Genomic DNA, 144179 nt, shown 5'->3' on the forward strand with positions numbered 1-144179 from the left:
ACTCTTATGAAAATATTTTCTACAGTAACAGACAAGACATAATTAGTACCTTTTCTTCATACTGCAAAATATCATTGGTAGCCATAAAACAAATTTGAAGAAAAGTCTTTCAGCACACAACTCAGTGAATGGTTACTGGGCTTATTGATTATATCACGATTTGCCACTTGTGAGAATAGCACTCCATCCTACTCAGCCTTCTGTCCACCTGATAGTCCTCACTGTATCAGACAGGCGGAAAGAGAATTCTAGGCAAGAGGTGGGGGTTAGGTGGGAGGTGGAAGTGAGTTGTGAAATTCAATAAGAAATTACACAGTAAACAATCCTTCAGTGCTTTGATTATTTAGCTAATTTGCCTTCGTTATTCTCCAACTTCTTTGCGTAGTCTGCCTGTAATCAGGTGACATTCTGAAGTAGTTTGTTCTCCAGAAGCCTGTCTAGTATCAGGCAAAAAGTATTGGTCAACTTTATTATGAATGCAAAGGCCCTTTATTTGGCCTTTCATTTGTTGTTAGTTGAGGCTATAAAAGCCAAAGAAGTTATGATCAGAGATTTCCAGCAGGGGGTGCAGCTGCTTCTATAGGGTAAATTCTTTTGAAGCCTAATCACATCAAACATCTAAATATGGTACTGTTACCACTGATGATAGAGCTGGAATTTTGATAACATTTATGGCTGTCATTTCTTTTGATCTTAGAAAGACCATGCACATTAATATTTTATTAGGATGTGTTAAAGAACTAGCAATTTGTGGAGAATATTTAACTTAAAAATCTAAAATGCCTGACCAAAATCTTATTCTGCTAATTTTTTCAAAGTAAATGAAGAACAAAGCTTCGGGTATTTTTAATTATCCAGTACAACAAGTACTTAATTAAATAAGTACTTAAATTTTTTTATTTTAGAAAAGAAGAGTAGATGATCTGAGATCTCTCTCTCTCTCTCTCTCTCTCTTTCTCTCTCTCTCGTGTGTATGTGTGTAAAGAATAGATTACTTATTTTTTTCAAAATTTCTCCTTTTGGGTGGCAAGCGTGGGTGTTTAAAGCTATTTCTCTGAAGGTATGGCTCCTGATCAACTTTAAAAATGCCATCTTATTCTTTGGTTTTTTATTTTTTTTTCCCTTTATTGCCTTTTATTTGTAAATATTTGAGCATTTTGAGCATTTTCAAGCACAGAACTTTGGCCTCCAATTCCTATGTTCAGATTTTTATTTGTACATAAAAGTGTATGTTTTATTTTCTGAGAAGAACAAGTAATATAAAAACAATAAAAATATGTTAATTTTTTTATACTGGTAAGCAGCTTTAGACTACTAGTACTGATAAGGAGCAAAGTTTTAAAGTTCCAGACCCCTTAAATCAAGATAGATGATGTGGGAGGACTAACAGTAATGTCAGCTATGAAAAGTATCCTTTGAAAATCATGGCTTTGTTTGTTACATTTTCTGGGTCTTCATTATAAGAATGTAACATTTCAAGACTTGTTTTTCCCTCCAGAATCATGTCTTGATCCTTTAGTATCATGTCCTGTTTTAAAGGAAGCATTATCAGGTAACTAAGGTGTAATTTTCACCTTCTTTATATGATGATGCTTCTTTTAAAAGCCCTGATTTATTTGACTGAGTTTATGTTGATACATGTCCATGGTTATGAAATTTCTGATTATTTAGGAAGTAATTTTCAAAGTATCTTTAGGGTGGACACTCCATAACAGTTAACATTTCAGAGTGTAAGTCGTGACTCTGAATCAATTACTGTATTTTTAAGGACTCTTAGTACAAAGGTCAAGAAATAGATTTAAATGCACGAACTTTCCAACCTGCACAAGTGGTATGGGTACTTATGGCATTAGAACCTCACATCGACAGTTCCATTCTCTTTCCCCAATTTCTTCTTCTCCTTTTTTTCCTTCCTTTCTATATTTACTTTCATTGCAAGTTTTCTTTTGCATCTTTCCATGCCTATGGTTTGTAACTAAAAGAAAGAAGTGCCTAAGGACCTTAACTACTTAACCTACTTGGTACCATTCAGATGCAAGAAAGTGGCTGGAGTAAGGAATTTCAGTGATGCCTTTTTAAAATTAGGGAGGAGTAAGAGACATAGAGAAATTAAACATGTCTCTTCTACTTTGTTAAGTTTACCTTTGAGAAATGTGGACAGTAGAGGGGGAGGAGTGTGGAACAAACTTGTGCTGGAATATTGTGGTAGATTTACTGACAAATATTTTCTGATTTTTACCAAAAGGCAGTTTTTGTTTTTCTAGTTTACCAACAGACCATAAAGGTACTTCTGGTTGGCAGTAGCTGTATCATTATAACACAAAGCAGCAAACTTGGCTAACTTCAGCACCTTATGTAACATAAGAAATAAAGAATAACTGGAACTTAAAAGATTTTTCATATATTAACTTTACCGATGATGAACTGTTTTCAAGATAGGAAACAAATCTTTCCCCAGAGGAAAGTTCTCCCCCAAAATACTTCTTTTAGACTTAACAAATTGGGGTAGACTTATGTTTCTGCTCATTCTTTTATCTACTGGCAACTATTTTAAGACCTCTCTATGAGACAGATTCTGATGACCTTGGGAAAGTCACAAGACTTCAGTTTCTTCAATGGTAAAAGGAAAGGCATTTTTTTCTACCGTCCGTCTTTTCTTCACCTTTCAATACCAATGCTCGGAAGAGAAATACAACGAAAACCCAGTGTACCCCCAAACTTGTAAAATTTCCATGTCTCAAAAAACACTGAATATACTTAAGGTAGGATAATAAAAGCCTGGTTCCTAAGGTTGGGCTGGTAGTGGTGTGAACCGGGGTCTTTGAGGCCACCCTAAACCCCTAAATCTTGGTATCTCGCTTAACTTCCATAAGAACAGAATAAACCATGGGCCTGAGTCCGTGTGGTGTGGGCGTATAAAGGGATTCTAGCTCGTATGGAGTTTTGCCTTCTGGGTGAGCATGGCACCAGGTCCGGGGCGGGTGATGTCTGTAGTTGGCTAGCGATCCCCAGGCAGAAAACTGGCTGCACACGTAGGAGTAGACATGAGAGCATGTCCCCGCGAACAAGCTAGGGCGCATATTTTTCTCCCTTGAATTCTTTAATGCTCTGAGACCGTAGGGGGAATTTATCGAGAATCTTTCGGTGCCTGTACGATGTTTTGCAACGGCTAACACAATATCAAGTTCCTTTGCAGTATTGTGGTTTGCTCTCAGTTTCAGCCAGAAACCGGAACAGAAGGAAAGGGAGAAAGCAGGGAAGGTTCGGAGACGACCGCGCTCAGGGTTGCATGGTCTGCAGCTTCTAAAGCGTGGAGGATGGGACTGAGAAGGAGAATACGGAGAAAGGGGAAAGCTGAGGAAAAATACCCACGCCAATGGGTAAAAGGGAAAAGGTGAGAAGGAATAGAGTAGGAGAGGGAACCAATGGGTGGGAGAGGCGGAGGAAGAAGGGGGAGGGGAAAAGCCAATGGGGGAACCCGGACGCGAGCGAGGACGCGGCTCCGCGCTTGCTCCCCTCCCTCCGGCCCGAGCGCTCGCGCCTTCCCAGGCTCCCCGGAGACGAGGGCAGGGGCGGGCCCAGTCGGGCGCGCGGCGCGGGAGGCGCCGCGAGGTGAGGGCGGCGGGGGCGGGGAATTGTGGGGAGGGAGGTGCGGGTGCGCGTGCGCGCGCTCGCGCGCGCCCCGTCGAGGCTGCGCCGCCGCTCCGCCCCCGGCCGGGTGTGTGGCTGCGCGCGCGCGCGTGCGTTCCGGCGGTGCGCGCCGGGAGAGATGCTGAGGTAAAGTTCGGGAGAGAGGGAGAGAGATCCGTCAGCGCGAGGGAGCCTGAGTGGCCGCCATTACTGAGCCCGGCGCGGCGGCGGGCACAGGGGAAGGGGGGAGGGACGGGGCCGCCGCTGGTGGCGGGAGGGAGGGTGGGAGGGTGGGTTACCCGACTGCGGGAGCTGTAGGGCTTAAGGTTTCGGGGCGTGTGTGTGTTGGGGAGGGCGGGGGGAGGTGGCTGAAGGGACGCGGCGCTTGGTGAGCGCGCCGGGGAAGAGAGGCGAGCAGAGAGTGGAGGAGGAGGAGGCGGCGGCGGCGGGAGCGCTCCCCAGGAATGTCGCTGCCGCCGCCACCGCCACCGCCGGGGCCGCTGCCGTTGAGGAGGAGACGGAGGAGAACGACGTTGTTAGGTAGGACCTTGCGATCCCCGCTCTTCTGGGCCTGTCCGCTCTCCCCCTCCCCGACCGGGACCCTCCCGCCACCGGCTGCCCCGCTTGGTAGCCGCCGCCGGTTGTAACCAGTTCAAGGCGCTGGGGCCCCGCAGGCACGGAAGGGAGCCAGGCGCCGAGCTCTGTCCTCGCAGGCCGAGCGGGGAGCGGCTGCCACGGGGGGCGGGGGGTACGGTCGGCGTGAAGGGCAGAGAGGCCCGGGGAGGGGGCGCTTTCTCCACAGGTGACGCGGCCGGGGTCGGTGGAGGCCTGGTGGTGGCCGAGGATTGCGCCGGCCCCGCCAGGCGTCCGCTCTCGCCCACCGCCCTCACTTGCCCTGCTCTCCGATCGTACGAGGGGAGGGAAGGTGGCGGTGTCTGTTGGCTGGGTTGCTGCTGTTAACGAGTTCCACCTGGAAGGGGAGAGGGAGTGGGCGCATATTCGCGGAAGCATAATCTTGGTTGCAAACTTAAGCGCCTTTCAAGGGGATCGGCCCTTTCACTTTTTCCCGATCTCCCCCACTTCTCCTTGGGTTCTCTTCACCAATTTCCCATCTGCTGCGAAAGCTCGGGGTAGGGTGTGAGAAGTTGCACTGCGCAACGAAAACGCGGAGGCTTACCAGTTGACTGCGGCTGGGTTAAGGCTTTGATACTGAGTTTTTGCGAGAATAACCTCTAGATTCTCCCTCTGTTTCCACTAAAGAAAAGTATCGGGGTGGGGGTGGGGAATCGCGCGGGAGCGCGCGCGCACTTATCCACACATAAATACTCACTCCCTCACACCCTCCCTCTTCAGCGTTATTAGAAATGCAAGTGAGGTGGAGACTGTGGGTGTAGCTGGCGCCGAAAGGTGCTTGGAAGTAAAGGCAAACTATTAGGATGTTTGGTAAAATTCCGGGAAAGTTGTAGGGAGACGCTTATACTTATGCCATATGATAGAAATCCAGTTTTGGCTCATGCTTAATAAATGGGAGTTTTAAGTGTTTTAGACCTAGACCAAAATAGGCATACAGATTGTGTGTACACCCATTTTTAAGTTTAAGTTCCTAACGAAAATTTGCTCTTTTTCCTTTGTTATAGTTAAGAAACTACCTATTTTTTTTTTTTTTAAGAGTCAAGTGTAAAACGGTGTAGTACGTTGTTTTATTTACTGATCTTTGCCATTGCTGCCTTCTACAGGTGTTGGCGGGGCATGTGGAGGGAAGGGTTTGCGGTCTTCACTTTGAACATCCAAAACCAGTACCCAGTTTCAAAGTATATGGGAGCGGGGGAGTTATTTGCATTCACTTCAGGAAATATTTCTCAAAATCTCGTAAAATGTTTCTTTTAGCAAAAATTTGATCCAGATACAACTACTTGGAAAAATACTAAGATATGTTAGTAAAATGTGTTTTGGAAATGTTTTATTGTCAATTCCAGTTTATTTGACTTCAATATGATAAAACTGTTCTTTTTTTTAATGTTTTTTTTTTGTTTGTTTGTTTTAATTTGTTTGACAGAGAGATCACAAGTAGGCAGAGAGGCAGGAAGAGACAGAGGGTAAGCAGGCTCTCTGCCGAGCAGAGAGGCCGATGCGGGGCTCGATTCCAGGACCCCGAGACCATGACCTGAGCGGAAGGCAGAGGCTTATTAACCCACTGAGCCACCCAGGCGCCCCTTGATAAAACTATTCTTAATGAATAGTTTTAGATATACATACTATATAGGTAATCTACTGGAAAGTTAGCAGTTTCCATTTTTTTTTTTTAAAGATTTTATTTATTTATTTGACAGAGAGAGGGATCACAAGTAGGTAGAGAGGCAGGCAGAGAGAGAGAGAGGAGGAAGCAGGCTCCCCGCGAAGCAGAGAGGACGAGGGGCTCCATCCCAGGACCCTGAGACCATGACCTGAGCTGAAGGAAGAGGCTTTAACCCACTGAGCCACCCAGGCGCCCCGACAGTTTCCATTTTAAATTCTTTCTCACTTTTGGCCTTTTCATCTATCCTTTCAGATTGACTCCCATTTCCTATATCTGTAGTAGAGCAGAGGAGATGTGTTAAGTGTTGATCACCAAAAACTTTCATAGCCCTTAGAGCACTTTATGAACAAACATACATGATTGAAAAGCTGGGTATAGCTGTGTATTTAACTCTCAAGAATGGTGCTATTGCGCTATCGATCTGATTGACTTAAAGCAGACTTTAGTCAAGAGGACACAGATGACTAGATAACAATTGATTTGGTTGTCCTATGCAGGCTACATTTTTTTTAACCCTCCTCAGCATGTGTTGTTATTTAACCATTCTTTGTATATGTTCGTTATAAAAGCTTTGGGGAATGGGTGGGTTACACTTTGCTATAAGAAAGATTTGTCACAGAAATCTGGTATCTCTTTCATTTTTAAGCACCCACCCCATTTAAATTACTGTAGCATTTTTAAAATGTATTGCAAAATTCATATTTTAAATTCTGTCACATCTCCAAAATGCTTTGAAATCCCTCCACACACATACACTTTTTTCTGTTTGAAAAGCAGATTTAGTACACTTACTCTTTTGGAGAAAATTATTTTGACTTTGAAAGTTAAGTCTTTTTTTTTAAAGAAATAAAATATCATATCTGCATTCCTTTTTTGGAATTGAAGTTGTGATACAGCTTAGAAAACGGTTTTGTAACTCAGTTTTTTAATACTGAAGGAAAAGTTTTGTCTCAGAATTCTACTAAAGTATTTTCAACATTAGCAGGCCCTAAGGTAAATTTTGCCTTTTAGTATGAAATGGCATAATAAAACTTTCTGGTGGCTGCAGAGTAGGTTTCAAACTACAGTTTCTATACAAATTATTTTACAAACTCATTCTAGACCTGTAAGACCCATGATTTTTTTCTTTGCACATCAAGAAGTGTTGTATGGTGTTCTGTTTTAGTAATATCTGTGTTCCTAAAAAATGTTTATAAAATACATTTAAAGTACACCAGGGGAGCTTGGTTTTCTATAACGAATGGTGAAGAAACCTTGATAAAGTGATCCATCATTTGGTGACTTGAGTAATCAAGCTCCTTATTTGTTTAAATGAAGGCTTTAGTTAATCATTTTCTCAAACCAGGAAAAACTGTATTAGAAATTTTAAAAAATAGTTCAGTGTTAGGGATTTTAAGTATGAACTTTAACTTAATTGGTTTTAAAACTCTGTTACTTGAACCCGTTATGGATTTTTCCTGGATGGCTTGAGATTTCCTCTGACAACCCAGCAGCTACTATTTTTGTTTGTTAAATGTATTGTACTTAAATCTAAGAATTTCTTTGTAGAAAGAAATCTGCATGTAAAGGAAACTTAAAGCCTGTGGTTTTTAATTCATTAATTCATATTACCTTTATTTAGCATTTACTGTGTGCCTGGCCTTGGGGATACCAAGATAAATTAGAGATTGTGTAGCTTGAGCTTTAGTTGAAGAGGTAACTATAAAGGAGTAAATATGGGGGCGCCTGGGTGGCTCAGTGGGTTAAGCCTCTGCTTTCGGCTGGAGTCATGATCTCAGGGTCCTAGGATTGCCCCCGCATTGGGCTCTCTGCTCCACAGGGAGCCTGCTTCTACCCCCACGCGCCCTCCCCCCTTGCTTCTCTGCCTACTTGTGATCTCTGTCTGTCGGGTAAATAAATAAAATCTTTAAAAAAATTTTTTTTTAAAAAAGGAGTAAATAAGTACATACAAGTACTAAGAAATGCAGAAAAGAGAACTATTTAAGATGCTCTTAGGGAATTATTTACAGAATAATCATTTGAATTTGGATGTATTAACTGCAAATAGGAGTTTGAATATAAGAGGGATGGTAAACAAGGTTGGTCTTTTTTGGAGGTTAACACTCCACAATACCTTAGATTTGCAGTAAAAATAGATTGTTAATATTTGGTCATGTCTTTTCTATTTGACTCCTTAGAACTATTACTTGGGAATAAGAGTTATATAACTTCATAATTTTAGGTTTAAAATATGACCTGTGTGTATCATTTGGTTAGATTCTCAAGCTTTTTTCATCATGAAGAGTTAGTGGTAAAAGTGAATTTTCATTTTTCTACCTTCATACTAGGTTTAGCCTGTTTTGTTCCTGCACATTATTTTATTGAGCAGCTAGGGCGTTGTGAATAATACAAAGAAGTATAAGATACTACTCTCTTAGAAGAGCTTAGAGCTTTGGTGGGGAGAGAGCTTGACAGTTTAGGAATGGTTAGATGCCAGTTCAAGATAGAGTAGAAGAGCCATATAGAAGGCAGGGCATAATGATTTTTAAAATCGTTGTAAAGGAATTTAGATAAAGGAAATAAGATTTAGAATTTGGGGAAGATGGGGATGAGTAAGAAAAAAGACAAGTAAGTTAAGGACACTGGACCAAAAGCACAGGGAAGTGAAGATAGATTGGCTGATGAGGGGAAAATATAAAGTAAAAATTTAAAAGCATCTGTTTGTACCTTTTGAGTGAAATATTTAGGGAAAAGTATTTTTAACACAAGGTTAATAGGAGTGTTGGGGAAATAAACAGTTTTTGTGTTACTCTTTATCTTTGCAGTGTTTGGCATTACTAGGAACCTTGCAAAAACTTGTACGTTGGTTCTTTTATAGTTTGTTCATTTTCTTCCTGTTGATGATGTATTCTTCCTGGTCCAAAAATTTGTTTCTTTCTATACTTATCTTTTCAGAACCAAATATTAACTCTTTTTATTTACTTATATTTTTATTTTGGTTGACTGTTTAGAGAACTAGTGGAAAACTAACATTTCTATGATCTGGAGGATTGAAAGGTCCAGATTTCTTTATTAACTAAGTAAGTAGGTGTTTCTTATAAGAGTATTGAATTAAATCCTCTCTTAAATGATTTTTCTTACGTTTATGATCTTGAGATTTATGTTACTAATTCTAATGTTGCCTTATTTCATTTCTGTATTTTCACTTTTCTTTAGAAACACTGTCATCTGAAACTCAAGTGATACCACCATCTGTTGCTGAAACTGATCAGTTTTTTGTTAAGAAACACTGACTCATTTGTCTTTATTTCTTATAATTAGCAGCCAGTCATCAAATTCTTTTTCTTGGATTGTTCTTTCGAATTCTTTGGTAGTTGAGGTACTTTCAAGCCTCCAGGATTTGTCCATCTTTTGGGCTTTGTGCCTCAGCAAATTAATTTTGTATTCCATTTCTAGCTTATAATGATTTCTTATTGCTTATTATAAGGTCTAACTCCTGCTTGTCCTTGAAGACCTTCTATAGTCATACTTTATATCTTCAGAAACAAAATAAGAAATAAGTTTGCTTTTCACCATGGCAGCTGTGCTCAGCCACTCCACCCTAGTCACACACCGGGAATGACTTCTTTCTAAAATTCAAATCCAGTTTATTTATCCTTCTTTCTTTCTTTTTAAGATTTATTTATTTATTTGACAGAGAGCGAGCAATCACAAGAAGGCAGAGCAGCAAGCAGAGAGAGGGGGAAGCAGGCTATCCCAGGACCCTGAGATCATGACCTGAGCTGAAGGCAGATGTTTAACCCACTGAACCACCCAGGTGCCCCACATCCAGTTTATTTTTCAAAGTTGGTTCAAATCCTTTCTCCTCACTGTAACTTAATCTATTCCAGGGGTCTGCAGTTATGGCCCTTGGATCAGATTGGCCTTCTGAACTGTTTCTATATAATGGCTTTTTACATTTTGAAATGGTTGAGGATACAATTGAAAGAATAATGTTTTGTGGTTCATTAAAATGATATGAAAATTCAAATTTGTGTTCATAGACACAACCATGGTCATTCATTTAAGTATTGTTTATGGCTGTTTTTGTGCTGTGACAGCAGAGTTGAATTGTTACTGACAGACACTGTGTGGTATGTAAAGCCTAAAATATATACTGTCTGGCCAGTTTTCCAAACTTCATCTGTCCCAGCTTACACTGATCTTTCATGTTTTGTAATTCCTGTTGCATTTATCAGTTCCATGGTATAGCACATCACCTTTGTCTTCTCAGCTATGGTACCATAAAGTTTCTTTTAAAATTGTGGGGAAAGTGGTTTTGAGCCTTTTTCCCCCCTGCATATCTATACCTTCTTTTTAGTCTATATGTCTTCCTGAGATTCTTATTTAACTTTAGTGTTCCCATCAGTAAGAAAATTGTTAAGACTTACCTAACGTATTTTGTATAGTGAAAATAATGATTTTCCCTTGTATAGCATTATAATCTTGTATGTCAAAATCATGACCTTTCCCTCACTTTTCTGTTCTCCATTGAGAATACCTCAGAATCTGGAAGGGAGGTGAATATTCATAGCACTAGCTTAGTGGACGTCCCTATACTATACCTTTGTACCCTCGAAACCTCTGACATAAAGCTGAGATAGGCACAGTAAATACTTACTGGATTGTTCACATAGGTTGCTATAAATGAAATGACCTTTGTTTCTTCTGTTTTCACCACAGAGTGAGGATATGGTCTAGAAACAGTTTAGAATAACTTCATACCAAGGCATTGGACATAACATCTTGTTAGAGGAAACTGTTGATAAAATAATAGGGTAGTTAATCTGTTTGGAAATAGTTTAGGTCATTGGTTTTCAAATATTTAATGAAGTGAAACTTTTTTTTCAAACAAGAAGTACTTGAAATATCAAAAGATAAAAATGAATAAAAGCAGAATTGTGTTTGTTGAGTAAGTGCTCCCAAAGTACTGCCTACTTGGACCTTCCTGGAAGTATTTCCAGTGAGCCCTCAGGGTTACCTAATCAGTCTTAACAAGCGGACTGTTGGTCTTGAAAAAAACTAGAGACTTTTTATTTTAGAATATATTGCTATACTAATAGTGTGTGGGCCCATAACATGCTTGTAATTTTTGTTAATTTTGACCATAAATACGACTTCAGGATTGCTTAGTGGTTTAGGATCTGAGTCTGCAGATTGACCCATGTAGTCATCAAATATATGAGTACCTACTGTGTGTCAGGTGCTGTTTAGGGTGTTGGGAATATGGTTAAAAGTAAAAATATAACAACTACAACCAAAAAAAAACAATAAAATTTCCATCCTAATATAGTTTAATTCTGAATCCTACCAAGATATGCTTCCAGGTTATTTAGTTGCTATGTAAGTTGTTGAAATTTTTAATAGATTTTCATTTCATTAACTTGGTTATAGTTTTGTGTAAAGAGCAGTTCATATGAATGATGTCTTTAGCATTCCACTCAGCCTTAAGATTATGTGCTTATGTGGTAGAAAACTTGGTCAAACACATTATTATGGAATATAACTGACTTTTCTATAGGTATTACATTGTTTTTAGTTATCATGTATGTTAAAATGGCTTTCCCCTTGTGATTTTTCATGGCATTGATAAATTTGTTACTGAGAATGAGCAGTGTTAAGAAAAGTAGTACTATATCAGTATTGTGCCATATTCATCTTTAGTAATTCAGTTGCTACTTTTATTAAGCTAGTCTAGATTGCCTGACATTGTAAGATACATGATAGTCTTAGGGCTTGGAAGTGTCTTTTCTCAAATATTTGTTTATATAAGGGATATTTTATTTGACCTAAAGAAGATGGAACGTGTAATTTCTTATAATTGTGATTCTAAAAAATATTTTTAAAAAACTAGATGGTTATTCTGACTGAAGATACTATAGATCATAGTCTTCATTTTGGTGGCTTAATTTTTGACTTTTGATGACCTTGAAATCCATGTGCACTTCCTCCATTAAAGCTATCTATCTATTTATCTACTGATTTATTTTAGCGACAATGGCGTGGTGGGGGGAAGGAAGAGGGACAGAGGCAGAAGAAGAGGGAGTGAGAGAATCTTAAGCATACTTCCGTGCTGAGCACAGAGCCTGACTGGGGGCTAGATCTCACTAAACTGAAATCACTACCTGAGCTGCAACCTGTCCGATCTGCTGACTAAGTCACCCGTGATCCCTTCCATTAATAGCTTTAGAAAACTTTTAGATTAATATGTTACAGAGCTTATTTAGTAAACATCGTGTGATTTCCTCTTTTTTTTTTTTTTTTTTTTTTTTTTTGGCCAAAGAGTTAACAACATTGTGATTTGAACATTTATTAAGATTCATGAATTTATTGAGTAGCTAATACATAGGAAGCACTGTTGGAGGCTTTTGGAATACATTGATGAAATAAAGATTTGAAGCCTTTGTGGATCTTTATTAAGTATGGTCTGGGGTGGGGAGAGGGATAGAGTTAATGACAAGTAATAAATAAGTTGTATAGTAACTTAGGAGTTAAGAGGCAAGGAGGATTTGGGGGGTTATCGGGAAAAGCAAGTGTAAAAGCAGACGTGCTGAGGAACAGTGTTCCTCCATGTGACTGGAGCAGAATAAGAATGGGAGAATATATGAGAGTAGGTCAGAGAGCAAGCCAGGGTTGGAGAAGGTAGATATTATAGTATCCCACAGAAAGGATTTGAGTTTGACTTTTAGGAGCCCCTGGAGGGTTTTGGGCCTAAGAGTGGGAAACTCTGACTTAATGTTTTAAAAGAAACTCTGGCTGCTCTGGTAGTAATAGATGGGAAGAGGAGCAGGAATGGAAGCAGGGAAACTAGTCTTTGGACTAATCTGGGGCCAGATAGGTTGGTGGACGGGGTCAAAAATAGAGCAATAAATGTAATGAGAAGTAATAAATTCTCAATATATTTTGAAGATAGGACCAAAGGGAATTTCCTAACAAAGTATAATAATTTAAAAGTATAAAATAATTTTAGAATTCCACCTTATATTTATGAACGCAAACTTTGTGAGAAGGTACAAAACAAATTTTGGTTTAAGTCCAGAATCACTAAGAATTGATTTTTCCTAGGTTCCCTGTAGGACTTAAAAATTTTTCTTGCAGAAAGCACTTCATGTTATTAAAACTCCACTAGAAGTAGTATGTTGTGTTTGAATGGCTGTCACGTATCTTAGAAAATTCCGTCGTATAGATGGCTTCATTTTTAAGACAGTTTTAGGGACCACTCAACAATATCAGGCAGATAGTTGGTGTACCCCTCCATCTCTCTCATCAGCTGTAGTTCTACTCAAATTATACATTGTTGTTAATTTCTGGGAAGGTACTTAATCTAAACATTTCCTTGAAACGGTTGTAAAATGAACTTAAAGATAGAATGAGAAAGAAACTGCATTGCTGGGGCACCTGGGTGGCTCAGCTGGTTGAGACCAGCCTTTGGCTCAGGTCCTGGGATCGAGCCCCACATCAGGCTCTCTGCTTAGTGGGAGTTGACACCCCTCCCTTCTCTCTTACTCTCAAATAAATAAATCTTAAAAAAAAAAAAATGCATTGCAAACTGCTGAAAAGCAGTACTTTGCCTAAGAGAATAAAGATTGGTCATCCAGAGACTCTTTTTAACTGGATAGCTTTGAGTCGATGATTGCTACTTTTGTCATGGTTTCTTCAAGGGTAAAGATACGAGAAAATGAGAACAAGTTACATGAAAGTAAAGTCACATCAAAAAACGGGAAGTTGTATGGATCAACATAATCAAATATTATCATTAAACATTTGAAAGGAATTTTCAGATTAAATTGAATAGCCTGCATATAGATATCAGCCATTAGTTTATTACTAGGAGCACACACAAAAAACAGGGGATTCTTTTTTTTAATCAGTGCAGAAGAAAAATTACCTTTGTTACTTAATGGATAGTAATTTTGACCTGGATGTTGAGGGCCAGTAGAAAATTCATGTATGTGTAAACTATCCAGGTGGCTGAAATTAAATGCCCTTATAACCTGTTACAGCCAAATTCATGAATGCTATCTTTCTCTCATGAGGTGGTAACACCATACTCTCCCAAACAAATAGCAAAATGTTTTTGAGGGTGGGTTATAACAGTTTTTTCCTAGTCTTCTGGTTTCTCAAACTTTTTTAAACTCTGAAAACATTTTTTAAATATTAAAGCTTTTGGAAAAACATTTAAAAGATCTTTTGAGTTAAGTAAACCTGTAAATCAGATAAAGCATGTACTGCTTTTGATGATTGAGTTGGAGGGAGAGAGCACCTATTTGTCCAATATTTTTTACCACCTGTAAGTGAAAGAATTTTCCACCACCGTTTGAAAATCACTTTGTAGTGATTCATGACATAAGCTCTGGAGCTGATTTCAAAATAACCAGCAGGTAGCCTTCCTGGAAGAACATGGATGTTCCTCAGTGTCTAATTGGTAGTTTACTGTGAATTTGGTGTGAAAACCATAAATGTCACACAAAGCTACCTCATTTTTAATTTAAACTTTAATATTCATGATTCAGAGCCTGTCACTATCAAATTTATTAGGATGTGTGTTGAAACCCCAATATTAAAATTTATCCTCTGTATAATTTTATTTCTCATTAGATAAAAAGCCTCCCAAAAGGGGTGGTAACTTCATGCTCCACTCATCTCCATTTAATTTTAAGGCCCTTTTCTTCCTGTAGCTTTTAAAATACATTTTATGATGAGAGTGTTTTTATTTCTGCTTACACTCTGTAGCTTAAAGTAGAAAGTATTCTGTATTCTCAGTATTCTGAGGTATATGCTGTAGGAGAGCAGGAATGTTTCTTTTAATGTGTTTGGAATAAGCATATATGAGAAATGAATAAAGAGACTGTTAAGGCAAGGGATTAGGTTTGTAGTTGAGAATTTTCTATAATACTTAGGTTCATGTGACTTTGTACTATTAACCTTTCTATTTGTGTCTCTTAAACTAGAAGGCAGGGAATAGTCTTACTTTTCTTTGAATTGCTCTTAGTTTTAGAACAGATTTTTGTTTAATAAAGAGCTGCATGTAGTACTAGTGTATATACTGTTTAACATGAAAATTCCCCAGAGTAACCACTAGGTATGTTTTCTTTTGATGTACATCTTAAAGTGTACTGTCTGCAGTTTTCTGCTTTTCTAGTAAGAAGGAAGGGTAGGCTTTGCATTTTCCTTTGTGTGTTTTCCATTTTTTTCCTCAATTGTTACAGAATCATGCTGTTTTTGTGAATTTTGTTTTACCTTTTTATCACTGTGTATAACTTTGTTATCCAGTTCATTCCCTTTTGTTTTCTTATCAGTAAATACAAAATTTTTTTATGCAGTTTAGGTAAAGAAACTGGTGCTAGGTGCAGGTACCCAGTTTAACCAGATTAATATTTTTTAGAAGTTCCACTAATGAAAAAGAGTTAATAGGATTGGATGGGACTCCCCTAATTTCTTTTACTTCTAATTATTGTATATACTGCTGCCAGGTAAATATTTTAAAGTTGCAATCTGATCATGTAATTTTTTACAAAAAATCTTTTGACAGCTTCACTGATTCCAAGAATCAAACTGATACATTACTTATTACACTTTCTTTGTTTGCTAGGCACTTATTTTCAAAAATGATTTCATTCTTAAATTTGTATAGGTACACAGCCCCTTTTTATAGATGGGGAAGCTATGACACAAAGCGGTTTCAGTTTTGCTGTTGTCATAAACTCATAAATAATAGATTTAAATCAGTTGTATTTATTTGTGGTTTTCTACTTTTTGTGTTGCTCCTTCAACACAGGATTATTTTATTATGAAAGTGAATCTAATAAATGCTTTTTTTGTATATCATATGGCAGATACTATTAATATTTATAGTTGAAGCTATTCGAATACACTTCAGAAATACAAAAGTAAATCTGAAATTTTAACTTTTAATATTATTTTACCAAAACTATTAGTCATAATTTTAAATTATAATAGTTTCTTTAATCATTAATTGTAGTATAGTAAATGTATAGTGTAATTTGAATAGGTGGTTACTTAACACCAATAGGTGTTTACTTGTTTACTTGCAGTTGAGGTCAGTGTAGAAGCCAGGTATTTGGGACAAGTGATGGTTCCTTTCTTTCTTCTTTTTTTTCCTATGTTCTTTATTTTGTCTGGATTGAAGATAATTTTCATGTATGTTGATGTATACGACTGGATATTTTCCCTGTCTTGTGAAACTTTGGCGTGGTAGAAATGATATATTACTTTTAATTCAACCTCAAAAGTGTGAAGAATCTACAAATAAAACTTATATAAAAGACTGATTGACTGCTTTCACGTAAATAACGTAAATTAAATTACATTCAATTCTTAGGGTTATTTCATGTTGCTGGTATGTCAAACAATTCTAAACGATTGTCTCAAGTAGACAATCTCAAAATTCTTCAGCTTGGTTCTACTCAAAATGTTATCCATGAGCTTTTTGTAACTATTCTGACAGGAAATGAATATAGAAATCAAGAACATTTAGAAGTAATGTTGGACAGTAATTTTATGTCTCTTGAATCTTATTAGGGTTTGGATTTTTGAAAAAAGTTCACTTTTTGGGTTTTACAAAATTGGACTCGCAGATATGAAATAAAAATTGATCCTTCACCTTGATAGTTTGAGAAACATTGGTCTAGTTAAATACTTTCAGTATTTGTATTAACTGTCCATTTCAGTTTTCCTATTGAAGTATTTGAATGTTTTGAATTTGTATTGGGGCATAAAATTTGATAGATTTCACAGGAGCGTGTTAAACTTTATGAAAAATTTTACATAATTGTAAAATCTTCCTAAATTTATATGAGATTCCATTTTCGGGAACAAGTTTTGAGGAACGGTGTGATAGCAGGTTGTTTTTGAAAGTTGTAAGGGAGTTGTTAATGGCAACTGGTACATTTAATTATCAGCAAGCATAGTGTAGTCACAGAAGGCAAGAAAATTGAGGAAGGGGAAAAGACTAGTTATTTCTTCAAACTTAAAGGAAGGAACAGAGGTAAAATAAAATGCACATTTGGTTATTAGGGGCTTATTTTAAATTTCTTGAGACATTACCTTAAATTATGTGTGTAGTTATTTTAATTGTTAGATTTGTCTTAAATTTTGAAGTCCTCTTGCATTTAAAGCAATAAATCATAAACAACTTTATGGTGGCTTCCTAAAATACATGTAATATTTATTGTTAATGTCCATAGTTATTTGTTATAAATATCTTTAGTGTGTATATGATGTAATATGTAATTTCATGATTAAATTTTTTCCTTTTTCTCCTCTTTCTAGGAAGATGATCCATATGATTTTGAAGACCTTTCTGCACAGAAATGAGGGAAATACAAAGAACCAAATATAGTTCTGAACTTTGGGATCTGTATTTTGAGATGATTTTATTTTCAGAATGAGAAGTATATCTGGTTATCTTTATGAATGTAGAGACATGAGAAGAGAGTTATGATGGCAAAAAACAAAGAGCCTCGCCCCCCATCCTATACTATCAGTGTAGTTGGACTCTCTGGGACTGAAAAAGATAAAGGTAACTGTGGAGTTGGAAAGTCTTGTTTGTGCAATAGATTTGTACGCTCAAAAGCAGATGAATATTACCCAGAACATACTTCTGTGCTTAGCACCATTGACTTTGGAGGACGAGTGGTAAACAATGATCACTTTTTATACTGGGGTGACATAACACAAAATGGTGAAGATGGAATAGAATGCAAAATTCATGTCATTGAACAAACAGAGTTCATTGATGACCAGACTTTCTTGCCTCATCGGAGTACGAATTTGCAACCATATATAAAACGTGCAGCTGCCTCTAAATTGCAGTCAGCAGAGAAACTAATGTACATTTGCACTGATCAGCTGGGCTTGGAGCAAGACTTTGAACAGAAGCAAATGCCTGAAGGGAAGCTCAATGTAGACGGATTTTTACTGTGCATTGATGTGAGCCAGGGATGCAATAGGAAGTTTGATGATCAACTTAAATTTGTGAATAATCTTTTTGTCCAACTATCAAAATCAAAAAAGCCTGTAATAATAGCAGCAACTAAATGTGATGAATGCGTGGATCATTATCTTAGAGAAGTTCAGGCTTTTGCTTCAAACAAAAAGAACCTTCTTGTAGTGGAAACATCAGCACGATTTAATGTCAACATTGAGACATGTTTTACTGCACTGGTACAAATGTTGGATAAAACTCGTGGCAAGCCTAAAATTATTCCCTATCTGGATGCTTATAAAACACAGCGACAACTTGTTGTCACAGCAACAGATAAGTTTGAAAAACTTGTGCAGACTGTGAGAGATTATCATGCAACTTGGAAAACTGTTAGTAATAAATTAAAAAATCATCCTGATTATGAAGAATACATCAACTTAGAGGGAACAAGAAAGGCCAGAAATACATTTTCAAAACATATAGAACAACTTAAACAGGAACATATAAGAAAAAGGAGAGAAGAATATATAAATACTTTACCAAGAGCTTTTAACACTCTTTTGCCAAACCTAGAAGAGATTGAACATTTGAATTGGTCAGAAGCTTTGAAGTTAATGGAAAAGAGAGCAGATTTTCAGTTATGTTTTGTGGTGCTAGAAAAAACACCTTGGGATGAAACTGACCACATAGATAAAATTAATGATAGACGAATTCCATTTGACCTCCTGAGCACTTTAGAAGCTGAAAAAGTTTATCAGAACCATGTACAGCATCTGATATCAGAGAAAAGAAGGGTAGAAATGAAGGAAAAATTCAAAAAGACTCTGGAAAAAATTCAGTTCATTTCACCTGGGCAACCGTGGGAAGAAGTTATGTGCTTTGTTATGGAGGATGAAGCCTTCAAATATATCACTGAGGCTGATAGCAAAGAGGTGTATGGTAGGCATCAGCGAGAAATAGTTGAAAAAGCCAAAGAAGAGTTTCAGGAAATGCTTTTTGAGCACTCTGAACTTTTTTATGATTTAGATCTTAATGCAACACCTAGTTCAGATAAAATGAGTGAAATTCATACAGTTTTGAGTGAAGAACCTAGATATAAAGCTTTACAGAAACTTGCACCCGATAGGGAATCTCTTCTACTTAAGCACATAGGGTTTGTTTATCATCCCACTAAAGAAACCTGTCTTAGTGGCCAAAATTGTACAGACATTAAAGTGGAGCAGTTACTTGCTAGTAGTCTTTCGCAGTTGGATCATGGCCGCTTACGGTTATATCATGATAGTACCAGTATAGATAAAGTTAACCTTTTCATTTTAGGGAAGGATGGCCTTGCTCAAGAACTAGCAAATGAGATAAGAACACAATCTACTGATGATGAGTATGCCTTAGATGGAAAAATTTATGAACTTGATCTTCGGCCAGTTGATGCCAAGTCGCCTTACTTCTTAAGTCAGTTGTGGACTGCCGCCTTTAAACCACATGGGTGCTTCTGTGTATTTAATTCCATTGAGTCACTGAATTTTATTGGGGAATTTATTGGAAAAATAAGAACTGAAGCTTCTCAAATCAGAAAAGATAAGTATATGGCTAATCTTCCATTTACCTTAATTCTGGCTAATCAGAGAGATTCTATGAGTAAGAATCTACCAATTCTCAGGCACCAAGGGCAACAGTTGGCAAACAAGTTACAATGCCCTTTTGTCGATGTACCTCCTGGTACATATCCTCGTAAATTTAATGAAACCCAAATAAAGCAAGCTCTCAGAGGAGTATTAGAATCAGTTAAGCATAATTTAGATGTCGTGAGCCCAGTTCCAGCCAGTAAGGATGTATCAGAAGCTGACCTGAGAATTGTCATGTGTGCCATGTGTGGTGATCCCTTTAGTGTGGATCTTATTCTTTCACCCTTCCTTGATTCTCATTCTTGTAGTGCTGCTCAAGCTGGACAAAATAATTCCCTAATGCTTGATAAAATCATTGGTGAAAAAAGGAGGCGAATACAGATCACAATATTATCATACCATTCTTCAATTGGAGTAAGGAAAGATGAACTGGTTCATGGGTATATATTAGTTTATTCTGCCAAACGGAAAGCGTCAATGGGAATGCTTCGAGCATTTCTGTCAGAAGTTCAGGACACCATTCCTGTACAGCTGGTGGCAGTTACTGATAGCCAAGCAGACTTTTTTGAAAATGAGGCAATCAAGGAACTAATGACTGAAGGAGAACACATTGCAACTGAGATCTCCGCTAAATTTACAGCACTGTATTCTTTATCTCAGTATCATCGACAAACTGAGGTCTTTACACTGTTTTTCAGTGATGTTCTGGAGAAAAAAAATATGATAGAAAATTCCTACTTATCTGATAATACAAGGGAATCAACCCATCAAAGTGAGGATGTTTTTCTACCATCTCCCAGAGACTGCTTTCCATATAACAACTATCCTGATTCAGATGATGATACAGAAGCACCGCCTCCTTATAGCCCAATTGGAGATGATGTACAGTTGCTTCCAACACCTAGTGACCGTTCTAGATACAGATTAGATTTAGAAGGAAATGAATATCCTATTCATAGCACCCCAAATTGTCATGACCATGAACGCAACCATAAAGTGCCTCCACCTATTAAACCTAAACCAGTTGTACCTAAGACAAATGTGAAAAAACTGGATCCAAACCTTGTAAAAACAATTGAAGCTGGAATTGGTAAAAATCCAAGAAAACAGACTTCCCGGGTGCCTTTGGCACATCCTGAAGATATGGATCCTTCAGATAACTATGCGGAACCCATTGACACAATTTTCAAACAGAAGGGCTATTCTGAAGAGATATATGTTGTCCCAGATGATAGTCAGACTCGCATTATTAAAATTCGAAACTCCTTTGTAAATAACACCCAAGGAGATGAAGAAAATGGATTTTCTGATAGAACGTCAAAAAGTCATGGAGAAAGGAGGCCTTCAAAATACAAATACAAATCTAAAACCCTGTTTAGTAAAGCCAAGTCATACTATAGAAGAACACATTCAGATGCGAGTGATGATGAGGCTTTTACCACTTCTAAAACAAAAAGAAAAGGAAGACATCGTGGAAGTGAAGAAGATCCGCTTCTTTCTCCTGTTGAAACTTGGAAAGGTGGTATTGATAATCCTGCAATCACCTCAGACCAGGAGTTAGATGATAAGAAAATGAAGAAGAAAACCCACAAAGTAAAAGAAGATAAAAAGGTAAGTTTAACTCATAGTAAGTGATGTTTATAAAGATGTTTGTTTTTGCTTTTTAAAATATGTATTTTTTTAAGATAATGAATTTGACATCATTGAGAACTTAGGATGCCTATGTCATTCAGTAATTTTCTTTCTTTTTTTTTTTTTTTAGTAATTTTCTGACTATTTTGTGAGGATGAATATTTTCATTACTTTTTAAATTGCCTTTTTATTTGTGCCTTATTTAATGTAGAAGTTTGAATTCATATTCTTCAGTATAATCATTCTAGGTAAATATGTTTATTTTCCTAATAGAAGCCCAGATATAGCGTGATTTTGCTCTATTTTGTTTGTAAGCATCCCATTTATCTCTTTTTTTGCCTTCTTTACCTATCAGTTTTGGAAAATTATTTTGAAATACCGGTATCAATCAAGGATCATGACAATATAGTCAAACTGATAATTTGTAATATTGGAAATTTAACAGTTCTAGGATTCTTTTTTATGGGTGGTGGTGTTTTGTCTAAAGACGTGTAGAAAAGTTTCTTAAGTTTGAGTTGTAGCATTTTGACTAAATAGCAATATCTGTTTTCAGTAGATAGTAATTGACCTGATTATATTAAGCACTGAAAACTTAAATATATGTGCTAAGTTGTATTTTGTAATTTCCATTAGATCTTTATTACAGTGGTACTTTAGCACCTTCACTTCTAGTACTCTTTGACTCTTGAGTGTGCACAAGCTTTGCTGAAGATTTTTATGGTTTTGAGATAGCTTTCAGCAGGCTTTTATTTTGCACATTGATAGTTTCTTCATCAGTTATGTCCATAGTCTTAATACATGTTTGTTTACTACAGTTACTCTCAACACATGCTACTGGCTAAATATCTTTGGCATCTTTCGTACTCAACCTGTTATCACTAGTTCTCCCTACACATTTAATCACTGTCAAAAAATTTCAGCATTTTTTCTCAATTTGTTTGTTAATACTACTACTTCATGCTTATTAATGATAAAGCATTTACAGTCGTTCCATTTTATTTTATTTTTTGAAAAGATTTTATTTATTATTTATCTGAGAGAGAGAAAGAGCATGAGAGAGAACAGGATCAGGGAGGAGAGGGAGAAGCAGGCTCCCTGATGAGCAGGGAGCCAAGGTGGAACTCTGTCCCAGGACCCTGGGATCATGACCCGAGCTGAAGGCAGACGCCTAACCAACTGAGCCACCCAGGTGCCCCATTTTAAATTGCTTTTATGTGTGTGTTATTTTTCCATTTTTGATCATAAGTCTGCTTAATTGTTTTGGTAACTTTCTGTTAAAATTTCAACTTCAAGAATAGCTGCAGGAAGAGTAAAAGCTTTTATTTACCCTTTACTGAGATTTACCAGCTATTTACATTTTGTCCCTCTTCCTTGATTTATTCCGTGTGGGTATTTATTGGGGTTTATTCATTTTGAACCCTATGAGATGAAGTTGCGGATGTTGGGACTCTTTTTACTGTTAAATACTTTATTTCCTAGGAATAAGAACATTCTCTTAAATAACAACTGTATAGGTATCAAAATCAGGAAATTTAATTAGGTTAAAGTATTATTATTTAATATGCAATCTGTGATCAAAAACAGATTTTGAACTTGTTGAAACCTTTCTCATTAGTTTTCTTTATATCTTCTCCCAGTTTTCCCTAATTTCTATTTAGTTCCAACAATAGTATATATGTAGTTTTTATTTTTTCACTTAGTTGTATTTTCCCTATTGCTCTATAGTATTTCGATTATACTTCTTATTTTTATTTTTTTTATTTTTAAAAAAGTTTTTTTGATAATACATTTTAGTCATTATATTTTTCATTTAGCAAGTTATGTTAAAAATGGGTGGTTAGGCTTCCAGGTTTTAAATTTTGCTATCTTTTGTTACAGTGGCCAGTTCACATAAAAGTTTATTCCTTTTCAGTCATTTCTTTAGGGTGAATGTACAACAATAGAATCACTAGATTGAAGACATGAGTATTCCAATGACTTGATATTTATTACACTACTTCTTTTAGTATTAATTTTTTAAGTATGAGTACTATGCAAGGAAGGAATATGCCACATCTGTATTAATATTCTCAAATTTTAGCACAACCTCTGATTCCAATTAGTTTATTTTTTTTTAAAGATTTTATTTATTTATTTGACAGAGATCACAAGTAGGCAGAGAGGCAGGCAGAGAGAGAGAGGGAGGAAGCAGGCTCCCTGCTGAGCAGAGAGCCTGATGGGGGGCTCAGTCCCAGGATCTTGAGATTATGACCTGAGCCGAAGGCAGAGGCTTTAACCCACTGAGCCACCCAGGTGCCCCTCCAGTTAGTTTATTAATAATATTGTTCCTCAAATTGAAGCAAAGGAATAACACATTAAGTAAAAACCATGTTTAGAATTTAGAATTTTGATTTTTTCCTGCGCTAGGAAGATACGCAGTACAATACACTCACGTGATACAGAGCAGTGGTAGTAAACTGTAATTCCAGTCAGCCCCATGATCACTAGGGTAAACGATCATTCTGTTTTTCACTCTCAGTACAGTATTCAGTAAATTACAAGATACTCAACTCCTTATTAATAGAATAGGGTTGTGATAGATGTTTTTGCTCATTTGTAGGCTGGTATGTTTTGAGCTCATTTAAGGTAGGCCAGGCCAAAGTATATGATCAGAATGTTAGTGTATTAAGTGCTTTTTTAATTTAATGTTTTCAACTTACAGTGTGTTTATTGGGATGTAACCTTATCATAACTTCTGGAAGATAAATATTTTAATTGATTATAAAATCCAGGGTTTTGGGTTTTGTTTGTTTGTTTATAGCTCCTAAATCTGGTATGTCTAGTAATTGATGGCATATCTTAATTAACACAGGATTTTATTCTTTCTTTTTTTTTTTTTAGAGGTACATAAAGTAATGGTGGTGTTTATAATCCCCTCATCTTAAAGTCACTGACTATAGCAATTTGTCTTTAATTTTTTATTATCATCCCACAGACAAAAATGGGCCTAGATTCTCTTCCTCCACACCTGCAAATGTTTCATATATTTTCATATATTTCCACTCAATCTTTTGTTTAATATAAGTCTTTCATTTGGTGTCCATCTTTTCCTCACTTCTATTGAAGTAGTGAATCAACTTAGAGTCATATTTATAATCTGCTTTCAGTTGCCTTAACTCAGTAGTTTCAGCTGTCTTTTAGAGTTATCTTAGAATTTCCTTGCACTTCTGTATAACATTGCTTTAATTTTTAGATTCATGTATTATATTTGAAATCTAAAAAAAATTGGAGAAATTGTATTTTAGAAGGCTTCACATCTGTAAGTAATTTTTAAATCAGGTGTCATTTAAGTGTTTGGTTTCTGTACCTGTGGTCTTAAAAAGAAAAACATAGGTAACAGTGAAATTTCATAGATACAGTTTTGTGTCACAGTTTATATTTTATGGTTTTGTATATATGCACAGTGAAATGCTTTAGCTCACACAAGGCTAACTTTATTATTACTTTTAACTTAATTTAAATTCAGTTAATTAACATAGTGTATTATTAGTTTCAGAGGTAGAGGTCAGTGATTCATAAGTTGTATATGATACCCAGTGCTAATTACATCACTTGCCCTCCTTAATACCCATCACCCAGTTACCCCATTCCCCCACCTTCTCCCCTCCAGCGTCCCTTAGTTTGTTTTTGTGGTTGAGAGTCTCTTATGGTTTGTCTGCCTCTCTGATTTCATCTTGTTTTATTTTTATTGTATCACAGTTATCCATGGTATCTTTTTTTAAGCATTATAGGAAGGCTGGAGCACTTCAGTGCAACCTAATTTCTCTAAAAATTATATTCATTGTGTCATCTGGACTTGAGTAATTGTCATCTCATGTTTCAGTTCAGTAAGCATTCATTAAAAACCTGCTAGACATTTAAAGTCTGTACAAAAAGCTGTTGAAGGATATGAAAAGTTAAAGACATGCATCCCCCCTTAAAGAGCTTAAATAGGATTTGAGAGATCGTACCTTGTGCTTGGGGCAGTGTTAAGAAAGTACTACTAGAGCAATTTAAGGAAGCATATTGTAATTCTTAAGAGCACATGGTCTAGAGCCAGACTTCTAGGATTTGAATTGAGGCTCTGCCACTTACTAACTGTAAGTGCATAACTTCTCTGCACTTCCAACTAGGAAAATAGAGATAATCATACTACTTAGGACTGCTATGAGAAATCAATTCATGTTTATTTACAATGGTGCCTGACACATTGGTAAATTTGTTAAATAAAAAAGTGTATCTACTATTTTGTGATAGTTTGTTTAAATATAAATTTTTTTTTAAAGATTTTATTTATTTATTTGTCAGAGAGAGAGAGAGGGAGAGAGAGGGAGCACAGGCAGACAGAATGGCAGGCAGAGGCAGAGGGAGAAGCAGGTTCCCTGACGAGCAAGGAGCCCGATGTGGGACTCGATCCCAGGACGCTGGGATCATGACCTGAGCTGAAGGCAGCTGCTTAACCAACTGAGCCACCCAGGGGTCCCTGTTTAAATATAAATATTAAAAGAATATAGACAGAAATTGCCATGGAGTATGTAGTATGTCACAAAACTTCATGAAGAAAAAGGTGTAAATCATTACTTTTGGGTTTTTTAATTGGTTTCGAAGAAGGAGTAAAGATATTTTAGGTGGGGAGAATCATTTGTACAGGGGCATAAAATTATGACTGAAGTAAGGTGAGAGGTGATAGGAAACTGTCCTTATTTGGGTATTGAGAAATAGCATTGTATTTACAAAAATCTACAAAACTGAAAAACTAGTTTAAATCCAAAGCAGTTAGTTAAGCAAGGCCAGAGGAGCAAGGAAAGTTGTGTTGGATAGGTGGAAGGTAGGGATGAGATTGGTATCATATAGTCTAAGTGTGGAAGCTGATGTACATATAGTTTTTTTTTATTGTATTTTTTTAAGTGCGCTCCCTGCTGAGCATCAAGCTCAACATGAGGCTTGAAATAAGAACTCTGAGATCAAGACCTGAGCTTAGATCAGGAGTTGGACACTTACGTGACTGAGGCACCAAGGCATGTCCCCAGTTTTATTTTTATTTAAGAATTTATTTTAGGGGCGCCTGGGTGGCTCAGTGGGTTAAAGCCTCTGCCTTCGGTTCAGGTCATATCCCAGGGTCCTGGGACCGAGCCCCACATTGGGTTCTCGCTCAAGGGGGAGCCTGCTTCCCCTCCTCTTTCTCTGCCTGCCTCTCTGCCTACTTGTGATCTCTGTCAAATCAACCAGTCAGTCAATCAATCTTTTTAAAAAAAAAAAAAAAAAAAAAAAAAGCATGGGAGATTGTCCAGTGCCTGGGAATTATTGTGCAAACGACTATGTAGAAAAGTAATAAAAGTATTGAAAGACAGTGAAAAGTATCTAAATAAATGAAGAACTCTAGTGCCTTCCTATCCATGCATATAGTGTATCATGAAGTCACTGCTCTTCAGACTAATCTCTGGTTTCAGTGTTTCATTCAAAGTGTTAGGTTTTCAGGTAATTGCACATACAGATTCTAATCCATATATGGAAGAGTAAAGAGCCTAGAATGGGACACTTAAGAAAGGCAGAGGTGGAGTCGTGGTGTTGGGTGTATGTGCTTATTTTATCAGATAATGTAAACCTTTGGCATGTAAGATTGGTACTGGCACAGCGATAGGTTCATTGACCAATGGAATTGAATAGAGCACCTCGAAACATACAGTCTTCTGGCTTGGAGCTCCTGTTCCAGTGTGGTACCCATATGGGGCTATTGCATGTGGCTAATCTGAATGGGGATGTGCTGGTCTAGAGAGTAAAGAATGTCCTCCCTGAGAAGTATCATTATCATGGGTTAATAGGACTTAAGAGGAATAGTTGGGTGGATGGAAGAAGATTGAGTGCTGAATGTTGTAAAAGGGAAGGTTGTGTGTTCTTTAAAAAGACCACTGTGGGTGGTCATTCATGTAATGATGGTGCTGGCATACTTGTATAAAGAGCCAGATAGTATTTTAGGCTTTGCAGGTAATACAGCCTCTGTTATAACTGGTCATATCTGCTCTTGCAGTACCAAAGCAGCCATTGACAATATGAGTATGGCTCATACTCATGATTGAGTATGGCTGTTTTCAAAAACAGGCAGAAGGTCCCCAGGCAATAGTTTGCTGACTCTTGTTCAATGGGAGAGAGTAGTTGAAGGGGAGGGACTTGAGAGTTGGGACTAGACTTGGACCTTTTCAGCATTGTTAGACATTTTTATTTTAGAGTATTTTAGACAATTAATTTATTTTTTAGAGTAATTTGCAACTAGACTGCTATGGATTTGAAATCACTTTGTTTCGGTGCGGAGAACGGGTTGAATGATGGAAGACTAATTGGCATACTAAAGTAGTCTAAATAAACCATGATGAAAGCTTTGAGTAGTTGTAGTGGAGAGGGAGAATGGTGGCAGAGGGAGAGAATGAGATGGATTTGAGAGTACTTAGAATCCCTAAGTTTGATGATGTATTGTATGGGGGAAGAGGGAGGGTGATGAATGAGATAGGAAAGATACCTTCTTGGTTTTAGCTTATGCAGCTTAAACAGTGATGATGCTGTTTATGATGTAGAGCATTAGAAATTTGCCAGGTTTGGAATTGGGGAGTGGGAATTAAAACTGGCTTTAGAGTTCAGGTTGAGATACCAGTTTGGCAGTTAGATATACCATTCCTCATAGGAGAGCACTGAGTTGGAGATACATATTTAGGAGACAATGAAGTAGAGATGGCAGTAGATGAAATTGACCTAGGGAGAGTACGTACAGAGGAGTGTCTCCAAGCCTTGAGGAATTGCCAGTGTTGAATGCTATGTAGTAAGATAATCCTTAAGAACAGTAGGTAGAGAGTAATAGTAACGCTTACTGCTTCTGAGCTGATTGCTTCACTTCTAAATGAGTGATTATAGTATTTGGAATTGTGATAGACATGAGAACTATGTGTTTCAAATGCTTGGCATGTAGCAGTGCTTAATAAATGCTACTGTAGTATGTATTAGGCCTAAAATTTCCCCCATGTACTCTGGCTATATTTCACAACAGCCCTTTGTCCCATAATATTGGATTAGTTTCTAGACTTATTTTTAAATTAAATACTGTTATTAATTCTGAACCTGAGTTTATGCATTTCTTTGCCTTTTTTTTTTTTTTTTTTTTAATCCTCTCTGAGAGGAAAGGTCATCCTGTTTACCTTCATCCTTTGATTCCAGGATGGGAGCTGTAATTCAGGAAACTTTTCTCAGATTTCTTAACACCTGGAAAATCATAACCTTTGGGCCCTACTGGCATCTGAGGAAGGCTCAAGAGATCTGAGCTTGTCATTCAGAGGCTCTATGCTTGATTGTCCTTTATACTCCAAAATGAGTTTAGTGTTAGTTATGAGATCCAAACCTTGTATGATATTTCTTGATTGCAGCCATAGGAATTATTTTGTTTAAATCATACACATAAATGTTTCTACATAAGTGAAATCTCAAAAAATAATACTTACCGCTACTGTATACATTATTTTGATTTTCTTGTCTGTTATAGTGAAATGAGGTAGTGCTGGTTGTGACCTACTGAATTGATTTCATAACCTGCAGGTGTTTGAAAGTGCTTTGAGAGGATGAGAAATTTGAGTTGTATTGATAAAATTGCCGGTTTGTAACACACTCATTCAATGAAATGAGGTATAAGTGTGTTTAATCCAGTTTGGTTTCTCTTCAGTTATCTCTTTCAGTGCTGTTAGCTTGATTCAGACAGGAAATAGTAAAATATTTGGTGAATTTTATGGTGCATTAGAGTAGGTATTATGTTGATTTTTCATTTTCAGCTTTTAAAATTATTTTCTGATCTTCCAGGTCCTGAATCTTTTAATTCTCTTATTTGTATTAACAACTACCAATTCCTATCTTATTTTCAAATATTGCTTCCAGTCCGTATTCTTTTCTGTTTTACTGCTTCCTTCTTACTAAACCTGATTCTCAGATAATGTCTTAGAAGAATGTACTGCTATAGCCATTGTAACAGGATTTGGGGAAGAATACCAAAATAGGTATGTTACCTTCAAAACAAGCTGTGAGGAGATAGATGTCTATCTGTATATATTGAATCAGAAAATGTTAATTTAATATTAGTAAATAGTGTACTGATACCTTAGTATTAATTAGTATGATAGAACCTTTAGAATGTAATCTTAGGTTTAGAATTATTTGACTTCTGACTTCTAGAATCTTAGTCTTTATTAAGTAAAATACCTTTTAAAAATACTCTTACCCAGACAGTGGTGGTGGTGAAGATTTTCTCTTGATTGATCATTCCAGATAGAAAAGTAATCAGATATATGTCTATATTGAACTCTTGTTTGTCTATATCGAAATGCATAAATTACAGGGTAAGTTTTCATTTTTAGTGTGTATCATTTAACCTCTTGACAGTTATTTGATGGTCTGTCAGTGTTCACATCTGAGAGAAAACTAAAATTCTTGAAAGAATTTTAATTAAGGCTAAATAAAAGTTGGGTGCTAAAAAGCTTCCTATAGAAAGAACAATACTTACAGATCACATACAGATAGGGAGTAGACTTTGTTTCATGAGCAAGGTCATTTAAGTCTTGAATTGCCTGAAAGTTTGAGATTTTCTATTTTTTTACCTATTCTGGGAGAGCACCTTGGTTAGATTTCTTGCCAGTTGAGAGTATCCATTATAACCATTATGGTCTTGCAGAATTTGTTTGGGGAGACAGTGTGGATTACTCTTATAAAGGCAGTATGTGCAGAAGAATGAGAAGGTTGCTTTTCCAGACTCCTCAATCAGCATCTTTTCCAGCCTATTTACCTTGAATTGAGTCCTGTATCCATTCCTAACCAGTGAACTCTGGCCAGGAGAATAGAATTTATGGTACTGAATGTAGCCCTGAGCCTTTATCCCTAGAGCTCTGGGTGAAGTTGCCTTTTCCCCAGATTGTGGGGTACTTTTTATGGGACAAAAACCATAATACCTGTTACAAACAAGATTTATAATTAATCTTATGGCCTAGCACATTAAGTTGACTGTTGTCAGTTGAAGTCAGTTTGAGTATGTGGCTTTTGTTATGGTGACAACAGAACCATTTATGTGGGGTGGGGTTTTTTTGTTTGATTGTTTTGGGTTTTTTTTTTTAAGTAATTACCATTTATTTTAACTTAAGAAAACTGTCATTTTATTCAAAGAGCATTCTACTAAATGTCTGCTATGCCTGAGCACTGTTTGAAGCTAAGAATACAGAAATGAATTGGTTATGGATTCTGATCTCAAGGAATTCAGTCTAGTAAAATATGATTTTGTTGAAAATTAAACATTTTATGTTTTCAGCAAGATTTAGCTCTTTCCTATCTCTAATCTCATTTGGGAAGAATTTGGTGAGGTGTTCTTTAGTAACCATTTCACTTGCTTTCTTACTGACTGGCTAAATTGGTCTATGCCTGATTGGTTATATGGAGTTGCTAAAATTTCTCATAAAGTTGGTGTCATTTCTGGTGTTGGGTACATCAATTTATGGTGTTATATAGGTACGGTTATATAAGGTGAGTATTTCTGTTTATATTTTACTATTTCTTTGAACTTGTTCTGTGGTGTCCATTTGACCATGATTTAGTACTTCTCAATTCAGATTGAAATGTAACTAGATGGTCAATTTTTAAAGTATATTTATTTCACTTATGTGTTCTAATGGGGCTTAATTTAAATGATTGTGTCACTGGTGTGCTTGTTTTCACTAACTTAAAAGCATATGTAAATTTCTTTGGTGTGGCTTTCTATTCAAACTTTTTTCCTTAGCTTTCATAGCAGCATATTTTGAATGTTTAGCAAAAACTGGCATACTGCAAATATTGAAATTACTCTTCTGCAGCACATTAATTATAATTGTTAGGATATATTAATATATCAAGGAGTCACTTAACTCCTGTATCATAGAATATTCTTATTATAATTTTTTATTATTGGACAATTGTTACTATTCCAGGACTTATGGGTAATTTTATAGGGTTCTTTATTTTATGTACTCCAAAATTTGGTATGGTACAAATTGTTCCACTTAATCCTAGAAGAGTTATTTCTACAGTAGGTATAGTTTTATGATTTCTAACTCTGTAATGTTTTCTTGTCATCTAAGTTGATGTTTTAAAAGAGTCCTCAAGTAAATAGGGCTTAAGCTATGATTGCAAAAAAAGGAAACCCCAAAAGGGACTGCTTTTTAAAAGTAGTAGTTTTTGTGGTTTCTAAACTTTAGAACAAAATAAAGTGTGTGATAGAAGTGATCTTGTGATTGTATCTAATTTTGTCCAAATAGAAGGTATACCTTGAGTACTTTGTACAAAGTAATCATTTTGAGCTTCAGGGGAAGTGTTCTTAGCCTTTGAAAATTTGAAGAAAGATTAGGGTACTTTTCCTGGAAAAATGCACATGCACAAAATTTTACTGAGTTTTAAGGGTTTCCTATACTTTCTAAAGCTGAGGCCTCTTGCTTAAGAACCTCTGTTGATAATGAGGAAGGAGGAAGAGACACTGAAAATTTTTTTTCCCTCTCTTGATCCTCTGATTGACAATCATTAGAGTAAGGGAAAGTACTTAACAAATTAGTTGTGAAGCAAAAGGAAAATCAGTGGTTTTAAGAATGAAATGATGGTATAATAAAAAACCCATTTTCATGTGAATATACTTAAAAATACATATGTGGGGAAACTAGGAGGAAATCCACCCATTATTCATTTGAGTAGTTAGATATTTTGCTAGGACCCTCTCCAGATGATTACATGTTTACTTTTTGGTGGGTGAAGTTGTTAATGTCATTAATAAAGTCACTGTCAGGTAGATAATTTATGTTGAAATGCTTTATAGAGAGATGGCATCTTAGAGATGAATCAATGCTAGAAGCAGTCTGTCTGTTAGTATGTATAAGAATCCAGACCACATTTATTTACCCTCAGTTACTGTCTCCCCTCTTTTCACAAAGGATGTGAAAGCCTTGACAACATCCCTCATTTCCAAATTGTGGACCCTCAGTCAGTACCTGTAGCTTTAATAGACTTTTTAAAAAAGGATTAAGTAAATCTTCATGGAGTCCGAGCTCCCATTAAAGGCTTCTTATACGGATAAAAGTGTATGCTCAGATGTAATACTTACTTCTCTCATCTAAAGTAATTGCTTTGTAGTAGCTTTATCACTTTTTAGTTTAATAAGTTTTTTCTTGCTACACTGTAAGTTTCTTGAAGGCAGTTACAATTATTCATCTTTGTGTTCCCTACAGTAATGTTTTTCAGTCATGAGTTAAGTACTGACCTTTTTTAAAGTTAAAATTTTCAGACTTCTCAGAATCTATCTGTAGCTATCTCCCAGACTTGAGTTCTTTGTTCTTGTTTTTAATGAGCCTAGCACAGTAGTTCTCAACTGGGGTCAGTTTTACTCTCCAGGGAACATCTGGCAATGTCTGGAAACATTTTTGGCTGTCACAGCTGGGGTAGGGAGTAGCTACTGGTAGCTCTTGGGAAGAAGCCAGGGTTTCTGCTAATCAATTCATAGGTGATCTCTCTCAACAAAGGATTATACAGCCCAAAATGTCAATAATACTAAAGTTGAAAAACCCTGTATAACAGAATGTGGTCTTTAGGGAAATTCCTGTGAGATTCTAGAAGTCAGTCATGTAAGACAAGCTTGTACCTGGTCATTATGAAAGACAGAATTTTCCTCAGAGGTCATACAATTTATTTCCCTCTCCTTACCTTGATTGGATGAGAAAGTATTTTCAGGAAGGAGCTACTGTGGGCCAAAGCTACATGCTGTTGCTGTTTATCTTACTTGGCTGGTGTTTATTCTGCTGTAAAATATGCTGATACATTTCATTGTCGCAGTCTTGGTTAAAGTTGTCATAACTTCTTACTTGGATTATTTTGGTGATCTTTTTTTTAAATAGTAATTTTAATATATGAGATAATTGTAGATTGACATGTTTTTGTAAAATAATGCCAAAAGATCCCATATGCCCTTTGCCCAGTTTCCCACAAATGTTGTAAAACTGTAGTACAATATCACAGCCGGGGTTTTGACATTAAGATTCACAAATCTTACTTAGATTTCCCCAGTTTTACTTGTACTCATTTGTGTGTGTGTGTGTGTGTGTGTGTGTGTGTGTGTGTGTATTTAGTTCTATGTAATTAATCACATGGGTAAGTTTGTATATTGACAACAAGATGTAAAACAGTTCTATGACTGACACATCTCTTCTGTTGTCTTTTTATAACCACACCCTCCCCTTATTCATAACCCCTGGCAACCAGTAATTTGTTTTCCATTTTGTCTTTTCATAATTTTGCCAGTTCTAGAATGTTATATGAATGGAATTATACCATATGCACCTTTGAGATTGACTTTTTCTTTTCAGCATCATTACCTTGAGATTCAGTCAAGTTGTTGCCATAAATCATTAGTTTGTCCCCCTTTTTGCTGAGTAATATTTCATGGTGTGGATATACCACAGTTATGTAACCTGTTGAAGGGCATCTGTTGTTTCTAGTTTGGGACTGTTATGAATGAAGTAGTTATGAACCATAAAGTACAGATTTTTATGTAAATACAAGTTTTCTCTTCTCTGGGATAAATGCCCAAGAGTGCAATTGCTGGGTCATTTGGTATTTTCATATTTAGTGTTATGAGAAACTGTCAAACTGTTTTCTAAAGTGGGTATACCATTTTGGAGTCCCACTAGGAATGTGTGATGGGTTGTTTCTGCATAGCTTCACTAGCATAGGTGGTATAATAACTTAAGTTTTTGTGTCTCCTGTTTGTCCTTGCTTCATACTTTCCTTTTATGTTGCTTTCTGAGGGATAGTACTAAAAGAAAGTGCCTAACCTTTCTCCCTCCAAAATATATTTTGTAGCCCCTGTATAAAGTTCAAATTTCTTAGGGACCTACCCAATGCCGTTAACAATGTGGCCTTTACCTACCTCTCTGCCCACATTATTCATTCCTGCACATTATAGGTGTATTGAAATAGATGTAAAATAGATACAGAATAGTAGTAGTCTCAGAGCCGTTGTGACAGTTAAGTTATACATGTAATATTACCAAGTACCTAATACACAGTAAGGAATAAATGCAATTTATAGTGATTTCTGGGTTCTTATGCTGAACCCAAGGTACCCAAGTGTTTAAATGAGTAAATACAGACCAGATTCTTTCTAAATTTCTAAAATATCTCTGACCTCATTGCTTCCTTTTTAACTTCTAGCTTATGAAGTCTGGATTTAAGCCTTGCATCCGGTTATTTTGACACTTAATCATGTACTATTTTTATATGTGCTGTTAATTAAATGATGGGTAGTGAGGTCCCTTTTTCTCCATAATGAATTTCTTGAGAGCATTAACATTACCTCCACGATTTTTATATTGTGAACAATATCTAGCATGATGCTATGCACATAGTACTCAGTTCTTACACACTGTTGGAAGTATATCACCAAACACTAGTGCATAGTCCAAGATGGCAGGGGAATAGGAAACTTTAGTTTGATCTGGTACCAAGAATTGAGCTAGAGAGCTGTCAAATCATTCTGAATACCTGTGAACTCAACCGGATATCTAAGAAAAGAATAGCCACAACTCTATAAATAGAAAAGTGACCATTTTCTTCTGTAAGAATGACAAGACAGAAAAACTCACCTCAGAGAGAACAAGAGGTAGTACTGACTGCCAGGGACTTGATCAGTGTGGATATAAGTAAGATATCAGAACTAGAGTTCAGATTAATGATTATAGATATTAGCTGGGCTTGAAAAAAAAGCATCGAGGACACTAGAGAATCCCTTTCTGGAGAAATAAAAGAACTAAAATCTAATGAAGTTGAAATAAAAAAGGCTATCAATGAAATACAATAAAAAATGGAGCCTCTACCTGCTGGGACAAATGAGACAAAAGAGAGAATTAGTGATACAGAAGACGAAATGATGGAGAATAAAGAAGCTGAGAAAAGAGAGATGAGCAACTATTAGATCACAGAGGGAGAATTCAAGAGATAAGTGATTCCATAAAATGAAACATTATTCGAATAATTGGGATCCCAGAAGAAGAGGAAGTGGGGGGAGCAGGAGGTGTGTTGGAACAAATTATAGCAGAGAACTTCCCTAATGTAGGGAAAGAAACCGGCATTCAAGTCCAGGAGGCACAGAGAACCCCCCTCATGAGCAGTAAAAATAGGTCAGCACCCTGACATAGACTTTATATATAGTGAATCTTGCAAATCTCAGAGACAAAGAGAAAATCCTGAAAGCAGCTCAGGACAAGAGGTCCATAACCTCAATGGTAGAAATATTAGACTGGCAGAAGACCTATCCACAGAGACCTGGCGGGCCAAAAAGGACTGGTATAATATATTCAGGTGCTAAATGAGGAGAATGTGCAGCAAAGAATACTTTTTCCAACAGGTCTCGACCAATACCAAAAGATTGGGATCATTCCCTGCATACTTTCAGATCACAGTACGTTGAAACTGGAGCTCATCACAAGAGGAAATTTGGAAAGAACTCAAATACATGGAGGCTAAAGAACATCCTACTAAAGAATGTATGGGTCAACCAGGAAATTAAGGAAAAATTTTAAAAAGTCATGGAAACAAATGAAAATGAAAACACAACTATTAAAAACTTTTGGGATGCAGGAAAGGCAGTCCAAAGAGGGAAGTGTATAGTAGTACAAGCCTTTCTCAAGAAACAAGAGCAGTCTCAAATACACAATCTAACCTTACACCTAAAGGAGCTGGAGATAGAACAGCAAATAAAGCTTTAACCCAGCAGGAGAAGGGAAATAATCAAGATTAGAGCAGAAATCAATGAAATACATGAAAGAAATACAATTATAAGAACATATTATGAGCAACTGTATGCCAACAGATTAGGCAATCTGGAAGAAATGGATGCATTCCTAGAAACATACATATTCCCAAAACTGTACCAGGAAGGAGTAGAAAGCCTGACCAAACCTGTAAACCAGCAAGGAAATTGAAGCAGTAATCAAAAATCTCCAAACAAGAGTCCGGGGACAAATGGCTTCCCAGGGGAATTCTACCAAACGTTTAAATAATTAATACCTATTCTTCTGAAGCTATTTCAAAAAATTGAAATGGAAGGAAAATTTCCAGACTCTTTCTATGAGGCCGGCATTTCCTTGATCCCAAAAATCAGACAAAGACCCCATCAAAAAGGAGAATTACAGACCAATATCCCTGATGAACATGGATGCAAAAATTCTTACCAAGATGCTAGCCAGTAGGATCCAACAGTACATGAAAAGAGTTATTCACCATGACCAAGTAGGATTTATTCCTGGGCTGCAAGGGTGGTTCAGCATCTGCAGATCAATCAATGGTGATACACTACATTTAAAAAAAAAAATAAAAAAGAACCATATGATACTCCCAATAGATGCAGAAAAAGCATTTGACAAAATACAGTATCCCTTCCTGATTAGAAGTCTTTACAGTGAATGGATAGAGGGAACATACCTCACTGTCATAAAAGCCATATACAAAAAGCCCAGAGCAAGTATCATTCTCAGTGAGGAAAAACTGAGAGCTTTTCCCCTAAGGTCAGGGATGTCCACTCTCACCACTACTTTTCAACATAGTACTAGAAGTCCTCGTCTCAGCAATCAGACAACAAAAAGAAATAAAAGGCATTTGAGTTGGCAAAGAAGAGGTCAAACTCTCACTCTTTGCAGATGGTATGATACTTTTTGTGGAAAACCCAAAAGACTCTATCCCAAAATTGCTAGAACTCATACAGGAGTTTAGCAGAGTAGCAGGATATAAAAAATCAATGCACAGAAATCAGTTGATCCCATTTATACTTGCACCCAAAACCATGAGATACCTAGGAATAAACCTAACCAAAGAGGCAAAGGATCTGTACTCAGAAAACTACAGAACACTCTTGAAATTCACAAAGAAATGGAAAAACGTTTTGAGCTCATGGATTGGAAGGAAAATATTTTCAAACGTTTATGCTGCCTAGAGGAATCTATACATTCAGTGCAATCCCTATGAAAATACCACCAACTTTTTTTCACAGAGCCAGAACAAATAATACTAAAATTTGTATGGAAATAAAAAAAGACCTGAATGGCCAAAGAAATGTTTAAAAAGAAAACCAAAGCTAGTGGCATCAGAGTTCCAGACTTCAAGCTCTATTATAAAGCCGTTATTATCAAGACAGTATGGTATGGGCCCAAAAACAGACAAATAGATCAGTGGAACAGAACAGAGAGCCCAGAAATGGACCCTCAGCTATATGGTCAACTAATATTTGACAAAGCAGGAGAGAATACCCAATGGGAAAAAGACAGTCTCTTCAACAAATGGTATTGGGAAAATTGGATGTCCACATGCAGAAGAATGAAACTAGACTATTTCCTTACACCATACACAAAAATAGACTAAAAAATGTATGGAAGACCGAAATGTGAGACAGGAATCCATCGGTCATGGAGGAGAACACAGACAGTAACCTCTGTGACCTTGGCTGTAGCAACTTCTTGCTAGACATGACTCCAAGGATAAGGGAAACAAAGGCAAAAATGAACTATTAGGACTTCATCAAGATAAAAGGCTTTTGCGCAGCAAAGGAAGCAGTCGACGAAACCAAAAGACAGTTGACAGAATGGGAGAGGATATTTGCAAATGATGTATCAAGTAAAGGGCTAGTATCCAAAATCTATAAAGCACTTACCAAACTCAACCCCCAAAGAAAAATAATGCAATCAAGAAACAGGCAGAAGACATGAACAGGTATTACAATTATTAGAAGACATCCAAATGGCCACCAGACACATGAAAAAATGCTCAGTATCCTTCTGGCCATCAGGGAAATACAACTCAAAATCACAATCAGATACCATTTCACACCAGTCACAATGGCTAAAATTAGTAAGTCAGGAAATGACAGATGTTGGTGAGGATGCAGAAAAGGAGGAACCCTCCTGCAGTGTTCATGGGAATGTTGATGTAGCCACTCTGGAAAACAGTATGGAGGTTCCTCAAAAAGTTGAAAACAACACTACCCTATGACCCGGCAATTGCACTAATGGGTATTTACCCCAAAGATAGAAAAGTAGGGATCTGAAGGAGCACCTGCAGCCCAGCGTTTATAGCAGCAATGCCCACAATAGCCAAACTATGGGAAGAGCCTAGATGTTTGTTGACAGATGAATGGGTAAAGATGTGGTAAACACACATAACACACACAGACTGGAATTTTACTTAGTCATTAAAAAAAAAAAAAAAAAAAAAAAGAAACCTTGCCATTTGTAACAACGTGGTTGGAACTAGAGGGTACTTTGCAAAGCGAAATAAGTCGGAAGAAAATTATGTGACCTCACTCATACAGAATTTAAGAAACAAAACAGTCATAGGGAAAGAGGGAAAAATAAAACAAGGTGAAATCAGGAAGGGAGACAAACCATAAGAGACTCTTAGTATAGGAAACAAACAGGGTTCCTGGAGGGCAAGGGGGATGGGGTAACTGGGTGATGGACATTAAGGAGGGCATGTGATGTAATGAGCACTGGGTATTATATAAGACTGATGAATCACTGACCTCTGCCTCTGAACTAATAATATATGTTAATTGAATTTAAATTTTAAAAAGTGCATTACCTTATATCCAAATGAATTCACTTAGAGTTAGCTATATAATTTTTCTTGTAATTTTATGATGTGTAATCATTGTTTGTATGAATCCTTACTTTATTAGGTTTGGGTGCTTAAGTGTAGGTATACCTACATAGTGACTCCCATAGATATGAAGAATTTGATATAATGAAACTTTCCATAGACTGGTAAATAAACCAACAAACAGTACTTTGTGTATTTATTAACAGAAATCTTACATGGTAAAGGCTTTCTCTGGTTCTTGTTTGTAATTTTGTGTGCTTCTGTCAGTGTTTACTGAACATCTGTTTATCATGTGCTATGTATTTTGCTAGTACAGATGCCAAAAAGGGAAAAGTGGACAGTTTCTACATAATATTTTGGAAGTCATACCAATGGGGGCTTTTTATGCAGTTGCTGTGGAGAGTGAGGGAAGAGGGAAAATCAAGATCAACTCCTAGATCTGTGGTCTAAGCAACTAGGTAGATATACTGAGATAGTGAAGACTAAAGGTGAAAGGTTTCAGACTAGAGAAAAGAGATCTACTTTATGCTTATTATGTTAATGTTTAAAATACCTATGTCAGGGTCCCAGTGAAAGTATAGAAGTTAAGCATATGAATCTGGTACTTAGAAAAAGAGGCATCAGGATTTAAAGGATTTAAAACTCGAAATTAGGGTGTAGAGTAGTGAGAAAAGAATGGAGGGCTTAGAACTGAGTTTGGTAAACCAGAATGTTGGCAGGTGAAACTGAAAAAGAAATCCTTTGAGCAAAGAGTAATGAAATGGGAGCTGGGAAAGCAAGTGGTTAAGGAAGTAGTAGTCAGGAAACAATGTTTCTGAGAGCTCAGGAAGGGCAAAGCGAAATGTTTCTTTTTAATTTTAAAGTGTAGAAGTGTCTGGTCTTGACTAGTGGTTAAGTAGAATGGAAGAGAAAACCCTGATGGAAGTAGGTTGAAGAGTGAATGGGATGTGAAAAGTAGATGGTGGATAGTAAATGTAGATGGAACCTCCAAGAAGTTTTGCTGTGAAAGGGAGCAGAACACCTGAAACTAATATATATCATTGTATGTTGATTAACTGGAATGAAAATAAAAACTTAAAACGCCAGTTTAAAAAAAAGCAAGAGTTGGGGTGCTAGATAGAAGTCAACATGGGATCAAAGGAGGGTTTTCATGTTTGTTTTTAAAGATGACAATTATTAGAAACTAATGATATGTTCAGGAGAATGACCCAGGGAAGGGACAGATTAATGTTATAGGAGAAAAGGGTTAGAGAATAGGGGTGACTCTATAGTTCAAAGCATTTTGCCTTGAAGGCAACTCCAATTTAACATTGCTCTTAAAAAAGAAAACGTCATTAGTTTTCCTTTCCTTTTATTTTCAAGTCTTAGGAGTCCCTTTGTTTAAATGGCATGTGTTAGTTGGGTTTAGGGTTTTTTGTTTTTTTTAAGATTTTATATGTCAGAGATTGAGAGAGATACAGAGTGCAAGCAGCACGAGCAGCAGGGAGAGGGAGAAGCAAACTCTCCCTGAGCGGGGAGGCCAGTGTGGGACTTAGTCCCAGGACCCTGAGATCAGGACCTGAGCCAAAGGCAGATGCTCAGCCAATTGAGCCACCCAGGAGTCCCTATTTGGGTTTAGTTTTTACCAAGTCTGAGAATCTTCTTTAGTTGATCCTATTTCATTTGTATTTATTTTTGTAAGTTTCAGTTTGCTTTTTTCTTGTTTCCTATTTTTATTCCACTTCAGTTGGAGATAAAAATGTAAGAAAGAAAAAGAAAAGTGAAGAAACTTAGTTTGTGTGTTGCTTATTTTTATCATTAAATACATATTGAACCCCTATTTCAGTTTCTCTTTCTTACTTCTCCCAGTAGTCATGATATTCTGTCATGCATTAGTATAATTACATGATCTCTTATTTTTTTCTCCTTCTCTTTTAGGGTATATTGAGGCCTTTGGTTTTGGCCTATTATCAGATTTTTTTTACATTTTGTAGTTTGAGCCACTAAATTGTAGATGCGATTCTATTATATAGCCAAACCACTGTAATTTAGAATTAGTTCTGTGTGTGACTATAAAAAAAAAAAAAGTTCATTCTTTCTTCCATAGCACAGATTCTCAACATACAAGCTCTTTATTATCAATGATGTTTCATCACATGTTTTTTTCAGGAGTTTGTGCTGTTATTTAAATAATATTACATATTTGAGAATTTAAAAAAATTATAGTTGCTTGTAGTGCACATCCAAATTGATATACTAAGTAAAGAATTTTTGACAATTCCTTTCTCATGAATATCCCTACAAATGAGTCTTCTGACTTTCCAGTTTTCCTGAGAACTTTAAAGCTAGCCTGATACTTTCCCTCTCCTATTCTTGATTTCTTCTGCCTGGATGCTTCTAAGATTCTTTGAAGCTTACTGAGTTGAATGTATGTCTGTAACTTGATGGTCCACTCCTGTTTATCTTTCCTAGTACATGATGAGATCATTTAATCTACGTATTGGCGTTCATTATTTCAAGAGACCTCAAATCCTTTTTTACTTTGCTCTTTTTTACAGGCAGTATTCTAGATCTTTGGAGTATGTTGATGAACAAAACAGATAAAAATCCCTGCCCTTGTGTGGAGCTTTAATTGTAGTAGAGGACACCAAGTAATAATAACAGTAATAATAATACATAAGTAAAGAATGTAGTGGTGTGGGTAGAAACAGCAGTAGAAGGGATTGGATTAGAAATACTGGACAGGAGCTAGAAGACAGGGATCAAGATAATAATTCTTAATAGGGTAGCCACTGTTGGCCTCATTGAAATGGTAAAGGGAACAGCCAGTATAAAAAAACACTTAGGAGCATGCCTGGCATGTTAAAACAGCAAGTAAGCCATGTGGCTGGAGGAAAGGAGTAAGTGATAAAGGAAGTAGAGGGAAATGAAGTCACAGTACAGAGAGGCAGAGCTCAAGGCATGCTGATTGTATATGGCCTTGTAGGCTGCTATTTAGAGAGCCATTATCATTCTGGTTGCTTTATTGAGAATGGTCTGAGGGGATTGTGGTAGAACTGGGCGGGGGGAGGGAATGGATTGAGGAGTTGATTAATAATCTAGATGTATGAAATGATAGCTTTAAGAAGTAGTTGGATTCTGTATCTAATACATTTGCTTAACAGTTGGAAGTAGTGTATGAGAGAGAAAGAGAGATGAAGAATGACTTCCAAGATTTGTAGCCTGAGCTACTGAAAGGGTGGAATTATCAGCATCTAAGATGGAGAAGGTTGCAGTTAGAAAACATTTTAAGGAAATCATCAGTTAGTTTAGCTTTGCATATGTTAACAAAGATATCTTTCTTAGACATTGAAGTGGTGATGTCCACTAGAATGTTTCAAATGAGTCAAGTTCAGGAGAAAGACCTGAAAAGTATTTGGGTTATGAAGAGGGTGGAAATAAAGATGGTCAGGGACTGAGGCCTGGAGTTTTCACAACATTACAGGGATGGCTAAGAGACATCAGTGAGGAGACTTGTATGGGGAGCGTGAGTGAGGAAATAGAGGTGGTGTTCTCAAAGTCCAGTGAAGACATAGAGTGACTGCTGAAAGGTCAACGAAGTTGAAAACTGGGAACTAACTGTTACAAAACAATCATTGGTGACCTTAATAAGAACAGATTTAGTGGAGTGATGAGGGTGATAGACTAATTTGAGTACATATAAGAGAGAATTGGAAACATCTAATATATATGACTTTTGCAGAGTTTGCAAAAGAAGTAGCATTATGGGGCAAATACCTAAGGATAGGAAGATTGAGACTTCTTTTTAAAATGGAAACAAAAGGGATGCGTGGGTGGCTCAGTCGGTTAAGCCACTGCCTTGGGCTCAGGTCATGATCCCAGGGTCCTGGGATCGAGTCCTATATTGGGCTCCTTGCTTGAGAGGGAGCCTGCTTCTCTCTCTGCCTCTGCCTGCTTGTGCTCACTTGCTCTCTCTCTCTCTCTCTGACAAATAAATGAATAAAAATCTTTTAAATAAAATAAAATGGAAGCAAAAGAGTATTTTTTGGAATGCGTCATAGGAATGATACAATAAAGGGGAACCAATGATCTTTTTCACTTTATTTTGATCTTTACAGTTGTATGGAGTCTTACTAAAGAGTTTTCATTTCTCTAACTGGTTTTTTTTCCTCTGTTGTCTCATTTCTTTGATTTTTTTCCCCCCTCTGAGAATCCTATCTTAAATTTAAGAGAATAGAGAATACCAAGTTTTCTCGTTTCCTGGATTGGCTCTTTGGAAGCCTTCTTAACTGCTTTTTTTCTTCAGCTCATTATGAAAGAAGCGGTTGAGGTATATTTTTTTAAATGTTACTGATTACAGTATTTATTTGAGGATGTTGCTTAGATGCCCTCCCTTGTTGTGTTGCTGATACTACTGGAGTGTGAGGGCAATTTCTAGAAAGAGTTACTTACATACCTTTTCCTGATCCTGTTTTCTTACACTAATGATAGTTTTTAATGTCTGTTGAACACTTAATTGATAACATGATATACATTATTTGTGAATGGGATGTTTAATTTTCTGTGGATATTCATTTGCAGCAGCTTACATGACATGAGATTTTCCTGAGTGGCCAGAAAAACAAGATTGGGCATTTGCATTTAAGCAGAAATACAGATAGTGTGACTGTAGTATGAATCAAAAGTTGGGTTCTCATAAATCAGACGTTTTCCTGCTGGCATAATTACTTAAATTGGGGGCTGCCATTTCTGACAGTGCTTCTTCAAAAGTTATGGAAATAATTACCAAATAACCATACTTCTCCTCCTTTTCTTGCATTTCAGAGAATCTTGATGGCGTTTTATAGCAGTTATAATCATCTAACCTTAGTAACTTAGAAAATTCATTTTGAGTTGGTATAAATGTATAGCTATAGGTCAGCATCTCTTAGTTAAGGGATATATATCAGAATATGTAGAGTTTTTCATAATTCACATATTATAAAAGAACTCCCTGAATTCTGATGGTTAAGAACTGTCACTATTAGAAAAAATGAACTATATACATTTTTATTCATCATAAAACCTAATACAGGAATGTCTAATTCAAAACTTTTCCTGCATTAAATATTTTATATCCGTGACAATTAGTAGAAAAATTAGTAAAATCACAGAACTTTTTATGCCTTTTTTCCTCCTAATATATTTGAATTATAACTTGAGCTGTCAGGGCAGTACTTTATTAGTAAATTATCCATTTAGAGTTTGCCAGAAATTCCATGCTACATGACACTTAGCCTTTCATTATCTTAGATTACTAGCCCTGCATCTTGGTATACACAGAATTAAATAATTTGCCCTTGTAATTTTATAGACCTGGGGGATGTTCCCTGAGCATAAGCCAGAGAAACTACCTTACTTTGTTTTGTTGGCTTTAGCCTCCCAATTTTAGTCAAGTATTCAGTGCTTACTAGATAAAGTTTACACTTAATTGTTTCTTTTCTATCATCCCAGGGATAAGGGTGGAATGTTTTCTGAGTCATCTGGGAGTTTAGATAGATTCCTAAAAGGCAGTATTAAAAAGAGGATTTCTTAGGAGTTGACTGGAACATTTAGGACCAGCTGGCTTACTTTTCTTGTAACTGTTCTTTATTTAGGTAGCAAATACCTATTAAGATCTTTTTATCATTTTCATTCCTGTTGCTTCTGTCATAGGCTAAGCATTGGTCTTTCTATTAATCCACCTAAGTGTAATCTTTTTCATTGCTGTATTATCACTTTAAATAAAATACATCCATCTTTGCCTCAGTTTTCAGTTTTCTAATAAAATTTTGCACCTGGTAGTTTGCAGGCTAGAAAGCACCTTAATGTTTCTGAGAAAAAGGACTCAGCCACTATCTACCTAAGTGTCTTCATTTCCATTTCCTTACATATTGTTCTGTTTTAGTGGTGATGGTGTGGTAGTGGAAGGATTATTTAAGGAGTAAGGATCCACACTGCTTGACTTGGTAGATTTAAGTCTTGAGCTAGATCAAACATTCCAGTGCTTTGTTGGCAACATTCCAGATATCTAGTTATATTTTATGTGATCTGTATGTATCAGGGTTATACGTATTCCGTATCATTGAGTTGCAGTATGTGAGAATTGAGAAACTGGATTTCATGAGCTCTGGAAGTGTGCTAGGTGGAGCAGCCTGAAATCAAAATGCAGAAAGGGCTTATTTATTCAAGATAGCCAGAGACTTGGAAGAATACATTGGGGGATCCATGTAAAGGAGAGACTCCTCCAGCAAGAATGGGAAATTAAGAGGAGTATTGCTTTAGGCATAGAAAGCTCTCCCCACCCCCACTTATTCCTCCCCCCTCTTTCTGAAAAGAAATAGTATGCTTTTATCCTCTACAAGTTAGTAGTGATACTTAGGACAGATTTGAATAGGTTTGTGATTTATCAGAGAAGATAACTTTGTAGGTGCCTGGGTGGCTCAGTTGGTTAAGCAACTGCCTTCGCCTCAGATCATGATCCTGGAGTCCCAGGATCAGTCCCACATTGGGCTCCCTGCTCAGTGGGGAGTCTGCTTCTGACCCTTTCCCCTCTCCTATGCGCGCGCCCGTGCTTGCCCTCTCTCTCAAATAAATAAATAAAAAATCTTAAAAAAAAAAATTTTGTAGGTAAACAAAAAGGGAACAATAAAAATGCTCTAACATCTTCAAATTTCTGAAAATTTATTTGCATCTTCATGTAAAATTATCTTTGGAGATGCTTAAAATAGCTTACTCCAGAAAAATTGACTCGGAATCTTCACAGCAGTTGAATTCTAGACAGTACTTCCTTAGGTTTTTGAGATGTTCACTCCCTTGTTAAGAACCCCTTTTCTCCCAGTGCTAGATTGAAGTTAAACTCTGAAAATGAAGATTTCATTTTGTTTTTACTATTGTGAAAATGTTTTTTCTATTACTTAAAAAAAACTGTCTTAACATTTAAGAAACAGAGTCAGTAGATAGGAAGAAAATGGGAAAATAAAGGACAAATGATGGGACTAAAATTCATGAAGTTACACAGTTTCATTGTATAATCAATAATTAAAGCTACATTATGTTCTCATAAATACAGCTACACACAAAACCTCACGTGGACCTGCCCCAAAGACCAAATAGAATCAGTAGACTGCACGTAAACTGAATTGTGTTGTTTACTTCCAGCTTTTCCCTTGAGTTAGCATTGAAAAATGATCTTTTCTAATTTCCCTACCTATCCAGTTTCCTATTATTTTCCAAAAGGAACTTTCTTTCTAGTCATTTTTTTTCTCTGTTCATGTTTTGTTTTTTTTTTTCCATTGCTCAAGTTGTTTCTAGCGGGATTTATGGATTCCCATATTCATGGTCATTTAGGTGGGATGTGGCTTTTCAATACTTTTTTTGATACGAAATAATGTGTTTGCATTGCTAAATACTACTGTTATTCTGAAGGAAATTAATTTTAATAGTTTTAACTTGAATATGTTTTCTTATAGCAGAAAAAGAAAACTAAGAACTTCAATCCACCAACACGTAGAAATTGGGAAAGTAATTACTTTGGGATGCCCCTCCAGGATCTGGTTACAGCTGAGAAGCCCATACCACTGTTTGTTGAAAAATGTGTGGAATTTATTGAAGATACAGGTAGGATAGAAGTATCATTGCAAGAGATTTAATTTAAAATTTCACTTTTGCTATACCAACAGTTTGTCAAATGTTCATGATTCATAAAAGCTAAGTTTTGAAAGAGGTGTATAGTTCTCCTTAGGATTGATTTGTTGAGTAGTAACTCTAGACATAACTGTCTGGTACTTGAAAAAAGCTCTCTTGTTAGCCATTAATGCTTTTGTTGGACTTCTCTTTAATAAATGGGTAAGTTGAATGCTAAAATTTTATTTCTCTTACTCTGTAATTTAGAATTATGCTGCTATTTAATCATAGTTATGATTTTAAATAGATAATTTGAAAGTTAAAAATTTCTAAAGTCTAGTACTATTTTTATTACCCATTTTACAGATAAATTTTTATTTTAAAGTTCATAGTGATATTTATAAATGTATGAAAGGCTGCTTGTTTGAGATGTTCCTGTTTATTTAGCAGCACTATCTTGATGTGTTGTTTATGGTTTGAGTTGTATTTTTAAGGAGTGTACAGATACCCTCATTATTTTAAAAACTAGCCTGTGTTATTATCTGAGGGCTGGACTAGTCAAAATTGAAGAATAAAGATAGAATCTTATGTTTATGTGCATTTAAAAGTATGAGTTAACATTAAACCTCAGTAACTGAATGGACTACAAAATTTAATGGCTTGAAAACATGCACTAATTCCCTCTTAGCTTTACTTATTCTTAATGATCTTCTTTGCTAAATAAGCATTGTTTAAAAGACAAAACTAGGACATCTGTCCTGTCTAAAATGTCTGTTTGGTGAGAAGTGCTGACTTTTTAAGTTTTAATAAAAGGGTAGAATATGGGACAGTAACTGTTACCCATTAGTATTATAGTTGAAATAACTTATCTTCCCCATTTCATTAATAAGGGTTAATTTACGGAGCCTACATTTGGATATGCTCTTAATCATTTGTTTTTTTCCTTCAACAAAGTGTGTTTTAGCCAAATTTCTTGTCTGTATTTCTGTCCATCTTTAGCACAGTAGAAGTGCAGACGTTTTTAAAATATTAGCTTTCTGCTTTGAGCTTGAACTCTCATTTGCTCTAGTAAAATTTGGCTTTATGGATATGACTGAGAAATTAGGAGGTATTTTTCTTTAGTAATTAGAAAGCAATAAAGTAATAATTGATAGTATTTTGTACATTTATTTTTTATAGTTAAAAATTCCCATTTCTTGGGGTGCCTGGATGGCTCAGTGGGTTAAAGCCTCTGCCTTCAACTCGGGTCGTGATCTCAGGGTCTTGGGATCAAGCCCCGCATCCGGCTCTCTGCTCTGCGGGGAGCCTGCTTCCTCCTCTCTCCCTGCCTGCCTCTCTTGCCTGCTTGTGATCTCTGTCAGTCAAATAAAATCTTAAAAAAAAAAAGCCTCTGACTTCGGCTCAGGTCATGATCCCAGAGTCCTGGGATCGAGCCCTGCATTGGGCTCTCTGCTCAGCGGGGAGCCTGCTTCCCTTCCCCTCTATGTGCCTGCCTCTCTGCCTACTTGTGATCTCTGTCAAATAAATAAATAAAATCTTAAAAAAAAAAAAAATTCCCATTTCTTGAATATTTTTACGGTAATTGAGTGATTTGGTATGAGGAAAATGAATGAATTCCAAGTATAAGATAAAATTAAATTCTACCCCAGTTCTTAGCATAATTTGAATTAATTCGGTTAACTGACAGGAAATTTTATATATTTAAGTGCTTTGTTAGAAGTGTACTAAGGTAACATAAGACCGTAAGAGTAGTCATATAGAAGATTAAAGCCCAATTCTTTGGTGGTGGTAGTGGTAGTGTATTTGATTTTATGAATTAATGCAGATGAGTTTTAGCAGAAAATTCTCAGTTGCTTGAGTTCAGTGTTGAATTCTCTATATGCACTTATAGCACAACCATCTTTTGAAGGTTTTACTTACAATGTAAATATATATCAGATACTTACTATTTAAAAGTCGTACTTTGGGTGCCTGGGTGGCTCAGTGACTTAAGCTTCCACCTTCGGCTCAGGTCATGATCTCAGGGTCCTGGGATTGAGGCCCACGTCAGGCTCTCTGCTCAGTGGGAAGCCTGCGTCCCTCTCTATCTGCCTGCCTCTCTGCCTACTTGTGATCTCTCTCTCTGTCAAATCAATAAATAAAATCTTTAAAAAAAAATAAAAATAAAAGTCGTATTTTGTTGTTTGGAGTTCCATAGACATAGTGGTGTAAATGAGCAGTACTTTTACTATTAGAATCAATCAAGAGGCCTTATTTAAAGGACTAAACTTTTTAAACAACCTTGAAGAAGCCGTTATGTTAGTTCTAAATTCAACTTCATTGATGATTTACATACAGTGAAATTCACCAATCTTAATTGTACAGTGAGGTTTTGATAACTCTGTAGTCATTTAAGCACCACCACAGTCAAGATACAGAACATTTTCATCATCCCAAAAAGCATCCAGTGTTTCATCATGAAGTATGATGATAATGATAGCTAGCTGTTGGGGATTTTGTAGATGCTCTTTATCAGATTGAGAAGTTCCCTTCTGTTCTTGTTTCCTTGTATCCAAAATGAATGTCGATTTTGTCATGTGACTTTCCTTCATCTGTTGAGGTGATCATATTGTTCTTTTTAAAGTCTGTTTATATGGTAAGTTATAGGAATTGATCTTCAAATGTTAAACTAAACTTGCATCCCTGGGATAAATACCACTTGGTCATAATGTTTTGTCTTTTTTAGATACTGCTAGATTCAATTTATTGAAATGTTAAGGATTTCTGCTTCCTGAGGGATATTGGTCTACAGTTTTCAATATTTGTGATGTCTTTTTCTGGTTTGGTATCAGAGTAAAATTGGCATCACAGACTTGAGTCTTTTCTAAAAAGTTTATACAGAATTGGTAATATTTCCTTCTGTAAATTTTAGTATAATTCACCAGTGAAACTTTTGGACCTGGAATTTTATTTATGAGAAGGTTTTTAACTATGGATTAAAAATTATTTTAAGTAGATACTGGGCTTTACGGATTTTTGATTTCTTGAGTAAGCATTGTTTTTTGTATGTGTCTTTCAAGGGGTTTGTTTATTTCACCCAGGATGGCATAAGCTTGTTTATAGAATTCCTTATCCATGTTTTAATGCCTGTAGCATCTGTAGTGATACCTTCTATTTTGGTTTTACATCACTAATTTGTCTTTTTTTACCACTCTCATGAGATATTTATCAATATTACTGATCTTTTCAAAGAACCAACTTTTTGTTTTATTTATTTTTGTTTCCTGTCTTTTGTCTATTTTTTATTCAGTGAATTCCACTTTTAATTCCCTTTTCTGCTTTCATTTGGCTTCTTTACAGTGTCTTAAAGTAGAAGCCCAGATTAATGATTTTGACCAGTCTTTACTATAACATTTAATTTTAAATATTTTCCTCTAAGCATTGTTTTACCTGCATACCACAGATTTTGATATGTTTACATTTTTATTCAGTTTGGAATACTTTGTAACTTCCCTTTTGATTTTTTTAAAAATTTAACTCATTGGCTATTTAGAAGTATTTTATTTTTTTAAAAGGTTTTATTTCTTATTTATTAGAGGGAGAGGTGGAAGCAGGCTCCCCACTGAGCAAGGAGGATCCCAGGATCCCAGAACCCTGGGATCATGACCTGAGCCAAAGGCAGATGCTTAACCAACTGAGCCACATAGGCTCCCCGGAAGTATTTTATTTCTGAATGTTTTCCAGATATCTTGTTACTCATTTTTAGTTTAATTCTGTTGCATTCGGAAAACAAGCAGTTTGATTTCACTGTAAGTTTATTTAGATTGTTTTATAGCTCAGAATATACTCTGTTTTGAATACTGTTCCATGGGACCTTGAATAGAATGTTTTATTAAGGTGTTGGGTGAAGAGTTCTGTAAATATAAGTTAGGTCACGAGATGTTCTTTAAAAATTCTCATAGATCCCTACTGATTTTTTTTTGTTGTTGACTTTTTTTTTTTTTTTAATTAAAAAATACTGTTGAAGTCTGCTCTCCCTCATGATTATGTATGTCTCTCTCCTCCTTTTCCGTTCTGTTAGGTTTTGCTTCATGTGTTTTGAAATTTGTTTAGTTGCATATACATTTAGGATTATGTCTGCTTGATGAACTTAGTTATAAAAAAGATTCGCTTTATGCTTTATAATATTCCTTCTTAAAACTACTTTATGTAATATTAAGATAGCCAGTGGTATTTTCCTTGAGTAATGTTTGCGTGGTATATCTTTTCCATCCTTGTAGCCTATTTGTATCTTTATATTTAGTTTAGCTTCTTGCAGGCAGCATGTTAGTGGATTTGATAATTCATTTGTGTCATTGGAGTATTTATTAGGTCATTGGTTTTTATTATAATTATCAGTATAACTGGTTTTAAACCTCCCATCTTGTTTTTGTTTTCTTTTTGTCTGTGTGATGATTATTCCTTTTTTCTTCTTTTCCTGCCATCTTTTGGATTAATTGAATTTTTAAAAAATTTTGTTTTAACCCAAATTTGGGTTATCAGTTATGTCTGTCTTAGGTCTTTTAAGTGATACGCTTAGTGTTTGAGATATATATCTTTAATCACAGCTCATTGTCAAATATTACACCACTGTAATGTACAATTTAGAACCTAGTAACAATATATTTAACCTTCCATCCCTTGTTCCACTGTTACATATTTTAATTCTGCAATTTTCTAAAAATTTCAGTATAGTTAACATAGTGTTACATTAGTTTTAGGTGTACAATATAGTGATTCAGCCATTCCATACATCAGAAATTGTAGTATGAAAAGCAGAAATGACATTTTGGTAATGGATTCATTATGTACATGTTAAATTGTCAGTTGGCTATGGGTTATCCATATAAAAGCTCCAAGACTCCATTGAATGTATGGCTGTGGATCTTTGGAAAATGATTTAGTCTTAAGACTTCGGTAACTGTGAAAAAAAAAATATTGGTAATTTTCATTATATAGTTATTAATGTAAGCTATGTGTTGATGAAATTGAGGGTGACTATACGGAGTGAGAAGAAAAGCTCAGTGCAAATAAGCTATAAAAAGAATAGGCTTTAAAACACTAGAGGGGAGGAAAATTTTAATAAGGAAGCATCAATATCAGCATTGAACATAAAGTCAGGTGATTTAGAATGATACATTTTTGTTGAGATAAAATTCATATGACATAAAATTAGCCATATAAAAATGCCCAGTTTGGTGACCCGTAGTGCACGTACAGTGTTGTGCAACCACCACCTTATCTAGTTCCAAAGATTTTTATCACCCTAGAGGTAGTAGAGGTAGTAGTTACTCCTTTCCCTATTCCTCCCTTGGCCCAAGACTGTGGCAACCACCAACCTGCTTATTGTCTCTGTGGATTTACTTATCCTGAATATTTCATATATATGGAATCATACATAATGTAACCTTTTGTCTGGCATCTGTTACTTTGCATAGTGTTCATCTGTGTTATAGCATATGTATTTGTGTAGATTTACCACATTTTGTTTATTCGTTGATAAGTTGGTGGACATTTAGCTTGTTTCCACGTTTGACAATTGTAAACACTGTTGCTGTGAACATTCATATACAAACATTTGTTTTGAGTACCTGTTGCAGTTCTTTGGGGTATGTACCCAGGAGTTGAATGTTGAGTCATATGGTAATTCTGTGTTTGTCTTTTTGCGGAGCTATCAAATTATTTTCTGTGGTGGATTCACCATTTTATATTTCCATCAGCAATGTATAAGAGTTCAGATTTGTCCAAATCATTGGCAAATTGGAAGAGCAAGATAAGACTATCAGCAGCAGAAGGTGTACTACCAGCAAAGCAGCAAATTGAAAAACTGTAAAATGTAGGGAAAAAAATTTCAAAGACTCTAACCCAGGAATGTCTAAATAGATTCTGAAGGTAGGACTCTTTCAAAACCAGAGAAACCAGGAATTATAAGTTAGTCTCTTAATGAACTTCTTTTTTTAGTATATTGTGTCTAGCAGAAATTCCTTGAGGTTTTCCTGATATATTAATACTACTTTTTTATGGTTTCTGACTCTGAAATATATTTTTATCTGTTAGCAGGAATACTATCTTCTTTAAGTAGTTACTCATTGAGTCTTAAGTAATGCTTTTTTGTTATTGTTGTTGTCGTTTGTTTTTACATCATTGCCCTTAGACAATAATCATGAGTGGGGGACCCCTGGGTCCTAAAACCCATGGCTGTGGCACATGTAAATAACTCCTTACTTAATAAACAGTTTTTTCATAATAACCATATTTGTCCTTGTGATGTTGTTACATATGAATATTTCAGTCTTTTATTTTCCAAACTACAGTTAACATTTATTGTTTTCTCATGCGAACACAAAGACTGCATGAAGAGATGAGAAATGGAGACATTTCTGTTGCAGTGAAACTTATAATAATTTAAATGTATAGCAACTGGGTAATTTGCATTATGCTTGGCCCCACTAAGTTATAATATCATAAAAACACAAGTTTTGCATTGTAATAATAATGGATGAAGGTGACTCGATGTGTAAGATATTTTCTGGTTTTTCTGTGGAAAGAGACTGTTCTTAGGTGAAAGCTGTTCCAGATGCTTCCTTTATAAGTTAATCAGCTTTTATGGAATATTTACTGTTTGTATAGTAATTTTTAGTATACTATAAAATAACTTGTATATTCATGTAGTTTTCAACCTGTATGAGTTGTATGTATGGTTGTTTTATCTGTTTTACAGAAGTAGAAACATGTTCAGAGAAATTAAGTAACAGATCTGAGGTCATACAATTGGAGTCTAGCTCCATTTACCATTAGCGCTTACAGGTGACTTTTGATGATCTTCAGAGTTGTTTTATTGTTGTTGTTAAGGAAAGGAGTTCTCTCTTTCGTTACAGCAAGAAGAAAAGTGCAGATAAGTCTGTAAAAGTAGACTGAAAAATCACTTTTAAGTTTATTATGATCAAGAGTTAAGGTTTTCTACACCTTTAAGCATACATAGCTTTTTCAGAAGGGGATAATTAAACATGGTTTTATAATGATTTTAGTACATGAACAACAGCATTATGGTCATGGTTTATTCAATTACCCTGTATTTCTGAACATAAGTCTCCAAACATTCAATACTGGCAGTTATCCTCTTATATGTACATCTTTATATGCTTGTAGTTTTGGTTTTTTCAGAAAAGTATTTAAGACATGAGTTTTCTATGCCCAGCCTGAAGTGGTAGAAAGTATGCACCATAAAACAAGTAAGCATGTATTGAATGTGACAAACTAATTACCCTAGCTTGTTCAGTGTGTGACCTTGAGAAAGTCACTTCACTTTTCAAAGCTTATTTCTTTATCTTTATCATAAGTCATTGTTATTTTGAACAGGGGGTGAAAATGTTGTAAAGTAGTATCGTTTTTATGAACTTTATTTTTTTTTAAATGTATTAAATAATCTCTGTGCCCAGCATGGGGCTCAAACTCATGACCCTGAGGTCAGGAGTCGCATGCTATACCGGTTGAGCCAGCTAGGCAAGCCTGCTTATGAAACTTTAATCATTATAGTAAGGAAAATAACAAAATGAAAGATTGGAGAGCTATTACTGTTTTTTTCTCAAATATTAAAGATTTAGTGGTGGAAAATATAGTGACTTTTAAAAAAATTTTTTTTAAAGATTATATTCATTTGAGAGTGAGAGCACAAGCTGGAGGAGGGACAGAGGGAGGGGGAGAAGCAGATTTCCTACTGAGCAAGGGAGCCTGACATGGGGCTTGATCCTGGGACCCCCGGATCATGACCTGAGCTAAAGGCAGCCATTTAACCGATTGAGCCACTCAGGTGGTGACATGTTTTAATTCAGTAAATTTGAGTTGTAATAATATACATATCTTTTCCACCCTCCCCCCAGTGGAATTTAAGATACTGTTTTTTTATTAATTAAGAAAATACTGCAAAAAAGAAAAAGTACTGCCGTTAGCTTTATTATTCATGTAATAGCCTTTGCCTAATATGTTACTTAACACTGGTAGAAGAGTCTTACTGCATTGATATTAGTTCATCCTTTTTTTTTTTTTTTTAAGATTTTATTTATTTGTCAGAGAAAGAGAAAGAGCACTAACAGGGAGCTGCAGGCAGAGGGAGATGCAGGCTCCCCACTGAGCAAGGAACCCAATGCGGAACTTGATCCAAGGACCCAGCGAAGACAGATGCTTAACTAACTGAGCCACCTAGGTGTCCTGATGTTAGTTCACCATTATAAGCTTGATATATATAGATAGATGCATTTTTTAGAGCAATTTTAAGTTTATAACAAAATTGAGAAGAAGGTATATATTCCCATATATTCCTTGCTTCCGCATGTGAACCCCACCCCACCCCACATTACTAGCATCACTTATCAGAACACTACGTTTTTTACAAAGGTTCAGCCTACATTAATGCATCGAAATCACCCAAAGTCCCTAGTGTACATTAGACTTCACTCTTGGTTTTGTACATTCTGTGGGTTTAGACAAATGTGTAATGATAATATCCATCATTATAATAACATACAGTTTTCACTGCCCTAAAAATTCTGTGTTCTACCTATTCATCTCTTCCCCACTCTCCCTTCCTCTACCCTAGGCAGCAACTGATCTTTTTATTTGCCATCATTTTGCCTTTCCATGGTGTCCTGTTGTTGGAATCATATAGTATGTAGGCTTTCCAGATTGGCTTCTTTCACTTAGTAATATGCATTTTAAGATTCTCCCATGTCTTTTCATGGCTTAATAACTTATTTCTTTTTGGCACTTAATAATTCCATGATGTCTGGATGTGCTACAGTTTGTCTGGATTGCTTCCAGCTTTTGGCAATTATGAATTAAAATGCTATGAACATAGTCTTCAGATTGTTGTGTGGATGTAAGTTTTCAACTCCTTTGGGTAAATAACAAGAAGAGCGGTTGCTGGATGGTACAGTAAGGAATGTGTTTTGTTTTGTAAGAAACTGCCAAACTGTCTTCCAAAGTATCTTCCATTTTGCATTCTCACCAACTGTGAATGAGAGTTACTGTTTTTCCACATCTTTGCTAGCAGTTGGCTTTGTCAGTATTATTTTAATAGGTATGTAGCGGTATCTCATTGTTTTAATTTGCAGTTTTTAATATGTAGAACATATTTTCATACTCTTATTTGCCATCAGTATCTCTTCCTTTATGGTGTCTATTAATGTCTTTAGCCTGTTTTGTAATGGATTTGTTTTCTTACTGAGTTTTAAGTGTTCTGTGTATGTTTTGGATAACAATCCTTTATCAGATACGTCTTCTGTAGATATTTTTTCCCCAGTCTGTGACTTGTCTTCTAATTCTCAAAATACTGTTTTTCACAGAACAGAAATTTTTAGTTTTAATGAAGTCCAGCTTATCAGTATTTCCTTCAGGGATTGTGTCTTCAGTGTTGTATCTAAAAAGGCATCACCTTACATACCCAAGGTTATCTAGGTTTTCTACTACTGTCTTCTAGGCAGTAGAAGACAGCAGTGTGTCTTATATTTAAGACACACTGTATTGCTGTGTTTTGTATTTAAGTCATTTAACTTTGACATTTATATTCCATTCTGAGTTCATTTTTGTCAAGGGTGAAAGGTTTATATCTAGGTTTGGTTTGTTGTTGTTGTTGTTGTTTTAAAATGTAGATATATAGCTTTTCTTGCACCATTTGTTGAAAAGATTATCTTTGCCCTGTTGTATTTATTGCCTTTGCTCCTTGGTTAAAGATTAGTTGACTCTGTAGGTGTCTGTTACTGGGTTCTCTATTCTGTTCTGTTTCCCTATGTTTTCTTAATACCACATGGTCTTATTTACTGTTGCTCTATAGTAAGTTTTAAAGTTAGGTAGTGTCAGTCCTCCAACTTTATTCTTCTCTCTGAATATTGTATTTGCTTTGAGTCTTGGCCTCTCTATGTAAAATTTAGAATCAGTTTGTTGATACTTATTTTTTATTTTATTTTTAGTTGATATTTATAATAAAACTACTATAATTTGATAATAGAAATAGGAATTTGATTGGATTGTGTTGAATATGTAAATCAAGTTGGGAAGAACTGACATGTTGACAATATTGTGTCTTCCTATCTATGAACATGGAATATTTCTCCACTTAGTTCTTCAAGTTTTATCATCAGTTTTGTGGTTTTCCTCATGTAGATCTTATACAAGTTTGTTGAATTTATACTTAAGTATTTCATTTTGGGGAGTGCTAATGTAAATGGTATCATGTTTTTAATTTCAAGTTCCACTTGTTCATTGGTATATAAAGGAGGAAGTAACTGACTTTCATATGTTAACCTTGTATCCTGCAGCCTTGCTATAATTACTTAGTCCAGATTTTAGCCTGTTGACTTAATACATAGAAGATTGTGTCATTTGTTTAAAAAAAAAAAAAAGATAGTTTTTCTTCCCAGTCTTTATGCTTTTGATTTCCTTTTTTTGCTGTATTGCTTTGGCAAGGATTTCCAAAAATACTGTCGAAAGGCATGGTGAGTGGGGCCATCCTTGCCTTGTACCTGATTTTAATGAGAAAGTTCTAGGTTTCTTACTATTAAGTATGATGTTTGCTATAGGTTTCTTTTTTTATAGATAGTCTTTTTTTTTTTTTTTTTTTTTTTTTTAAGATTTCACCTATTTATTTGACAGACAGAGATCACAAGTAGGCAGAGAGGGAGGCAGAGAGAGGAGGAAGCAGGCTCCTTGCCGAGCAGAGAGCCCGATGCGGGGCTCGATCCCAGGACCCCGAGACCATGACCCGAGCTGAAGGCAGAGGCTTTAACCCACTGAGCCACCTAGGCGCCCCATTTTTTTATAGATAGTCTTTATCATATTAAGGAAGTTCCCCTCTGTTCCTTGTTTGCTGAGAGTTTTTAATCATAAATGAGTGTTGGATTCTGTCAGATGCTTTTTCTGTATATTGGTATGATTGTGTGATTTTTCTTTTTTAGGCTAATGATTTAATGGATTGTTTAATTGATTTAATGGTTGTTGAATATTGGACAACCTTGATTACCTGTGGTAAAACCCACTTGTTCGTAGTATATCATCTTTTTTACACTTTTTAAAAGTTCAGTTTGCTAATAATTTGCTGAGGATTTTTGCATCTGTGTTCATGAGAGATACTGGTCTGTACTTTTATTTTCTTAAAATATTTTGTCTGGATTTATAAACTTTTACAGTATGAAAAATTATACTATACTCAGCTTGAAATTGATGGACATTTTACTTTAGCCATTGTTTTAAGACTTAAAATAACTGGCCCGTTGAACTACCTACTGCTTCATATCAGGGACAGTATATTTTATGTCTTTCATCACATGTATACTCTAATACACAGCCCATAGTAGGTGTTGTATTAAGGAATATTAAATCCTGGTTCAAATAAAAACACACCATAGTAGGGATCCACATGTTCATATCCTTTCTGCATTTATGAAGTACACTTTTAATTAATTTCAGTAAGATATAGCTGCCTAATTTAGTGTTCATCTCATTTATGCATACTCTGTTACACATTTTGTTTTAGACTTGGGATACCACATCTAAGAAAATGACTCCCAGATCTTTTTCTCACACCCCATTGTTTTCTGTGTTGCCGACTGCCTATTGAACTTTCCTATTTAGATGTGATATCTTGGCATTTAAGATTAAAGTTCAGTTCCTTTTCCCCCACACCACTCCTTCTCTTGATTTCCTTTTCGATAGTGCCAGTTTCTTTTTCCCAGTTAATCTGGGCAAAGGTATTTCATTGATCTGACTCCTCTTTCACCCTTTGTGCCCACACAGCATTAATTACTAAGCCTTGATCTTTCTTAGTAGTGTTTTTCTTCTGTCTGTTTTCCGTTGTCACTACCGTATCAAGATCTTTTAAAATCATATTTACACTGCTTCTAATCCAGTTGTCTCCCTACCCCCAAATGTGTCTTCTACTTAAAAATACTGAGTGCTTAAAAGAAGGAAAAAAAAGAAATGAATCTGTAGCTTAGGAATTAAAATTAAGGCTTTTAAAATCCTAATTTTGGTTGCAAGAAACCAAACGCAAAAAATAACATTTAATTGAAAGGAAATTTATTTCTGGAAGCCAGAAGCATCTGTCCCCAGTGGACTAGAATCAAGATAGTAGTATCACCTGTTTTTCTGTGTCCTTTTCTCTCTCTAGACTTACCTTGTGTGTTTACACATCCTACATTTTTATGTCTCAGTTTGAATTACATGCTGAGTCCCCAATTCCATATTCTCAGAGAATCTGATGAGTACATCATAAGCATACTGTAATGACAAGTTTGTTGATTTAGCATTTCCAAATAAATTATTTAATTTTTAAAAAACTGATTAATGTAGATTGTTCTATTTTGTCTAAATGCGCATTGCATTGTGCAGTTTTCTTGAAATAGGATTTTGCCTTAATACTACTGTTTACCCGTATACCTCCACCTGTGGTGTTTACATTTCTGTCAAACAATAAGAATGTATTTTTAAGATTTTATTTCTCTCTTCCCCTCTCTCTACCTATTTATTTTAGAGAGAGAGAGTGTGTGCAAGTAGGGGGAGGGGCAGAGGGAGAGAGAGAATGTCAAGCAAACTCTGTGCTGAGTGTGGAGCCCACTGCAGGGCTTGATGTCATGACCTGAGCCGAAACCAAGAGTCCAGGCGCTTAACCAACTGAGCCACCCAGGTGCCCCAACAATGCATTTTTAATTGTGTAACATCTACCTTGAATAAGCTTATATACTACCACCAGTGCTTGATTTTATTTTTTCCCCCTACATGAGCTTTTGAATTTTTTTTTTTTGAGGTAAAAATCACATAACATATAACTTAACCACTTTAAATTGTACAATTCAGTAGCATTTAGTATATTCACAGTGTTGTGTAAACATCACTTCTAATTAATTCCAAAGTATTTCATCACTCCAGAGGAAATCCTGTAACCATGAAGCATGAAGTTACTCCTTATATACATTTTGTTTGTCCATTCACCCAGTGATGGGTTTATGGGTTATTTACATTTTGTGTCTCTTGTGAGTAGTGCCTTTATGAAGATCTCTATATAAGTATTTCTTCAAAAAGCTCCCGTCATGGAGCCCAGTGCGGGTCTGGATCTCACAACCCTGAGATCATGACCTGAACCCAAATCAAAAGCTAGACCCTCAACCTACTAAGTCATCCAGGCACCCCTTGGCCATTTTTTCTTCAGATATTTTCCTTTCCACCTAGGAAAGCCCTTGTGCATATGTTGGTAAACCTGATGGTGTCCCAAAAATCTCTTAGGTTTTGTTAATTTTTCTTCATTCCCTCAAATTAGATAATCTCAACCAGCCAGTCTTTAAGTTCACTATTTCTTCTACCTGGTGGTAAACTCTGCTGATAAAATCTGCTCTTAAACCTGTCTGGTGAATTTTTTTTTTTTAAGGATTGATTGATTGATTGATTGATTTGAGAGAGCACACATGTGAGTGGAAGGAGGGGCAGTGGAGAGAATCTTCAGACTCCCTGCTGAGCGCAGAGCCCAACTTAGGGATCACTACCATGACCCATGAGATCATGACCTGAGCCAAAACCAAGAGTTAGACACCCAACTGACTTACCAGGTGCCCCTCTAGTAAATTTTTCATTTTCTTTATTCTGATTTTGAGATCCAGAGTTTCTCTTTAGTTCTTTTTATAATTTTTATCTGTTTATTATAACTCACTATTGTGATCATTCTCCTTGTTCCTTTCAGTTCTTTGTTAATACATTTTTTTAAACAGTTGATTTAAAGTTTTTACATAGTGCAAAGACTGGGTTTCCTCATGGACAGTTTCTGTTTATTTCTCTTGTTTCTTGAGTGTACCATATTGTTTTGTTTCTTTCTGTCTCTTAATATGTTTTTGAAAACATATTTTGGGGTTTTCATTATTGTGGTATCTTTGGAAATTCTCCTTAGCAGGGTTTCTGTTGTTGTTTATTGATTATGTTTGCTAGTTTGGTGACTTTTCTAAACTACTCTTGTTTGTAATGTGTGTATTCTTTGTCATTTGTGGCCACTGAAGTCTGTACTCCATTAGCTTAGTGGTTAGCTAGTGTTTTGACGATTAAATACTTGATGTCATTGGGAAAAGTCCTTTCCAAATCTTTGCAGATTGTATCGGGGCACTCTTTGAACACTTAACCCAAGCCATTTATCACTCTGCCTGAGCCTTCACTTCCAGGTTGAGCAGAGCCTGTGGTCAGCCTAGAAATGAAAGTTTCTAACCTTGTCAGGCTTTTCCTGAGGATGTATCTAGCCCTGAGCATGTATGTGGGCTTCTTGATTCCCCAGTATATGTAGGAGCGTGTTAAAAGCCATAATATGCCACTGTTTCCCTGGCTAACATCTTCCATCATAGGCTTTCCCTCCCATTGCTTGTCTTGACTGTTGTCCCTTGCTCCAAATTGCTACAGCCTGTACTTGTGCCTTTATATGCCTGAGAAAGCCACCTTAGCCCTGGGACACTTCATGTTGATTGAAACACAAGCAAGCCCTTGTGCTTTTCCATCTGGGAGACAGATGAAAACCCATCACCACAGTTCTTTGAAAACAAGATCTCTGTTCCCTCTGGCCCTTGAAACCTTTGCCCAGAGCACAGACTGCATCAGTATGGTCATGGCCAATCTGAAATGTAAGGGTATTTCAGTGGTAGATGGACAATTAAAAGCTCCTTTCTTCACCAAGCCTTTAAGTGGTTGTGGCTTTTTTTTTTTTTTTTTTTAAACTAGATTTCAGAGTTCTGCAAAAATTTATTCTGACACTTTTTGACCACACATTAGTTGCTTTTCTGGGGGAACCAAGCCCTGAAATTCCTGTCTCCATCTCTTACTGATGCCGTTCCTCATGGAGATACTTTCCTAATTTATGGGTTATCTACACACCTTAATTTGTGATCCGTTTTATGATTTAGGATTATTTCAACCTAAAGGTATCCAGAAACAGTCTGTGAAACTCTTGTTTGATATCCTATATTAGTAATTCAAACAGACCATTTTGAGATACTAAGAACCTTGTACAGCAAAGGGTTAGGCACTTTTCTAATGAAAGAAAAAAGAGGATACTTGGTTAAAAGTTATCCTAAATTTCTAAATTTTTATATTTAGTTTTGGAGTGTTAGAATAGATTTCTAATGCCTTTATTATTTGGAGGCCCACAATAGATACTTTGGGTGATTTAAGTCCAGGTGAAACTTTGATAGTTCACATCTAGGTAAGTGAGTTGGGGATTTTTTTTGTTTGTTTGTTTATTTATTTTACATCCTTTAATTATTAGTGAATGGAAGGCAAGATTTTTAGTACATATGATTAAGTACCTTAAAATTTTCATTTAGCAAGAAATATTAAATGCTCATCACTATGTCAGTGGTTGTCAACCTCAGCATTATTGACATTTTGGGCCATTTAATTCTTTATGAGAGGGACAGTCTAGGATATAATTTAATTTAAGTGCATTGCATTTAATGTTCATGTCTTTTTAAACCCCTTTAATTCAAAAGAATTTTTGAAATTATCATCAGACTTCTAGCTACTAGTTTTAGTCTTCTTTGATTTTTTAAATCTCTGTTATTTCTCCTGTGTTAATGGTTGACATTTCACCGTACAGATGAACTCTTCTTTCTTCCTCAACTTGAGTTTGTGTGGTATTTCCTCATTACTAGATTTGAATTATGCTTTTTTGTTAGAAATACCACCAGGGTGATATGTCTTTTTAAGTACATCATCTGTTGAGACAAAATGTCAGTGTGTCCCAATATAGGTGATACTGATTTTGATTATTTGGTGCTATATCTACCAGACTTCATCACTGAAGTTAAAACTTTATTAACTTTTTATTTATATTGATATGGATTCATTCATTCTTTACTATACTCAATGAGCTGTAATCCATTAATGTTTTTATGTATTTTTGATAATTCAGATCATTGCAGCTTAGTCTCTCTCCTTCATGGCTTCTGTGTCCTTTGAAGATATGTCCCCATAATTCTTTAAGTACTTTTCAGTTTTCTGGCACAGGATGTAACCAGCCAGGATTGGCTTGTGCTTTTCCTGATTCAACTTTGGAATCAGCCTTTGTTCTAGATTGCTCAGATTTGTTTTGGTGGAGAATGGTATTTAGAAACTACTATTAGGGCTGCTTATGGACCATTTTAGCAAAAAAGCTAGGAAAGCTTAGAAATACACTTATGTATGTATCTGTACTTATTTCTGTAGCAGTGTGTGTTAAAAATCCTAATTTTTAATTTCCTTCTCCAACAGTGAGAATCCTTGCTCCTTTTGTTCTCCACATATTTACTCATTTGCTGACGTCTGGAATGTGCAAAAAGTATACATTACACTCTAGATTTAAAACCTACTAAGCAGAGTTCCATAAGTGCTCACAGTTTTAATTTTTTAAGGTCCAGTTACAAAGGGTGAAGTGCACCAAACTTAAGGGTACACACTTAGATTGAGTTGAGACAAATGCATACCCCTATTTGATCTACATACCTGTCAAGAGACAACATTTTCATCGTCCTTTATGTCTCTTCCAATTAGTTTTCCAACCACCCACAATAACCTCTTCTGATTCCCCTGTCCCCCACTTCTAGGTAAGTATTACCTGTTTTAGAACTTGATATAAATGGAATCATACAAAATAAATTCTTTTGTGTATGGTTTCTTTCATTAATTACAGAATAATTCATGTTGATTATGTCAGTAAAATTTTGTAACATTTAAAAAATACAACTTTAGCCCATGAAACTTGTCATTGGATTTTTGCTCCCTTTTATGTTCATGGATTTCTGAATATTACCTTTATTCCTCCAGCATGAGATACACTTTGTTCTTTCCTGTTGTGTTTTCTTTGTAAACACTAAGGTAATTCTAATAACTAGGTGGGAAAGTAGAAGGAATTAATAATACATTATCCCATGCAAAAGCTGTGACATTGGTCAAGGAATATTTCAAATAATCTACTTTTTCATTTTTTTGTTTTGTTTTGTTTTGTATTTGTTTCTTGTTTTTTGTTACTCCTGTGATCATAAGAGTACAGTGCCTTATCAAATTGAGTTTCTTTTAGAAGTGCTTTGAGGAACTTGATGGAATGTAGAAAATAGCTATAGACTTTTGGCCAGTGACATATAAATGTTAGATCTTTGTTACTTTCTACAAGTCCCTGAGGCTTTTCTTTTTTCTTTCTTTCTCGCCCCCCCCTCAGTATAATTTCTTCAAGTGTTTAGATTCTATAATTTCAGTTGATTTTTCAAGGTCATTCATTCATTACTCCCTTATCTCCATTCTGGTTCTATTATTTCTTAGTTCTAAAATTTCTAGTTCTTACTTTATTTCTGATTTTTTGCTAAAACTTAACTATTTTTTATTTCTAGTGTGTTTATGATTGCTTATTGAAATATTTAATGATAGCTGCTTTAAAATTCTTGTCAGTTCATTCCAAAACTGATGCCTTTGTGTTGGCGTCTGTTAAATTGTCTTTCCTTATTCATGTTGAAATTTTCTTTGTGGTATGATGAATGAAGTTAGCTTTATTTTTTTTTCCCAGACATTTTGGAGATTATGCTATGAGATTTTGGATCTTCTGTTTTAGCAGACCTCTTCTGACACTGCACCAGCAGGGAAGGAGAGCTGCTTCATTACTTCAAGTTGGGGTTTGAAATCCAGATGCACTACTTGGTCTCCATGGGGCTCTACTAACACTGCCATGGTGGGGAGGGTAGTTTCCCTCTTACCTAAGGATCTAGTCTCCATTCACCCTTATTTGACATTCCAGGAAGGAGAAGGCGAGGTGTCCCTTTTCTTGCTGCTGGGCAGAAGTGGAATTCTAATCTCCCTGCTTGGTCACAACTGATGTCTTTGGCCAGAGAAGGGCAGTTAAGGATTTAAAAAAAAAAAGTTTTGTTTTACTTTCTTTTTGTTTGTTTATTGTTTGTTTTGTTTTGCTAAGTCTACACCTTTCACTAGAGAAAGCAGGTTTTTCTTGTTGTGGTTGGTTTTCTGTTACTTTCTTTTTTTCCTTTTTTTGCCTGTGCTTAGTGGTAGTTCTGGGTTGCAGGCTTCTGTTGCCCAGTCCAGTATAAGGCAAAAAGAAAACCTGGAGAACTCATTGTCCTATTGTTCTTCAAGTTCCAGGGTCATTAGTTAGCTCACCTTCTCTCTACCAGTCTTTTGACTTTCTGTTCATTGTGCTCAGGAATTTTAGCTGTATTTGGTGGAAGAAATAAGGAGAAACTCTGCTTCTCATTTTGCATGGAACCTGGGTGTCCTAAATTATTAAACAGAAAAAATAGTCCATTGAGAATTTAAAAAGAGATCCTTTAAAAAATTTAATTCTTAACAGTAGTTTACCACCTTGTTTTTGTAAGTCACTAAGACGTACATAAGCTTAAGTATATTCTTTGTTGTAGATAAGTATGTATGTGTAAAAGCTTGTGTATTTCTTTCTTCTTTTAGGATTATGTACTGAAGGACTCTACCGTGTTAGTGGGAACAAAACTGATCAAGACAATATTCAAAAGCAGTTTGATCAAGGTATGGTATATAAAATAAAATCATTTTTTAAATTATTTTCCTTATTGAAATTTCATGGTGGGAAGATTGATTTTCTAAGGTTATGGGATTTTGAGGGGTAAGGATTTTAAAACAGGATTAGAAGTATGTGGGGCACCTGGGTGGCTCAGTGGTTAAGTGTCTGCCTTCGGCTCAGGTCATGATCCCAGAGTCCTGGGATCAAGCCCCACATCAGGCTCCCTGATCAGTGGAAGCCTGTCTCTGCCTCTCTCACTCCCCCTGCTTGTGTTCCCTCTCTCACTGTGCCTCTCTCTGTCAAATAAATAAATAAAATCTTTAAAAAAAAAAAAAAAAAGGATAAGAAGTAAGTGATAGAATAAATACCATAGTCAGGAAATAGAAGAACTATAAAGATCCATTACCAGAATTAGAAAAGCAGTAAATTGACTTATGAGATACCAGCATCTTTGTATCTAAGAGACAGTACTTACTTAAAGATGCAGTTGAAATTTTTTTTCATGCTATAGGGCCAGCTAGCCATTAGGAATGAAAGCAAAACAATTCTCTACTCAAAGCAAATTCTGTAAGAAATCAAAGTTTTAAATAGGAAAAATGAAAACTGAGCATTATGGAGAAAAAGGAGTGGATATTTTTATAATCTTAGAGTAGGGAAAGGCCTAAATTTGATATGAAGCTCAGAAAGCATAGACAAGATAATAAGTTGGACTACCTAAAAATGTAAGAATTCTATGTGAGATGATGGATAAAAGATAAAATCAGGAGACAAACTATAAACTTGAAGAAGGTATGAAATATTACCTAGGCTAGATTAAACTGTTCACATCAGAAGAAAGTGACCAACCAAGTATATGAAAATATGCTTTGTCTCTGATTTATAGATACAAAATTGAAACAAAAAGATTTGGTTTTGATTTATAATCTGTGAAAAAGATTGTTGAAAGAGTGTAGACAAGCAGGTATGTTGACTTTTGAGAAGCAGTTCATGTATATCTATTAAAATTCATATTATCTTTGCTAGAGAAATTGCACTTAAAATATTTATGTTACCAAAGCCTTAGTTTAAGCTTACCAAGATACACTTGAAAGGTCATTCATTGCAGCATTGTCTGAAATTTTTTAAAAAGGGGGAGGGGGCCTGTCCACTGGGCTTATAAGTAGAATATTAGATACCCACGTAAAATGTAGATTTGTGTGTGTTTTCGTTACTTTAAAAGTATATTGTATATATAGTACGTAATTTTAAAAAAATATTTTGTTGGATAAACTGGACTTCATAATATCAAATTTGTGCATTTTCACTTAACAATAATGAAGGAGCGGGTAATGGTGAATACTAGGGCCTCTTGAATTAGATTTCCTGTTTTGTTTTCTGGTTCTGCCACTTACTGTCTTTGGGCCATAGGAAAGTTAATTTTTCTAAATCCTAACTTTATCATATTTAGAATGGGAGTGATTAGATGAACTATGATGAATAATGAGATAATGAAGAGTTTTCTATACAGCCATATTAAATATTGTTCAGGTAGCTGTTGTTACAGAGAATGTAGCCTAAGAAAATAAGATTTATTATATAAAAGTGTTTATCATAGTATCTGTAATTCTTTTAAATAAAATCCAAATGTTCAGTAATAAAATATTATATAAATTGTTAGATCTGGGAGAATATTTTGGGGTCATTAAAACTAGGGCAAAAGGCCAGTAATGAGTTAAGGATTATATATAGGTTCTTGGTACTGTTTTTTCAATTTTCAGTTATATTACAATTAAATGTTACCTCGCACACACAAAAAAGGTTTTTTTAAATTGCCTGTAAAATTTTAATAATCTTAGGTAATGCCTTAAAAATGAAATCCAGTATAAAATGTATTTATGATTTTTCTGGTTGTTTTATTTTTTTAATGAGTAGAAAAGGGCTGAAAGGAAATATGCTAAAATAAAGTATAAACAGTGATTATCTCTAGGTGATGGGGTAATTTTTTTCTCTTGTTAGTCTGTGTTTATACATTTTCCATCATAAGTATCCATTGTACTTATAAAAGGAAAATATTAATTCTTTTAATAGCAAATTAACCTTATGATACACCTTTAGTATGTTCCATTCTTGTCTTTTAAGTCAGAATTTCACTGATAAGTGTTGAAATTAAAATATTTCATTTAAAAAATTAACATAAGCTAGAAGGTATAAACTCAGATTTATGTGCTTAATTCCTATCTTTTGTCTTTCAGTTTTCTTATTACCTTTTTAAATAGCTTATGTAAACAAAACATTTCAAAAGATAGATGTTAGTGAAAGCTAATGTTCTTCAACATATTTATAAGCCTAACAGCACTTTTTGTTGTAATAGAAGATGCTTCTTGCTTGATTCTCTCTTCCCTTATGTCAGGCAAACTTACTAGAAGAGTGGGGGTGAGATGAATCAGCCTGTAAAGAAACATGGCTGATGAGAAGATTCTAAAGTCTCTGGATCTACAAATACCTGTTTAGCTTACTTCTCTTATAATATATTAAAATTTTATTTTATAAAAAAGAATTTATTTTATAAATTTAAATTTTTGTCTTGTAGATCATAATATCAGTCTAGTATCAATGGAAGTAACAGTAAATGCTGTAGCTGGAGCTCTTAAAGCTTTCTTTGCAGATCTGCCAGACCCTTTAATTCCATATTCTCTTCATCCAGAGTTACTGGAAGCAGCAAGTAAGTTATAAGCCTTCTTTTTTGGAGAGGGATGATGATGGCGGGTGTTATATATTATATATTGATTGCTATGTATTAAAATCAGTCATGCACTAGAATGTGTAGCTAATAAAATGTTAACTTACGAGACTCTTTCTTAAATGTATTTTCCTCCAAGTAAACAAAATCAGAACCTGTGGGGGGTGGGGGTGTTCCCCAGGAATATTTAATTTTAGCTGGTCTCTCAAGTGACTCAGTGCTTCTAGAAGTTTGAAGATCATTTTACTAGAAATTTGAGATTTGCATTTTTGATTCAAACTCAGAGGCTTTGTAAGAAAATTAAATGAACTCTTCAAATGAATGTATCTGTAATGTATTTCAGTAAAATTTTAACATATGTATGGTGTGTACATGTGTGTATTTAAATTTTTTAAAGTCAAATTAACTTTGGCCTCTTGTCTTCATTTTTTGAAAAAGATAGGAAGATAGGTACTTACTGTCTCTGTGTCTCTTAGGCCCTCTCTGACTAGCTTTATTTGGAGAAAGGCTGTTGTAATAAATGATGAAGTATTTAGCAGGTTCTTTAGAATATTTTGTTTTTGTTTACCTATCCTAATGTGCTTCAGAAAGATTGTTCATTGTCTTTTACAATAAGCAAAGCAGAAAGCTTTATCAAATATTTTAAATGTGTAAGTTTCAACAGATTTCTCTCTACTTTAATTTTACAGAAATCCCAGATAAAACAGAACGTCTTCATGCATTGAAAGAAATTGTTAAGAAATTTCATCCTGTAAACTATGATGTATTCAGATACGTAATAACACATCTAAACAGGTATTTTTTATTTTTTGTTTTTGCAAATGCACTATAAATTTCAAACTTTAGACTTTATAAATATAAGAGAAAAGGCAAACTAAACATACAGTTCAGTTTTGTTTCTATTTTTTCTGGATTTTTAAAATAGATTTTTCACCGGGCGCCTGGGTGGCTCAGTGGGTTAAGCCGCTGCCTTCGGCTCAGGTCATGATCTCAGAGTCCTGGGATCGAGCCCCACATCGGGCTCTCTGCTCAGCAGGGAGCCTGCTTCCTCCTCTCTCTGCCTGCCTCTCTGCCTGCTTGTGATCTCTCTGTCAAATAAATAAATAAAATCTTTTAAAAAATAAAAAAAAATTTAAAAAAAATAGATTTTTCACCAACTTGTTTAAAGAAAGACATATGCCTTTTTTAGTACATTTAATGATTATGAATAGTATAATAGGTACATCTTCCTTTTTTTTTTATTACTGTTATTTTTTAACACTTTTCTTCTGTAGATTCTTGGAATTATAGGTATGAAATGACTCTTAATCAAATCAGCCTCATTTGAAGTTGGAAGAATTGAGGTTTCTAGTCAGTGATGTAATGGAAATTTCTTTCTTCTAAAACTAACTTACTTTCTGAGGGAAAGTTACATGCTCAGAGGGAAATTGTATGCTCAGTGTCACATAATAAGTGACACATCTTATAAGTAGAATCTAAGTCTTATTAACACATTTCATTTGTTTTTTGTATCACATTGTGTTGCTTTTGAATATCTTGCCTGTTTTGTTTGTATATAGCCCACAAGGTGGTATTTCATCAGAAGCTTAAATTCATATTATAATCTACCCTGTTAACCTGAAGTGCAGGATACTAATCCTGTATTAAAAGCCTTAAGTATGTTAAGCTTCAAGTTTATTCTTTTTTCTAAAATGATACTACTCACAATGCCATTTCTTAAGTGAAAGACAATATTGTATAATAGCTTAAAGCTCCAACTGTTGAGTCAAACAGGCCTGGTTTTGAAACATTTTTATTAGTTCTTTGACCTTAGGCAGATTACTTACCTTGTGCAAGTCTTCATTTTCTTAACTATAAAAATGAGAAAAATAACACTTCACAAAGTTGTTCTTGGGACTAAATAGAATTATTAGTATTTGTGCTAATTTTTTCAAAAGTCCATTCTTCATAATATTTTCTGTCGACACTTCAATGAACTGAAATTTGGGTGTTTGGGTTTTTTTGTTTGTTTGTTTGTTCTTAATAACATCAATGCTGTGTTTGTTTTTAATAACATCAATGTTAAATAAAACCCAAGTACATATCAGTTTCTACCTCTTAGAATATTAACCAATGTTTAAAGTTTTATTGTTGCAGTCAATGTAGTATAAAATTTTATTAACATTCCTGGTAATTGTTTTCTGATGTCTCCCTCCTTGAGAAAATACCAGCATACTAGTATAAACATATAATTAGTGGAATATCATCTTTTGAAAATTACCATACAAGTGGTTATTGATATAATAACAGATGTGTACATGGTACTGTCAGAGACCTTACCCAATATGGAGTGTAAGGATGATTTGTGAAGATACTGTTGTCTGGCCAGATTAGAATGCTGAAGTAAGAATTGGACTCTTCCTTTGATCTTGTCAGAATGATCTTTCTATAAATATCTCTTCCCATTGAATAACATCCTATATCCTAAAGAAAAACTATCTAAGTGGTCTGGTTCTAACTTCTTCAGTTACACCTTCTTTCCAGAAATTTCCCCCATGCACACATCAGGTAACTGTACTAAGCTAATAGCACTTAATCAAATCAAAAGTATCAGTTTGCACCTGTCTGTCATTACATCTTAATGTAACTGCCTTGGTCCTCAAACCAGCAGCAGCAGCATCACCTCAGAACTTCTTAGGAATGCAAATTATTAGGTCTCCCCTCAGACGTAATTATCAGTCTGTGTTTTAACAAGCCTTCCAGGAGGTTCTGATACACACTTAAGTTGAGAACCACTGTTTTGACTGAATTACCTTTCCTTCCTACCATTTTACCAGTTGCCCTTCACTCTTAACTCACACATCAAACATTATCTCTTTAAAGAAGCCTTCCCTGGCCACCCTCATCTCTTATTTGGTACCTTTCTTTTATAATTTTTGACCCTGCAGTTAGACCTGATGTCCGTACTCTAATTTCTCTCAACTTTAAGGTTTTTTCTTTTTTTTTCAGAATCTGTACTTGCCTGCTGCACAAAAACACCTGACTGGGTCCACTATATTTTAATAAAAAGTTAATTTTATTCTAAATATTCTAACTTTCTCTCTTAACAAATAGGAATAATTTTTACCATAGAACACATTTTTAAGACACATATTTTACCTCAGATGAGCAATTTTGTGGTTGGGGAGAGGGGATTCTTTGGTTTATATTTAAAAAATTTTGATGTACAAATTTAATTATGATTTTTTTCACTACCTTGCATAGTGGGCTGTTTCTTTATGTGTGGAATAAGAAGGTCAGATAAAAATACTAAGATTCTTTCCCAATTTAATAATTTTGAGTTAAAAATTCAAGATTTGCCTCTTAAGTTTGTTTATTACAGATAATGGTAGAAGTGCTTGCTCACATATTTAAAGAAGTAGATGTAAATCTTAATAATATATGATCATTTATAAATTATTATTAAATCCTAAGAATTTTAAGGTGGAATGTATTTCTGTGAACTATTGTCTTTCAAATTAAATTTGTAGCAAGGTAAAATATTTAATGATTGAAAAATTCTTTTTTGCAATACTAGAAACTAATTTTTTTTTAAGTTAAAAAGCCTCTTGGAGCATTATAATAGAGTCATTTTTCTAGAGTTTGGTTTTTCCAAGGTTCAAAGGGATGGCATACCATACTTTGTCTCTTCATCTCTCATAATAGTCAAGGAATTTGTATATGCAATTAGAATTTTCTGTTTCTGTTGCCAGAAGCTCATTAAAATTACCACATGTTTTCTTTTACTATGAGAAAAAGGTGGGGTTCCCCCCCCCACAAATTAAGGAGGCTTCTGTAAGTATAAAACCCCCCCTATGTACAACCTTTTTTTAAAGATTATCTTTGGTTTTCATAAGGAATGGATTTTATTGCTGTCTCCTGATACTGGAATTTAGTTTAACATCTTAGAATATACAAGAAGAAAAATGGTTTAAATTTGAAGTTAGGATAAAAGATTTTAAAACTATATCATCCGAGATCTACAATACTTAAATTGTCATGAATTTTGATTGGTTACTAACTGTTTTTTCCTGTCGTAATTTCAGGGTTAGTCAGCAAAATAAAATCAACCTAATGACGGCAGACAACTTATCCATCTGTTTCTGGCCAACATTGATGAGACCCGATTTTGAAAATCGAGAGTTTCTGTCTACCACTAAGATCCATCAATCTGTTGTTGAAACATTCATTCAGCAGTGTCAGTTTTTCTTTTATAATGGAGAAATTGTAGAAACTGTGAACACTGTGGCTCCTCCACCACCTTCAAACCCAGGACAGTTGGTGGAACCAATGGTACCGCTTCAGTTGCCACCACCCTTGCAACCTCAGCTGATTCAACCACAGTTACAGACAGATCCTCTTGGTATTATATAAGTAGGTATTGATTGCAGACAGCCTGAAGTTGACAAAAAGCAAAACTAAGCATGCATGTTTCAGGGTTCAGTAGTATACTTGATTTTTCTTACAGGTAATTCACATTCAAAATGATGAAACATTTTCTCTTTGAACTGTATGGTATTCACTTACATTACAAATCTAAGACCATGGATAAGCATGACTGGAGAGGTTTAATTTTTATAAACAAAAATAGCTATAAAATACAAAGCTGCTGTTGCATGCAACCTTATTGCAATCAGTATATCATTCCTGTGGCATTTTCTGTCACATTATATTGTGAATAAAATTTTTCTATAGAAATTAAATGATTTAAAAACTCACATATATGAAACACTTAATGCTTTTCAGCCTGCTTTATGGCTGATTTTGTTATTTGATGTGTTAATTTGGGCAACTGAATTTACATTTTAGCAATCTGTGTAGATACCTAAAAGCCCAGTTAAGTATTTTATAATTTCAGGCTACTTATGCCATGCTTGGGGTGTTGTTTGAAAGAAAGAAAAATACACTTAACATATTTCTGCTCCTTCATCTTCTAAGTAAACCTGTGGATAATTTGATGAGAGGTAAACAAAGATACTTCTTGTACACACATACCAAGGACATACTTGTGGCTAAAGTGAGTTGATAATGTTGTGCAAAGGATAGTTGTCACCAACTCATTTCTTTATGGTCCATAATGACATAAACATCTTGTATACTGTTAATTCTGTAAACAGATGCATGTTCAAAAGATCTATGATGGTCTTATAATCTTAATCTAATATATTTTAGATATTTTAATTTTTTCCCTCTTGGGAAATACATTTAGTATAGTGTAGAAAATACTTCATGACATTTTCATATAAGGGTTATATAACTTTTCGTACATAAACATGAAATTTGTTGTAGAAAATTCTTTAAACCAAACATTTTAATCTAGGACTTCAATTTAATCTGTTCCTTGAATCTATTTTTATGTGGCCCTTAAAAACATATCCAAAAATCCATTGCTAATATAGCAATAAAAATACTTTGGGTACTGACAACCTCTTTGAAGTGTGTATATATAAAATTGCAAACTTGTATTCATATTCTTTTCTGTGATATGTTGTACTAAAATCAAAATGCTTTTGCACCATTTTTTAAAAGAGTTTTTTCTTTTGACGTTGGTACCAGATTTGCTGTAAATTACTGCTGCTTTGGGGGTTAAACATTTTGTTAGCGAAGATACAACCAGAACACTAAAATATGGATAAAAATTTCAGAATAGGTGGCATAGGTAAATATTTTAGACTTTATTCAGAATTCGTTTATTATCAAACCATGCCATTTTTTTTCTGGAAAGGAAAAAAAATGGTGTGTTTTTCATTGTTCAATTACATTTTTCTGTATGAAGAGGAAATTCTTTGGTCCATATTGTAAACCTCATTCATACTGCAATTTTAAGGTTGTCTTATGTGTATTATAGTAAATAGATGATTTTGAGATTCAAGGCTCCTAAGAGTTTGATTTGCTCATTTTTCCCTAAAATAAATACTGTCTTTCCCAACTGTTATGTCCTAGGTATTGTACTTCTAATTTCAACTTCAGAATCAAGATGTCAACATGAACCAGGCTGCTGTTGAAGTACATGTATATTATAAATTATCTTATTTGTGTTATACTCTTATGTGTTATTATCTTTTCTAAGAAAACAAAGTCCCTATTATTCCTATTGCAAAGCACACAGGAATTAAGAAAGTACAGTAATTTTTAAAAAGAAAAATCCGGTAAATGTAGTATTCTTAACTTGTTCTATATTACTTAATAACCTATTGTCTATATAGCTTTAATTTATAGCTGTCAGTTTAACATTGGCATGTCTGGCAAAGAAAATTAAACTTTAAGAGTTTTATAAACTGTTTCTAGGTTGCTAAAGAATTTATTTTTCTACTATATATGGTATAGACAAAGCTCAAAACTATGTACAGGAAAAAAAGCCTGACTATTTCTTTTAGAAGTAGGCTGAAAAAAGAATTTTCAGAACTGTTCTTGTCTTCAGTTCATTCGGTCATGACTTTGCTATTGTAATATGTGAATCCCAGTTTATTTAAGCTATTCTCTTTTATACTGTGTTAATTTAACTTTCATGTACATTTAGTACCATTTTTGTTATTAAAACTAGCATTTACCATATTCCACATTAACTACCTTACACCTTCCCCAAAACTTATCTCTGCTTTTCTATGTGTTCTATAATTGATTTGAAAACCTTCGTAGGGGTCATTTAAAATTCTGCATTTGGTTCAGTTAACCTGTAGGTTACAGTTAATTGAAAATTAAAGTACAGTTTAAAGCTCAGTCTGTTACACTGAATTGATTGCGTTTGTTTTTGCCAAGGGCTTAGATATGTTTTTAAATATTAGAAAAATAATTCTAAGAACAGAATAATATAATTAAACTTTTTTTCTGGTAAGTTACTGGAAGGTTTCACTGTTTAGGGACATAATGTATATGAGACTTAAAGGATGAAAAGAATATTAGGTAGTCTCATAATTATGGGTAAATATTAAGGCATTATATTTTACAATTTTAAATAAAATTCCATCTACACACATGTTGCCATTGTTTCATTTAAGCTTTAGTGCTTATAGTTATTACAATATTATACTTAACAGTGTCTAGATTAGCAATATAAAGAAGCATAGTGGTACTTTTCAAATTTTTAGTAGATTTATTGGAAGACAAATTCTATTCAACAGACACTAGGATATACAATTAATTTTAGAGCAAAGTTCTAGGCATAATACATTTCCATTTGAAATGGTATTTGTTTAGTAGTGCTTTTCTCCCCCTAAAATTTACTATATATATACTGTAGGTAACAGCAATCTAACTTAGCCAAAAAGCAGCTTTTATTTTCCATACTGTGTGTAAATAATGTAGACCTTTTTTTTTTTCTTTTGGTGATACTGGAATTTAATTTCTAATATCTCTTAGATACAAACAAAGGGAACAATTGGAATAAGAATTTAGGCCTTAGCGTCCATGGTGATTTTTAGTTTTTTATACAGTAATGTGATGCTATTTGTCAACTGGATATAAATATATATATATATAATTTTAAAAAGTCAGAAGTGCTTTGTTTCTTTGTTTATAATTAATGTAATTTTGTGCTTCACCCACAGGATGCTGCAGTAAATTAAATATCAGTGAAGCTTCTTCTGTGTAAAGAATGCTATGAATAAAACATTAAGAAGCTGTGTAATTTTAAGTTATAGTTGCCTCTAATTTTACCATTTCATTGGTAAAAAGTTTTTTTTTGGGGGGTGCGTAAAATAGGAAAATAAAAATAAATTTGTCAATATGATGAAAATTTTATTAGGGAGGTATATTACTGAGTTTTTACTGTACCATGAGTGGAGATCCAAAGTTCATTTTGGATATATACATACTGATGGAGATGCACTTTTTAAATGTTCAGGAAAAGATGGATTGCTCAGATTTCTGACTCAGCTGTTATATGGACCTGAATTTTGAGCTATGGCTAGACATTCTTTTGAGCCACTGGAAATATTTTTTTGAAGCCCATTCTAGTTTATTAGCAGAGCTGCCAACACTGAAGAATATACTTTTGTTTTCTCTTCATGGATTGTGAATATTAAGCCCAGTATTGTGGATGTATGTACTCAGATTCTATGGATCTGGTAAAGTTTGTTTGACTTTAGTCTTTGTGTTTGTCTTGAATTCAGTCATTTTAATTACTTCAATTTTTAGGCTGAACACTTTCTGATATGGGTCAGTGCTTTATAGGTCTTACTTAATTTTTTATTGTATTTGAACTCTTGGAATTCTAAGCAGCCATTTCAATTTATCATATATCTGGAAATAAAATTTTCTAAGATTTAATAGGGGAAAGAATTACTCTTCTAAACTGATTTCTCATGGTAACGTCTGTGTGTAGCAAACTGTACAGGCATTAATATCTCATACCCAGCATCTAGCTGTTAGATATGCAGGTACCATGATCTTCTTAAAGTAGTTAAAATCTAATTATTGAACTTTGGACAAAACATTCACTGTTAAAGTTGAACCTTATCATCCTTTGACCGTGATTCCATTTATCCCCCCCACCTCATATTAGTTTTATTTCTTTGTGAGTCGGTGGGTCTAGGTGGGGGGGATCCATAGTTCTCATATCATTTAAATCTTAACGTATTTAATACTAGTCTTAGAGAAATCTTTCAGGCAATAGGAATGATTTTGAAAAGCTAATCAGTGATAGTCAAAGTTAAGATTTTGATTACTAAGTTAATATATAAAATTATAAGCCTTAAAATTAATACAGTGCTAGCAGTTCAGGTTTAGTCATTTTACTGATAGTCTAAGATTTACAGTATATACACAGTGAGTAATTGTCATGGAATTTGTGGAAATAACGTTTGTATATTCCCTCAATATAGATTTCCTATTCAATTTTATTTGCCTCACGTGGTAAAAATTATGAACAATTTAATAATGGCTCTCCTGTTCTGAAAGTTTACATGATTTTTAGTTAAGATTCTATTGGTGTTGTGACCTGTTTTTTCAGATTTATTTCTATTTTGTATTAAATCTTACTTCAATACAGGTGATATAGGCTTAACAATTGACCTATTTATTCATTGCTTCACTAAACCATCCAAGTTACTTGTAATTAGGTATCTGTACTCACAAGATCATTTTCTTGTGGCCTTGAACTGAAGGTTTTGTCCTAATCATTTAATGTGTTTTAAGTGCTTGCCAGTTTTTAAAAGATCTTACCCATTTTAAATTTGGAGCTCTCAGTTTTCTTTCTCTTTTCTCTAGATTTTTGGTATTTCATTTTATTCAAATAAATGTCTTTCTAGTTCATTAAAGCCACCTTATATTTAATAACCTAAAATAAGTAAGATTAGAAGCAATCTATACTATCCTTGCTGTTATTGTTTGTATAGGACTTAGGTTATTTTAAGAGTGTAGGTGAAAAGTTTTTAAAAACAAAAACCCAAGCTGTCTGAAAGAACATAACCTTTAGATACCCTGTCAAATTTACTTCTTGGAAATTCATTTTCAGGTTTTTCATCTTTGTTGGTGCTCAGAGGTATAATTGCTAAATGCTCTTGGTTTATAGAGAGAAACCATTATCAAGGATGTCTTTTTCAAATACACACTAAAGTGCTCTATCCAATTCTTTAGTTACAAAATGATGGTTATGGGGCACCAGTCTGGCTCAGTCAGTGAAGTATGTGACTCTTGATTTTAGGGTTGTGAGTTCAAGACCCACGTTGGGTGTAGAAATTACTTAATAAAATCTTTTTTTTTTAATGGAAGTTGTAAGTTACTTAAAAATCCACTTAAAATAATTATTTTCATGGTGTAGATCAAGGTGAGCAAACTTTTTCTATCCAAGAGCAGATGGTAGGTATTTTAGTCTTAGCAGGCCATATGATCTCAGTTCTATTGTTGTAGTGCTAAAAGAGCCATAAACAATAAAAATAAAGGAACATGACTGTGTTCCAGTAAAACTGTCTACAGAAAATATGCAGCAGACTGACTAAAATTGCCCCACAGACCAGATGATCACTGGCATGGATTGTTAGTAAAATCCAATCTTCCAAGTTTCCAGTTACATGTAGTAATTTATGATAGATTAACTCTAAATAATATAGGCTGAAGTAATATTTTACAGAGGGTGGTGATAATTGTCCTCTATTTTAGCACCCTTTATTCCCAAAGGGAATTACCTTTTTTAGTTGTAATAAAGTAAATGAACTATGTGGAATAGTTCTTTAAAAGATCATAGTAAGTTTTTGAAGCATTATATCCAGTGTTTAAAACTGGTGATATAATTGTATATATCACAATTAAGTTACTTCCACAGTTTTAATTCTTTTCAATCCTTTCCCTTCCTTTCCTTTCCTTTCCGTTCCTTCCCTTCCCTTCCCTTTCCTTTCCGTTCCTTCCCTTCCCTTCCCTTTCCTTTCTCCTTTCCTTTCTCCTTTCTCCTTTCCTTTTTCCTTTCCTTTCCTTTCCTTTCCTTTCCTTTCCTTTCCTTTCCTTTCCTTCTTCCTTTCCCTTCCATCCTTCCATCATTCCTTCCTTTCGTTTTTAAACTGAGGCTATGAGCAGGGGAGGGGCAGAGGGAGAGAATTCCAAGCAGGTTCCATGCCCAGAGCAAAGCCCAATGCAAGGCTCAGTCCCATGACTCAAATTATGAGCCGAAACCAAGAGTTGGACGCTTAAGCAACTGAACCACCCAGGCATGCCCTGCCTTCTGTTCTTAAAGATGAAGTAACATTTTTTTTAAAGATTTACTTATTTTTAGCTTGACAAGGGAGAGTGGCAGAGGGAGAAGAAGAGAATCTCAACCAGACTCCCCACTGAGCACAGGACCACAGGGCTCAATCCTGAGATCATGACCTGAGCTGAAATCAAGAGCTAGATGCCTGACCACCTGACCCACTTAGGTGCTCCTTACAGTAATATTTTTAGTGGTGGTAATTGCATCTCTACACACTATACATTAATCATGAACATACATTAAATACTTCAGTAGATTGTGATGTTACTGAAATAGTTAATATTTTTAAACAACTAGCCAAAAATGCCAAAATCATGTCCATAATGGGTCTAGAAGTATGTGTCCACTATTTAATGGATGATCTCTTCAAAATGTAAGTTTCTGCTTCTGAATCTTTTTGCTATTTTTAATCTACTTAAATGCCATATGAGGTGTAAAAGATTCAGACAAATTCAAGCAAGTTCCTTCAACTAAGAATAATGTTAAAAGTTTGCAGAATGTGCTGGCTTTTGAGTATTCTTCTGTTTATAGCCATGGTTTCCAAGTCTCAGAATCACTAGTGGAAACTATTTAAGCTATCCGGAAGTCATCCAACTATACAAATCTCTGAGGTGCAAGAATAAGAGATTTATTCCCAGTTACGTGCTTACATGTATTCCATCTGGGGAAGATTAAATGGAATTTCTGGAAGAAAAAGTTTGTATGAGAACGGTTCATTACATAGAAAAAGCCTTGGCATTCAAATTTAAACTTAACTTTGTGTCAATATGTAGACTTAATAGTTAGCAATTTTATGGCTGTAAGTTGTCATAAATTAGTCAAAACTGAGTATTTTAATGGCAAAGATCTGGGCGTATTATTAAGGAAGCTTTTACTGTTATTACTTAGAAAATTCAACTGTTTAGTCTTCTCCCTCCTTAACTCTTTGTGAATTAAAGGTTCTGTCCGGGGTGCCTGGGTGGCTCAGTTGGTTATGCTACTGCCTTCAGCTCGGGTCATGATCCCAGGGTCCTGGGATCGAGCCCCACATCAGACTCCCTGCTCTTTGGGGAGCCTACTTCTCTCTCTCCCTCTGCCTGCTACACCCCCCCCCCAACTTGTGCTCTCTCTCAAATAAATCTTTTTAAAAAAAAGTTCCATCAAAGAGGAAATTGAGAGTCAAAGGAATTGGAGGATACGGAGTGATTTGCATTGCAGAATGTGTGCGTGTGCATGTGCGTGTGTGTGTGTGTGTGTGTGTGTGTTTAAAGATTTCTTATTTGACAGCAAGAGAGGGAGCACAAGCAGGGGGAATGGGAGAGGGAAAAGCAGGCCTCCCACTGGGCAGGGAGCCCAATGCATTGTTTGATCCCAGAACTATGGGGTCAAGACCTGAGCCAAAGGCAGATGCTTAACAACTAAAGCCACCCAGGCACTCCAGAATGTATTCATTATTGTAAATTTATATATTCTGAGTTTTCCAAAGTCACAATTTTAATTTTTCTACCACTTTTAATTATTTGTCTTAGAAAAAAACACTAGATTTTCAGTTTTTCACATGAGAAGATATAGCTCACTTCAGGTCAACAACATACCATTTATTAAGCAGGATAATTTTCAAAAGCCATACTTCAAAGGTATGTGATGTGGAAGGAGGGTGTACACGACTCAGTCCCATAAAGGGGAGAATTATTCAGAGGTTAGTGGAAGATCACAAACTCTTTTACACTCTAGTTTACTTTGTAGAAGCTGGGCTTAGTCTGGGCATCAGGATTTGGCCTAGGTAAAGGGCCATGTTAGGGAGAGAAACCAGCTATGCTTTTGCTGATTGCATAGAATGGGAGTGACAGAATTGGAAGGTTTGAAAGCCTTAAAAGAATAGCCAGTTTTTCTACCAGGGTTTTTGTTAAGTGTGAAATTTGGGCTAAAAAGCTAAGCTGAAAAATTCTGAAAGGTAAAACTATCCCCTGCAGTCTTTCAAGGCTGAGGAAACAAAAGTCCATCCGGCTTCTCAACCAAAAATTTCTCTAGGCTTATACTCTAGGCATAGGGATGAGTTTGGGCTAAATCTAACCAAAAGTCTGCCTAACAAAGCAAAGGGGAACTCTTTTTCAAGAGGAATAAACAGTCTTGGAGCCTCTACAGTTCTTCTATACACAATATCCAGCATACAGTTCAAAGATTACTAGGTATGTGAAGCAACAAAATTATATGACAAACAAGAGGGAAGAGAAATGTATAATTGTATCCAAATTAGATTGTGTAGAACTATGACTTTTTAAATAATTGTGATTTAAAGTGAAAGAAAATAGGGTTGACATGAAATAGTGAAATTTTTCATCAAGAAATGATTTTTGTTTGAAAGAACTCTAGAACTCAAAAGTCAAGAACTTCCTAGATCAGGGACCCCTGGGTGGCCCAGTCCATTGAGTATCTGACTTGATCTTGGCTTGGGTCTTGATCTGAGGGCTGTGGGTTCAGACCCCACATAGGGTTCCACATTGGGTATGTAGCCTACTTAAATACTGGAGGTGCGGGGGGACAAAGAACTCCCTAGACGAGGTAACAGATAATGTGCACCAGGAAAAAAAAATTAGCCAGAAGACAGGATTTTCACTGCACATTATCAATCAGGATATGTTCAAAATGTTTGATATAATTTGGAGTCGTAGGGGGAGGGGAGAGTAATTAGAGCAGAAACAATGCTTGAGGTTATGGCTAGAAAGCAGTTTTACAAAAATGATGAAAACCCATAGATTAAAGTTCAGTCAATACCAGTCAAGCAGAGCTAAATGTTTGAAACTATGTGTAGGTACCCATGGCAAAGTGGTGAAAATCCAAGATGGGCCTTATTTTTAAAGCTGCTAAAGAAAAGACACATTACCTTCAGTGGATCATCAATAAGACTGACAGTTGATATCTCAATAGAAATGATTGAGGACAGAAGACAATGGAATGACATCTTTAAAATGCTGGCAGTATGGGGAGGAGGGGGAGCAGTATCTGCCAAAGAAAATGTACTTGTGGAATAAATACAGCTGTAGACAAAAGGTACATCATCACCAGTAGGCCTTCAATAAAAGCCAAGGAAAGCAGAAGTAGTCCTCAGGGAGTTTACTGTTATCATTGAGATTTCCAACTATAGTTCCTGAAAGACTGATCACAAATCAAGTTCCCTCTAAAACCTACAAGGTTTTTAGGTTTTGGTGTCTCAGAACCTGAGAGCTCAGTCCCAAGATTAATCCAGCTCTTCTAGCAACTCTGGAACTTAAAGACAGCCCAAGCTCTTTAAGACCCCTGTGGAAAATAAAGTTGAGGATATAGGCCAAGACGAAATAAAGTGGGAGAGACCTTGCCCACCAATGAGTACTTCGGTTCCTTTGAAGAATTCATATAAAAGAATTATGTGTACAGAATATGAGCAGGTCTCCATTCAGAAGCCATTTGAACATCAGACCATTTGTACTGGAAAGAAACATTAGGTAATTGGGAAATTGAAGTCATACAATGGTTGAATATTTACAACCATTCAGAACAAAGATCTTACACATACATTTAAAATGTAGAGACATTTACCAAAAGATGACATATCTTTGAACACTGTAATGCTCACACTGGAGAGAAAACCATGAATGTACTGAAATTTGGAAAGGTCTTTACCTGTCAAGTCTTGGTTACACTTAAGAAAATTCACACTGGCAAGAAGCCATTTGAATGCAATGACTGGTAGAACCTTCACCCAGAAGTCAGAACTCTACATCAGAATTTCATTCTGGAGAGAAACTGTATTACATACTGAGTTTGGCAAGTCCATCAACCTCAAGTTAAACTGGCTTACTGAGTGATAGCCAGCTCCCAAGATGGCCCCTGAGGCCCTGGTGTCTGGTGTTAACATATTTGTATGATCCCCTACATTCTACCAATATTGGTCTTCTGTGACCAGTAGCACAGCAGAAGTGATGATATGTTATGTCCAAGACTAAATTACAAAGGACTATGGTTTCCCCTCTTGGGCATCCCCTCTATATGATGAATGAACTTGGAAGCTGATTCTTCTGCCCCCAGCTGACACCTTGAGTGAAACCTCAAAAGATAACCAGAGCTAGATCTATGAAACTAAGCTTCCCCCAGATTCTTGACCCTCAGGAGTATATGTGTTTTAAGCTGCCACGTTTTGGGGGTAATTTACACAGCAAAAGATATAACTAACACAGCTGCAGGTAGAAGTTCATAGTGTGGAGATATTTTATGAATGCATGGTGTGTTTTCTTCATTTCCAAGTCACAATGCCAAGTGTATCAGAAAATTAACAGAGTGAAACCATATATATGTAGTGAGTAGGAAAACTCTAATTGCTCAAGTAAATTTCAGTATCAGAAAATGAGTGGAAAAACTGTTTTTACAAAATAAGAGCACCTTCATGGAGAAATCTTATTTTAAATACATGTCAGAGAATGCACTATGTAGTAACTTCTCTAGAAAATACCACAGCAACATCAGCAGATTGACAAAGGAGAAAAGGTGCGTGGGGAGAGGGGAGTGTAAGACCTTCCCCAACAGATTGATATGATCATAGTACCTGAGTCACTGTTGGTGCACTTATTGGGGGAGAGGCCTTGGCATGAGTTTGCAGTATATATCAGAATTCATAAATGAAAGAAAATCTATAAACTGAGAAAGCTTCTCACAGAATAAGATGAAATTGCACATTACAGATTCTATGCAGCTCAGAAATTATATGGATATATTTGTGAGAAAAATTCTGAGGAGAACATCCAAGAATGTGTTGAGCAAAGGGCATCTTACTGCACTTAATAATTCATAAGAAAAACTTGCTAGTTTGAAATATTAGCATGTGGACTGGCAAACTTTATGAAGGGTCAGATGGTAAATATATTTTTTAATTGAAATATAGTTGACAAACAGTGTTATATTAGGAGATGGTAAATTTTTTATGCTTTGCAGCCCAGTAGGCCAAAAGCAAGGATATTCTAAAGACAATTAGGAAAAAACAAATGTCCATAAATAAAAATTTAAAATGTCATTATGTTACAAATTAATCATTTCCAATTAAAGGTTACGTGGAAATTCCACAATCACGTTAAATAAATTTCCGTTGTAAGTCCATGAAGGTCCAAAAACTGCTAGACTATTAATGTGGGCTTGGAAAATAAATCTGATATAGATTTGGAATTGAAATTTTTTAAATTTCTGATAGTATAGAAAATGTATAAAGCATCTTGAGATTTGCTTGTGATTCAATCAATATTAATTATCATGAAATGAGCATTGCAGCATAGATTTTGCAAGTTACCTACTTTGCCTTGTAATTTTAGGTTGAATTCATTGAGAAACTTCAAGTCAGCAACAATGAGGTAATTTTGAAAACAATTCAGTGTTCAGCAATGGTGGTTGGGGTAGGTGCTCTCATCCAGAAAAATTTCAAATCCTAGCCCTGACCTCAAAAAATTACAATCAAACTTTATCAGTGCTAAGAAATTGAATTGCCATATGGAAGGGCAAATCAGGGCATGTGGCTTCTTCTGACAAATTCATGATATTTACAATGGATACATGTGTAAATATTAATGAAGTCAAGCACTGATACTGCTAGTTTAATAACATGATAGGTTCAAATATTTTCTGTAAAGGACCTTTAAATAATATAATGAATAACCACAGATTTGAAGCCTTAACGCTGCAAAAGCTTGATCAATTTGTCTAATCTTTCTATTTTACACCTATATTTTACCACCATCAATTTTAAGAACAGATTCTATTTAAGGTTGTATTGAACATTTTCTCAGCTTGCTTTGGTTGTTCCACAAAACATCCTTAGAGGTTGTTTAATCAGTTCAAATTCAGCATTGACTGAGTAGATAGTAACTAAGCAGTACGGGTAAGATCTGTGACTCAAGGAAAACCACTTGGAATTGTTTGCATTGTTTTTAAATGGATGTTACCTAGTTCTAAACTAAGCAATTGTTCTCGCCAAAAAGCTAATAGTCTTCAACAAGTTTCCTCTGCACACATTTCTTTGGCTACTGTAAACGTGATTTCATTAACTCACTACATGTTACTTCTACCGTCTCTTCAAGGAAATCGAAGAAGAGCATTGTGCCATCTAATTCTATAATGCAAGTGTTACCCTGATACCAAAACTATATAAAAGAATATTAGAAGAAAACTACAGACCAATATATCTCTTAAATATAGTTTTTTAAAAATCCTTACCAAAAATTTAGCAAGTTGAAACTAACAATATACAAAAAGGATAATATGCTATGATCAAAAATGCAGGGTTGGGGGGCACCTGGGTGGCTCAGTGGGTTAAGCCTCTGCCTTCAGCTCAGGTCATGATCTCAGGGTCCTGGGATCGAGCCCCACATCAGGTTCTCTGCTTGGTGGGGAGCCTGCTTCCCCCCTCTCTCTCTGCCTGCCTCTCTGCCTCCTTGTGATCTCTCTCTCTCTCTCTGTCAAATGAATAAATAATATCTTTAAAAAAATGTAAAAAAAAATGCAGGGTTGGTTTGACTTTTGAAAATGAATGATAAAATGACATCGGTGAAATTGGCACAGTAGATAACTCCAAGGGCCATCCCTCCAAAAAAGAAAGTTAATCATTTTATGTGAACGTAACACATGAAATTTGAAAGGGAAGAAGCAAAATTTAGTTATAAAAGTTTATTTCTTTACTGAAGGTTCCCACCCTTCTTACGCTGTTTTTGCCTTAAAGTCAGAATCCTATATAGTTAGAATGTAAGTGGCATAAAAGAAGAGATTTCCATTTATAGTAATGCCAGGTAGTATCATTTGGACCAATCCTCCAGCTTAGGACGCCTAGGAAAAAAAATGGACAAATTTGTTTCAAAACATCAATATGAAGGCCATTAAAAAAACTAACAAGATCAGGGTTCCTGGCTGGCTCAGTCAGTAGAGTGTGCAACTCCGGATCTTTAGGGTTCTGTTCTCAATCTTTTATTCTATTTTCTATTAACCACTTCTAATTCATGAATTATATTTTCAGCTGTGTCTTAATCTACTATAAACTAATCCTGAGTCCTTAAAATCAGTTAATAGATTTCTCGGTTCTTTCACTTCTACTTGGTACTTTTCTCTCTTTTTGTAGTCATCTGCTGAAATTCTCCATCTTGACATTTATTTCCTTGGGCTTAGCATATGAGCCTGTGTTGTTCATTAGTTTTAATTCATGCTGTCTGTACACATCTTGTTATTTTGTGTAGGACATCAATTTGCAAAACTGTAGAAACACTGAGGCCTTGAAATCTAATCCCTGCCCACTTATAACTACAGAAGGCCATCAGAAGCATTATCCAGATTCTATTACCTAAATAATTGGACGCCAAAAGCAGGTTTACCTATGTTGCCCGTTTTTCACCCCTATTGCTGACTGTAATCGCTCACTCTCCTGTTAGCTTTTTTTTTTCTCCTTTCTTTTTTAAAGTAACTTCTACAACTAATGTGGGGCTTGAACTCATAACCCTAAAGATCTCTTTTTAAGGATTTATTATTCCATTTCCCCCCTTTCTACTGGCTTCAATGTTACGCTTTTTACTTATCATTAACATTAGATTTACCCACGTATTCACCACTGTTGTTGCTTTTTCTTCTTTTCTACGTATTAACATTCCATCTGGGGTTAGTTTCATTCTGCCTGAGAAACAGTCATTTTAAGAGTATCTTAAGAGCATTTTATACTTCATCTAAAAATGTCTTTTACTTTTATTCTTAATAGCTACCTTTTTTTTTTTTTGCTACTGAATTTTAGGGAGATGTTTCACATTGTTTGGCTTCTAATATGATCAAGAAAACAGTTTGTAGTCTAAGTGGTACTCTTTCTATCCTTTTTCTCATTGCTTTTGTCTAATTTTCAGTCTAATTTTAGTTTTAGTTTAATTTTGATCTGCTTCGTTATGTATTTTCCTGCTTTCCGTTGATTCACAGCCCTTGAATCAGTTGTTTGTGATTTGATAGTTGTGGAAAGATCTCAGCTATTATCTATTTAAATACTACTTCTTTCTCTCTGCTCTTTCTGGAAATTTCAATTAAATTTATGACAAGACTTTCCTCTCACTATATATTTTCAGTAGAAAGGGGGGAAATGGAATAATAAGTCTTTAAAAAGAGAAAAGGAAACAAAAATAGGACAAAAATATATTATGGTACATTACATCCAAACATATTAAGTGCATTGAGTTTGAAATTTTAATGTTCTAAATGAGTGATATGGGAAGTCAGACTGGATTCAGAAAATGACAAAATCACATTTACCAGGGCCTCACCAAAAATCAGAAGGATACAGGAAGATTAAAAGGAAAAAGATGGTATTATAAACAAATAAATGCCAATATATTTGAAACTTTGAGTGAAATAGAAAAATTCCCTTAAAGCACAACATACAAGAAAAGAGTAGGAATTACTACTAATTGGATATCTACTGAAATGAATTTATAACTTCAAAGTTTATATGCATTCATAGGCTCATATACCTTTGCTGGTGAATTTTACTAAAGGAAGAAATAGCACACATGTTTTATAATGTCTTTTTATAATGTCTTTAGTAGAATTAAAAAAGAGGAAACACTGGAATTGATTTTATGAGGCTAACATCTTGATAAGTAAATTCAATGATGACAATTACAGGGCACTATCATATAAATAAGTGAAAAATCTTATTTAGCAAGATGTTAAAAGGAAAATACAGAGTTGATTTAACTTTCAAAAATCAGTCACTGTAATGTGTGTTTATAGAATAAGAGAAAAAGTATATGACTTAATAGATAAGTATAAAGCACTTTATGAAAAAGATGTATCATGAAAATACTAAGAGCTGATATTGCCATACTATTGTCAGACAGTAAAATGTAAGAAGGTAAAAAGCATAGAGATAGAGAACACTTAATAATGGCAAAGGTTTAATTCAGCAGGAAGAGATAGTAATTCTAAATTTGTAAGCACTGAGTAGCATACCATTAAAATAAATAAAGCCAAAACATATGTTAGAAATACAAGGAGAGCTAGATCTCCACTATCCGAGTAAGAGAGTAACACATGGGACAAGCAAATTAAATAAAATAACAGTAAAAGTATCAAAGATTCAACATGATAAGAAAACATGATATAGAGGATCCATGTTAGACACTGCACCCAGTAACTGTAGATACTTACATGAATCTACTCCAAAATTGAATACATGATGAACCACAAAGGAAATCTCAAATTTCAAAGGATTAAAATCATAGAATTTATTCTCTGGTTATATTAAAATTAAGATAAAAGTTAACAGCAAGATAAAATCCCTGAATGCTTGGAAATTAAGCATATACTTGTAAAAAAATAGTTTATGGCTGAAAAAGAATATAAAAAATGGAAATATTTTTAACTAAAAGATAATGAAAATATCAAATCTTGTGATGTGTTGAATTGTGGAGATCTATGGCTTTGCACATATATAAGCAGAATTCATAGCTTTGAATTCATATATTAGGAAACTTAAATTATCAGCAGGGAGAAAAAAATAAAAACTAATGAGGTAGAAAACAAATGTACAGAGTAAAAATCTTTGAGAAGATATGAGTTATGAGAAGGTATGAGAAGAAATAAGCAGCTATCCATATTTTTAGAAAGGCCCCTATGACAGAATGCGGAGTTTATGGAATGCCCCAACAGGAGAATTACAACATAGACTCGGGGTTTGGGAGCAATCCACACCATCTCCTATAGAGAATTATATACTGTTCAAGAAGTTCTTTGCATGCTCTACACCTTGGAAAAAGAGCATGACCATGGCTATCAAGTAACCATGCGGCCAGAACTATCTAAGATAAGGTAGGTTCTGTTAGATCTGACAGGTCATAAAGTCAGGAAGGACCCAGCAGCAATCTGTCATAGGATGGAAGTGGTACCTCTGTGAGTGGGCATTAGTGCCAAATAAGTTGCACAAACAAGTAGTCCTGATCCTTGTCTCATTAACTCCTGTTGCCCTAGTGCTTCTTTCTCAGTTAAAAATCAGGTCCATATGGCAGCCATGGAAGTGCACTGCTCAAAGCTTTCGAGAATTGCCTTTAGGATTGCGGTCAGTTGATCTTTCTCAGCTGCTGTACTCCCAGAATTCACTACATTTAAACCCAAGACATACTATTCTTGGGCATCTATGGCCAATGATCAAGTAGTGGGTGGGCATGAGCAGATATTAGGAGCCAGACCTTTCTGTATTCACCAAGAAAGACCCTGTGTCCTTACATTTTACAAGAATCAGGAATGTTTTGTGTGGTTTAATTTTTTTAAGATTTTATTTAGTGAGCTTTGAGTACAGAGTGGGAGGGAGGAGAAAGAATCTAAAGCTGACTCTGTGCTAAGGGTTCAAATCTCAAGACTGCGAGATCATGACCTGAGCTGAAATCAGGAGTCAGAGGCCTAACAGACTGAGCCACCCAGAAGCCCCTTGATTGTCAGGAATGTTTTTACAAGAGGGACACCAGTATCACAAAGAGTTTATTGGTCGTTCTTCTCATCCACAGGCTGGAAACGATAGTAGGAGAGGTGGTCACAGAATTGAGCTCATTCATAGCAATAGGAATAATGGCATCTCAAAGCAGGTAGCACACTCAACTGCCAGAAGCCACAGAGATATACTTACCATATTGATCTCTAAGGTTGGAGAGATAGCCATGAAGGCTTAACCAGGAAATTGTGGAGATTGGTAATAGAACACGGCAACCCTCCCTGCAAAAGAGATGAACATTCAGTGATGGTGCTACTTAATATCTAAGATATTCTTAACAAGTGTGGAGAAGCGAGAGGCCAATGGCAACCTCTCCAATAAAAGTTAAAAATCCTTTGTTCAGTTGCTTGAACTGAGCCAATGTTCAGACCCAGAATCAACTGACTAGAAGGTAAACAGATCTCTAAGAGGAAAGACCCTACAATATCTCAGCAAGTAAATATTAGATCTCCCTTGTAATTTCCCAAAACGGCCTAGGCTACTCAGATAGGTAATTGATTGTACACTGGGGAAAATGGAGGATCTTACATTTTGAGGAATATTAGACACAAGGTCTGAGTTGATGTTTGATGCCTAAAAACCCCCTTTTTAGTATGGGAGTATATAGGGGCCAAGTAAGAGGAACCCTGTCCAAAGTCCAGCTTATAGTGGGTCCACTGTCTCAACAGACCCCCACAGTGGTTATTTGACTGACTCTTTAAGTGTGTATTTGGGATTGATGTACTTGGTGGTTAGACTAACCCTCATGTGGTCCTTGACCTATGGAGCAAGTGTTAACTGTAGTGAGAAAGCCAAGATATGATCCTATCTTCAACATTTAGCCAAGATAGTAAAGAAAATACATTATCTCATCCCAGAAATGGGAGTGGCAGGGATTAGTACCACCCTTAAAAATGCAAAGTGTGGTAGTCTCTATCAAATCTCTAATTCACTAGTCTGGCTTCTAAAGAAACGAAGTGGATCCTGAAGAATGATTATAGACTTAGTAAGCTCAACCAAATAGTAGTCCTAATAACAGCTGTTATGTTAGACATGATATAATTGTAGAGCATGTTAGTAATACTTGTAATACACGTTATATGGACATTGATTTGGCAAGAATGAGAATATACCCAGTTAGGAAAGAGAATCAAACATTTTCATCCATGTACAGCTGACAATATTCATTTACAGTTTTACCTTAAAACAATGTCAATTAACATCTCATTATGCATTTTGAAGAGATTTGAGTGTCTGGACATCCTATGGAATATCACTTTGATCCATTCTATTGATATTTTACTGATTGGGCAGGCTGACTGAAAGATAGCTAGTATGCTACAGTCCCTGATAAAATAATATACTCTAGAGGAAAGAGATAAACCCAAAAAGGATCAGGGAACTCTCACTTCAGCAGAGTTTTTAGGAGTCCAGTGGTCAGGCTAGATATTCCCTGCAAATAAGAGAAATTTGCTGCATCTTGTATCCCATGCTACAAATAAGGAAGCATGGTGGGCTTCATGCTCTGAAGGCAACACTTTCTACACCAGATTTTCTCAATTTTGGCACTACTGGACCAAATAATTCTTTGGGAGTTGTCTTGGGCATTGCAGGATATTTAGCAGTATTCCTGGCTTCTACCTAAATTGATGCCAGTAGTACTCCTCCTATTCTAGTCATGAAAATAAAAAATGGCTTCACACTGCCAAATGTCCCCTGGGGAGCAAAATCATTCCTGGTCTAAAACCATCATTATATACCTAAAAATTCTGCTCTGACCCACATACTAATGAAAGGAAAAACTGCCGGATTTCAGAGTGGTCCAAATAACAAAGAGTTCCATAGAAGGTACAGGCTTTGGTATATGCAACTCTGCTACTAGGGCCTTACTATCCAGCAGACCCTATCAATAGTGGGAAAGATATAATAATGTAGAGTTTATAGAAAGCCTTTTCTTTTTTTTAAAGATTTTATTTATTTATTTGACAGAGCAAAATCATAAGTAGACAGAGAGGCAGGCAGAGAGAGAGAGGGAAGCAGGCTCCCTGCTGAGCAAAGAGTCCAATGCGGGACTCAATCCCAGGACCCTGAGATCATGACTCAAGCCGAAGGCAGCAGCTTAACCCACTGAGCCACCCAGGTGCCCTATAGAAAGTCTTAAAGGAATGATTAGAATTCAGGTCCCTGGAGTTCTAGAGCAAAGCCATGCCATCTAGAACATAAATTACTATTTTGAAAAATAGCTCCTGGCATGTTCCTGGGCTCTGGCTGAGAAAGGGATAATCAACCATAGACACCAAGTGACCATGCACCTGGGACTACCCACAATGAGTGGGTTCTGTAAAATCCTTAATTCATAAAGATGGGTAGGCCCAGCAGCTATCTACTGAAAGAGAAAAATACTATATTCGGGATCATACCTGAGTACCTAGAAAGTACAAGTAAGCTTTTAAGGAAGTAGTTCAGATCCTTCTGTTACCCACCACAGCTCACACCTATAGCTGAATAGGGGTCTCCTATGATAAGCTGAAAGAGAAGAAAGAAAAAAAAAAGCTTGGTTTATAAATGGGATATTGCAGTAAGAGGGTACAAATTGTTAATAGATGCAGCTACATTATAACCACTCTTGGGAATGGTACTGAAAGACAGTAGTATAAGAAAATGTTCCAAATGGGTGGAACTAAGAGTGATGTTTCTGGTTGTTCACTTTTTGTAGGAGAAGTAATCTGAAGTGAGAAAATCTATGGACATACAGGTAGTGGTGAATAGCCTGGGAAACCAGTTAAGGGCCCTGAAAGAAAGGACTAGAACATCAGAGATAAGGAGGTCCAGGGTCAAGGCATATAGCTGGGATTATGGGAGTGGGTATGAAGTATGAATAATAACACCCATCAGAAAGCATTAACTATGGAAGAGGACTGAACAACCAAAGAGATGTCATCAGTTACCCCAGTGGTACAGTGAGCTCATGAGCAGAGTGAGCTCACTGTACCATTGGGGTAACTGATGACAAAGGCTGGCTAATGTCAACTGGTCAAGTCATTTAATCTATTTGGTTGTTCAGTCCTCTTCCATGGTTAATGCTTGCTTTCTTATTTATTTATTTATTTATTTATTTATTCATTTATTTATTTTGACAGAGAGAGATCACAAGTAGGCAGAGAGGCAGGCAGAGAGAGAAGGGGAAGCAGGCTCCCCGCTGAGCAGAGAGCCTGATGTGAGGCCCGATCCCAGGCTGAGCCGAAAGCAGAGGCCTTAACCCACTGAGCCATCCAGGTGCCCTGGTTAATGCTTTCTGATGGGCGTTATTATGTAATACAAAAAAATACAAATGAAGACTTGACAAAATAAGTGTTGTAAGAAGATTAATTTGGTAATGGAACTTTGCTGGGACTTTTAGTAGTCTGTGCTTAGGAATTGTCTAGGTTGAGACCATTACAAAGAACATGCCCCCCTTCATTCCCAATAGCCCACCAGCCCCACTGCATCAATCTGGGACCTGCTATCAGCTTTTTAGATACCTGGAGCTCCTTCTTATCCCACATCCCTTTCCTCCTCCAGCATGTATCTTTGATGTGCAATGTCAACCAAATATGCCACCAACAAATGATTTTGCGTACATGTATATGTGATAAGAAAAATAATGGTTTATTATTTATAATTTCTGAAGAGAGTGATTCATGACGACAGGAGCAGTGCATTTGCTTTTTCATTGAGGATGATGTCAAGTGATAGGTTTGAGGAGACAAAATTGGAAGAACTAAAATGCTTTGTCTCAGAAAAGGAGAGTGGTGAAGAGAGGCCCTGGAGTGGTAAAGCTCCCTCAGAGGAGATGAGGGGAGAGAAGACCAAGTGGCCGGTAGTCTCCATAGAGCTTTCAGAGAAAAACCCAGAAGCCTGCTGGGGACTTTTGTCACATCAGTAATATGCGTACTGTGAGTAAACCTCCTTACTTATCTCCCTCACTGAGACCAGTAAAAATCTCTATTTGTTCACTGTTGCTTATAGAGAGGCTGAGTTTGTTTGTGTTTGTTTCATTTTGTTTGAGGGTATAGGATGGGTACAACAAATACTCAGTCCTTTGAAAATAGAGGCTGCCATAGAGATCCTCCCCAGCACTGCAGCTGGGATCCTTCCTTCCCTTTCCTGTTTCCACCAAGTTCTCCTTCTCCTACTGTGAGGCTGTCTCAGTCCAGACACAGGGGGTGGGGGTACCTGAAGGAAGAAAGAGCTGGGGAGGCATTTAGGGCCAGGGCCTGAAGGGATTCCACTGCAAGCAGGATTGTCCAGCTCCCCTCAGCTCTGCTGGGACAGGCCTCCCACCCTCCCTCTCCTCCTTTTTTTTTTTTTTTTTTTTTTGGTCTTCCCCCTCCACCAAGTCCCTTCTCTCCCTACAGGATCACTGCTTAATCAGAGGTGGAGTGTTGGAGAGAGCAAAGGTCCATCTTCACAACCTGGAAGTAGAGAGGAGGAGGAAATAGATAAGTAAAAAAGGAAACACTGAGTATTTTATTAGGTGTTTTTACATTTACTCCTTTATAGTTGAAAGTTATATATATATATATATATATATATATATATATATATATATATAAATATTTATATATTTAGATGAGGGAATAGAGGCCAAGAGGGATTTGGTGACATGCTCAATGTCATAGAGCCAGAGACTGGGCAGTTTATTTTTACTGTAAATTTTGTGCTATTCCCTCCACCCACAACTATTCTGCTGTAGAGACAAAGGTGGGACACTAGGGAAGATATTGGATCTTCATACTACAGAACAAGAAGAAGCCTTAAAGATCCTCTACATTTCTCCCCTGAGGCAGCTTAATCCAAGGATATGACCACTTTACTCAGAGTCATCAGGTTTGTGGCAACCAAGTTAAGTCTCTTTTATTCCACATTAGTAAGTATCTTACTTCATAAAATGAAAAGGATTGCATTGTTACACACAATTCTTGGGGTGTTTAGTACTATGACTATAGTATGTTACTGGTTAAAGAAAATTTTCTAGGCTGGTTCGATAAATCTTTCTGTTACATAATGGATTCTGAGTCCTCAAAAACTGACCTACAAAATGAACACTATGAACTGCTTGGTGGGTATGTGCGTGAGGTATGCCATGAAGTCTCATATTTTAGAACCAGGAGAGAATCTTACCCTCTGCTCCTGCCCCATACCTCTCTACCAGTTCACAGCAGCTTTCATTCTCATTTTGACCAAGACCCAGAGTAAGAAATACTTTTGACATCATGACCCACTTTGTGTGGGTACATCCACACATCCACACTCACACATTTAACACAGATGTGAAAGTTTTCTAAATATCCGTTACTGTATATAATGCTCTCTAACATTTTCTATATATTTTTTCAGTATTGCCAACTAATCATCACTGCAGTCCCCCAAAGCATGTGATTTCACAACACAGTAATAGGTTAGGTCCAAAAATTTGTGCTGAGAAATACCATCCAAGAAATTCTAGGCTCTAAATATAGCTGATATCAATATATAGTCAAAGATTAATTTGTCAAATATGAATGTTGGAAGTCAGTTGTTTGCATGGAAAATATATTTCCCACTGGTGGAATGTATCTTTAAAGGTATCAAGGAAGCCAGTTCACAAAAGTTTATTTTCATATATTTATACACATGAGCAAGACACACTAGTGGAGCAGCATGTCAGGGTGGGCAGCCAACCACTTCACTGATGGCTTTATGTCTTCTGTTGTCTTCTTCCATAGCCATTTCAAAGAAGGACATTCTTAATATTCATAATACTAACCCAGACTTTTAACATGCTGATCAGCCCCCCCCCACCGGAAAATATGATAAGCCAAAAATGCAAAATTTCTCAAAACTGAACATTTTGGTCCAAACAAAAAGATTAAGATGTTTAGAACTTCCTAAGCCACATCCTAGGAGAAGCATTTTCAATGTATGTGATTATATCCACTTAGAAATTATGTTTTGGAGTGCCTGGGTGGCTCCGTTGGTTAAGTGTCTGCCTTCGGCTCAAATCATGATATCGGCGTCCAGGGATTAAGCCCTGAATTGGGCTCCCTGATCAGTGGGGGTCTGCTTCTCCCTCTCCCTCTAACCCTCCCCTCCCTCAAGCTTGCCATGCATCCACTCTCTCTCCTTCTCTCTCTCAAATAAACAAAATCAAATATATATATATATATATGCATGTTTTGCCCACTAACACTGAGGAGGGGTCAGGGATTAGAACTCTATAATAGAGAACCTGCAGATTCTACAATAAACACTCTGTATAAAAACACTATACTGGGCTGAGTACATCTATAAAAAAATCACGTATCTATTTTCAAGATGAGAAAAATGAGATGCAGATATATTAAATGTAATTTTCTTAAGATCATACTAACACTATGGTGGATTTAAACCCTGGTGGTTCTAACTTCAGAGCCCATGGTTTTGCAGTCTCATCTGTTCTCAGTCATTTGATTTGTTAATTTGGCAAAGATGGTGGAAACTCTCAGTCATGCGAAGAAGTCCATAATGTTAAGAGTTCTTACTGCACCAGGGAGCCTGCAAAGCTGATATCACTCCAGCTTTGATCGAGTTGGGAAAAACTCCCGACTCCAAAGGTAGTGCTGTATCAATGGGCACTTGAATTTCTGATGCACAAAATAATGAACAAAAATGAGTAGTAGGGACATTTCTTTAAAAAGATTTTATTTATTTATTTGACAGAGAGAGATCACAAATAGGCAGAGAGAGAGCAGGAAGCAGGATCCCTGCTGAGCAGAGAACCCAATGCGGAGCTCCATGCACGGCTTGATCCCAGGACCCTGAGATCATGACCTGAGCCAAAGACAGAGGCTTAACCCACTGAGCCACCCAGGTGCCCCTAGGAACATTCTTTTAATAGGAACTAATATAATTCTATACTTCATATTACCTCCCATGGTTGCTAGGGTGCTGATATTTAGCCCTTTTGCACCCCACTCGCACCCTATTTAAATACTATTTAGTTTGTCCTTTATCATACCTTTACAGGTTTAGCATGAAATTTGAGAATTCAGACAATCTTCCCTTTTCTGGTCAGAAGGTATCCAAATAATCTTGGAAAGATCATCTAAAAAGTCACCCCTGATTGGTATGAACCTTTATAGTCTTAGTCAATTTCTAATTCTTAACATTCGGTAATCATATCAGTCTGATTATGACTGATATTTTCCCAAGTTTTTCTTTTTGTCTAAACTTTCAAATCTATCGACATAGTTATTCATATTTCTTAATTATCGTTTTATTTCCTGTTTTATCTGTAATGTCCCCCACTCTCCATTCCAAATATGGCTTGTTTATGCCTCTTCTCTTTATGTCTTGATTGGTCTTATCTAAAGTTTAGCAATTTTATCAGTATTTTCGAAGAAATCAACTTTTTGCTTTATTGGTTCTTTTATGATGTCATTGTCTTCTATTTCATTTTCTACTTTTAATCTCTTATTTCCTTCTTTCTTTGGGCCTATTGTGTTATTTTTCTAACTTCTCCAGTTGGTTGCCTAAATCATTCATTTTAATTTTTCTCTTTTCTTTGATATGCATTTAAGCCACGGGTTTCTCTGTGTGTAACACATTGCCCGTACTCTATACATTTTGATATACAGAAGCATTTTTAATATTTTATATAGAGAATACTTATATTTATGTTTTTGTATTTCTAATTTAATTGAATTCTTAGAGATCATGGTCATTCTAATAACACTAATCTGAAATTAGTTGAGATCTATTTTATGGACTGTATTAGGCATTTGGAAAGAATGGGGAGTCTCTAATTTTTGGTTACAATTCACTTTCTATACTTGTCCATTATACTAAACTTATGAAATTGTGGTGCTTCAATTTTTAATACTTTTACTGATTTTGAGGGAGAATCTATTGCTCTCAATTACTAAGATAAGTGTATTAAAATCTTCCATATGACATGGAATTTGGCAGTGTCTGGGTGTCTTAAATTTCTGTCTATTTTTACGTTACATAATTTAGAATTCCTTTTTTAGGTGCATAGAAGTTCATAATTAGTAAATTTTCTTGGTGGATAGTGTTATCATCTTAGAATGTCTCTCATCTCTGTTTATAATTTTTGGCTTAACATCTCTTTTACTTAATATAGATATGCTGCTTTCTTTTGGTTAACATTTACTGGTTAAATCACTCTCTTTTTTTAAATCTTTTACTGTTTGTTTTTTTTTTAAGATTTTCTTTTAAAAATCTCTATACCCAACACGGGGCTTGAACTTACAACTGAGCAAGCCGGGTGTTCCTTTAATTTTTTACTTTTAGCCTTTGTGTTGAAACTTTATCTCAAACTATAGATATTTATAATGTAAATGGCATAGAGATGGATTTCTTTTTATCCTAGAGCAGCAGTTTTTTGTATTTCAGTTGGAATGTTCTACCGTATTTTTTGTAACCATTTATTTCTCTGAATTTCTTTCTATCATGTTATTTTGTGTTTCCCATTTGTACCACTTTCTCTCTCTCTCTCTCTTTGTCTCTCTTTGTTTCTTGCCTTCTTTTGGCTTTGACTGAGTTTTTTGTTTTATTTCTCCTCTACGAATTGGAAATTTTGTCTATTTCTATTTTTTCAGGGTTATTCTCAAAATTTTCACATGCTTTTTAAACAAATTCTGAAGCTAAGCAGTGCAGTTATCCTTTTCTGGATCGCCACAAGGGCTTAGAATATTTTCTTTATAACTCTGATCAGCCCTACCCCACCTGTGTTATTATTTTCCAGTATTTTGTTTTTAATTTATAGCCCTAAAATTAGCTCCCAGTATTATTTTATACAGTAAACATTTGGTTTTATTTACCTGCGTAATTACTATTTCCTTGTTTACCATTCTTTCATCTCAGACATTTCTGGGTCCCTTTCATTCTTCTGGAATATATTCTGTATGATTTCTTTCTTTTTTTTTTTTTAAGATTTTATTTATGTATTTGTCAGAGAGAGAGCACAAGCAAGGGGAGCAGCAGGTAGAGAGAGAAACAGACTCCTGGCTGAGCAGAGAGCCTGATGCAGAACTCAATCCCAGGACCCTGGGATCATGACCTGAGCTGAAGGCAAACGTTTAATAGATTAAGCCACTTAGGCATCCCTATAAGACTTCTTTTAGTGAGAATTCTCAGTCTTAGTTTTTCAGAAAATTTCTTTATTTTGCATTTATTATTTTTAAAAAGATTTTACTGAATCTGTATTTCTAAGTTCACAGTTGATTTTAAAGATATCATTGCATTATCTTTTTATGTCATCGAAGCTGAGAAATCCGCTGTCAGTCCAATGGAGGTTCTTTTTTAGATAATCATCTCTATCTGCCCTTACCATTATTTTTGTCTTTGGTATTCTGTAGCTTTAGTATGATGTGTCTGAGCATGTATTTCTTGCCATATATGCTGCTTTGAATTTTTTAAGCTTACTGAACATTTGCTCTAGAAGTTTTCAAACCTCATGTCTTTGTATCTCTTCCCCCTTCTACCTAGTCTTATGTACTTTTATGGACTATTGTTATGGACTATTGTGTCCCACCAATATTCATTTATTATAGCCCTAGCCCCCAATATGGTTATATTTGGAAATAGGGCATTTATAGAGGTAATTAAGGTTAAATGGGATCAAAAGGGTAAGTCCCTAATCCAATAGGACTGGTGTTCTTGTTAAGAAGAGGAAAAGGGGGCACCTGGGTGGCTCAGTGGGTTAAGCCTCTGCCTTCGGCTCAGGTCATGATTTCAGGGTTCTGGGATCGAGCCCTACATCGGGCTCTCTGCTCAGCAGGGAGACTGCTTCCCCCTCTCTCTCTGCCTGCTTCTCTGCCTACTTGTGATCTCTCTCTCTGTCAGATAAATAAATAAAATCTTTGGGGAAAAAAAAAGGTGGGGGAGAAGAGGAAAAGGGGCCAGAACTCACTCACTCACTCTCTCTCTCTCTTTCTCTCTCTCTGCACATGAACAGAGCAAAGGCAGCTATATACAAGCCGGGAAGAGAGAGCCCACCAGAAACCAACGGTACCTTCATCCTGGATTTCTAGCCTCTAGAACTTTAAGTTTTAATATCTGTTTTCAACAGCATGCTCCAGAGAAACACAATCAGTAAGATCTATCTACCTATCTCTCTATATATAACCAATAAGATACACTTACATCTGTATCTATATTGATCAAGAGAGACAATGAGAGAGAAAGAAGAGTTTTATTGTGAAGAATTTACTTCTGTGACTATGAAGACTAAGAAGTCCCATAGTCTGCTATCTGTAAGCAGGAGATCCCGGAAAGCTGGTGGTATAATTCTAGTCTGAGTCCAAAGGTTAAAGAACCAGGAGAGTCAGTGGTGTAAAGCCCGGTTTAAGGGCAGGAGGTAATTAATGTCCCGGCTCAAAGAGGCAAGCAAAAAGGTCACAAATCCTGCTTTTTTTTTCAGTTTTTTGTTCTATTCAAGCCCTTACCTGCTTGCTTGATGCCCACACATGTGGGGAGGGCAATCTACTTTACTGAGTGCATTGATTCAAATGCTAGTCTCATCCCAAAACACCCTCACAGACACACCCAGAAATAAGGTTTAACCTGAACACCCTGTAGCCCAGTCAAATTGACAGATAAACTTAACCATCACAGACACACGTGTACGCACACACACACAGACACACACACACATTTAAACACCACGGTATCTTTGTGCCATACTCTATATGATTTTTAATTCTACCATTTTAGTAATTCTCTCTTTAATTATGGACAATCTGACATTTAACCAACTATTGAATTTATCTTAGTTACACTTTTCATTTTTGGATGTTGTCTTTGATTTTTTTTTTTTCCAGATCAACCTGATTTTTTTTTTTTTTTTTTTTTTTTTTTTAGTTTCTTGAACTTGTTTTTTAGTCTCTTGTTCTTTGAGCACACTCTTGACACTCTCTTGCTTTTTAAACAAGTCACTACAATCTGGCATCATTTTAAATTGTAATTTTAGTTTATCTAATGTGAATTCTGATCTGATGGTGGATGTGTGTGATTAGGAGAAACCTCAAGAGAACATTTTCCCCACTGTACTTAGAAATAAAGCTGAGACTGGCATGTTTCCTAATTATCTCCCTTTAGGTGGAGGGGTTTTGCCCCAAGTTCATCCTTCCATTAGAATGACACGTTTCAGAGTCTCAACTATATGCCAATATCTTATTTTTACTTGCCACTTTACATAAGCCTTCAGTTTTGTCTTGTGTCTCTGGCATGCAATCAGTTAAAGCCAAAAGCTCTACACCAGCAGGGACCGTCGGATGCTTCAGGCAGCTGTCATCCCCAGTGCTCATTATCTGCAGGTAACTTTCTTGCCAGCTCAGCTCTACATTTATGGAGACTTTTCAATAAGATTTATCCATCTATCTCTCTCTCTGTGCATGTGTGTGTGTGTGTGTGTGTGTGTGTGTGTGACTATGTGTGATAGACTGAGACGTTTCCTCAGGGTATCTGGTTTTCATATTACCAGAAATCATGTTTTACAATTAATAGTCAATACTCTCTGATGTGTTGCTTCCAGAATATTCAGTTTAATTGTACTATCAAACTTCTCGCCACAAATCCAGGTCTGTGCACAAATAGTTAATCTCCAGGCATAGCTAAAAACTATCAATGCAGCCGTATTTAAGTCAGTAATGTATATGACAGATTGAGTCTGAAATTAATTCTTGTATTCAAATATGTAATTCTGTTATATGTCAGTTTTGTTCCAGGTGCTGTGCTAGGAACTAGAAAGGAAAAAAAGAAAAGAAAAAGACTAAGACATGGTCCTCAAGGTTTTCATGACTTAGAGAGGAAGACAGACCAGTATAGAGACAATTACAGCTCAATGTTATAAGAGCTTTGAAGACAATTTCTCCAGGGAATGTGAGGGCCCAGAAAAAGGGGGGAGGACCTACCCCAGTAAAAGGGGGGAGGACTCTTAGAAAGCCAGATTTGTGTCAAAAAGTGATTGCCTGATTAACAAAACTGTATTTGATCAACTGACTGGGATGAGTTGTTTTTGAGGCCAAATATAAATTCTTTTTTTTTTTTAAAGAGTATTCATTGTTTTCGCACCACACCCAGTGCTACATGCAATACGTGCCCTCCTTAATACCCACCACCAGGCTCACCCAACCTCCCACCCCCGCCCCTTCAAAACCTTCAGATTGTTTTTCAGAGTCCATAGTCTCTCATGGTTCACCTCCCTTTCCAATTTCCCTCAACTCCCTTCTCCTCTCCATCTCCCCTTGCCCTCCATGCTATTTGTTATGCTCCACAAATAAGTGAAACCATATGATAATTGACTCTCTCTGCTTGACTTATTTCACTCAGCATAATCTCTTCCAGTCCCGTCCATGTTGCTACAAAAGTTGGGTATTAATCCTTTCTGATGGGGGCATAATACTCCGTAGTGTATATGGACCACATCTTCCTTATCCATTTGTCCGTTGAAGGGCATCTTGGTTCTTTCCACAGTTTGGCGACCGTAGCCATTGGTTCTTTCCACATTGGGGTACTGATGGCCCTTCTTTTCACTACCTCTGTATCTTTGGGGTAAATACCCAGTAGTGCAATTGCAGGGTCATAGGGAAGCTCTATTTTTAATTTCTTGAGGAATCTCCACACTGTTCTCCAAAGTGGCTGCACCAACTTGCATTCCCACCAACTGTGTAAGAGGGTCCCCTTTCTCCACATCCTCTCCAACACACATTGTTTCCGGTCTTGCTAATTTTCTTTTTAATTTTTTAAAATTTTACGTGCTCACTTCGGCAGCACATGCATTATTTTTTTTTATTTTTTAAATTTAGTTTAATTTTTAAAGATTTTATTTATTTATTTGACAGAGAGAGACATAGCAAAAGAGGGAGAACAGGCAGGGGGAGTGGGAGAGGGAGAAACAGGCTTCTCATCTGAGCAGGGAGCCCAGTGCTGGCTTGATCTCAGAACCCAGGGATCATGACCTGAGCCAAAGGAAGCCACTTAACAAATGAGCTACCCAGGCGCCCCCATAAATTCTTTTTGACAGAAGCTTCTTAACTTTTCCCAGCCCTGATCAGATTGCCCTATAAATGCATGGACCTAGGCAAAAGAGAGTGAATGGATCCAGCAAGATTTACCCTTACTAGAGTACAAGAGCTTAGAGCAGATGTCTCACAGCTGCCATATGGATAGAAACATATTCTGAAATGAGGGATAAAGGGTGTTTATTCTAGTGAACAGAAACTATGGCTCCTCAGTAGAGCATTTGAAGGTATATTCAATATGTTGACAATTAAAAATAAATTATTTTGCTATTGCCTCTGGATTCTGTACATGAACAACCTATATCCATATATATATATATATATTTTTTAAGATTTTATTTATTTATTTGACAGAGAGAGACACAGAGAGAGATGGAACACAAGCAGGGGAGCAGCTGAGGGAGAGGGAGAAGCAGGCTTCCTGCCGGCAGGGAGCCCCATGCAGGCTTGATCCCAGGACCTGGGGATCAGGGCCTGAGACAAATACAGCTGTTTAATGACTGAGCCACCCAGGCGCCCCAAACTATATCCATATATTGCACACCTTTCCTGCCTGGGATACCTGTCTTGCCCTTCTCTGCCTCTCAGAAAGTATATATTTTAAATTAAGACTGTATTGACACAAAGGATAGACAAATACATCAACAGAACCAAAAGAGAGAACCACAATTTAAGGTCGAACATATGCACAAAGGTAACATTGAAAGTCAATAAGAAAGAATCTGTTTAATAAGTAAAATTGGGTTGACCATGTATCTGTGAATAGAAAACAAATCTTGACTTCTGCCTCATGCCATACACTAAAAAATCATTTTCTGTAGAATGTATATCCAAATATGAAAAGTAAGATAATAAAGTTTCTAGACAATAATAACATAAGGGAATATCTTAATGACTTTGAAGCATGGAAAATTTTCTAAAACAGGACACAAAAGGAATCTACTACATTAAAAATAGGTATTTATGTTCACCCAAAAATTAAAATCACCATTAAGAAAAAGATAAACAGGGGTGCCTAGGTGGCTCAGTGGGTTAAGCCTCTGCCTTCGGCTCAGGTCATGATCTTGGGGTCCTGGGACTGAGCCCTGTGTTGGGCTCTCTGTTCAGTGGGGAACCTGCTTCCCCCTCTCTCTATGCCTACTTGTGATTTCTCTCTCTTTGTCAAATAAATAAATAAAATCTTTAAAAAAAATTAAAAAAGAAAAAGATAAACAGTCTAAAAGAAAAATTAGAAAAATTTGTAAAAAGGCAATTCAAAATATCTGTTAAAACATGATTATCCTCCTAAGTAATTATGGAAATGCAAATAAGAATCGTAATGAGATACCCTTTTACACCAATCAAACTAGCAAAAGCTTAAAAGCATGATATCAAGTACGTAAATCAATAGTAATTCTCATACATTGTTTGTAGTTGTATGAGCTGAAATAATTACCTGGAGACCAAATTGGCTTGTATATGGCAAGACTGACGAACCTAGCACTCTATGAACTCTATGAGCTTCTGGAAATACGTCCTAGAGAAAATTTTACGTATGTACATACATACATGTAATAGGAATCAATCAAATTATTTCTGTAAAGGATCAGATAGTAAATATTTAGGCTTTACGAAGTATACGATGGTCTTTACCACAACTATTCAGTTCTGCTGTATGTGCTTTAGAAAATACATAATTAAATGAGCATTGTGGTGTTACAATTAAGCTTTATTTATGGACACTGAGATTTGAATTTCATACAATTGTCATGTGTCACAAAATATTATTCTTATTCTTTTTTGATATTTTCAATTATTAAAAATTGTAAAAATCATTCTTAGCTCATGGGCCATACAAAAATAGGTAGTAGTGGGGTGCCTGGGTGGCTCAGTGGGTTAAAGCCTCTGCCTTCCGCTCAGGTCATGATCCCAGGGTCCTAGGATTGAGCCCCGCATACAGCTCTCTGCTCAGCAGGGAGCCTGCTTCCTCCTCTCTCTGTCTGCCTCTCTGCCTACTTGTGATCTCCATCTGTCAAATAAATAAATAAAATCTTAAAAATATATATATATATAAAAAATAGGTAGTAGTGGGGTTTCTGTCCTGGGTGACTCAGTTGGTAGACATGCAAATCTTGATCTAGAGATTGTGAGTTCAAGACCCACACTGGCATAAAGATTATTTAAAAAAAAAAAAAAAAAGTGCTGGGCTACTTTTTGCCCATGGGTTGTAGTCTGCAATCCCTGTTCCATAACCAATGGTTTCATCAGCAAAATAATCGATACAATCAAAGTGTTTTTGTGAGTGGGTAAATAAATCAGATAATAGTGGTATTGTAGCAAGAATACCATCCAGGAATTACATGTATTAACATGGGTGAACATCAGAAATATAATTTTAAGCCAAAAGAAAAAGTTGCAGAAAAGTATTATAATATGATAAAATTTAAACAAAATTTTTAAACCTACGAAAGAAATCTATGTTGTTTATGGAGATATATATGGAAAATCATTTTTTTTTAAATTTTAAAACTCGTGGAAATTAGAATTTGGGAAGAGAGGAAGAAGAATGGCAGCTCAGAGAGGTACAGAGTGGGTCTAAGAAACTGAATGGGAAGAAATCAGAGAGGGAGACAAACCATGAAAGACTCTTAACTATAGGAAACAAACTGGAGGGGAAGTGGGTAGGGGGATGAGGTAACTGGGTGATGGGCATTAAGGAGGGTATGTGATGTGATGAACACTGGGTGTTACATGCTTCTGAGGAATAACTGAACTCTACCTCTGAAACTAATGATGCATTGTATGTTGGCTAATTGAATTTAAATAATAGAAAAAATTACAAAAGAAAGAAAGTTTGAAGCAAACTGGGCAAATTAAGATTTTATCCATAGGTTTTTCTGTCCTGGTACTCATATATTTCAAATATTTCATAATTTTAAAAATTATTTAAGATTTCATTAGTTTGCATATCAATATCAATGTGGTATAAAGTGCACATACTGCTTTGGGAGAAAGTTTGGAGATGTAAAAAGACAAAGATGTGAACTCGGACAACTTTTGGATCAAGTAGAAGAAGTCCGATTTGATTCACAATGTGTCATCTGTCTGAAAGCAATCTGAGAAACATACAACACTCTAAAAATCCAAGCAGGTATTCTTTTCTGATTGTTTTCTTGACACACACACACACACACACACACACACACACACACACATACACACAAATCTTATTTTAAACCTTTTCTACCGAAATATGACGCATGTATAGAAAACTGCATAGAACATTAACATATATTTTAATTATCATATTATTTATTATATTATTATTATTATCAATTAATTATCATAAAGTCACACCAGATAGCCACTGCCTTGATCCAGAGCACTGCCAGCATCCAGAAAACCCCCGAGTGCTCTCTTCCCAGGTATGGTAGTCACTCCTTTGCTTTTTTTTTTCAAGGTAGTATTTTTCAAGGTAATGTTCTTGATGACATTTACTGTGAAAACAGTGTTTTGAGTCAAAGATCTTTGGAATGCCTGTGGACCCGAGAGAAGGGGACTGGGAAACTCCTTCCTACATTGTGTCCTCTCTCATGAAGGGGAAATCCAGGTTTAGGCTGTGCCTCTAATGTCAACACCAAGGTGCCCAGCTGTGACAGCTTCAGCCCATCCTGGGCGGCAGGCACTAAGTGGGGCACTGTGTATACTTATTTACTTAATCCTCAAAACAAGGGTGAAAGAGAAGGATAAAGGAAAGTTGCCCTTAATTCACAAATATTCAAGGATTATGAATTTACTTAACACTTTTCCCCAACATAAAGTGTACAAGGCATGGCCCTATGTGACTAATTAGAATTTGCCTCTTTAAAGTATTTGTATAATTGGCATTTACTTTATCTGTGGAGAACTTGAAAAAATAAATTTCCTTGGATGAAAGCATTTTGAACACATTTGGTGCTCACTAAAATTCTTCTGAGTCATATTAAAAATATAATATATCTTATATATGTTGTATAATATTTCTATGGTCAGCTATACTGTACATTGCAGCTAATGGATGTTCAGTTGACAAAAAAGTGGAATAGTTTGGTGGATTTATTCCTTGGGCTCCTCCTGTTTCACTGGAAAACTCATCTAACCATACATGTCACAGACTAATTCAGGACAAAAGCAAATCCTCAGCTGAATCGTGAAAACAGCCCATCTCACCTAGGAAGACTCTGTCTAACTGAAGTAAAAGGCCATCAGTCTAAGTGAACGCTCCAGAAAGACACGTCTAAAAATAAAAGCAGCCGGCCTATTGGAGAAAAGAAACATCACTAGACATTTTGACTTTGGTTTTAGTTCATTAAATTGCTGAGTGCCTGCTAAGTTACAAGAAGTAAAATTGAATATATCATTTCCAAGTGCCTACTTTGTTTAAGGCATTATGTGGTGGGCTCTAGGGGACTCAAAGATGAATGACAGGCCATCCTTCCTAATAAAAAGGTTACAGTTTAAGGAGAGGTAAACAATAAGACATACACAGATAACTGATTATGTGAACCATGTGTGATAGGACCTAGGGAAAGAAGCAGAGGAGAAATGAACCAGTAATTATTTGAGTATCTTTCATTAGCCAGGCATATTTCATATATCTTTTTTTCCCCTCTTGACCCTGAGATCAAAACCTGAGCTGAGGTCCGGAGTTGCACAGTTAACCACCTGAGCCACCCAGGGGCTCTCATATATATTTTTATTATAATAACACGATGAGGTTGGTATTACTTCCAGTTCAAGGAACTGGTTAAGTTCAATCAAAGAACTAACCTAGGATCATATTAGTAAATGGCACAGCTGATGTTGAAATCCAGTACATGGCCCCGGAAGCATGTGTTTCTAATAGCCTCTCAGGTTAAGAGCCATGCGATCTATAGAAAAGAGGTCCTTACTGACCATGTGCCTCAAATGAGGAAAAAGGAACCAGGAGGTTAAGTCATTTTAGGATGACGTCACATACCATTATATATGCCATCCAAAGGTGATTTGGAATTATTTTCTGAGCCTGGAGTATAAAACACTTCAGCTGGAAGGCATGGTACAAGATTTAATCAGCAGGCATTCTCCTGTCTCTGCCATCAACCTCAAACCCTGCCTTTAAAAGATAAAACTAATTGAGTTTTATTGTTCCTGAGAGTACCAACACTGGATATATATTCATAAAATAGAAAAAATAAAACTCAACTTTATTGTATAAATAATTGTAGGGGTCCATTTTCACTCATTAATATTACTATTTATTTAAATGATTATTTTGATTCTTAATTATTATTTGTTCAGGTGACTATGCAGCTCCATTTGTCTTTCTCTTTAGTTGATTGCCTTCACCTGAATAGTTGGTCCATGGTTTCTCAAGCACTATCATCATTTTTTTGTAAGGTGAATGAACATAAATATAGGTTTTCATCATGTGTATGCTCAGCTGACAATCAGAAAAGGTTTTTCTTCCATTTGAATTGTGTGATAACGAGGGGATGCTAAAGGATTAACTCAAAAGAACAATTCATCCCTCTCTAGTCTGATTTCAGGTCTGCCAGGAAGGTACTGTGCAGAGCATGCTGCCTCTTGTCACGGACTCTGACTCTGAGCAGGTAACAACTAACAATGCTTGTCATCTGTTGTTTTCCCTAAAGTGCTGAGAGGGTTTGCTAATGAAAAATAATACAATTTCTCATTTCTCAAAATGGTATACATCATACTTAGAAGCTAGAATACAGGAAAAGAGTCTCACCCACATTTCGACTTGCACAAGTCTACCTGGCTTTGCGAAAGCTGGTTTTATGATGGGGATTGATCTGCCACAGTTGAGACTACTACAGTTTTAGCTTTTCATCAATGTCAGAAAAAGCTAAAACATTAATGGCTAGCATCTCTTTCTGTTCCTCCACTTATGAGAACCAAAATAACCTTCAAAAGATGGAAAGTAAAAATATTATTGTGTGGTAACATGCTTAAACCGGTGAAATCTTGCAGGTCAGCTACAGGACTCTCAAACAATTCCAAGGTACCAGATGCTAATAGACTTTCAGTGTCTGAAACTTTTACTCTCTCTACCTTGCTTGATGTGATGAATGAGTGGTTGCTATGTAGTCTGATTTTCATGGGTCGTTTAAAAAATTCTCTGTTACTTAGTAGTCTAAGTCCTTAAATATTCAGGCCTTAAGGAGAAAGGGAGTTCCCAGTGAAATTATGATGGTGGATCTTAACAGTGTGGTGTACTTAAATGCACAGTCCATATGCTCTATTATTTGTGTGTAATGATCTGGTGAATTGTCAATCTGTCCTTTTTAAGAGTGTGTGAGAAATTAAAGTGTACATAAATGTGCACGGATGAAATAGGGCTTCATGTTCTCATGTTCTGAAAATGTGTTTTCATCACATAGTGGGAACAAAAGCATTCAGGAATTGATCTTTGAAATCATAATGGAACTGAACATGACATGTAATTTGACACGTTAAGTATGTAACTCACACATACTTTTTCAGAAATGAATAAAATATGGCCAAATATTTCATTTTCTTCATTGCATTTATCACCACCTGAAATCACTTCATTTACTTATTTGTGTACTTGTCTCTTCCACACTCAAGTGAAACTCCATGGAGGAAAGGGTGTAGTGACTTGGCCACTATTGTACCCCTGGAGCCTATGATTTGCCTAGAACATAATAGGTGTTCAATAAATACTTATTGCATGAGGGAATTAATATAAGTTGAAGAACATTCACTACATCAGAAGTGTATTTATGTATTTGTGAAATCAACTTGAAGTCTCCACAGTGACAACACCTATCACTAAGTGCCTTGTTATTAGATGGAATTGATAAGTTTATTAAAGGAGTAGAGCTAGAGTATAAAGTTCCAGGAATCATACTACGCTGGTTAGAAACAGCAAGCCCTTCAGCATGAGATTTCAGCAAAAGTTATTTTGTTACTGATGCTTTCTTCTTTTTCATTGAAGCATGCTGTCTTGTTGCAGTGTAATTTATCAGGGAGATATGTACACATCTCAAGTGTATACTTGGTATGTTTTGATAAATGCATATGCCTGTGTAACGCACACACAGATCAAGAAAATAGAACTTCACATCATTCCAGAAAGTTCTTCTATACCATCTTTCAGTCAATTCCCCATTTACCTCCCTCCCCTAAGCAACTTCTGTTCTGATCTCCATCACTGAGTTAGCTTTTATTTTTTATTTTTTCTTTTTTAAAGATTTTATTTATTTATATAGCAGACAGAGATCACAAGCAGGCAGAGAGGCCGGCAGAGAGAGGAGAAAGCAGGCTCCCTGCCGAGCAGAAAACCCGATGCGGGGCTCGATTCCAGGACCCTGGGACCGGGACCTGGGCTGAAGGCAGAAGCTTTAATCCACTGAGCCACCCATAACTTCATATGAATAGAATCATTCAACACGTACACTTTCATGTTTGGCTTCTTTTGTGCAGTATGCCTGTGAAATGCATTCAGGATGTTGTGCTTTTGAGTAATGTGTTCTTTTTTTATTCCTGAGTAGTATTCATTATATTAATATGCCACAATTTATCCCTGTTCCTGTTGATGGACATTTGAATTGTTTCCAGTTTGGAACTATTTTGAAGAAAGCAGTTATAAACTGTCTCAGATGAATCTTTGCGGACACATGCCTTACTTTCTCCTGGACAAATATGTAGAAGTGGAATTGTTGAGTCACAGTGTAAGTATGTGTTTATCTTTATAAGAAATTGCCAAACAATTATCTGAAAGTTATACAAGTTTACACTCCCACCAATAATGTATGAGTTCCAGTTGCTCCATATAATGGCCAATGTTTGGTATGGTCAATCTTTTAAATTTTTAGCCATTCTAATAAGTGTGAAATAGTAATTGTGTATTAACTACCATTTCTCTGACCATTAATGTTATTGTACATCTTTCTATTTGCCTATTAGCCATTTATATATCTTTTTGTGTGTGTGTGAAGTGTCTGTTCAAGTCTTTTGCTCATATTTTATTTGGGTTTTTGTTCTTTTTATTTTCAAGGTGTAAGAATTCCTGATTTATTAGATGTATACATCCGTTTCCTGATATTTGACTGTGAAATTTTCCTGACTATTTTCTCTCAGCCTCTGGATTGCCTATTTTTTTAAAGTGTATTTTGATGAGCAGTTTTTAATTTTGATGAAGTCCAGTTATCAATTTTTTAATGGCTTCTGCTTTCTGTGTTCTGCCTTTGAAATCTTTGCTAATCCCACAGCTTCAAAAATGTTTTTCTGTTATCTTTTAGAATCTCCATTTCTATTTTTTTTTTTACATGCTTTTTTAGGAGCTCTCAGAAATGCTAGAACTCTGTGTAACTCTACTGGGATTCTTTAATGAAAATTATTTGGCTGATCTTGGTTGATAAAACACGCATTCAAATAATGAATTATTATTTATTTATCTTGTCCAATTATTTTTCAAGAACTACATTTTATTTTATTTCATTATTTTATTTTATCAAAGAAAGGAACATTAAAGACAATTCTGAATCATTTGTTTTAATGGAGGACAACATGGGCACAGAAGTCCTGTCTTGGGTCATTTTGTTATTATTATTATTATTATTATTATTATTTTATAGTTGTAGGTTTTTTCTCTTCTAGGAAGCTTCACTAGTCTAAAAAGGTAACCTTCAAGCATTTTGGAAAATAGAAGTGAGCTGGTCTGAGATTGAATTTTTTTCCCTTCATAATCTAAGAACAGTACACCTAGAGCTGACTGAAATTTTTCATCTTCCCATGTTCTGTTATATTGATTGCCCAAAAATCTCAAGAGAGTTCATAAAGATTTTCCTGGTTAAAGTTATATTAGGATATTTCTCATGTTAAATCAAATCACAGAATAATAGAAGCATAATGGTTTTGGATTCTGAAGATCGTGAGTTTGAATACTGTCTCTCCCCCAATCTATTTTTAGTACCCGTCTGAATTTAAGGAAGGCACATAATTCTTTTGGGCATTATTTTCCTCAGCTACAGAATGAGATAATCTCTACCTTTCAGGATAATTTTTTCTAAGATTTTATTTCTTTATTTGGGATAGATAGCATAAGCAGGGGGAGAGGCAGAGGGAGAGAGAGAGAGAGAGAGAGAGAGGGATAAGCAAACTCCTCACTGAGCAGGGGAGCCTGAGGCAGGTCTAGATTCCAGGATCCTAGGACCATGACCTGAGCTAAAGGAAGGTGCTTAACCAACTGAGCCACCTGGGCGTCCTTCTCAGAATAACTGCAAATATAAATGCAATCTTTCAGGGCACCTGGGTGGCTCAGTGGGTTAAGGCCTTTGGCTCAGGTCATGATCCCAGGGTCCTGGAATCGAGCCCCGCATCAGGCTCTCTGCTCAGCAGGGAGCCTGCTTCCTCCTCTCTCTCTGCCTGCTTCTCTGCCTACTTATGATCTCTGTCAAATGAATAAATAAAATCTTTAAAAAAATGCAATCTTTTATTTTTAATGGCTGTCCAATAATTGGTTTTCAATAAATATTACTCTGCTTGCACCTTTTCTGTTTCTAATTCTTTTTTTTTTTAAATCTTGATTTAATTTCAGTGTAGTTAACATACTGTGTTATATTCATTTCAGGTGTACAAATAGTGACTTAACAATTCCATATATTACTCAGTGCTCTTTGAGTAAAGTGTATTTTTAATCTCTTTCACTTGTTTTACCCATTCCCCTACCCATCCCTCCTCTCTGGTAACTTTGTTCTCTATAGTTAAGAGTCTGTTTCTTAATTTGTCTTTCTCTCTATTTGTCCCCTTTGCTCCTTTGTTTTGTTTCTTAAATTCTATATATGAGTGAAATCATATGGTGTTTGTCTTTCTCTGACTGAATTATTTCACTTAGCATTACATTCTAGATTTATCCATGCTGTTGCAAATGGCAAGATTTCATTCTTTTTTTATGGCTAATATTCCTGTGCATGCGTGTGTGTGTGTGTTTGTGTTTAAGTATATCTCACATCTTTATACATTCTTCTATTGATGGACAATTGGGCTGCTTCCATAATTCGGTTATTGTAAATTATGCTGCAAAAAACATAGGAGTGCATGTATCCTTTAAATTGTGTGTGTGTGTGTGTGTGTGTGTGTGTGTCTTTAAATAGGCTCCACACCCAGCACAGAGTCCAGTGCCAGGCCTGAAATCATGACCCTGAGGTCAAGACCCAAGCCTAGCACAAGAGTTAGATGCCCAACTGACTAAGCCACCCAGGGACCTCTGAATTAGTGTCTTTGTATTTTTTTGGGTAAATACCCTGTAGTGCAACTGCTGGATCATAGGGAAATCTATTTTTAATTTTTTGAGGAACCTCCATACTATCTTCCACAATGACTGCACCAGTTTCCATTGCCAACAATAGTGCATGAGGGTTCCTATTTCTTCACATCCTTGCCAACACTTGTTGTTTCTTGTGTTTTTCATTTTAGCCATTCTGAGAGGTATGAAGCAATATCTCATGGTGGTTTTGATTTGCATTTCCCTAATGATGAGTGATACTGAGCATCTTTTCTTGTGTCTGTTGTTCGTCTGCATGTTTTCTTTGGAGAAATGTTTATTCATGTCCTCTGTTAATTTTCTTTCTTTTTTTTTTTTTTTAAAGATTTTATTTATTTATTTGACAGACAGAGATCACAAGTAGGCAGAGAGGCAGGCAGAGAGAGAGGAAGGGAAGCAGGCTCCCCGCCGAGCAGAGAGCCCGATGCGGGACTCGATCCCAGGACCCTGAGATCACGACCCGAGCCGAAGGCAGCGGCTTAACCCACTGAGCCACCCAGGCGCCCCAATTTTCTTAAAGATTTTATTCATTTATTTGAGAGGGGGAAGAGTGCACACAATTGTGGGGAGGGGCAGAGGGAGAGGGAGAAGCAGAATCCCAGTTGAACATGGAGCTGGACATGGGGCTCAATCCTAGGACCCTGAGATCATGACCTGAGCGAAAGTCAGACACTTAACCGACTGAGCCACTCAGGTACTTCCTGCTCATTTTTAAATCAGACTATTTGGGGATTTTATAGTTGAGTTGTATAAGTTCTTTATATATTTTGGATACTTACACTTTATTGGATATGTCATTTGCAAATATCTTTTTCTCATTCAGTAGGTTGTCTTTTAGTTTTGTTGGTTGTTTCCTTTGCTGTGTAGAAGCTTTTTATTTTGATGTAGTCCCAACAGTTTATTTTTGCTTTTGTTTCCCTTGATTCAGGAGACATATCTAGAGATATTGTTATGGCCAGTATCAGAGAAATTATTGCCTGTGCTCTCTTCTAGGATTTTTGCGGTTTCAGGTCTCACACTTAGATCCTTAATCCATTTTGTGTTTAGTTTTGTGTGCAGTTTTGTGTACAGTGTAAGAAAGTGGTCCAGTTTATTCTTTCACATGTTACAGTCCAGTTTTCCCAACACCATTTGTTGAAGAAACTGTTTTTTTTTAAGTTTTTATTTTAATTCCTGTTAGTTAACATACAGTGTTATATTAGTTTTAGCTATACAATATAGTGAATCAACAGTTCTATAATTCACCTGTGCTCTATCACATCAAGGGCACTAGTTAATTCCCATCTCTATTTAACCCTGTCCCCACTCTCATCCCCTTTGGTAACTATCAGTTTGTTCTCTATAATTAAGAGTTTTCCTTGGTTTATTGCTCTCTCTCTCTCTTTTGATTTCTTTTTTCCCTTTGCTCATTTGTTTCTTAAGTTCCACATATGAATGAAATCATATGGCATTTGACTTTCTCTGACTTATTTTGCTTAGCATTATACTTTCTAGCTCCATCCATGTTATTGCAAATGAGACTTTTTCCCATTATATATTCTTGCCTCCTTTGTGGAAGATTAATTGACCATATAATTGTGGGTTTATTTCTAGGCTTTCTATTCTGTTCTATTGATCTATGTGTCTATTTTTGTGCCAGTACCATAATGTTTTACTACAGCTTTTGTAATATAACTTGAAGTCTGGCACTGCAATATCTCTAGTTTTGTATTTCCTTTTTTAAGATTATTTGGCTTTTCAAGGTTTTTTTTTGTGGTTGTACACAAATGTTAGACTTGTTTGTTTTAGTTTTGTTAAAAATGCCTTTGGGATTTTGATAGGGATTGCATTAAGTCTGTAGGTTGCTTTGAGTGGTATAAACATTTAACAATATTAACTCTTCTAATCCACTAGCATGGAATGTCTAATTTTTGTGTTGTCTTTAATTTCTATCATCAACATTTTATAGCTTTCACAGTACAGGTCTTTTACCTCTTTTGTTAAGTTTGTTCCTAGGTATTTTATTATTTTTGGTCCAACTGTAGATGGGATTCTTCTCTTAATTTCTCTTAATGCTTCATTATTAGCATATAGAAATGCAACAGCCTTTATTTATTTATTTAGTTAGTTAGTTAAAGTAGGCTCCAGACCCAATATGGGGCTTGAACTCATGACCCTGAGATCAACAGTCACATGCTCTACAGACTGAGCCAGCCATGTGCCCCAGAAAAGCAATGGATTTTTATACATTGATTTTTGTGTTCTGTGACCTTCCTGAATTCATTTATCAGTTCTTGTAGTTTCTTGGTGGAGTCTTTCAGGTTTTCTCTACATAGTGTCATGTCATCTGCTAACAGTGAAAGCTTTACTTCTTCCTTACCTATTTGGATGCTTTTTATTATTTTCTCTTGTCTGATCGCTGTGGCTAGGACTTACAGTACTATGTTGTATAAAAGTGGTGAGATTGAACAACCTTATCTTATTCCTGATCTTAGGGGAAAAGCTCAGTTTTCCCCCACTGACTATGTTAGCTGTGGGTGTTTCACATAAGGTCTTTATTATGTTGTGGTGTGTTCCCTCCACACCTACTTTGTTGATTATCATGAATGGATGTTGTACTTTGTCAGATGGTTTTTCTGGATCTATTTAAATGATCATATGGTTTTTAATCCTTTCTCTTATTGATATGATGTATCATGTTGATTGATTTGAGACTATTGAAACTTCTGTTTCTAATTCTTGGTTTATTCTTTTAAAGGAAAGAATGCATATAAAGTTACACAAACTCCAGAAATTACACTTTTCTATTTCAGCCTATAGTGTTTCCCAAATTGATATTTAGAATCTCTTGGAGTCTTCAGACAGATCCTTAAGGGTCAAAGGATTTTCTACAGGATTTTTAAAATAAACTGTTCTTATTGGGACGATTGCCTTAAAATATTGAAATAAGCAGAATCTGACACATCAGAATAAGTTATATTCAGCTTATAACTAAGTATTGCCATGAGATTTCAAAGTGAATTTGCATTTACATTTGCCATTTCATATTACTGAGCTAAGGCACCATCAGTGTGACAGTGTTTATAACTGGCTGATATTTGGTTCTTGTGTCCTAGTTAAATGATAGCAATGGCCAGCGCCTGCTATTATACTTATGTTGTCTATGAAGGCAAAGTTTCTATTTCCTCGTGATAATATAAGTAGCATTTTCAATGATCAAGATTTTAGTTTTTTATGTTTTTAACAAATCAATACTTTGATTTCACATCATGAAAATGACATGCCACTGAGTAATGTACTATTTTGTAGAGGCTAATGGGAAATGAATAGAGGCAGACTAAACAATATAAATGATGTATTTGTACCAAGTGAAAGCCAAATGCTTTCAGGACATTCTATACAAATAAAGATTTAATGGTAATTTGAATATTCTAAATTGAAAACAGAGTTGAAGCAATAATAATAAAATCTGATTTATGATCAATTTTGAAATGGTGTAAATGAGATACTAATTGCCTCTGTGAAATTGCATTCTCAAGCCTCATTCATGGCAGACATAGTGCTGAGCCTGTTTGAAAAACCACAAGGCCTGTGATGCCCGTGTCAGACTTGTTTTGCTGTAGGAACCTGTCTGCCTTGTTTTGGGGGTGAGAGGGCATTTCTGACTATACAGATTCTCTGTTAGTTCTTTTCTATCTTGCCAACAATTGTTGAAATACGAGCCAACATAGTCCCAAGCAGATATAAAATAAAACACTATGAGAGACCTAGTTCTGTCTTTATCTTCAACAGTCTGACTATGAGCTCAGGACTGAAGCAAAACAAAACAAAACAAAAATTTAAAAAAATATTTCTAAGAATTTAAAACTAATTTTGGTTATTCTTGTTTCAAATTTCAGCAAAATTTAATTATACATTTAGTGCTTATTTCACTTATATTGTTATACTAACTCCATGTTGAAATAAATAATACAGCTTTACAGAGTCATCAAGTCATATATTGGCATTCAAGAATTTCTCACTAGCAGGGTAGTAGGTATGAGGTCTGATTTTCTTGAACTACCTTATTTTATAGACTGTTAGCACCCAACTACTGTATACTGTGTCCTTATTTCACAGATGTTAAAATAAGGGAAAAAATGTTATGTTCCAGTTTTTGTATAATTTGGTTGTAAATAAAGGCTGTTTTTTTTTCCAGAACGTACTTATGTGAATTAGTATTCTCTGCAATTGTCACCACACAGAAACAGACCAAGTATAGAACTGAACAGAGGCTACATATTTCCCCTATCAAACCCAACGATGGTGATTTAGTTTCAAACACATCATCTACTGCAATAAATTAATGTTAATTTGACTTGCACTAATTTGTAGTTTTATAGTTGGTTTGTAAATCTGCTTTGGTTTTAGAGTTTATAACAGCTATAAGAATAAGGAGTTTAGACCCAGTTTTATGTTTACACATATTTAAACAATAACAACAAAATAGAATTTCAGCAATACTAGGGGTTTAGAGAGTATTTATTGCTTTAAACGGGGTCAAACATAAATCGCCTGAGAAATTCTGTTCTGGCTCTTTAACAGCACATTGTTCAGTAGTGGCATGACATTTGGTAATTTAAAGCCATTATAAAGATTCCCCCCCCCAAAAGATTTGATTTCTTGCCAAGATTCAACTTTTTGTTCTGTATATGTCAACATTTTTTTTTTAATATAAAGTGTTTAAATGTGGTCATCCTGCAGTTTAGCCTGAGTCCAGAAGGAGCTTACAACTTGTAGAGACCTTAAGTTCATGACCCTAGAACTCTGACCATCCTTGCAACTATAGATTCCTGTAATCATGTAACCGTTAAAAAACTGGTTATAAGGTTTCTAAAGAGAGCAAGAACATGAAAGGGTTTTGATATATTTCTTCAAATCATACAATTGAACATCAATTTACTATTTTTAATAGCTTTGAAATCAGAACTAGCTTATTAGAAAGACAAGCCATTAGAAGAAATATATAAAGGCATATTTTATTTGTAATCGGGCAATTTAACTCAACAGCATATCCTTTTTCCCTAATTTTTTTTTTTTTTGAGGGGGAGAAGAACATAGTGTTTTTATTACTTTTCAAGAGCTGTGAAAGAAAAGGATTATAATAATAAACAAAGGGAGACATAGGTTTACCAAAATCTCTGTAGGCTGTTTCTTCTCTATTTTTTCTCAGCAGTACCAGAAATGTTCATATGGTTTCACACTACTTTCTTTTAGTACAACATAAAATTGGATACCAATTTAAAAACTTCTCAATATTACTGATCTTTCTCAGATTTCTACTTCAAAATATTGCGTCATATTTTCGGAAAAAAGGGTAGGACGACCACAGGCAGGAGAAAAAAGCAAAACTCCACTTTTTACATATGAATATGCTATATTCCCTATTAAGGATGCCATTTTAACACAATGCTGTCAAACTTATGCCCTTCGTTTTACTTCAATATATGGAGTATTGCAGTGTACCAGAGGCTTTCACCTTTAGCCGTCATTTCACAATACACAAGGCCGTGACTTGAGCAGTATGGTTTCTGCAGTAGTTAAAATCAAAATATTTAATACTAACATTCTGGCATTCCTGCAAGTAGGTCTGTCCTGAATGTTTGTGTCCTAACAGAGATAGGGTTAGGGTGCGGGAAAGTAAAAGGAAGTACAAGAATGATTCTCTGATTCAACTCTCGTAGTGTAATTCCTCGAATCTACCTTTCAGGTCAAACAGGTGCGCTTAACCGCGTTCTTCAGTGTTCCCGTGGGTTGGAGGCCTGCTCCAAGATGACTTAGGAGGAAAACACCTGTGAAGGGCGTGGCCACCCATCCGGGCTCCTCTGCACGCCTTTCCCGGTTCCCTGTGGCGCCTGCGCAGAATGGACTGAGGCCGGAGACACGTGCAGGTGCTCCCTGAGCCCGGGGAGCCTGAAGTGTGGTGTTCCGTGTTCCGAAGGGAGTGGTCAGATTGTTGGCGGGCATCTCCCGGAGGGCTGGTCGCTGAGCTTATTTCAACAAAGTCTTCTGGGACTGGCATAAGGCCACTCTGTCAAGGGTGAAATATCGGTGACGTTACCTACATACTTTGCTGGGAAGACCCGTGTTCGATCTCGCGCCCCGGTGGCTCAGTAAGTCAGCCGATTCACAAGCCCTCAGAGAGACCTCAGTCGCGCCAGTCCGTGCCCTTTTCGCACCACGGCGGCCTCACGGCCCCCTTGTCCCTCGCTCGCCCGGCCCTCGAGGTGCTCTCCGTGCTCCCCACTCCCGGCATGCTCCGCGGGCCTCGCGCGACGGCCACAGGACCCACAGTCCAAGGCCTGGGTCCCGCTAACAGCCTCTTACCCAAAGTGCTCCGGGCGCGGCGCTCATTTGCATGTCCCACCCGACAGGTAAATGCGGCAAGTCAGTTGCGGCATAGCCCGCGTAGCATCAAATTTGCGAGCCTCATGAGTAGCACAGTGCCACCGCAGTTCCCCAACGTTCCGTGGTTCCCGGAGAAGCCCACACTTCGGTCACCCTAACCAAGAGAGGTGAGACGCTTTCCGGACCTTATATATGTGGTGGGCGGGAGAGGTGGCGTGCTCGCTTCGGCAGCACATATACTAAAATTGGAACGATACAGAGAAGATTAGCATGGCCCCTGCGCAAGGATGACACGCAAATTCGTGAAGCGTTCCATATTTTATGCGGCTTCCCAGGGAACTGCCGCTCTGCAGTTTAAGCACCAAAAATTGGTTTTGGGAAAGTTCTGGAGGGCTGCTATGACTTCAATTAAACTATTCCCGATAGTAGCCACTAGGACCGCAGACCTGCGAGGTTTTCCTGGTCTTCCGGGACATCTTCTGTCGTTGGAGATGAGACTTGTCCTCGACTGGCCCCTGGCATCTTCGTGGCCTCCCCGCAGGTTACTATTACTAAGTTATTTAGGTAATCTTGGTATCTGAATCCAGACGCTTATTCTCATTGGTTGAAATCTGTTTTGGGGATTGGGCAATTAACTTTCTTTAGTCACATTTTCCGTCACAGAATCCGTCTGATTTAGGCACACCAGCATTTCTGAGTGCTCCTTTGATGCCGGGTGAAAACAGGCATACAAAAGCGTTCTCGGCAAAACTCGTGAAAGCAGATGGGCTTGCCGCGTCTAGCCAGTGGACTGAGTGCCGGAGCTCTAGGATCCACAGGCCGCCGCCGACACTGATTTCAGCCGGTATAACCGCTACTCCTTGGTAAAAGTCCCTGCTTTAACGCAGCTCGCAATGACACAGAGCGTTTACACTCAGGTCCAAACGACTGAGGATTGTCACATGGTAGGCGCAAGAAATGTGCACTGATGTTGCTAACTTCCTTTAGCAAGGATTCATTAATTTAGCAATTTAATAATTTAGAAGTGATATTTTTAAGGATTTATGTACCATTTCCTGTGCTAGTGTTATACTACCCAACAGAGCCAATATTCTTTTTTTTTTTTTTTTAAAGATTTTATTTATTTATTTAACACAGAGAGAGAGAGAGAGAGAGAGAGAGAGAGAGAACAAGGGGGGGGGGGGGGGGGGGGGGGGGGGGGGGGGGGGGGAGCAGGCTCCCCGCTGAGCAGAGAGCCCGATGCGGGGCTCGATCCTAAGACCCTGAGATCATGACCTGAGCTGAAGGCAGAGGCTTAACCCACTGAGCCACGCAGGTGCCCCCAGAGGCAATATTCTTGGCGCCTCTGGAGTTTGTGGTGTTGAGGGAGAGAAGAACAAAAATTGCGTCGATTTCAGAATTATTAAACTCTGTAAGGAATCACAAGTTGACATTTTCTCATTTCCGAAATATGTAGAATGACACATAAATTTCTAGATGCAACTCAACTTCGTTCACAAGCCACAGAGTGCTCCACAGAAACATTTTTCTATTAAAATACCACAATTTTACTATTTTTTTTCACTTTGACCGATACCGTTTCCTGCGTGGAGTTATTCCGCGAAAAGCGGAAGTTCCCTGGGAAGCCGCATAAAATATGGAACGCTTCACGAATTTGCGTGTCATCCTTGCGCAGGGGCCATGCTAATCTTCTCTGTATCGTTCCAATTTTAGTATATGTGCTGCCGAAGCGAGCACGCCACCTCTCCCGCCCACCACATATATAAGGTCCGGAAAGCGTCTCACCTCTCTTGGTTAGGGTGACCGAAGTGTGGGCTTCTCCGGGAACCACGGAACGTTTGGGGAACTGCGGTGGCACCGTGCTACTCATGAGACCTCAAATTTGATGCTACGCGGGCTATGCCGCAACTGACCTGCCGCGTTTACCTGTCGGGTGGGACATGCAAATGAGCGCCACGCCCGGAGCACCTTGGGTAAGAGGCTGTTCGCGGGACCCAGGCCTGGGATTGTGGGTCCTGTGGCGGTAGCATGGAGTATGCCGGGAGCTCCGAGCCCGGCGGAAGCTTCTGTTCTCGGGGCACCTCGAGGGCCGGGCGAGCGAGGGACCAGGGGGTCGTGAGGCGCCGTGGTGCGAAGAGGGCACAGACTGGCGGTGCCGCGCCTTTAGAGCACGTTTTGCATTTAAACTATCCCGAGGAGTACAAAAAAAAAAAAAAAAAAAAAAAAAAAAAAAGTAAAGTAATTACCCGCCATTTTCACACCTTGAAAAGGTAATTCCTTAATATCACCTAATACTCACTTTCCGTTCACATTTCTAATTGTTTCGAAGATACATTTTATTGTTGGTTTGTCATATGTACCCACAGGAGACCCTGTCCCACAGTGTATTTGGTCGCTCTACCGCTAGCTCTCTATTATCCTCTTAATAACTCCCATTTCTCCTCATGCCATGGGCTCATTGGCGGGACGGGATATTTACCCCGTGGACCGTAACAATTCTTGTCTTTGGCTCATTTCTTACGATAATGTTGTTTAACTCGTGTCTCTTTCCTCCATGTTTCTTGAAAATTTAAGTAGCTGTAAAGGCCTAGTTAGATCCTGGTTCCATATTTTTGGCATGCGGACTTCATTGGTAGGTTGTGTTAACTTCCTATTGTCTCGGCTTAAGGCGTGTCATATCGGGCTGAGCCGGTGGGTTCAGGGAAGGTCATCCGCCTGACCTTCTATTACAGCGTCTCAGAAATCTTTCAGTGGATGTGACGAACATTGTCTAGGCGGAGGGTCTGGCGGCTCGTTTGTGCGTTTTTCATCCTTGGCTCCTAGGCTGTAAGGACCTAAACCCAGGGCCCCTGGTGTCCCAGGGTCCCAAGGTCCCTGGTATTCCTTCTTTCCAAGAAAGAAAATTGAGAGAATAAGACCGGGAAAAGGGATGACTGAAGAGGTGGATGGTTTTTGAGTCTTCGGATTATGCTAGCCTTTGCATAATTTAAAGTGCGCTAACAGATTGCTTTTTGGCCAGAATGAAGTTGTGTTTTTGTTTCCTGACTGCTGAAAGGTTCTTGCAGAGCCATTTAATGCTGGTCCTGAGTGGTGGGTCCTGAGTGCTGGGTCTCTAGATCCCACCTCCCTCACAGTCTGCTCTCCTTCAGCTACACTTTCTTGTATAGAATCAGTTGTGTAAGAAAAATAGCTCCACCCAGCCTAATCCCTGTTTGAAGGTAGACTGATGTGTGTGTGTGTGTGTGTGTGTGTGTGTGTGTGTTCTTTTCCTGGATATTTTCTGGATGTTGCTTTTTGTCAGGCTCTCCCTTTATTGAAAGCCTCATTCAGTAGGACAGTGTATTAGAGACATTCACATTTAACGTCTTAGATTTACTTACTCTGCTCTTGTTTCTGGTACCCTTGTCCTTTACCCCAAACTCTTGTGTTCCCCTACAGCCTGTTACTCCTGTTTCTTCTTCCCCTGTACCTCCTCCCATCTATAGTGCATACCTCACTAACTGAACACAGTTATCCAGTTCACCTATGCATTTATAATTATTCTCATGTCTTCACAGGACAAATTAACAACATTAATACTACTGGCTTCTACTAAGCTAAAAAATCTTTAAAATCCTGAATTTAAATTTTGACAGAAACAATTCTTGCTCTTATCACTGGTTAGGCATATGTAAATATCCAGCCCCTTTCTTAGGGGGAGATAGTGTTCTTCATCATATCTTTGGAATTCTTACAGAAAAATTAAAAGGGAGGTGGTTTTTTATTTGGATAATCTTTTATTTAGCTAATCTTTTGTGTCTTGAGTTAAGGTTTGACTCTTAAGAAGAAAAACTCTCAGGCATGGTTAACAAGTTGACTTTAGAAGAGATTGATTTAAAAGTTTTTACTTTATAAAAACTAATTAAAGTATCACCACGGGTGGCACAGTTGGTTAAGCCTCCGACTCTCTTGGTTTTAGCTCAGGTCCTGATATCAGGATCCTGAGAGTCAGTGCTTTGTTGGGCTCTGTACTCAGCAGGGAGTCTGCTTGAGATTCTCCCTCTCCCTGTGCCCCTCCTGTTCATGCTCTTGCTCTATCTAAAATAAATAAATCGTAAAAAAAAAAAAAAAAATCACATCAGGTCTCCTTTTTGGAGAGATGCATTAGACTATAATAAAATATTTACTTATTTGTTAAGAAAAATTAAAGATTTTTCTCAGCTCATCGAATTTTTTAATAAGACAAATGAGTTTTATTTTTATATTCTGGAACAGTTGGACTTTATTACCAAAAATGTTGTCATAATAATTCCAACTATTTACATTAGCAGTGGAATAAAACTATCTGTCCTTTAGTGGTATATAACATTATGGTTATCTTAGAATCAATGGCATTTTAGATTCAAAGAGATGTAGTATCTCATTTTTCAGAGAAGGAAACTGAGGCTGAGATAAGTGTGTCGTGATTTCTCTGGGCAATACTGTCAGTGGCTTTGTCAGCTTCTGAGGCCAAACCCATTGCTCTTTCCACTGTATCACTCGTAGTAGTAGTATTAGGTTACAAAGAATAAAGACTTTAAACCTGCTATTTTTACAAGCACATTTTTGAATTCTCATTTGACTGCAACAGTAATACACACTGATAAGTGGAAAGTCTACCTGTTCTTTTTCTTTTTCTTCACAGAAAGAGAACATTCAGTGATAGGACACAATTGAAACAGGCAAAAACCACAAGTCATTTTCTCTTCAGGAATTTTGCTCTAATCAAATAGAAGAAATCCAATCAAAATCTTCAGTCTCTTGAGTAGGGAACAGATGAATTACTTAGAACCACGGCATCAATGACGTGTTTTATTTGGTGAACTCCGGCTGGGGAACAGAGGTTATCAACTTGGGCCTCAGGTTGTAATCACCACAAGAACTTACTAAATACCAGGGCCAGAGCCCTCCTGTCCTTCCCTACTGTAGCTCTTGTCCTTTTCTACTGTAGTTCTTGGCTTTCACAGATCTGCTTGAGGCTCATCAGTACCATTCTTTCTTGCTCTTGTCTCCTTTCTTTTCCACTGGACACACTGTGCATCAGGTGAAGCTTGTGTGAGATCCCCACCGGGCCCCTTCCTTACTGTACTATGTTATATTATACTATATACGATATACGATATACTATATACTATATACTATATGCTATATACTATATACTATACTATATTCTATTCCTTTCCTTTTACGGCTCTTCCTCCTTCCCTCATGTTGCACTCATTGAGTGCCCAGTACTTCTCGGTACTTCTAAATGTCTCACCTAGAAAGAATGCCAAGGATCTTTCAAAACTCACCAGTCCTGGGTTTTATTTCTTCAGGGGTCTGCTAGTGAACCCTAAAGTAAAATATGCTAGAGCCCTGTTTCCCAAACTTGCCTAGTGATAGATTACTAGACCTAACTTCATACAGTGTCCAGAGGATTAGCCTGTGCCAGGCATTAAAAGGATGATCCATTGTATCTCCCAGATGACTTATCTGTGTTTTACATGCTTCTTTAAATGAAATGAGAAAGTCACTGTGGTAAGGCTAATGTGAGATATTTTTATGCATGGATATTTTATGCATGCACTTCACAGCAACCAGTTCCTTTAATTTGTAGTAGATAACCTCATGTTCTTTTTCACTGAAGTGGGGGGGGGGAGACCAAAAGAGACTACAAGAGATGAGTTTCCTTAATTTCTTGTCCTTACTACAAATTTACTTAAGTACACATGCTTTTCTATTTCCTGTCTTCCAGTTTCAGGGGAGAGGTATCCCTTGTATGGGAAAAACTTGTGCCCAGGTGGACAACTCCATTGTCTAGATTCCAGAGAATACCCTCCAGGGTTTTCTCATTCCAATTTTGTGGAAACTCTGTAAATTGTAGATAACTGATGGCAGTGCAAAATAATTCTTGTTTATAGATATGTGTAATTTGTCCTGATCAGTAAAGCTCAGTTGCCTTCTTTCTATCACTATGGAAGAAGTTAGTTTTGCTACCATTTACACATTCATTTCAACATTCCTTTACTTCATATAGATTTATGATTTTTAATTTTCTCCTTGGAGGTGGTTACAACATGTACCTTCACTGATTAATATAGTCAATAAACCTTTAATCCATCTTCATTTTATATCTGTATGAAAGGCATGATTTTTACCTTCATTTAAAAAATATCATTGGGACACATGGGTGGCTCAGTGGGTTAAGCCTCTGCGTTTGGCTCAGGTCATGGTCTCGGGGTCCTGGGATCGAGCCCCGCATTGGGGCTCTCTGCTCAGCAGGGAGCCTGCTTCCCTCTCTCTGCCTGCCTCTCTGCCTACTTGTGATCTCTCTCTGTCAAATAAATAAATAAAATCTTTGAAAAGAAAAATAAATATTGTCTTTTCCTCCCTGCTCTAATTTCTGGATGCAGTTCTGTGCATCGAGAACCAGCCTATCTAAATACTGTGGGCTTGTAACATATGTGTGCAGGAACCTTGCCAAGTATGGGCACTCTCTTTGTTTTTAAAGTTAAACTCTTCATAAGGACTGAAAAAGGGGCTTCTGGCAAGCTCTTCACCACACCATGGTGAGGGGGGTCTAGAGTGTCATCTGAATCACACTTCCTGGGTTCCTCTTTGAATTCTGTCATTTTCAGTATTCTTGAGTCTGGATAGGCCAAGTGGTTCAACTGGCTGGTCTTACACACAGTTACAAAGATAAGCTGTAACACATTTCAAATCATTAAAACTCAAATGTAGAACATTCCTTTAAATGGCAGGATTAGAAAACCTACCATCCACATTATGCACTTTGGGAAGATGTCTACAGTAGATCGTGCTGTGAAATTCGGTCTTGTGAGATATTGCTATTTGTTATTTTGATCTATTTTAAATAAATGTATGTGAGATATATATGACATCCCAACATAATTTACACACAAAAGAATGAAACTAGACCACTGTCTTACCCCATACACAAAATTTAACTCAAATGGATTAAAGATTGGAATGTAAGACCTAAAATCATAAAACTCTTAGAAGAAAACACAGGCAGTAAGCTATGTGACATCAGTTCTTAGAGATGAATTTTTGGATCTGACTCCAAAAGCAACAAAAGCAAAAATAAACAAGTGTGACTACATCAAACTAAAAAGCTTCTGCACAGCAAAGGAAACCATCAACAAAATGAAAAGATGACCTACTGAATGAAAGATAATACTTGCAAATCATATATCCAATTAGGGGTTAATATCTAAAATATATAAAGAACTCATAAATATAACAGCAAAAAAAAAATCCAGTTTAAAAATGGGCAGAGGATCTGAATAGACATTTTTCCAAAGAAGACATACAGATAGCCAGAAGGCACATGAAAATTGTTCAGCATCACTCATTATTATCATTAACTTCCCCAAAGTGAAACAGATCTTATTTCTCTCGTCTTCATGATTTAACAAATACAACCCAAATATATCCAACTTCTGGGTTTTAGAAAATGATTAGGAAATATTTAAACAGGTGCCTAGTATTTTAAGTTTTAGCAGGGGTGGGGGGGTGATTGGCCCCAAGTGTGATTTCCCCCCAGTTGGGATGACAGTGCTGTGACTGCTCTTGCTTGCTGGCCCCGGCCAGGCAACAGGGGAGTGCTGAAACCTCTTACCCCACTGGACTTAGCAAGGCGGTGGGACGGTGCTGCATCTGCATGCGCCTGCCTGTGCTAGGAGGATGGAGAATACAAAAATGGCGTCTACTAGAGAGTCTCAGTTGTCTCTTGTCCCTCCAGCAAATGCTTTAAGATTCGCAAAGGAATCTCCTCACATGTAGTTAGGTACTATTCAAACTACTACTTTTATACTGAGTCCTGGGATAAGACTGCATACAAGCCATTCATTCATTCATTCAGTCAGTCAGTCATTCACTCACTTTTAAGCCTTAACTCACAACCCTGAGATCAAGACCTGAGCTTGGTATCAGGAGTCAGACCCTTAACTGACTGAGCCACCCAGGCACCCTGGATACAAGTCCTTTAAAAGAATAATCTCAGTTACCTATAGTCCTTTTTTCCCTTAAATGCAAGACCTGCCAGATTCTTGGGGGTTTGGCTCTTTGGTACAGGTCCCAAGGGTACCTGATATGGACACAAACGCCTTGCTCCTCCAGGAGAAGCTCTGTATCTTGGAGACCTCTCCCTATCATGGTTTGCTGCAGAGAGGTTAGGTCCTTGATTGGTCCTTTTATCATTTGTTGTGGAGGAGCTGTTCAGCTAGTTTTCAGTTCTTTTTCAGAAGGAATTGTTTCATATGTAGTTGTAGATTTGGTGTATCTGTGGAAGGAGATGAGCTCAGAATCTTGCTACACTACCATCTCGGACTGCCCCCACCCCCAACTCATTTAATCCTGATTCCTGGATTGTGATTCAGTAGGTCTGGAGAGGAGCCCTAAAATCTGCATTTTAATAGGTACCCAAGGGATTATGATGCAGGGTTTTATGGGCTCCTGAGAAACCCTCTGTCTTCTAACTGCTGACCTGATTTTTCTTTGATTTTTCTCCTCTATCTTAGATTCAGTGAGCCTAAAACTAACCTTCCATGAATAGAGATTTCTCTTCCCTGTCATCATTCCTGGACCAAAGATTTACAGATGTAATTGTTGTTGGGGCACCTGAGTGGCTCAGTTGGTTAGATGTCTGCCTTTATTTTGGGTCATGGTCTTGGGGTCCTGGGATCAAGCCTGGCATCTGACTCCCTGCTCAGTGGGGAGTCTGCTTGTCCCTTTCCCTCTGCCCCTCACCCCTACTAGTGCATGGTTCTCTCTCTCTCTCTCTCTCTCTCTCTTACTCTGCTCTCTCTCAAATAAATAAATAAAATCTTTAAAAAATGTGATCGTCATCTTTGTTCTTCCATCTTACTTCTCTTCCTTCTTCCTCTTCCTCCTCCTTTCTTCTCTATTATCTAGTTATTCATTAAGTCCTATTGTCTCCTTCTTCTCATAACATTTCATTGTTATGGGCCCTCCTCTAATACCCCAACACTCACCAACTCACACCTGGACTATCCAAAAGGCTTCTAGCTTCTCTCTTCCTTCTTTAATCCTTCTTTCACATAGTGAACTATTATTTTGTACAAACATCATTTTTACCATGCTACTCACCTACTCAAGAATCAGTAGTAATTTTCTGTCTTCCTTATTAGAATTGAACTTCTCTCCTTAATATTTTTTTTTAGAGGATGGGAGGGGCAGAGGGAGATGGAGAGAGAATCTTAAACAGGTTCCACACCCAGCATGGAGCCCAGCATGGAGCTCTATCTCACACACCTGAGATCGTGACCTGAGCCGAAATCAAGAGTCAGAGGCTTAACTGATGAGCCACCCTGGTCCCCCTCCCTAGTATTTTTATGTTATCAACTACACTCCTCATTATTACAAAATTATATATTTTTAGTCTCTGAACTAGTGCCTCTAGTACACAGTTTTTTAAATCTTGCCTTTGAGTATATATTCTCAAAATATATTTATTGTAAACTTCCATGGACAGAGAACCACTTTGGTGAAGGGAAATGTTGATATACTGACTACATTATTATAAATTATATTTATTAATTTATTATTATAAATTATTATAAATCTCCTCCCAGAAGGGCTGGGAGGAGACCAAATGGACTGATGGACTGGTTGGATGAAGATTGTACATTTTATTTTATCACAGGTGTAAACTTCTTTTTCTTAGATTAAATTTGGTTTCTCTTGCTCAATGAACTTTTAGAAGAGATAGAGTACCTTTTAATATATTACCTATTGGTGATATTCCCCTAAAGCTGAATGGCCAAAATTTTAAGTGTCCCCCCCACATATATTATATATATGAAAATAAATAAATATATATTTACTTATATATATTCATATATACATTTTATATATATTTTTAAAAAATTTTAAAAATAAATTAAAAAAAAAAAGATTTTATTTATTTTTTTGACAGAGAGAAATCACATGTAGACAGAGAGGCAAGCAGAGAGAGAGAGAGAGAGAGAGGAGGAAGCAGGCTCCCTGCCGAGCAGCGAGCCTGATGTGGGACTTGATTCCAGGACCCTGAGATCATGACCTGAGCTGAAGGCAGAGGCTTGACCCACTGAGCCACCCAGGTGCCCCCAAAATAAATTTTTTAAAAAGATTTTATTTATTTATTTGACAGAATGAGAGAGATAGAGACAGTGAGAGAGGGAACACAAGCAGGGGGAGTGAGAGAGGGAGAGGGAGCAGACTTCCCACAGAGCAGGGAGCCCAATGCAGGGCTCAATCCCAGGACCCTGGTTTCATGACCTGAGCCAAAGGCAGACGCTTAATGACTGAGTCACCCAGGTGCTGCGTAAGTCAATATATAGATTGTTTTGAACACCTTAAAAATATTTTCTGTTTTGAGCAGTTTGTATATTTAGTTAAACTGAATCTACTAAGGCAAAGCTTTGACTTGTTTTATTTATATATTTATTTTTAATTATTTTATTTTTTAAAGATTTTATTTATTTATTTGACAGAGAGTGAGCAAGAGAGGGAACACAAGCATGGGGAGTGGGAGAGGGAGAAGCAGGCCTCCCATGGAGCAGAGAGTCTGATGCTGGGCTTGGTCTGAGGACCTTGGGTTCATGACCTGAGCCAAAGGCAGATGCTTAATGACTGAGCCACCCAGGTGCCCTGCTTTGACATGTTTTAAAATTAGAAACCATGATCCAGAAATTAAGGAGAGATAGCTGGTCACTCTCATAACAGGTCTTTTGCTCTTTGTATTCCAGTCCTTTGGTGTCTCTGGTAGCCATAGAGAAGCTCATGTTGGAGATGGTTTAAATACTCAGTAAGTCACATATGTTTCTTTTCAGAGCATGTATCTTTGAGGTTGGCCACTGTCCACTCCCTTGAGAAAGACAGTTCTCAGCCTCTTTTCACCATAGCATCACAACCCTATGGGAGACCTCTCTTTCTGACAGTAACAATGATGTACTAAATCAGTTCTTAAAATATCTCTCCCTTTTCTCCTCTCTGGATAAGGTGGGCAGTGTATATATTATTTGAAAAAATTCCTCAGGTGGTTCTGAAATCCCCACCCATTTTCCATTGGGAATCACAGCTTTTAAATATCCTAATTGTGCCTTCCTAAATATCACTAAAATTTATTGGCTTCATTTATCAGTTTCTGAAAGATTTGTGGTACAATTTACCTCTGTATTTATAGTTCTGAAAAAATATTCTTTGTAATTCTATCATTTTTGTTTTATATAATTATATGTTTATGAGTTCAAGATTGTTACATCTTTGTAGGGTGGTATTTTTTTAATCCTTACGTAGTATACTTCTTTATCTCTGTTAATGCTGCTGCATTAATTTTTATATTGTTTGATATTAATATTGCTAAATATGCTTTCCTTTGGTTAATATTTGTTCAGCCTGTCTTTATCTCTTCATTTTCATACATTTGATGTGATTTTTAAAAAATTATGTTTCCTTATAAGTAGCATTATTTGGATCTTCAAAAACTGACCTACACACTTACCCCTTTTTCTACTAAGTGGTTTTATCCAGGCATTGGTAACATTTTCCTGTAAAGGAGCAGACAGTAAATACTTTTGGCTCTGTGGGCCATATATATGTATCTCTGTTATAACAACAAAAATAGCCACTGACAGTACATAAACGAATGCACATGGCAGTAACCAGCCTGCTAGGCATCGTTTGTCAACCTCTGGGCTTAGTCCATTTACCTTTTTGTGATTGATAATGTATCTGGACTTCTTTCTGTCATCTTATTTTGTGTTTTTTGTTGCCATCTATTTATTACCTAGGGCAGTGCTACCTGAGGTTATAGATGAACCAAAAATAGTTCTTATTTTTATGGTTAAGGATTAAGTATACCATTATTATATTTTTGTCAGTTTCTTTATTTGCTATCCTAGATTTTTTCTTGTTGAAGTGCATTCTTTAGTTTTTGCTTGTTTGTTTGTTTGTTTTTTCAGTGAGAGTTTTTGGGTGGTAAGCTCCCTCAGTCTGTTATGTCCGAATGGCTGGGTATGGAATTCAAGGTTGATAATTATTTTTTCTTAGTACGTGGAAGATACTACTCCATATTCTTCTGGCATTGATTAATGCTGATGATATATCCACTGTCAGTTTAATCATCATTGCTTCAGAGGAATCCGTCTTTTCTCTCTAGTAACTTTTATAATGCTCTGTAGTTTGACCACACACTATCGTTGTGGATTTATGTTTATTGATTTACATTGCCTCTCAGAGTCCTTTTTCAAACTGTGGACTCTTCTTGAGCTCCCCAAAATTATTAGCCACTAACCATTTGAATATTACTTGTCTTCCATTAACTCTCTGCTCTTATAGAACTGATTAGATATATTTTGAAACTTCTCAGTGTATTCTCCAGGTCTCCTAACTGCCCTTTCATAATGTTTTTCTCTTTCTCTGTGGTTTGTTCTCAGTACAGTTTTTCAATTTCCTTGTCCTTTTTTGAGTGTGTACAGATTAGAGGTGATCTCATCTATTAAGTTTTTCAGTTTCTTTATTTTTCATTTATTATATGTTTCCTCAACCCCCTCTAATTTCATTTGTGCCTATTTTTGAGTTTTTAAATTAATGTTATTCCTTCCTTTATCTCTGTGGAGTCTGAAAATACATAAACAGTTTTTAGATTATTTTGTTATTTTCATTTGCAATTTTGGCTTTCATTGGTTGTTTTTTTTTATCGAGAGATTCTCACTTTGTCTTTCCCTGGTTCTTCACTCATACCTCCCTGAATGGTTGTCTCTACCCCAAATCCCTTGAGACCCCTGTTCAGAACCAGGTATGATATGGGTGGTTGGAGAGTCCTGCCCCGTGTGCTACTGCATTGGTCACAGGTCCAGTTCCTGCATTCCTGGGCAGCCTTCATCAGGTCCTTGCTCACGTCAGCTTGATTTCAGGGTTGTGCTGGTTTCCTCCTGTCTCCTTAGGTTTGTAGCTTCTGAGGAAACTTAACCTCAGGCAGCAGTTGCAGAACCTCTACTATCATGGGTAGGGTGGGTGGTGGACACTGATCCAGACTGGATTTCCCACAAGGAGCCTGGGTCAGGGCAGCACCTGCCTTGTGTGAGCATCTCTAGTCACCCTGAATCCCCAAGAGCTAAAATTAGTTGGGTCCAAGGAGATCCTTATCTTGCTTTAGAGCACACCTTTAAAATATCTTCTTTTTTTCATTTTACCTATTTATGTTTGGAGCAGTGGTAGGAGTGGTATGGTTCCATTCCTCTCTTCTTCTTTTTCTTCTTCTTCTTCTTCTTCTTCTTCTTTTTAATTTTTTTAAAGATTTTTATTTATTTATTTGACACATAGAGAAAGATCACAAGCAGGCAGAGAGACAGGCAGAGAGAGAGGGGAAGCAGGCTCCCCACTGAGCAGAGAGCCCAATGTGGGACTCGATCCCAGGACCCTGAGATCATGACCTCAGCCGCAGGCAGAGGCTCAACAAACTGAGCCACCCAAGCGCCCCTCCATTCCTCTTCTTTTAGGAGCCATTTCATCCTGATCTGAGAGCTTTCCCCTATTCCTCTTGATTCTTTCATTGGTGACTGTACTGCTCAGCCCATTTTTCACACCTGACATCACTGCTGAGTCCCCAAACTCCCCTTGCCCTCAGAGCAAGAAGTGTGAATTGTTCTTGGTAATTTTTCTCAGAGACAGATGATGGTGACTGAGCCTGATAATAGGAGTGAATTAGGTCTCGGGGGCTGTGTCTAGGTGAGGTTAGGACATAATTGGCTTGAGTGTGAATCCTGGAAGGGCCACCATGTTCCCTCCACTCCTGCTCCTTCTAACATCTCTGTCCTCAGCTAGCCTGGCACAGACTCATGTCCCAGTGCACAGAGGGGTGTGTGAGGGCTGTCTTTGGTTTGGGCTGACCTAGACTTGATACCTGCCACCTTTTCTGACACTCTGTCTTGAACTTGAACATGATTAGTTTTACCCCTGAGCTATGGAATGGGGAAGCTTTGTGTGGCTGTGTGTTGTATACCATACCTGAGCACTGGAAGCAGTGAGGGCAGAAATCTGCCCACGTTCCAGCCAAGCTGTGCACCCACAGGACTGTGTTCACCCAGAGTGAGGGCCTTCTAATTTATACATAGACTGTGCTGGCCATACAGGGCTGCATCTATAGGTTTCTCATTACCTTGGATAAGATGGTCAGGCTATAAACCCCTTGTTTGTCACCTTTTAGACAGAGTGTTGTCGAACCCCATACTGGGGATCCTTTTCTTTTCTTTCCTTTTTTTAAAAAAAAATATTTATTTATTTATTTATTGGAGAGAGAGAGAGAGAGAGAGAGAGAGAGAGAAAGGGAGAGAGCATGAGAGGGGTAAGGGTCAGAGGGAGAAGCAGACTCCCTGCTGAGCAGGGAGCCTGATGTGGGACTCGATCCCTGGATGTCAGGATCATGACCTGAGCTGAAGGCAGATGCTCAACCAACTGAGCCTCCCAGGTGCCCCCCTGGGGATCCTTTTCTACTGGAGCATGATGAAGGGAGGGATAGGGCCGGGTGCCAGGTAGTTGTACCACCCACCTGGCTGCTGGAAGAAGTTACAGAGGCTGAGCTTCCTTATTTCAGTGTAGAGCTGTCAGATGAGGTACCAGGCTTCCCCTTCTATATGAGTTAGGCCTCAGATGCATGCTCCAGCTAATGACACCCTCAAACTGCCAAGTGGCCAGAGCAGTTCCCAGCCTTTCTTCCCTCCATGGGGCAGCTTTTTTGAACAGTGCCACTGACACCTTGGGCCTGGATCTAATTCCTCTCTCCCTACCCTGCCACCTTGCCAAGTTATGCAGCTATTTCTGGCTATAAAGCTATAAGAAGTTGGCCCCAGGGAAGAAGTTACCAGAAATCCAGCCCTTGGTACAGGAAAGTCATGGTATATGTCACCTTGCTGTGCTGCCAATGTAGTCAGTATTAAGTAATTTCAGTCTGACTCCTTCTAAAGGGACACTTCTGTGCTAGTGCCTAAGATAGCACAGAAGCATGTGGTTTCTAGAACCAAATGCATACTTTCTTTAGTTTCTTAATTTTTTAAATTTTGTTTACTTCTTTGTTTGATTTATGTTTGACTTGTCCTCAGCATCCTTTCTACTTTTTATAATTGCCAGAACTTGCCAGAGAATTCCTTCAGAGAAGCTTAGGAGGTGACAGAAGGAAGAAGAGGCTCATCTGTAATAGGAAGAGAAGCAGCAATTATGGAAAGGATGGAGGAAGTTAGAGAAAGAAAATCAAGGAAGAGAGACTGGGAACAAGTTCAGTCCAAAGATTTCATGTGTTTGGTAGATTTGGGTTGGAAGTCACGTTCTCAAGAATGTCTTATGCTAGCCACTGTCTCTGAACCCAGTTAGTAGGGACAACGGGGTGGGATTCAGGAACTATGAGGAATCTGTCTTACAGTCTGGGTATGGGAGCTGGGGAGTCAGCCTAGCAATAGGAGGACTTAGAATTGTGGAGGCTTTTGATGTACTACTCAGAGATTTACTACTGCAGGGGAGCAGGAGGGCAGCACTGATATTTGGAATAGGATAGTTCTTTTTTGTGTGGGAAGCTGTTTTCAGGTAGGCACTGAGAGCATTTGGAAGTCTGTATGCCTCCCATGATTGCTATGAAAAAATATCAACCATGGGCCCATGAACGTGATAGAGCAGCAGTAGATAAAATTCCTAGAGAATTAAAGGGGTATGGATACCAGCATCATGAAATTTATCAAATTATCTATAAAATAGAATCTCTGGTGGCTGTTTCCACTCAGACCAGAGAAATGTGGGGATATGACCCTCATTGGCACTGTGGGAGAGATAAAAGAATTACACTTAAGAGCACGGGAGCAGAGAGTATATTCTTATGAGTGCAGCATTCAGAAAGTAGGAAGTAGAAGTTGGTAGGTAAATTAAAGACTGTGTAATGAGGATGGAACTTGAGACCCACCAGAAAAAAAGGTTTCCAGGAGTGTGGCCATCTGGGATACTGGGAAACCAGAGTCTGGGAGAACTTTCCTACATTGTGCTTCTGGTTTATTACACATCTGTTTCACTTTTCTATTTACTTATGCATCCACTCCTTCTCTCTTACCCCTACCATTTTACCACTTAGAGTAAACCTTCCCTACCATCATCAAGAGAGTTCCTGCAATGCTACCTGCTCTAAGGTATCTTTCTCAGTTCCTATAATGTTCCTATAATGTTGTGGCTTTGTGCATTTCATCTGTATCATCTCATTTCTTGGTTCCTGCAATTCCATGAGGTAATTATGAGGGCACTTTCAGGATATATCCAAATGAGATTTAAGATCCCTGGATCTGACTATGTAAAGGTGTTTACATATTATAGGAACAGAGGGTACTGGTGAATTGTGACCACTGTTTTTTTTTTTTTTTTTTTTTTTTTTTAAGATTTTATTTATTAGAGAGGAAGAGAGAAAGTATGAGGAGGGGGAGGGGCAAAAGGAGAGGGAGAGGGATAGAATCTGCATTGACCAGGAAGCCTGAGGCCAGGACCCTGAGATCATGACCTGAGCCGAAGTGAGCCACCCAGGCTTCCTGTGCCCACCTATTTTTAAATGAAATTGACAAGGGTCAATACCAGAAGATCCTACAAACTCTTCTTTCACTGAGGGAAAATATGTATCAGATGCTTTGTTTGGGTTCTTTTAAGTAGGCAAACATGTCTGGAGTCAGGTTTGAATCAATGAGCATCAGTAGCAAGTCAGGGACTGTTGGTACCTTTCTAGGCAGGTGTAACAGAGTGACATTCTTTGCCAAGGAGGATCAAAGGTTGAATTTGTTGTATTGTTGAATCCCCTGAACACACACTGGTTCAGGAGAGACGTGGAAGGCTGAGTAATTGATTTCTCAGTGGTGACCCTGAGCTGGCCAATTTGTAGCAAACTTAGTTATTCAAACTCTATTTTCCAGCTAAAGACAGATGGCCCCTTTGATCAGGGATATCTTGCTGTGCTCAGAGAGCTCACAGTCAAAGCACAGCCAGGTACAGTAAGCAGAGGCAGTTTTCCGTTTGCCAGAAATCACCCCCAAGAAGTTACGTAAGCCAGAGCATCTGATTCAGTGAAAGATGGGAGCACTGAGGTAGCATAGAGATCCAAGGGGCTTCTGTTAGGGGTGTCAGAAGATAAGTAGTGGGACATGGAAATTGGAGAGAGAATGAACATTTGATACCATTCATGTGGGGCTGATGAGAGAAAGAAATTCTCCCTGACCAAATGATCAAATCATAGAGTTTGAGGGATAGGTGGAACTTAAGCACACGAGCCCCTCATTGTACAGAGAAACTGAGGCCCCAAGAGATTTTCCAGGGCCATACACCTGAAATGGTTAGAATGGGATTTCAATCCATGTCTTCAGACTCTACTTCACACTATGTGGAGCTGAGTTTGTTTTTTTTTCACGGTTTCTAATTTAGTCCTGCGTCTGGTATGGCCAAATGAGTCTCGTTTCCTTTTATGAAGACACAGGCTATAGATATGCTATTATTTCCTTATTAGTAATGGTGCCTGAAGCTCATAAGTTTACACACCAGGTAATAAACTCCCACTCATGGTCTGAGAGAAAGGTTGAAAAACATTTACATAAAAAATACCCAAATCCCCAACTCGTTAATGGATCCAATTCTTACTAACATTCCTTTTTCCTCCTACTTGTCTTTATTTTTGTGATGGTTTTGGGCTTCCTGAAGTGAATGATGATTTATCTTGAACAAAATAGGATTTGTTCTTGAATCCTGCTGGTGTAAACACTATGTTAAATTGAAAAAAGTTGATACAAGTCCCAGGAATAAATCAGACTTCCTGCTTAAAAACCAAGCACATAGTTCAGTTATTTCTTTCTGGAAGATAAAAAAATCCACAAGGCTAAAAGTCCATCTCCTTGCCCATGTGTAAAACCTCATTCAAGTTATTTGTTGCTTTATTTATTTGTAGTAAGATAGTGTTTTGTTTTTGTTTTTCCTTCCTTGATTCCTTCTATTTCATTATCAATTCTTCTTGGAGGGGTTTCTGGTAAGTCAGGAAAAAAGGTAGATTTTGTCAGCACAAAAGTATATTAAAGTCAGGCTATGTAAGGTGGTGAATATTAGCAAGGAAGGGTGCATTCGAAGTGGTGTCCCTCTGAGACTCTGAAGATATTAATCAGGACTCACAGGACACAGAGAAGCTGATTCAGCAACACCCCCATCCCCCTGCCCCCGGGGGTTGAGACAGGACTTGAGGGAAACAGAGGGATGAAGACATAATGGAGACATAGGCAGAGAGAAAAAAGGGAGACTAGAGAGAAAAGGACCTCACAAAGTCCCCCAAAGACAGGGTCTGCACGGACTGAGGAGTTACTTGATGGAAAAAGTGAAGGACTCTTTGTGTGTTTGTGATCATTTTATCCGTGGAAAACATTCATTGCAGTGATAGACTGTATACCTAAGGTAAAATATACTTTGCTGTCCAAACTGATACTTTTTGCACGTGAAAGGGGGCATTACGGATTATGCTGATCCAAGTGTAGACTGGGACTATCTGGCAATTCTGGACATATGGTCACCAAATACACCTATTACCCCTCTAGACCTCATGGACGTAACTAAGAGGTCAAACTCAACCAAGGCACAGTTATTAAGCACTGGTTTGTTCAGCACTATGCTTGGCATGGAGGATACAAAACAGAGCTCTTCTGTTTCTATCCCAGATGAGTTGCTGTTTCTGTGGCCAAGACCTTCATGACATTAAAGAACAAGGCAAAACCTTCACAGTCCAGTTCCCCAATTATGATGCTTTTTAGCAGGGATTGTGTCCATGGCGTCCTCCTGGTCTTGCCTGTATGGTGGTGGCTGCAGGCCCTGAAGCAGAATGAGTCAGAGCCGTGTCACTTTGTTCTGCTTCTGCCACACATATGTCGGTTTTAATCAAATGAACACCTAATCCTGTAGTGCATTTTATTAAGCCCTTTGCCCTTCCCATTCCATCTGTTACAGGTCTCATTCTCTATCCTCCAAATGGAATAAGCTGTGTTTTCTTTCTCAGACTTTTTTTCCCCTCCATGTTTGAGGTCTTTCAGAACTAGGCCCAGAGTCCAGAATAACAATGAAGCTGAAGTGGGTCCGACTGCGGGTTTGCAGTCTCCTGAGTTACTTTGTCTAATGCAACACTTCTCTTATCAGCAAAGCCTCCAGTTTTGATGACGTTGGATGCCCTGTTTTGGGGAGCTCTGCAGTTGGTTTCACAGACCCTCCTGGTAGGCCTGCAGTTACTGTCTCCCCAGGCCATAAAGGACCCTAGGGGCACATGGTTCTAGGGCATCCACTTGGATCAGAGGTCTGTACTGTGGGTGGATGCATCATAACCTTGCCTCAGTGGACCTTCCTAATTTTTTTGGTTTATTTGGCTATTTTATTATCTTATTGGCCATATCTTCACACACATCAAAAAAAACCAGCTCAACTTGAAAATAGGCTTCAGGGCCTGTGTTTTGGGAATAGTGAAAGAATATAAACAAATCTTCCCCAAGGAGCATATGTCTGTTTATTGTAGTTTCTCTCCTTGGCAGGTGTGATAAGATTTTCATCTAGAGGAATGAAAAACATTTAAGAGGTGTTGATGGTATGGCCAGTTACACGTTTCATTCTCTTTGAGCAAGCATAACCCTAGACACCTGGGTTCTATCCCTATTTTGTATTATTTATTTCATGTCTGTGTCAGTCTCCCCAATTTTGTGTTCCTGTGAGGGGAAGTTTCTTGTGCTTCTCCTCTTTCAAGCCCTTCTTCAGCCTGTCCTACTACACCCTCATGCTAAACCCATTTTTTCCACAGAGAAGGTAATTGATAAATGTTTCCAAACTCAGTAAATATCTTTGGCCTGTAAACCCGTAATTCCCTTATTTGATGCTGTCTGAAAGACTCACTGACAGGTTCTTAGAGGAAATGCAGGGGTCAGTGTCCTTTGAGTAAAGGCCATGCTAAAGGTGCGGAAAATATGAAAGTCATTCCATGTACAGTCCTGTGGGGAGGTTTTGGTACCACAGTGGCTGAATCTTCAGGCCCCTAGGGATGCTGGAGAAACATAGGATTGATACCACATCCAATCTTTTAATTCTCTTGCTTACTGCTGTTGCTGTTTGACATACTCTCACAAACCTCCTTTGTGATAGATGGGAGAAAAGATGTCGTAAACCCAGGAACACTCAGCTAAACTAAAGCCCAGGGCATGCCTTAAAAGAAGCACCCAGAATCCTCAATTGTTTCCCAAACCAGATTCAAGGAGGATGTGCTTTACCTTGAAATAGACAAGAATCAAACCAGCCTAAAAAAACAGAGAGAGGAAGGTGTAGTAGAAATGGCCACTTGATTCTTTACATCCTATTCCTTATTTTTTATTTCAACCCAGCTGTAGCATGCTCTCTACCCTATTTGACATTTCCATGTTTCTTCTGTTGATAGTGGGCTTCTCGTCAGCCAGTGATGATAGTGCTTTATTACTACCTCTGGGTAAAACGCTGATCGCCAGGAATTCTATTTGTGATATATTTGAGAACAATCCAAATTTCTGCCTCATTGAAGATTGGGTAGGGGGGGTGAGGATTGGCTATTACGAACAGGTGAGGAAAGTTCAAGGCATTAGGAAACTTCACATGAGTTTCCAATAGAAAGGAAGTATGCGAAGTGTATTATGATAACTTTCTCTGTTTGGATAGTAGATGCCCTCTTGTTCAGGGCTAGATGATGAGAAACATGAAAAGTGTCTTCCATTTATGTTGTAATAGTTATGACTTTAGAAGGCACAGAGGTGTCCACAAGGCCAAGTCTGTGGGGACATGCAGCACATGCTCTGTACAAAGTCTGCCTCCGGTCAGGAGGAAGGGGTGATGTTTGGTCATTTGCCCAGAGGGGAGGGATACCTTTCTGCAATTCTAGTAGTATGAAGCCTTATAGTCATCTGCCTACCAAGAAGAGGGAACACTATCACCAAGATCATGTCTCCATCTCCATTCCTAACTCAGCAAAGACAGAATATAGTCTTTTGATTCTAGATAGGTGTTCTTTGCCTAGCTCCATCGTGTTGCTTTTGTGTGTGACCAGGGGCAATCAGAAATGCTGGGTATTAAATTTCTTCAGGATGGCTCTTCCCCCACCCCTCTTCCAAGCCCTAGTCTTTTAAACTTAACAGTCTAACCCCCCACATAGCTACTAAACACAGGGTTTCTGGCTCCTGGGAATACTGGGTGATCCATACTAGTTGTAGTGACTTAAGCAACAGATGAGAAAGCTAACAGAAAGTTAGAGTCTTGTAATCTAGGCATTAACAACCAGTTGGGGCTTCTTTGAAGTGCAGAGTAGAGAGAAGATACGTTGGCGCGCTGGCTTGGTAGAGAAACATTCGGTGAAAGTGAATCCAGGCACATGCCAAGTGTACTGGGGACAGAGAGTTTCTTCGTATGGCTTGAAGTTAAGTTTGAGGAAACGAATTAAAGTTCAGAGACTTGACCTTTTAAACTCAGGTTTAAGAGAAGCAATGAAATTGCAAGTTCCGTGGCTTGGAATATGTCTTACATAGTAAGGTATATGCAGCTGGCAAGGGATTGTTTTTCCTTTGGTGCTCACTTAATAAATGTTCATTGAATTTGATTGAATTTCCTAAAGATAAGGATGAAGTTGGTGGAAAGCCCTGATTTGGGTATTTTTTCATTTTGTTTTCTCTATGTAATTCTGTGATTCCAGGAAGGCTAGGAGGCAAGAGAGAAAAGCATCAGGTTTGAAGATCAAAGAGATTAATTGTGGCTGGAACATGAAACATGAAGGAATTCTCGTGAAGGATGAGGCTGGAAAGGTATATGGAAGCAAGTCATTTAGAATCTCCTCAGCTGGTTAAGACATTGAGACTTCATCCTAAAAGCAGAGTGGAGCCACAGAAGGATTTTTAGTGAGAGGTATGACATGCTTAGATATACATATTAGAAAGATCACTGGGTATAGCATAAAAAAATGAATTAGAAGCACTCAAGTAGGGACTGGAGAACCAGTTGGTAGACATCTCAAATTTGGGAAATGATGACTTTAACTTGTACACTAGGCTAATAGCAGTGAGAGTGGAGAAAAGTGGTTGGATTCAAGAGAGGGAACTGACAGTTCTTGAAATTGATTGGATGTGAGGCAACTTGGATGAGGAGGAGCGAAGAGTGGGGGAGGATTCCAAAGTCTCTGATTTGGGCAATGATAGAAGGTGGTGCCATCAATGAGACAGAGAACAGAGCAAAAGAAAAGGGTATGGGGAGGTGATAGAGAAGATGATGAATTCAATTTTTTACATGTTGAGTCTCATGAGTCTGTGGGAAATCCTAGAGATGTGTAGTTGGCAGTTGGATGAATGAGTCTGAAGTTGTTTTTTATTTTTTAAATTTTATTTATTTGAGAGAGAGTGAGCATGCATGAGTGGTAGGGTAGAGGGAGAGGGTGAAGCGATTCCCCGCTGAGCAGGGAGCCTGATGCAGGGCTCAATTCCAGGACCCTGAGATCACAACCTGAGCTGAAGATAGACACTTAACCCACTGAGCCACCCAGGTGCCGGGGTCTGAAGTTCTGAAGAGAGATAACAGTTTTGATTTGAGTACAGATTTGATTTGAGTGCATATTTGATTTGATTGAGTACAGACTTTGATTTTCAGTACAGATTTGAGAATGATATAGACATGGGAGTAGATGAATTTGTTCAGGGAAATACCAACATGTAAGGGCTTGATAGAATTAGAAGGGTGCATAAAGAAACCTAACCGTGTGGTTAGAGGGATAGGAGGCAAACATAGAGGTGTGTTTAGGGAAAGATAGAATTTAAAGAAAGAAGGAATGGTCCAACTTCTTCACCATTAAGTCATCCAATCTCTAGGTTCCTAATACTTCACCTTTGGTCGATAAATCCTGATCCACTATTGTGTGAATGATATAGCCCAAGGTCATTTTTGGTCTGTTTTATTTAAACATACCTAGGTGCTGCTCCCTCTGAGGATTTTACCTATACCAGAGAGAATGAGAAGAAATCCTCTTCACACACTGTACAGCTGCACTAAAAGTAGCCAGCGGGGAAACTGACCTATAAATACTATGAGCAAATTAAGGTAAGTACATTTTTAAAAAGTTGTGTCTTTTGGCTATAGTCTAATGTGATGATTGGTGGAAGTGGAACTGAAGAGTGACAGGGAGATATTAATGGAAGGTAATACACAGTCCTTTGGCCTTAGAAAGAGGAACGGACTATATCTGTTCCCAGAGGGAAAGTTTGATGAATAATGATCTTGATATACATTTTAAACATTCTGACAGTGATGCAGTGGGTGCTGCTTTTGCTCTTTGGATAGCAGATTGTCTTTTGCTCTGGTTGGGTCTACTCCTTCAAGGCTGGGTAGTCGGCCACCTAAGGGAAAAATGGCAGAAGCATCACGACTCCTCTGCTCCTATTAGAGGCTGCGGATGCTATAAAAGGCATGCTGTAAGAAGCTGTAGGTGGGTGATGGAACATCAGGGCCTGCTTTTCCTGTGGAGGAAAGAGAGCAAACCCAGGGTCTCAAGAAGGCGTGCTTTCCCAAAACATCGCAGTCCCCAGCTTGCTGAGTAGGAGCTGATGATTCACATTTAGATGCCCCTCCACCCGTACCCTCATCCTGACAACACAAAATTTGAGTCAAGCTTGAACTTTGCTAAGAAAACTGTTTTGCTCTTTTTAGTCTTAGCAGCACCGGCATTTAAAGACCGACTCTGTAGGAAGGCAGAACCTTAGTTACCTTCTCTCCAAGCTGTTGCAGGAATTTCAGACCTCCACTTGCCAAAGCACTTTCATGGAGCTTAGGGTTTTGTTTTGTTTTGTTTTGTTTGTGGTCGGGTGAGAGAATGCCTTTAGCGACTCCCTCCCTTTCTCTCTCTGGGTCTCCATTTTTTCCTCCAAACTGAGGGGTCTGAGTTAGAGGATCCTTGAGGTTCCCTACGCCTAGTTTGTGTCTCCACCAGTGGGTCTCAACAGCAGACAGCTTGTCCTCAGCCAGGCCCTCAGCTGGCTCTAGAGGCCTACTCTCTATTTGGACCAGGCAAGTCATATGTCAGTCTATAGAAAGGGAGCTTGTTTGGAGTGGGAATACAAAGGGAGAGGCTTTGACATTGAAAAAGCACATACCCCCCTGGGGTCTGGCCCGAAGATAAAGAGCTCTAGTTGCCTTAAGGGATCTAGATATCAGAATGGTTAGATGCTGCCTGGCTTTGCTGGTGCTTTGCCTGACTCCTTGGCCTTTTAAGTTTGTGTTCACCTATGCGAAAGAGGCTCCCAGTTTAGAGGAGAAGTGTCAGAAGCAGACAAACCTGGCTCTGTTCCTTGACTGATGTGTGACTTAGTTAGTTGTTGGACTTTCTACACCTCATTTTCTTTATCTGCTAAATGAAGATGTCTTAAGGGTCTGCCATGAAGATTAAATGAGATAATGAATACATAAAACAGCAATAGAGAATCTGGCTTTGTGTGTGTGGTGTGTGTGTGTGTGGGGGGGGGTCCTTCTCTTCTCCCCAGTCCTCCTTCTTATTTTTACCTTTGCTCATATTACCCGCCCCCTTCCTGGATCATTCTCCCTACCTCTCCAAATTCAACTCACTCGCAGTGCTCAGTGAGGTCCCCCGGCGTGTTATAGTGCTCCTGGCTTCACATTCTGTTAATGTCCTTCTTTCTTAACATAGTTTTGCTGATCCTGCCCACCTAGACTGCTGTACTCTGAGGGAAGGTGTCAAATACTAGTTCTCTTTCTGTGATACCTGGCAAGATGTCAGGTGCATAGAAGAGGGCTACACAGCATTTGAATGAATGAATGCAGAAAGTTACAGGGAAAATGAGGGGTCAGTGTGTGCTGTGCTTACGGCCTGAATACTTAACAGCCTGCTTAAATCCTGGTGCTACCAGTTAGGGACTTGGAAACTTTAGGAATTGTTGAATCTCACTCTTCCTCAGTTTTCTCATCTGCATAATAACAGCAGTGGTAAAAATAGTACCTCTCTTCTAGATTTGTTGTGAAGATTAAATAAGTTAGATTTGAAGAGTGTTTAGACCAGTGCCTGGCCCCCATTATTATTTTAAAGAACATGAGTTTAGGATTAGACAAACCTGAGTTCAGAGCCTGCTGTATTGCTTACTAATTGTGTGACCTTGGACAGAGGTTATTCAGTTTCTTTGTGCTCTCATTGCCTTATCTGTAAAACAGGGATAATACATCTGTCTTATAAATTGTTGTGAAGACGAAGTTGAGATAAGAGCCTAGAACACAGTATGTGCTGGATAACCGGTTGGCTATTAGAAGTCTTCTTCAGTCTTCCAGAAGCGAGAATTTGAGATGACTGTGTGAAAAATCATTGTGGCGGCCCAGGCCCCATTTAGGAAACTGAAAACTGGGGTTTGCCTTGACTGAGAAAGGTTGAGAAAAGAGTGGAAACAAGGGTTGTGGTTATATTGCAGGAAGGGGCAGGGAAGTTACTTTATG

The 144179-nt window shown here is 37.0% G+C and overlaps 1 protein-coding gene across 2 annotated transcripts; it reads left to right on the forward strand.

Moving 5' to 3' along the window:
• The first annotated feature begins 4062 nt into the window (after positions 1-4062).
• Positions 4063-75979, forward strand: LOC111140361 (Rho GTPase activating protein 5). 2 transcript variants are annotated; one of them, XM_022492638.1, is made up of 8 exons: positions 4108-4170; positions 17237-21124; positions 46309-46456; positions 64940-65017; positions 67582-67713; positions 68421-68526; positions 71796-72123; positions 73693-75979. In XM_022492638.1, exons 2-7 carry the CDS (start codon positions 17405-17407, stop codon positions 72121-72123), a joined length of 4512 nt encoding a protein of 1503 aa, XP_022348346.1. In that variant the 5' UTR covers positions 4108-4170; positions 17237-17404; the 3' UTR covers positions 73693-75979. The 2 variants fall into 2 exon arrangements, with proteins under 2 accessions (XP_022348350.1, XP_022348346.1); XM_022492642.1 differs by having other exon boundaries at positions 4063-4170; positions 71796-75979.
• The last annotated feature ends 68200 nt before the right edge of the window (positions 75980-144179 follow it).

The sequence above is a fragment of the Enhydra lutris genome, unplaced genomic scaffold (genome assembly GCF_002288905.1).
Source record: "Enhydra lutris kenyoni isolate GAN:26980312 unplaced genomic scaffold, ASM228890v2 scaffoldscaffold4, whole genome shotgun sequence".
Classification (NCBI taxonomy): Eukaryota; Metazoa; Chordata; class Mammalia; order Carnivora; family Mustelidae; genus Enhydra; species Enhydra lutris.

Excerpts from the sequence above, each read along its gene's own strand:
- LOC111140361 (XM_022492642.1), top strand. The coding sequence starts at position 17,405 with ATGATGGCAAAAAACAAAGAGCCTCGCCCCCCATCCTATACTATCAGT. Across the intron at positions 65,018-67,581 it reads TCAAAAGCAGTTTGATCAAG|ATCATAATATCAGTCTAGTA; the intron begins GTATGGTATATA and ends TTTGTCTTGTAG. Across the intron at positions 67,714-68,420 it reads AGAGTTACTGGAAGCAGCAA|AAATCCCAGATAAAACAGAA; the intron begins GTAAGTTATAAG and ends TTAATTTTACAG.